The 130,247-nt window shown below is 39.6% G+C and overlaps 4 protein-coding genes and 1 long non-coding RNA gene across 8 annotated transcripts; 2 read left to right on the top strand and 3 right to left on the bottom strand.

The window, feature by feature from the left end:
• Positions 1–10,444: 10,444 nt before the first annotated feature.
• LOC112871767 (homeobox protein NANOG-like) lies at positions 10,445–11,367 on the top strand (the record flags this gene model as incomplete). The annotated part of the gene is given in 2 exon segments (XM_086681954.1): positions 10,445–10,585; positions 10,587–11,367. Coding segments are annotated over 2 exon segments (912 nt in total), but the record flags the coding sequence as incomplete, so codon positions are not given.
• A 17,341-nt stretch (positions 11,368–28,708) lies between these two features.
• CYCS (cytochrome c, somatic) lies at positions 28,709–31,231 on the bottom strand. Of its 2 annotated transcripts, none has more exons than XM_025929433.2 (3): positions 31,114–31,231; positions 29,852–30,028; positions 28,709–29,740 (listed from the first exon to the last, which is right to left on the bottom strand). In XM_025929433.2, the coding sequence occupies exons 2-3, from the start codon at positions 30,018–30,020 to the stop codon at positions 29,592–29,594; spliced, it is 318 nt and encodes a 105-aa protein (XP_025785218.1). In that variant the 5' UTR covers positions 30,021–30,028; positions 31,114–31,231; the 3' UTR covers positions 28,709–29,591. The 2 variants fall into 2 exon arrangements, with proteins under 2 accessions (XP_025785218.1, XP_025785219.1); XM_025929434.2 differs by having other exon boundaries at positions 31,048–31,178.
• Positions 31,232–31,361: 130 nt separating this feature from the next.
• LOC147583201 (uncharacterized) lies at positions 31,362–87,275 on the top strand. 3 transcript variants are annotated; one of them, XR_015246198.1, is made up of 4 exons: positions 31,362–31,544; positions 63,279–63,429; positions 85,556–85,666; positions 87,126–87,275. It is a non-coding gene; the product is annotated as an uncharacterized LOC147583201 (long non-coding RNA). The 3 variants fall into 3 exon arrangements; XR_015246194.1 differs by lacking the exons at positions 31,362–31,544; positions 63,279–63,429 and adding an exon at positions 80,734–82,092 and having other exon boundaries at positions 85,360–85,666; XR_015246193.1 differs by lacking the exons at positions 31,362–31,544; positions 63,279–63,429 and adding an exon at positions 80,734–82,483 and having other exon boundaries at positions 85,360–85,666.
• SPMIP4 (sperm microtubule inner protein 4) lies at positions 38,749–81,541 on the bottom strand. Its single transcript, XM_025929962.2, has 10 exons — positions 81,400–81,541; positions 80,583–80,735; positions 70,185–70,361; positions 59,333–59,404; positions 57,256–57,285; positions 54,031–54,212; positions 50,712–50,800; positions 43,654–43,828; positions 43,269–43,360; positions 38,749–39,630 (listed from the first exon to the last, which is right to left on the bottom strand). Exons 2-10 carry the CDS (start codon positions 80,714–80,716, stop codon positions 38,809–38,811), a joined length of 1,773 nt encoding a protein of 590 aa, XP_025785747.2. The 5' UTR covers positions 80,717–80,735; positions 81,400–81,541; the 3' UTR covers positions 38,749–38,808.
• A 23,979-nt stretch (positions 87,276–111,254) lies between the features above and the next one.
• Positions 111,255–113,713, bottom strand: NPVF (neuropeptide VF precursor). The gene is made up of 2 exons (XM_025929970.2): positions 113,569–113,713; positions 111,255–111,662 (listed from the first exon to the last, which is right to left on the bottom strand). The coding sequence occupies exons 1-2, from the start codon at positions 113,704–113,706 to the stop codon at positions 111,255–111,257; spliced, it is 546 nt and encodes a 181-aa protein (XP_025785755.2). The 5' UTR covers positions 113,707–113,713.
• Between the last annotated feature and the right edge of the window lie 16,534 nt (positions 113,714–130,247).

Genomic DNA, 130,247 nt, shown 5'->3' with positions numbered 1-130,247 from the left:
CTCCTCATCAGGGAAATCAAAACCACAATGAGATACCACCTGACACCTGTCAGAATCGCTAACATTAAGAACTCAGGCAACAAGAGATGTTGGCGAGGATATGAAGAAAGAGGATCTCTTTGGCATTGTTGGTGGGAATGCAAACTGGTGTAGCCACTCTGGAAAACAATATGGAGGTTCCTCAAAAAACTAAAAATACAACTACCCTATGACCCAGCAATTGCACTACTAGGTATTTATCCAAGGGATACAGTGTGCTGTTTTGAAGGCATACATGCACCCCCATGTTTGTAGCAGCATTATCAACAATAGCCAAAGTATGGAAAGAGCCCAAATGTCCATCGATGGATGAATGGATAAAGAAGAGGTGGTATATATATATATATATATATATATATATATATATATATATAATGGAGTATTACTTGGCAATCAAAAAGAATGAAATCTTGCCATTTGCAACTACGTGGATGGAACTGGAGGGTATTATGCTAAGTGAAATGAGTCAGTCAGAGAAAGACAAAAATCATATGACTTCAACTCATATGAGGAATTTAAGAGACAAAACAGGGGCGCCTGGGTGGCTCAGTCGGTTAAGCGGCCGACTTCGGCTCAGGTCACGATCTCGCGGTCCGTGAGTTCGAGCCCCGCGTCGGGCTCTGTGCTGACCGCTCAGAGCCTGGAGCCTGTTTCAGATTCTGTGTCTCCCTCTCTCTCTGACCCTCCCCCGTTCATGCTCTGTCTCTCTCTGTCTCAAAAATAAATAAACGTTAAAAAAAAAATTAAAAAAAAAAAAAAAAGAGACAAAACAGATGAACATAAGGGAAGGGAAACAAAAATAATATAAAAACAGGGAGGGGGACAAAACAGAAGAGACTCATAAATATGGAGAACAAACTGAGGGTTACAGGAGGCCTTGTGGGAAGGGGGGATGGGCTAAATGGGTAAGGGGCACTAAGGAATCTACTGAAATCATTGTTGCACTATATGCTAACTAATTTGGATGTAAATTAAAACAAATTAAATTAAAAAATTTTTTAAAATAAAATTTAAAAAATAGCTTTAAAAAAAAGTGCACAAGCCAAATGTATAAAAACACATATAAATCCTCTCCAACTTTTCTCCATTCTTCATATCTGAGGTAACTGAAGTTAATAGCTTATGAATAGCCTTATAAATACCCACAAACAAGTATAGGTGACTTCATGGTTTGATATTTACAAATATTGGATTATAGTGTACATGTTGTTCAGCAATTTGTTTTTTTACTTAATAATAATATTTCATATAGATTTCTTCAGGTCAATGGATATATTTGCATATAAGTTAACTTATTATATCAAACGAATTACAAAGTACAGAAACTTAAATGAGACAAAGGTTTATATATCTGTGATGGTTAATTTTATGTATCAATCTGACTGGGCTAACACAGCTATTATAACTATGCTCCATAAGCATAAACATGAGGTAAAGGTAAACACATTTGAAATGAATGGAATGGTAAAAGTCCTCAGCAAAGATATATAAGCTATATAAACTTTAGAACTAAAAAAATATAGTATCTGAAATGAAAAATTTACTGGATATGTTTAATGTCAGGATGGAGAAAAGAACCAGTGAACTTGAAAGTACATCAATAGAAATTATCTACTCTACAGAGCAAAGAAAAAAAAGATGGGGAAAAAAAAAAAACAGGTTCAGAAACCTGTCAAAAGGTTGAACAATATATTTCATTGAAGTCCCAGAAGAAGAGGTAAAAAATTGGGATTAGACAAAAATTTTAAGTAAAAACATGGCTGAAAACTTCTCAGAATTGGTGAAAGACATAAATTTAGAAGTTCAACAAGTTCAGCCATCCCCAAACAGGACCATTCCTGGACACTTCATAGTCAAATTGCCACAAAAAAAGAAAAAAAAAATCTTAAGAGCAGCTAGAGAAAAAGTATACATTATTTACGGGGATGGGGGGGCAGTGTGGTTTGGGGATCACTATGGAATTCTCATCAGAAACCACAAAGTTTTTCTCATCAGAAACCACAGACAATAATAGGGGAACATATTTAAAGTGATAACAGAAAAGAATTGTCAACCTAGAATTGCATAGCCTGACAAAATTACCTTCCAGAATGAAGATGAAATAAAAGACATTCTTGAAAGAGGAGAATGAATGGAATTTGTCTCTAGCAGCCCTACTCTGAAAAAACTGTGGGGGCACCTGGGTGGCTCAGTAGGTTAAGCTTCCAACTCTTGATTTCAGCTCAGGTCGTGATCTCACGGTTTGTGAGATCAAGCCCAGTGTTGGCGTCTGCACTGATGTGTGGAGCCTACTTGGGATTCTCTCTTTCCCTCTCTCTGTCCCTCCCTGCCCTCTCAAAATAAATAAATAAATAAATAAACTTTTAAAACAGTTGAAATCATACAAAGTGTGGTCTCTGAGCAACATGGAATTAAACTAGAAATCAATAACAGAAAGATGTCTGGGAGTCCAAATATCTGTAAATTAAAATTTAATAAATATCGGCTGAATGTTTTCCCAAAGTTTTAGCAAAGCAAATCCCCATGTATGAGAGTGTTTGTTCCCTGGAGAGAACTTCTTTCTTCAAAGGTGGTTTAGAGGACAAATAAGATTCAGGACTAATCTCTGGTACAAACATGTTAGAAGAGGGAGTATATTAATAGAAATAGCATGGCGTCTGGGGCTAATTGTGTGACATCAGGAAAAACACTCTACCTCTGTCTCGCTTCCCTATAGCAGAGTCACTATGGAACTCGAGTGTGAGTATTGGGCTTCCAGTCCTGATGCCATCACTTACTCATGTGTGATCTTGGGCAAATTAATTAATTTCCCCGTGCTTCAGTTTCACCACCTGTGTAATAATAATAACAATAATAATAATAATAATAATTCAGGTCAGTGCATGTCCTGGTTTGTCTGGGACAGTTCCCTTATGTTTGTTATTTGGCTATAATTAGTAACAATGTCCTGGTGTTGGGAGTAAATTATATGCTCACTATAATAATAGTACCTATATATCACTGAGTTGTTGTGAGGATTGAGTTTGTAATGATGCATAGCGTTTTAGAATGGTGCAGGCAATCAGGCTCATATCCATCCATCCTTTTGGTATATCTGAGTGCCTGCTGTGGTCCAGGCACTTTCCTAGATGCTAGGCTATGGTGCAGATGCCACACTCAGGGTCTGGGGCCTGGCATAGGGATTAAGCGCACAGACTGTGATGCCAGTCTACCTGACTATGAATCCTTGCTCTACTCTTTATTAGCTGCATGACTTTGAGCGAGTAATTTTAGTGTATGCCTGTCCTGAGTAGTTACAGTTTGAAATGGGTTAATATTTGCAAAGCATGTAGATCGATACCTGGTACATAGTAAGTGCCATATAAATATTTGTTGAATAGAACTTACATTCCAAATGTTAGGAAGATTAAATGCATTGGTATATGTAATGTTTATATGCATTTATACTGGATACTTACCTTTTATTACTCAAGTTGTCCATTCTGGTGTTTTTCTCCAAACAAAAGGAATCTCCTCCAAAGGTGAATTGATGGCTCTTCTCCTTCTAGACAGTAGACTTCCAGGAACTTTTAGAAGACATTTTTTTTCTAGCTCAAAAAAATGCAGTCGTGTTGTATTCTCACAATAATCACAGTATTATGAATATGGTTCTTATACAGGCCGGAAGACTTGCCAAGTTCACAGAGCATTGCGTCTTTTTGATCAAGTCTTTGGCAAAGCTATTAAGTTGAATGTTGCATTTCAGTGTGCTTCTAGAGGACAGCAAGCAAGCTTCTGAATGAGTCCAGAACAAGTTCAAGCAGCACACTATCAAAACCAACACGAAGAAGCGAGATTGTTCCATTATCAGAGATAGAAAAGCTGTCATAATGAAATCTCCGTTCAAACACAGGCAGTCTAGCTCCAGACACCATGTACAGAAAATTGCAGCAATAGGAATGGAAGAGATCCTAGAGTTGATTATAAATACAATAGTCAGCCCTTACCTTTCACGGGGTGAGATAACACAACCTCCCAAGTGGGCCCTGTAGCCTAACTGTACCTGCCACAGTGTTCAAGGACCCTCTGCACCCACCAACTCCCTAGCTTTGATGGATTTCACCCATCACCATTTCCAACATCCATATGCACAGGCAGCACTTCATCTTCTGTGAAGAGACTCCAGACATTTCCAATGGCTGATGCTTGTGGGTCTAATTCAGGTTTTGCTGGCTGAAACCCGACTACAATGACATTTATATGCTATAATATACGCAACCGATGCACTCAGCAATGCTCCCTCCTCACCCCCAGCCTCTTGGAATGTGCAAAATGTGCCTGTTAAGTATCATAATCCTTTTTACTTGGAGTGCCTTTTCCCCTGGAGCCTTGCAAGTGCTCTCCGCTAATGGCCTATTTTTAAGGATCTCCTGGAGACCAGAGATGGCACCCGGGCCTTAAATCTAATAAAATCAGAGCCTGTCCCCATTTTCAACATTTCTAATGTGCTCAGAAAGAAGCCCTGAGACATGGACTATCTTTACCCTTGGTTTCTTATGGGCCCTAGGGAAGTCCTGATTTGGAAGATGCGCCTCTCACTTAAGCTTAAGCTGCTCCTGCTGATGACATATCTGACTGTGAGCTGCTATTTTGTATCCCCAAAGTGGGCCATCAGCCTTTGACCCGTGTCCCAGGCTTCTCTGGATAAATGTGTGGTTTTTCGTGGATCTAAATGGAAAAGAATAAAAAGCGTAGACTAAAAATTTCAGAATTGTAAAGAAGGGGAAGAATCAGACATTTTTCTCTTCCAATATGAATCATTTTAAACGTGTAATTTTAAGGATGCATTTAACCTGCTTGACAGTTCTTGCAAGGAAGACTTCCTTTCCTTTCTTCATTCTGTTCCTGGACTCCCTTCCAGCTATTAGCTAAAGCCAGAGGTGAGACCCTATTGAGCAAAACTGCTAGGAATCCTATGATTCACTCAGTGGGTGGTTCTGAATCGTTAGTCTGGTGGTGGGTGTTACTTTTACTACTGGTTATCAGTCTCCAACTCTTGAGATGTCAGGCAAAAACATTTGAGAGAGAAGACAAAGGATAAAAGGATGAAGAATCTGAGAAGATGTGCTTTCTCCCTGGAAGCCCTTTCTGTCTTCACTCCATGGGGAAGAGCAGAATCATCAAAAGCCTATTTATAATTAGTGGTAGTGAAAACAGGGGCTTTGGGGAATATCAGTCCTGAACAAAGGCAAGAGTGGCAAATCTTTTTTTCTTTTTTTTTTTAAATAGGCTTCACACCCAGCGTGGAGCCCAATGCGGGGCTTCAACTCACGACCATGAGATCAAGACCTGAGCTGAGATCAAGAGTCAACCTGAGCTGAGATTGAGTTGGATGCTTGACCAACTGAGCCATGTAGGCGCCGTAACTGTGGCAAATCTTGATAAATTTTGCAAAAGACACAGGAATTTAGAGAGTTGAAATACAGAATGTCATACATTAGTTGCTAAACTCATAGGGTTCTACATAAGGTAATTTTTAAATTTTTTTTTTCAACGTTTATTTATTTTTGGGACAGAGAGAGACAGAGCATGAATGGGGGAGGGGCATAGAGAGAGGGAGACACAGAATCGGAAACAGGCTCCAGGCTCTGAGCCATCAGCCCAGAGCCTGACGCGGGGCTCGAACTCACGGACCGCGAGACCGTGACCTGGCTGAAGTCGGACGCTGAACCAACTGCGCCACCCAGGCGCCCCAAGGTAATTTTTAAAAATAAATGTTATAATGTAAGAGAAAATTCCCCTTAAAATACATATATATATATTGGTAGGCATGAACTTTTATTCTGGAAATTGCCAGAGCCACATGTCACTGGTCCACATCATGCTGATTAATGCCTGATCAATGAGAAAAATTAAAGGGTGAGGTATTCAGTGTTGTCAGTGAACTGGCCACATTGGGCTCCAGGATTTTCCCCAGGGGATTAAATGCTTACTATCACCAAGTGTAGCCACCAGAGAAACTTGTACTACCTCTGTGCTTCACCAGGGGCAGAGAAGACCCAATAAGAGTAGTTTTCCCCAGTTATCTGAAATTGGAGTGGTTTTCCCCAGTTATCTGAAATTGGAGTGTTCTTACGAAAACTTCCGAAAGCGGGAATGGCATAAATTGAAGCAATTACCATTAATCTATATGGAAACTTTATTGAGCATCCCCAGACCAAAACCAGAACCTCTCTTAGGTTTCTCTAATACCTTAGGACGCATCTTGCTAACAGATGCACAGCATAAATCAAGATAAAGCACAGATACTCACTGGACACAGTTCAAAGCCAGGCGGCTTGCTGCTGAAATGTAGCTCCCAGAGAAGGAGTTTGGTGGGGTCACTCTCACTGCCTCTACAATCCTCACTGCAAAACCAATGCCAAATACTATTTTCACTTTCACCCTTTTTTCCTAAAAGCAAAAATCCTCTTGAGATTACTTTCGGTTAGCGAAAACCCGTACTTCTGTAGCTCTTTCGTAAAAGTGGTGTCGCGTGCAATTCCAACAGCGGGAGATACCCGTGTTAGGGCCGTGGCAGGAGCTATGCGTGAAAGGGCTTGTCTGCATGGAGCCAGCATGTGAACTCACACAGAAGCCTCCTCTGAGTTACTTATTAGGCTTGTCTTCCTCCTCAGCTCCAGGACATCCAGGGATGCATCTTGGTTTTCTCCCTTTTTCCAGTGAGAGCCATCCAACTGGCCACGGGGTAGCTATTCATTCTGCATTTACTGCTCAAATGCAGGCAAATCAGCCCATTTACCTGCTCCAAAAATACTGTGATGTCAGGTTATGCTAATAGAACATGTGAGTCTCTAGGACTTCCTGGCATTCAGAAGCAGAGGAGCAAGTCATACCGTACTTCATCATCAGGTTGTTATTATGTAGCTCTGCACTATTTACAACGTTGTTGTTCTTTGTGTGTGTGCTTGCTTTGGCCGTACATATGTTAAATAATTTTTACCAGCATCCTATTAATTTGCAGGCAGCTTGGTGGGGAACACATGTTTTCGAGTAAAGCACAGCTGTATTTTAACTCTGGGGCTCCTACTCAGCAACTCTGGGACCTCCAGAGGGGAACACTTTACCCCTCTAACCTCTGTTCCTCATTAGAAAATATGGGAGATGCTACCCAGCTACGGAGGAGTGAAAGTGATACCATATTCAAGTTCTTGGTGGAGTGGCTGGTCCGAGGAACACACTTTGAGAACCAGAGCCTAGCGCGTACTATCATCTTACTATATTGTGCTTCCTTAAACAGGACATAAACTTACTCACAATGATGGCTCTTGCTTTTATTTTTCTATCACTACCAAAATTTTAAAAGTACTTCCTTGACAAAATCTCCTGTCTTCAGTTATTAAGGTTTTTTCCCTTCTGTTATGAGTGGAATTTTTATAAATTTTATAATTTGCATTTCTTTGTGTAGCAATGCAATTGACTTGCGTGGTTTTCTCTTATATTCTGCAACTCTCACTAATTTTCATTTCCTTCATTTTGTCATTGTGTTTGTTGACTTGCTTAAGTATACAAATAGTTGTGTAACAGGTACATTAGCTGAAAACAAGCACAATCAGAAAACGACTTTATTCTTTCTCCCACTACCTGTTAAATCACTCTTTCTTTCTGCCTCTGGACAAAATCTGTGGTAGGTCTCATGATTTCTCAGCTCAGTCTTCAGTTTTTAAAAACCCTTCAATAGTAAAAGTCCTTAACAGTTGTTTGGGTTTGGCTCCAAATCTATCAAAACTCAGGCTGGCCCAAGTGCAGGAGCAGGCTTCTGGAAGCCCCTCTGTTGGGCCAGGTGAGACTTCTTTAATTTCTGCATCTTGCAGCTGATGGAAGGTCCCAGAAGAAGGGTCATGTTTTCTGTGTGTGTGTGTGTGTTTGTGTGTGTGTGCACGCGCACACACACCTCAGGGAGAATAGGCTGGAACATTTACCTTCTGGTATAGGACTACTTACGTATTTTGATGATTGGTTCAGCCCTACTGGTGTAGATTGGCTTGGATTCAGCCTTATTCTTAAGTAATAAAAAAATCAACTAGTCATGTCCAATGCCAAGTCCTTGATTAAAATTTTATCTCATATAGGGGTGCCTGGCTGGCTCAGTTGGTAGAGCATGTGACTCTTGATCTACGGGTCATAAGCCCAAGCCCCACGTTGGGCATGGGGCCTACTTAATTAAAACAAAAACCAAACAAACAACCAAAAATTTTATCTCATATATTAGCCATAATGCTAAATTTAATTTTAATATTAAAGACTTTCCTCTACCCTAGGTGAAGAAAGAAAGGAAAAATCAGCTTCTCTCTTTCCTTGCCCATACTTTCTGCTTCCCTCTTTTCCAGGCACCAGGATGACTCTGGCAACTCCATGGGTGACAGGGCTGGGAGGCCGGGGAGACAACTGAGGAGAGAGCCAGGAAAGGTGCAAATTCACAGGCACAGATGTAATCTGGCGCTGGAGTCTTTGATGTTGGCAGTATAGAATACTGTCTGTAAAAAGTAGATAACTACAGCCTACATTTCTAAGATTGTAACAAATCGGAGCGTATGTTAATCCGGGCTGTGGTTATGAGGATATAGGTGGCAGGAAGGATCAAGTGTTGATACTGCCACCAGCTGGGCAAAGAATGTAATGCAGCACTTTCTCAGACCAAACTGAACAATAGTCTATGCTTTTAAGAAAGACCATTAAAGAAAGAGGTTGAGGCAACATGTATACACCTTTTAAAAATAGTTTAGTAAAAAGATGGAGAGAGAATAAAAAGTAGCTAAAATGTACATATGTATATTTACCACAATCTTCAATGATCAAACCACATTACCAAGAAATGCAAAATATGTAGAAAAAAGAGAAGAAAACAGAATCCCTCCACGCTAAAACAAATATGGTTAAAATGTTGGTGTATTTTCTTTTAATATTTTTCCTGTAACAATAATTACTAGGTAGGGGCGCCTGGCTGGCTCAGTCTGTAGAACATATGATTCTTGATCTCGGGGTTTGAGAGTTCAAGCCCCACATTGAGTGTGGAGGTTACTTAAAAATAAAATCTTAAAAACAATTACTAGAGAGCCTGGGTGGCTCAGTCGGTTAAGTGTCTGACTCTTGATTTTGGCTCAGGCAGGTCATGATCTCACGGTTCACTGGTTCAAGCCATGGGGTTGTGTGGACCGTACCTGAAATTCTCTCTCTCTGCCCCTCCCTGCTCATGTGCTTGCTCTCTCTCTCAAAATAAATAAGCAAACTTAAAAAATTACTAGGTGACATTTAGCAAGCTCATATTGTATGCCAAATACATTTTAAAATACTTTAAAAATATTCTCTCAACAGATGAACGAATAATAAACTGTGGCGTATACAGACAATGGAATATTACTCAGCCTTAAAAAGGAAAGAAATTCCGACACATGCTATAACATATATGGACCCTGAAAACACTATGCTAAGTGACATAAGCGGACACAAAAGGATAAATGATCGAATGATTCCATTTATGTGAGTTTCCTGGAACAGGCAAATTCACAGAGACAGGAAGTAGAATAGAGGTTGCCAGGGGCTGGGGGAGAGGTTTCTGTTTGGAACAATAAAATAGTTTTGGAAACAGGTAATGGTGATGACCACACAATACTGTGAATGTGCTTAGTGTCACTCAATCATTTAAAAATAATTAAAGGGTGGGGCGCCTGGGTGGCGCAGTCGGTTAAGCGTCCGACTTCAGCCAGGTCACGATCTCGCGGTCCGTGAGTTCGAGCCCCGCGTCGGGCTCTGGGCTGATGGCTCAGAGCCTGGAGCCTGTTTCCGATTCTGTGTCTCCCTCTCTCTCTGCCCCTCCCCCGTTCATGCTCTGTCTCTCTCTGTCCCAAAAATAAATAAACGTTGAAAAAAAAATTTAAAAATAATTAAAGGGTAAATTTTATGTTGTGTGTATTTAACCACAAAAATAAGTTCTCATTCAAATCTCCTAATAATCCTATAAGTTATACAATAGATGGATTTGACCCAAGCAATCTGACTATAGATCCCAGGTTATTTTCCCATATTTTTAAAAAGAGAGAGAGAGGGAGAGGCAGAGAGGGAGGCACAGAATCTGAAGTAGGCTCCAGGCTCTGAGACATCAGCACAGAGCCCGAAGAGAAACATGAACCCACGAACCGTGAGATCATGACCTGAGCTGACGTCGGACCTTAACCGACTTCACCCAGGTGCCCAACAGTATTTTCATCTTTAATGCACTTTTCAGTGAGTACACCATCCCGTGAATCTGAGTTCTTAACTTTCATCACGAAGAAGTTCTCCTGCAAACAGTTCCTGTGGCCCCGGTTTTCCCGTTCCCCACCCATTCTGGACTACCCAGCAGCTACCTTTTGCATGACAATGGCCTTGCATCGTGAATACGGATCCAGCTCAGCTCCACTGCCTGCCTTGCCCCGAAGCGCCCGATTCTAGGGACTCTTCTCCAGTGCCTGAGATTGATGGGCCTGAAGAAAATTATGCATCCTTGCAAATGTCATCTGCTGAGACCCCCCCACACGGAGACCATCTCTCCTCTTCCTTCCTCCATGGATCTACTTGTTCAGGACAGCCCCGATTCTTCCACCAGTCCCAGAGTAAAAGTGCTACCCACTTCTGCAGAGGAGATCACCGCGAAGAAGGACGATCCAGCTCAGGGCAAGAAACAGAAGATCAGAACCGTCTTCTCTCAGACCCAGCTATATGTACTCAATGATAGATTTCAGAGACAGAAATACCTCGGTCTCCAGCAGATGCAAGAACTTTCCAACATTCTGAACCTTAGCTATAAGCAGGTTAAGACCTGGTTCCAGAACCAGAGAATGAAATGTAAGAGGTGGCAAAAAAACAACTGGCCAAAGAATAACAACACTGTGACTCAGAACAGCTCTGCAAATCCAGAATACCCAGGCTTCTATTCCTATCACCAGGGATACCTGATGAACACTTCCGGAAACCTTCCAATATGGGGCAACCAGACCTGGAACAGCCAGTCGTGTAGCAACCAGACCTGGAACAGTCAGTCGTGGAGCAACCAGACCTGGAACAGTCAGACCTGGTGCCCCCAAGTCTGGAATGGCCAGGCCTGGAACAGTCAGCTGCACGACTGTGGAGAGGAATCCCCGCAGCCCCAGATACAGTTACAGCAAAATTCTGTCAGCGATTTGCAGTCCATCTTAGAAACGACTGGGGAAAGCCACAGTGTAATACAGCAAACGGCTAAGTATTTTAGTGCCCAGCAAATAATGGATTTATTCCCAAACTACTCTGAACATACAGCCTGAAGTCATGTGACCATCAGTGTATTAATCCGTCTCCATTTGGGCGATGGCTGTATTACTTCTAGGATTTGTTTGTTAGGGTCCTGTATCTCTGCCTTGATATTCTGTTTTTCATTATGTTTATTCTGTCCATCAAGGGGGAACGGCAGGAGTCTCATCAAAGAGGATTCCGTAGCTTTGGCTGCTTTGAACAACATGCGGAAATACGTTTCTGGCTCTAGATAACTAGATATAATACTAATTTGTATATCTTTAGGCTCCAGAATTTAACCACAAGAATAGGAAGTAAAAATACAAAGATGTGATGAGGGATTATTTGTATTTTCTGAGATAGTGAGGCTTAACAACCTCAGTTGTTAACGGTGGAGGGTTAAGTTGTAATGTGCGTCGTTGATTTCCTCTGCCCCCTGTGCTGGTTTAACTACAACTCCTGATGTGTTCGTTATTCCAGGATTTGTAGAAAGCTGTTTTTATATTTTAATGTGTTGTGATGATAGGACCAGTTTGGCTGGTGGTTTATTATAGATTTAAGTACAAATAAATACCCACTTTATCTTTAAAAAAAAAATAAAAAGAGAACAGTATAAAGAAACCTCTGTATATACCTCATCTTGCTTCAACAGTTTCCTGCTTATGGCCAATCTTGTTTGCTCTGTTCCCCCTCCCACTCCCAGTCCTACCCCTAGGCTGTGTTGATGCACATCCAGACATCATATCATTTAATCTGCAAATACTTCAGTGTATACCTCTAAAAGAATAATTTTATTTGATGTTATTTATTTTTTAATTTCAAATTTTATTTAATTTGAATTCTTTTTTTAAATGTTTATTTATTTTTGAGAGAGAGCAGGGGAGGGGCAGAGAGAGAAGGGGACACAGAATCTGAAGCTGGCTCCAGGCTCCGAGCTGTCAGCACAGAGCCCTATGTGGGGCTCGAATTCATGAACAGCAAGATCATGACCTGAGCGGAAGTCAGATGCTTAACCAACTGAGCCACCCAGGCACTCCTAAATGACTAATTTTTAAAAACAGTGCTGTATAATCTAAAGCCCCCCAACAATTGTTTCATATTGGGTATGCTATTATTGTTCACATTTCCCCAATTGCCTTATATTTTATTATTTTTTTTAATGTTTATTTTCGAGAGAGAAAGAGAGAGAGAGAAAGAGAGAGAGAATCTGGGTGGGGTAAAGAGAGAGGGAGACACAGAATCCAAAGCAGGCTCCAGGCTCTGAGCTGTCAGCACAGAACCCGACGTAGGGCTTGAACTCACGAACTGTGACATCATGATCTGAGTTGAAGTCAGATGCTTAACCAACCCAGGTGCCCCTCCAATTGCCTTATAAATTAGGACCCAAATAAGACCCACACATCGTAATTGGTTGACGTTTCTAAGTTTTCTAATGGTAACAGTGAGTTCCCCTCCTTCTTTTGTCGTTGTTCTTACAGGATTTTGTTGTTGGTTGGTTGGTTGTTGTTTTGTCTATGAGGTGTGTCATTTGTTCTGTGGAATATCCCACGGTTTGGATTTTGCTCACGACATCTTTTGGAGTCACCGAATGTGTTCCTTTGTCCCCTGTACTTCCCATAAACTGCTGGTTGGATCTGGAGGCTTCATCAGTTTTAGGACCTGCTGTTTTGGCAAGAAGTCACAGGTGGTGCTCTGCACTCTCACCAGGAGGCACAGAATATCCAGATATCTGTTGCACTTTTGTGATGTTAGCTGTCACTAATAATTATTGTTCAGACCATTAATTCACTGAATATTGGGAAATGATGGTGTTCTCTCTTAACGTATTAGCTGGAATACTTTTATAAAGAAAAATTTTCCGGGGCACCTGGGTGGCTCAGTCGGTTTAGTGTCCGGCTCTTGGTTTTGGCTCAGGTCATGATCTCATGGTTTCTGAGTTCAAGCCCCACATTGCGCTCTGTGCTGGCAAGTGCGGAGCCTGCTTGGAGTTCTCTCTCTTTCTGCCCCTCCCCACTCATTCTCTCTCTCTCTCAAAATAAATAATTAAAAAAATTTAAAAAAATAAAGAAAAATTTTCCTTTATCAACTTTTTGGTTGCCAAGGTACAGTTTGTATGGGAACAGCAGGGTGAATACTTGATCATTTCCCTTTATACCAGTCTTTCAAATACTGTGTCAGTGGGAATGCAGCCACTCTGGAAAACAGTACAGAGGTTCCTCAAAAAACTAAAAATAGAACTACCCTACGACCCAGCAATTGCACTACTAGGCATTTATCCCCGGGATACAGGTGTGCTGTTTTGAAGGGACACATGCACCCCCATGTTTATAGCAGCACTATTGACAATAACCAAAGTATGGAAAGAGCCCAAATGTCCATCGATGGATGAATGGATAAAGAAAATGTGGTATATATATATATATATATATATATATATATATATATGAAATGGAGTATTACTCGGCAATCAAAAAGAATGAAATCTTGCCATTTGCTACTACGTGGATGGAACTGGAGGATATTATGCTAAGTGAAAAGAGTCAGTCAGAGAAAGACAAATATCAAATGACTTCACTCATATGAGGACTTTAAGAAACTAAACAGATGAACATAAGGGAAGGGAAACAAAAATAATATAAAAACAGGGAGGGGGACAAACCATAAAGACTCATAAATAGGGAGAACAAACTGAGGGTTACTGGAGGGGGTGTGGGAGGGGGGATGGGCTAAATGGGTAAGGGGCACTAAGGAATCTACTCCTGAAATCATTGCTGTACTATATGCTAATTTGGATGTAAATTTTAAAAAATTAAAAATAAAAACACACACACAAAAAAAACTGTGTCAGTTTCCTGACAGTGAGCTTTGTCTGAACATTATTTTGAGCTTATGTACTTAAACATATTTGATGTGTTTCAATCTGTTGTAGTTACCGTGGTAGGCCATTGTCCCCTGTCCACGTCCCTATCCCAGGAACCTGTGAACATGTTCCATTACATGGCAAAGATAACTTAAAGTAGCAAATAGAATCAAGGATGCTAACCAGTTGACCTTAAAATAGGGAGATATCCTGGATGACTTGGGTGGGCCCAATGTACTCACAAGGGTACTTAAAAGCAGAAGAGGGAGGCAGAAAGACGAGGTTAAGGGCCATGGGATGTTTGGACTGTTGCTAGTTTTGCAGATGGAGGAATGTGGTCATGAGTCAAGGACTGCCCGCAGTCAGTCCCCTTGCATTCCTTGGGAAGTCATGCTGGAAAAGGCAAGAAATAGATTTTCCCCCAAAGCTTCCAGAAAGGAGTGCAGACCTGCTGACACCTTGATTTTAGCTCAGTGAGACCATGTTGGCCTTCTAACCTACAGAACTGCAACTTTATGTTGTTTTAAGCCACTAAGTTGTGGTAACTTGTTATAGGGACAATAGAGAACTAGTACAGTTACCATCCTTACTGATGTTCATATGGATTCATCTTTGGCCAGTGTGATCCTTTTCAAACTGGCTTCTAAATCCTTGAGTTTTCTTGCTTTCTGGTATGACAAGATGTTCCTGGCCCACCTACTGGTAAGCTCTTGGAATTTGACTTCTATTTAAATTTATCGTATTCCCTTGACTGTAATCAGGGATTTTCAATAGGAAAATCCAGTCCTTACCATTTGTGTCTTCTCTGCAGAACTTGACACTATTCATTTCTTTCCAAAAGACATCTATCCTCCCCTATATTACCACCACAGAATCTCGTTCCATGCTCTTTTTGGGTCTTACTTCCTAACTCCCGAAGGCTGTCCTCAGGCCTCATTTCTTCTTTCTCCACACTGGTGCTTAGTAATCTCATCCATACAGTAATCTCTGCCTACACCCTGCCCCCCCCCCCCATGCCAGTGGGTCCTAAAACTGTATTTCTCTACCTCATCTCTCCTGGTACCAATACAGGACCTCATTTCCAACTGCTTGTTGTTGATAGCAGTCACCTATACAAACAGCTGGCACCTCAAATTCACGGCAAAACCTTTACTATCATTGCCTGCCATCTCTTTTCTAGTTCTGCTAATGGTTCTCTCTGGCACTCAGATTCAAACTCAGGGTGCTATTTTAAAATCTTCCTTGTCCTACGACCCTCCTAAAATTAGAAATATAACTACCGCCAACTAATTATAATATTTTCACTTTTGTTATGCCATAAGAAATAAGAATTTTTAAAGTTTATTTTGTCCTTGAGTGTCTGTTTATGGACAAAGACCCTCCTCCCTCCCCCCATGAGAATCCAAATAACCATCAGAGATTGCTTTGTGAGCAGGGAACTAGAGCACAGGGATTGGATGGTTTGAAGAGTTAATGGTGTCCAGCTACAATGGTGTGAGTAATGTGGGTCTTCTCACGGAATTACAACATTTGAAGTCTTTGCTAAGCATCCCTCTTCACTGAAAAAGCTTAGGGGATCTCTGCCAATGCTTCTGCATCCTTTCTATACCCCATGCCTGACCAACCTTCTTTTGATTTCCTTAGAAATACTGGTGTCTTCAATTTGGTGGCAGACAAATCTTTCAGGCATATAAAAATCACCAAATTAACTGAGATGGGTATCTACTAAACTAGAAGTCGACATAGCTGTAAGTCTCTGTTTGACATTTGGTATAACCTCTAAGAAATATCACTTGAAAATTACTAGTTGTATGTATGCCATTGATATGGACCTTAGTGGCCTGTGCATCATTGTGGAGTTCAGCGCCCTCTTGTGTTCACTACGAAGCCAAGCACAGCGGCTCTCTAGGATTTGCCAATCATACTTTGAACCGCATCTCTTAAGTTCATGGGGAATGTGTGAATTTGGCTATCAGTTTTTTTGTTTGTTGGTTTAAAAAAAATTTTTTTTGGGGGGGAGGGCGCCTGGGTGGCTCAGTTGGTTGAGTGGCCGACTTTGGCTCAGGTCATGATCTTGCGGTCCGTGAGTTCGAGCCCCGCATCGGGCTCTGTGCTGATAGCTGGGAGCCTGGAGCCTGCTTCTGTTTCTGTGTCTCCCTCTCTCTTTGCCCCTCCCCCATTCGTGCTCTGTCTCTCTCTGCCTTTCAAAAATGAATAGATGTCAAACAAAAAAAAATTTTTTTTTAATTTTTTTTTTTTTTTTTTTTTTTAATGCGGGGCTTGAACTCACAACCCTGAGATCACTACTTGACTGAGATCAAGAGTCAGACGCTGAAGGGACGCTTGATAGTCACCCAGACATCCCTATCGGTTGTGAAAAGGATCTGTCGCCCTGAGAAGCATGTGTGCACAGAGCCAGCTGTAGGAAAAACTGAGGACGTAAAATTCTTTAGCTCCTTTATTTTCTCGTTCATCCTATTCTCTCTCCAACACTTTCCTTTCCCCCATTTTATAGCCTCCAGAGCTCCCAGATCATATCTGATCCTGTAACTTATTAAGTCATCTAAATTTATATATTTTTTCATGCTTCCAATAAATATTTTCATATATTGGGCATCAAACTATGTTGTATAGATGGAACCAAAGAGATAAGTGATTATTTAAAAATTAAGTGCCATAGCTCTAGGCTCCAATGGGAAAAGCATTTAACCTCAGAAATGAGCTGGCTTTTTAGTCAAAGGCTTGGAACTAACTGTGAAGAATGGGAAAGATTCACAACTCTTCCAGAATCTCAAAATGGCAATGACAGCTACAAATCAATGGACATTCATACTGTAGCTCAATGTTAAGGCCCCCCAAAATATCCAGGATACACTAAACAGGATTAAATTATACACAATCATGGAATTCTTCTGGTTCTCCCTTCAGATAACTTAAAAAAGCATTTATTTTGAACCCTGTGTAAGGCCCTTAACGGACAAGCCAGTCACAGGGCCTGACAGGCCCATTAGCCCCGTCCACCTCGAGAATCTCAAGCTAACTAAAGGGGGTCCTTGCTAGGCTGTTTTTGGATTAAGAAAAGACCACCAATTAGGATAGAAGTGGGCACCTGGAAACCTATTAAGTGGCTTGGTTTAAAAAGCTCTTCTTATCAGGGATAATTAATAAAGTAATTGGATTTTCTCCCTCAGGTAGTTGAATGGGAAAGAGTCAGCTGGTTGATAACAGGTGTAGACAAGACATAAAAGAGAAGCAGTCGAAAACAGGAGTCATATTAATGGCAGCATGCTGGGTTAAAAATACAACAACTCCTGCTGGAGGAGCAAACATGTTAATCTGGCCTCTAAGCTGCCTTAGACTGTGAACGGTGCTGTTCTTAGAAGCCTGTATGATCGCGGCCTCCCTTGTCACAGTGAGTTTGTTTCCAATAAACCCCCATTACCTGAAATAGCGTGAGACCTCTGGTTCATGCAATCAAATAAGAGTAATTAACAGCAGCATGGGGATGAAAATTAGAGGAGACGGTTTCTGCCGTCATAGAACTTAAATTGTAGTTGGGAAGATCATGCATATTAATTCATGGAACATTCGTTTCCTACTGTCAAGTAGTGTGTATATATATATATATTTTTTGTTGTTGTTTATTCAATGTGAGAGAGAGAGAGTGAGGGAGTGAGGGAGGGGCAGAGGAGAGGGAGACACAGAATACGAAGTGGGGTCTGGGCTCTGAACTGTCAGCACAGAGCCAGATAGAGCCGGACCCGGGGCACCAACCCACAAACAGTGAGATCATGACCTGAGCCAAAGTCAGACGCTTAACTGACTGAGCCACCAAGGTGCCCCTGTCGAGTAGTATATTAAGTGCTAGGGAAAAAAAGGTAAGTAGAACAGAGACCCTCTGCTCCAGAGGCTGAGACTCTGGCAGGAAAGGGACGGTGTGCAGGGGATACCCAGCACACAAACGGCATGGGGAGGGGCAAGTCACCAATGGTTGTGCCAAGAATCTGGATTTTTTTTTTTTTTCAGATATAACAAGGTATTTAAAAGCTTTCTATCTTCTTTGTGTGTTCTCAGCCACTGACTAGTACTTAGACGTAATATTCTTCAATTTTGTTATCAGTATCTAAAAGTGTTCTGTGTGTCATTGCATTTTAACTGTTCAGTCAAAGTGATGGACTGTTCTGAGTCACCCACAGTCTCACTGGGGGGGTGATCATGATTACGGACTGGGTTGAGGTTACAAATTGCATGTGGCATCAGACAGTGAGAATTAGGGGGCAGGAGCAGAATGTATTGGAAAGAGTAAGGGCTTTGGACTCAGAGAGACTTGACTTTGAATCTTAGTTCTACCATTTACTGATGAGCAATGTAACATCTCTCAGCTTCATTTCCTGATAAAGAGTACTCACTAATCCCCCACCCTGCATAGGATTGTTGTGCTAAATGAGACCAGGCATAGAAAACACCCACACCCATGCAACCTGAGAACAAAATATCAGAACTATAAAATAGCTAGTTATTATTTTTAATAAATATCTCTGACCCTGCTTACCAAAATAGTCACATATTGACTCATTTATAACTTAATAGAAGAGAATACAACCTACAAGAGGGCTATTATTAAAGTTTTTATTTCAGGAATAATTTGAAGAACAGAAGGCAACATATCTATGAATGTCAAAGTGAGCCTTCTTTCATGCCTGATTTGGAGCTGGCAATGCACTTACTCCAGAATTATCAACAAGGAGAGAGGAGGATTTAGAAAGCAGGCAATCCTGCTTTTCAGAAAAAAACAACGAAAGCCCTAGTGTTATTCACTCTGGCCTGGGATGCAGCTTGAAGCACCTGGGGCTTGGGGTAGGGAACTAAACCAGGGAGAAATACTGTTAGATTGTTGGGAAAGAAAAAGAATGTCAGCCTGTCATTAAAGCAGGGCTTGGATGCCAGGCAAGTTCTTTACAGAGGCAGGTCACAGAATAGAGCCTGAGGAAGCAGCTGAAGAAGCCTGGGAGTCACCTCTCTCTCACAGGTAGAGCTGCAATTAAGTAGATTGCAGTTACTGTTTAAAGATAATGCAGAAGCAATCAGGTCTTGGAAAGATAAAATCTGGGAGAAAGGAAAATTTGAGACAGAGGTAAAACCACAGGGTGTAGCTGTATTTTCCTTCTGGGCACTTACTCATTTTGGGTCAAAAGCCAAAGAATCCAGGGGAAGGGCTTGGGCAGAGGGTCTCTACTAAAAGGTAAAGAAACTCTGCAGAGATGAAGAAACAAAAAGTAGAGAACAGAAGGGTGAATATCTCAGCAAGAAGGGGCAAAATGTGTACCCAACATCCTGCCCTTAAGACATCTTCCAAGTTTTCAAGCTGACCAAAGCTAAGAAGCCAAGCAGACAACAAAGAGCATGATGGAGTTTGTGTCAGTTCAAGACTCACCTTGGGATGAGCCCAGTCAACTCCCCAGGCTCTGCTGGAACCAACTCTACTCTCAATCTCAGCCAAAAGGCTGAGATGTGATCTCCTGGAACCCTAAAAGGCTACACTTTAACAGCAGGGTTGAACCAGATGTAGATAAAGCCTTTCCAGAGTTTCAACCTAGCCTCGAATCAGCTCAGTTTCTAAATGGCTTGAGATAATCAGCCTCCTTGCACAGAAAAGGTGAACTTCTTCTGGAGGAAGATATTATCCAGAGCCACTATAATTTTTAATACTCCATGTTAGTATTCAATTAAAAATTACTTGGCATGCCAAGAGAAAGGTCAAAAGGATTGAAAACTGAGAGGAGAAAAAAAACAATAGATCTATAAGTGACCCAGATATTGACACTATTGGTCAAGGACTCTGTAAGTCTCACAATTAACAACAACAACAAAAAGGCATAACTTGAAAATATAAAGTGAACATCCCAATAAAGTGCAATTTACAATAAAGCAAGTCAAATGAGTGTTTTGGTTTCCCAGTACATATAAAGTTATGTTTACATTATACTGTAGTCTATCAAGTGTGAAATAGCAGTAGGTCTAAAAAATATGTGCACTCTTTAATTAAAAATACTTTATTGCTGGGGTGCCTGGCTGGCTCAGTTGGTTAAGTGTCTGACTTCAGCTCAGGTCATGATCTTGCAGTCCGTGTGTTTGAGCCCTGCATTGTGCACTGTGCTGACAGCTCAGAGCCTGGAGCCTGCTTTGGATTCTGTCTCCCTTTCTCTATGCCCCTTCCCTGCTTGCACTGTCTCTCTCTCTCAAAAATAAACATTACAAAATTTAAAAAAATCTTAAAAAATACTCTATTGCTAAAAAACACTTAACCATCATCTGAGCTCTCAGTGAGTCATAATCCTTTTGCTGCTGATGGCTGCTGTCTGATGGGGTAGTGGTTACTGAAGGTCAGATGGCTGTGGCAATTTCTTTTTCTTTTTTAAAAAAAAGTTATTTGAGAGAGAGAGAGAGAGAGAGAGAGAGAGAGAGAGAGAATGAGCAGGGGAGGGGCAGAGAGAGGGGGAGAGAATCCCAAGCAGGTGCTGGGCTGTCAGCACGGGGCCTGACGTGGGGCTTGAATCTAGGAACAGTGAGACCATGACCTGAGCCAAAATCAAAAGTCGGATGCTTAACCAACTGAGCGACCCAGGTGCCCCACTATGTCAATTTCTTAAAATAAGACAACAGTGAGGTTTGCTGCACAGACTCTTCCTTTCAGGAATGATTTCTCTGTAGCATTCGATGCTGCTTGATGGCATTTTACCCACTGTAAAATTGTAGAACTTTCAAAATTGGAGTCAATCCTCTCAAACCTCCCACTGCTTATCAACTTAAGTTCATGTAACATTCTAAACCCTTTGTTGTCATTTCAACAATCTTCACAGCATCTTCACCAGGAGTAGATTCCATCTCAAGTAACTACTTTCTTTGTTAATCCTTAAGGAGCAACTCCTTGTCTTTTCCTTTGCATTCACAACTTGGCTATTTGCTGTAAGAGACCTAGCTTAGTTCTTGAGACTCGCGTTCCTCACTAAGCTCAGTCATTTCTAGCTTTTGATTTAAAGTGAGAGACATGAGCTGCTTCCTTTCACTTGAAAACTTAAGGGGCGCCTGGGTGGCGCAGTCGGTTAAGCGTCCGACTTCAGCCAGGTCACGATCTCGCGGTCCGTGAGTTCGAGCCCCGCGTCGGGCTCTGGGCTGATGGCTCAGAGCCTGGAGCCTGTTTCCGATTCTGTGTCTCCCTCTCTCTCTGCCCCTCCCCCGTTCATGCTCTGTCTCTCTCTGTCCCAAAAATGAATAAACGTTGGAAAAAAAAATTAAAAAAAAAACTTAAGAGTCCATTGTAGGGTTATTAATTGGCCTAATTTCAATACTGTTGTATCAAGGAATAAGGGGCCAAAGAGGGAGAGAGGCAGGGGAACAACGGATGGAGCAGTCAGAATACACATGGATCAGTTAAGTTCTCTCTTATATGGGTGTGGTTTCTGGGACCCCAAAACAATTACACATCAAAGATCACTGATCACAGATCACTGTAACAAATGTAATAATATAGTAAGAGTTTGCAATATTGCATGATATACCAAAATGTGATACAGAGACACAAAGTGAGCAAATGCTGTTGCAAAGATTGTGCCAATAGGCTCGCTTGATGCAGGGTTGCCACAAACCTTCAATTCTTTTTTTTAATGTTTATTATTTTTGAGAGAGAGAGAGGGAGGGAGAGAGAGAGAGCACAAGTGGGGGAGGAGCAGAGAGAGAGAGAGATACAGAATCCCAAGCAGGCTCCAGGCTCCGAGCTGTCAGCACAGAGCTGGACATGGGGCTCAAGCTCATGGACCCTGAGATGATGACCTGAGCTGAAGTCTATGGCTCAACTGACTGAGCCACCCAGGCGCCCCACAAACCTTCAATTTGTAAAAAAAAAAAAAAATGTAGTATTTCTAAAGTGCAATAAGATACACCTGTACATTTCTCTAGGGGATTGGAAATTATAATGACCATGACTGGAGTGGTTTAATATGTGAAGCAGGGAGACTAGTTTTAAGACTACAGCAGGCTTTTTCAATCTTGGCTTTACGTTTTAGACCAGGAAATTTTGTTGTGGGGCTGTTCTGTGTATTGTAGGTGTTCAGTAGCATCGTTGGCCTGTACCCACTAGATGCCAGCCAACAACACCCCTACACAGCGGTAACAACCAAAGATGTCTCCATTTTTGGAGACAAAAATGTCTTCCTCCCCTGCCCAAGGTGGCAAATTCACCCCCAGTCGAGAACCATTGTACTACTCTAACAGTACAGATGGAAGATAATGCAGACAAATTAGGTTTTGATTTGAGTGACAATTAATGTATAGAAATGAAAATACAAAGTGATAAGTGAAGGATGGTAGAGTGTGACAAATCGAGAATATATGACTGATTTCATATATTTCATATTTTGGATTGTATAATAATCATGATAGGAAATAGAAAAGGACCAGGTTTGGGGGGAAAGTTAATGAATTTATTTTGAGATATGTCAGGTTTGAGGTGCCTGTATCAGTTTCCTATTGCTATTGTAATAAATTATCTCAAACTTTATTATCTTACAGTCCTGGAGGTCAAAATTCCAAAATGAGTCTCAGCAGGCTAAAATCAAAGTGCTGAAAGGGCTGTTTCCTTCTAGAGATTCCAAAAGGGAATCCATTCTGTTTCTTCCAGCTTCTAGAGGCTGCCAGCATTCCCTGGTTTGTGGCCACATCACTCCAATCTGTGTTTCCATTGTCATATTGCCTTCTTCTCTAACTCATCAAGCCTACCCAAATAATTCAGGATAAATTCTTCATCTCAAGATTCTTAACTTGATTACATTTGCAAAGTCCCCTTTGCCATATAAGGTAGCATTCATAGGTTCCACGGATTAGGGCATGGACATATTTAGGTGGCCTTTATTCATACTACCACTGTGCCTAGGGGGTAACACAAATGAAGATGTCTTAAAGGCAGTTGAGTATATGGCTTTTGAGCTCGAGGGATTTGGACTGTAGATAAAGATAAGAAGTCACTGGGATATGTGTGGATATGCGGGGGGTGGGGTGGGGGGGGAGGGGAACGTGAAGAAAGATATTATGAAAGGAATAACTGTGGGAGCACCAATATCACATAAGGGGTGGGCATCACTTAGGATGAGAATCAGCTGCATATAACAGAAACTGAAAATAACAATGGCTTAAATAAGAAGGAAGTTTATCAAACTATTAAAGAAGTCTGGGCTGGTATGGCAGCTTGACCACATCATCACTGTGCTAGTTCCTTCTATCTTTCCGCTCCACCATCCTAAGGTGTATGGCTTCCATCTTCAATGATGCAATGTAGTCCAAAATGGCTGCCGGGGTTTTACCATCCCATCTAGTTTCTACGCAGGAAGAGAAGGGGTAAAAGGGCAGTCCTCCTAGCTGAGTCAGATCTTTCTAAAAAAAGATTTCCTGTAAGACCCACCCAACTGACTTCCATTTGACCCACTGACCGCACCTAGGGAAGTTGGAGTGTAATCTTTTATAAGTATATTACCACCCTAAAAACAAAACAAAACAAAAAATCAAGGTTCTGGTCTTAAAAATGTAGGAGAGAATGGGTATCAAATACATAAAGAGTAGTCTCTTTGAGAATGAACAAAAACAAAAACCAAAAAACCCAAAAGACTCTATAAATGCAACTGAGAAGGAATGATCAGTAGAAGAGCAAAGGAACCAAGGGTGGGGAGTTTGGAGCTGTGTCTTGAAGGACAGTTCCCATGGGGCGCCTGGGTGGCGCAGTCGGTTAAGCGTCCGACTTCAGCCAGGTCACGATCTCGCGGTCCGTGAGTTCGAGCCCCGCGTCGGGCTCTGGGCTGATGGCTCAGAGCCTGGAGCCTGTTTCGGATTCTGTGTCTCCCTCTCTCTCTGCCCCTCCCCCGTTCATGCTCTGTCTCTCTCTGTCCCAAAAATAAATAAAAGTTGAAAAAAAAAAATTAAAAAAAAAAAAAAGGACAGTTCCCTGTCAAAAAATTGTTGGATTCAGAAATTGTACCTGCATGAAGGCCAAGGGTATAGGTTGGCTGTCCACTTTCAAAATAGATTCTGCTGGAAAACCAGCATGGGTAAAGGGGACTTCTCCAGCTGAGGTCTATTAGAAAATCTTACACCTTGTCTGAATTCTCTCGGATCTTCTAACAGAGGCCTTGGTTGTGAACAGCTTGATCAACTTCAGGGTGGAATAGAAAGAGAGCTACCAGAATTTTCAGACAGGTTATCTACATATCTGGCATATGCAAGCTTCATTTTGTTTTATTATGCTATAAAACAGTACTGGAGTCTTTACCTGACCTTGATTTACAATAAAAAAGGCCCTCCTTCCTCCTTCCTTACTTTATCTTGAGAGATACCTGCGTTGGGAAGGGGCAAACCAGGCAAGCCCTTCCTGTTTTTTCCACCAAGCATTCATTCTTTAAAATCCCTTTCCCCCTTATGTACATACCAAGAAACTAAATATCTTAACCTACTCTGATTCAGGAGACTCACAAATTAGAAACTGTCCCCACAGATCTCTTCCCATACTATCTCTAGGCACATAAGTGTTTGTTAGAATAGTGTTGTTACATCACACATGCCCCATCCAAGAATTATACAAGGCGCTGGTTTCCATTATCAACATTCTTTAAAAATACAACTATGGAATATCGCTCAAGACAAGTTAGCAACCACTGTGCCAAGACAGGAAACAGAAGCACTAGTTCTTTAGACAGGGGCCTTGCAGGTGGTACCCTACTACGACCTGGATTAGGCCTCCAGATAAATCCTGGGAGGTGCAACCATGGAGGGCTGGAGTCAGTCTACTAAACATTACCCTCTAAACTGCCTTTAATGCACATGGTCCCATCTTAATGTCTCCTTCCTTGTTGAGATTACTTTTAAAGCTTCGGAAGTTGACTAGAGCCAGCATAATCCCAGGAAATAGAGTATTAACAACTATGTCTTTGTTAGGTTACTAGAAAAACTAGACACACAAGATGAGTGTATGAAAATTAGGTGCCCATTTAACCTTTTGACCACATGTCTCTGACCTCTCTGGAAAAGCTAAATGGAGTTGGATATTGCACTTCATGCATTCTTGGTCCTGGTCACTAAAAGGGAATGAGGTATCACCTGGTCAGTTATTAGAATTATGGGCCAGAGTCAAGGATACAAATCTCTAATTCCAGGCACTTCTCTTCCATTATATCACTTCTTTAGAAGCCTCATCTTGGCCTCCCTTCCATGCAATCTGCCCAACTGTTAATTTGACAAACTATACTGCCCACCCAGTTCAAAATTAGCTAACATTTGAGTGTTTGAGTGCTAGGCAATATGCCAAGCACATTCTCTTGTTTAATCCTTACAACCCTCAGGGCTAATGTAATTAATGACAGTTTACAGATGAGTTAACTTAAGGCACAAATGTTACTGTACAGAATTCCATCAAGCAGGGTCCACAGAGGGCTCAGATCCCTGGGCTGTCTTCTTCCAACTCTCACCAGTAAAAAGTATAAAAAATTTAATCTGATAATATGATATGCCCTAACTCGGGCTGGTGACTTAGAAAACCTGCATATTTCCAAATTGTAAAGATTTTTTTTTTTAATTTCTCGGTCCAGATGTATTGCCCATGCCCAGTTACACTTTCATTAAACTGAGTAAGGAAAGCTGTAATTTCCAGAACTTAGTGATATTTGTTATGTTGAATTGTGGCTCGCTGTACTGTGAAGTTCCTGCACTGAACAGAAAGCAAGCAGTTAGCTCTTCAAACTTCTATGGGAGAGAGAAGCAGAAGACAAGAGGGTTGGGAATGGGTGTTACACGGACCATGCTGGAGTAAGTGTAACATCTGGAGCTCCTCTTGATGTAACTGAACATTCTGAAACATATCTGAATTAAGAACATGGCTGAAGGTGAGGGGTGGGGAACAAAACCCTTCCTTGTAGCCAGGGGTAAAGAATTCATATCTGAAATGGGAGGCAAGGCCATCTACTGTGAGAACAGGAGAAGAGAGGTGAGAGAAGCTTGAGGAGCATGATTTTGTAAATTAACCATGAGGAAGACTGGGAAAGAATGGTTACATAAAAAAACAGTTGCACAGAGTTTCTGCTAGTTCCGTTGAATCAGAGGTATGTTACAGTGGTGCCAATTGGCAGATGTCTGTGATTTTCTTCAATAATGCTCTGATCAGATGTGGAAGTGGAGAAAGCAGATGGCTGGGCTGCTTCCAGGCTGGGTGTGTGCAGAGATGCTACAGAAAGCAACCGGTGACAATGGTATTGGATGTAGGCTGAAAAGATATGCTGAAAAGTTGGCTATGGAAGGAAACCACAAGGGAATGAGTAGGGACTGGGATTTTGATGAGTAAAAGGAAACAATAGAGACACGAAGAAGAGAGACATGTAGTATGAGGTTGTATAATGGGATTTCAAAATTCAGAAGTGGAGAAGTTCTGGAGCAACGACAAGTCTAAGTTGCAGCTATGGGAGAGCAGCAGAGAAGAGTTAAAATCAAGTAAAAAAGTTTTGAGGTTATAGTGGCATTAAAGACAGATCATTCATTCACTTTTTTTTTCATTCATTCACTTTTATGTAGCTCTTACCAGTATAATTTTATTTCTTCAAAAGAGTGAGAATGGAGCATGTAAATTCTTAGCAAATGTAGTGAAGGTCCTGAAGTACAGAAAACAGGAAAGGGTCCACAAAGATGTCCTCAATCTCACACAGGTAGTTCTGTGAGAGTAAGAAGAGTCTGGAAGTTGCCAAGACCACAATGATCTCTGCTGTGGACAGTGTGAAAGAACAAGCAGGCTCCACCTGTGAGGGCTGCAGAGGTTTGGAGGCCTGGAGAATGTGGTCTTTAGTAAGAAAAGGAAGTGTGAGTGCTGTAAAGAGGCTACTAGATGATACACCTTACGAGGTACTGAAGCTAAACTGAAAAGTGAATGGACTTTATAAAGCAATCTGAATCATAGGGCTAGAATTTGGGTAAAATGTCATGCAAAACAATGTATATGAGTTACCAACATATTAAAGCTACATGTGCATAAAGATTCTATGATGCCTGTATTTTATTCCATGTTGAGTGTGAAACCTAAACCAAGGGAGAGTAAAAGAGAAGTCAAGTGTGTCTAAAGTCCTAGAGATCATCATAACTATTGAGAACGGAAAAGAACTAGACATGACAATTAGGTCACTGCTAACCTTGGAAGAGGTTAACTTTTCACTGTGACTTTCAAGGAATTTGACATGAATGTAAAGTATTCTGGTGCTCACCAGTCCAGAGCTTTCACAGATGTCAATGCTCAACAACAGTCATATAAGGTAGCCATTTATAGCTATATAAATCTAGCCATTTTTCAAGGGCTTATTACTGGCACTATATTGGATAGCACAAGTACAATCCATCATCACAGAAAATTCTATAGGACAGTGCTGTTCTAGACGAAATCCATGGTGTAGATGGAACTTGGAAGAAAAACTTAAAACCATCTGGCTCTCAGGGTACCTGGTGGCTCAGTTGGTTGAGCATGACTTGATACTGGCTTTATCATGATTTCATGGTTCCTGGGATGCAGCCTTGTGTTGGGTTCTGTGCTGATAGCATGGAGCCTATTTGAGATTCTCTCTCCCTCTGTCTCTCAAAATAAAGTGTTTTTATCCTATTGATTTCTAAAAGAGCATGTATACCTCATAACTGGGAATTTCTTTTGAATTAGTTTTAGGATCATTTACATTATGTATGAATCACCAGATGCACTTACTGAGTATAACTGTCCTAGAAGACAGCAGGTACTCAAGTATCTCTGTCAACATAGGCTTCTGTTGATGTAGGAGGCACAGAAGTAAATCAGCCCCCTGGACTCCATGTCTTCCCATATTGATCTAGAATTCTTATAAGCTAAATGGCTAGACTGTTTCTGAATACCACTAACTTCTGCAGTTATCAAGGTGTTACAAAGGTGTTACCTCTGATTACAGTAGGCCTTCTTTTGCTTTCCCAAATTGTTTCCTGACTTCTTTGCTTACTTACATTTCTCCAATGATTGAAAGTAAGATTAAATGACAAATTGCTTTGCCAGGCCTTAACAAGCTATCTAATCATCCCCATCATCTTTGAAACCATTGACAGACAAGGCCTCTTCCCAGTTTCCTTACTGTCTCAGATAGCTTGTCAGTTTCTTTCACTGAGAATTTCACCACCTCCATAAAATGGCCAGGGTCTCTCTAATTGTTAGGGCATGGACCATGTATGAAATAACTTGTACAAAAATTATAGTCACACACCACAAAACTGTGACCAGAAGCATGTTGTTTTATCCACGTATGAAAGTCTGAGGGTTCATTCTGGCCAAAGAAACTCTAAGGATGAATCACTGAAGTGTTGTTCCAGTTCAGACTGTCCTAGAGGAATAAGTACACAATCTAATACTATCAGTAACACTGCTCCATCAGCACTTAGGGCTGTTGTACTTAAATTCTGGCATCAGTCATTAAATCAAGCACATTAGAAAAATCATGATCTGTGATTTTGTTTTTAATTATCTTAAGCCTTATCACACAATTTACAAATTTGTGCTGATGATATATCTCCTCTACTTTAACCCTTCTAACGAGTTAGCAAAAGCACCATTACCAATCATACATATATGGTAATTCCACAGTTGTATTTTTGAATAGCCATTTAGAAGACAATCCTGAATTATAACTTAGTAAAGAATTCACGGGCCAAATCTGCTGCTATAACTTATCACACTGAATTTTAAAAGCATCTGACCTTACAGATCATCTATAAAACGTGAGAAGTGTTACTATTGTTTATTTAATATTATACATAAACCACACTAAAATGCCTTTCATTAAGCAAAAGGCAACATTTTAAATGCAGGGAATTTTAATTAAATTGGCATAGTTAAGACTAAAAAGATAAAGTGGACATTGCCAGCTTATCTTCAGCCCTTGCCTTTAACAGGCTAACACAACTTTTGAAACACAGCTGAGTCTTGCTGTTCTGATACAGTGAAGGGATTTCCTCAGTATTTAAATATATTAATATAACCAGTTATATAAATCTAAATATAAAACCAATCTCCTGTAAGTTTAGAGATGGCATTTACCATCTCTGTGAAAAGCTCAACAATCTAATCAATTCCAATCATATTCAAAGGGGAAAAGAGTGACAGCACTTGCTGAACCAGAATTACTATCAAAGGTCAAAAAGTGAATCATATTCATTTAACCACAAGCCAATCTTATTTAAATCAGGACTGTCCAAAAGAAATATTCTATCAGCCATTCATGATCTGAATTCTGGTGTATGTGATCAATTTAAATATGGTAGACATAAAAAAAGTCATGAGACATTTTTGTTTTGTAATAAATAAGGCAACAGCCAACTATTACTCCTTAGTAGCTTTTTTGAGATAAGCTATCAAGTCTGCTCTTTCCCCTGCCTTCTTAATGCCAGCGAAGATCATTTTTGTTCCAGGGATGTACTTCTTGGGATTCTCCAAATACTCCATCAGTGTCTCCTCTCCCCAGGTGATGCCTAAACAAGGAGGAATGTATGTTAAGTATTTTACACTCCTGATGAAGGTCTTACCGTTGGTTATATTCATGCAATTTGTGCTTCTGTAATTTTACAACTGTCCCGCCTTACCTTTGTTCTTGTTGGCATCCGTGTAAGAAAACCCAGGGGCTTGGCCTGTCTTTCGCCCAAATAAACCGTGGAGATTTGGCCCAGTCTTGTGCTTGCCTCCCTTTTCCACAGTATGGCACTGGGCACACTTCTGAACAAAAATCTTCTTGCCCTTCTCAACATCACCCATTTTTAAATCTAAAAACGAGAGACTCAATTACTTATTTCCTTCAAGTAAAAGTCCCATGGAAATCAGTGATCACTCTGGACACTTACTCATCCAGTGCGAATCTGAATCTATGATATGATATTGAGCACCAGGGTAAATCCCATTTTACTTATTGGTACACTTGCAACAGACTCTTTAGTACCAAAAACACTAGGTGGAAGAACTTCCTTAAAAACACATCTATGTGTGTCTAAGTGACAGAATTAAAACCCAAGTAAGCAAAGAGGGAACCTAGTTCAAAACCATTTCAAAAGTTGAGGTCAAGGTCACAAAAAGTCACAAATCTGAATACGTTGAAAACCATGATTACATTAAACCCAAACTACCGAAATTTCAACTTTTAAGAAAGCCTATTTATTCATACTACAGTTTGAAGCCACGTCTCAGGAGAGATCAAAATATATTAAAAAAAATAGAAATCATGGTTGATTCGGCCTGCTCAGGTCACTATAAACTGCCTTGCTGTTTTGAGTGGGAGGGCAGCAGGGGGCTGAGGTCTCGCAAGGAACCCCGCTCTGGGATCTCTGGAAGCGACCACGAGGTCACCCAATCAGGCAGGTTTCAAGGAGACTGATGAAACTTAACTTCCCGAGATGCTTAGGCAGGTTAAGAGGAGAAGCGACAGGTAACCAAGAAGAAAAATGACTCCTTTTTGGAGGAGCAGTTTTTTCCTCTCCATGAAGAACGTGAGGCGCTGCGCACCTTCCCGCCCTCATCCCGGGAAGTCCCGTCAGTCGCGTCTACAACCCTCAGCCCCGACTACGAGAGCTGGGGTCTCCGTCGGATCCGCAACCAAGTCGCCTTGGGCTTTCAGAGTCCTGACTGAGCCCATTCCCTCACTTAGCTGGGATTCCATCCTATTTCAAGCCGTAGCCCACCGGGGTCTGGCTGGCCAAAGTCCGGGGTCTTCACTTCTGGGCCTACTGACCCCGCGTGGGCCCCACTCGCAGAACCCGGGCACTGACCTCGGCCCCGCCCGCATACCTACCAACGCAACTGCGTGCTCCTACGGCTGCGCTTCCCGCCCGCTTCGGCCTCCCCGCTTTGCGCTCACCGTTCTTTGGTTGCGCGCGAAAAGAAGGTGCCCGCTCTCCAGCCGGACGTCCAGCTCTCTCAGTCCAAGGACACGCCGGTCCGCGCCTAAGTACCGGTGTTGGTGCAACCGAACTCGCTCTGCCCCCTCGCGGCCCGAGTGCGGCTGCGCCGCCTGATACGCAGTGATGTCTCCGCGCCTCATTGGCTTCGGTCTCCGGGGCCTGCGCCAACGACCTGCGCGTATGCCGGCTAGCAGGGTAAGGTGTACCGCGAGCGTGCCCTTCTGCTCGAGGCCTTTCTTGCCGGCAATTACGACAGGCCACTGGAAGTACGACATCGAGGCGGTGCCAGGAAGGGCTGACGTCACCGTTCGGCCTGTGTGTGCCTGCGGGTGCCCCGGGGAGGGTGGAGCGGAGTCGCGTGGTGGACTGAGGGCGTTATCCTGCTAAGGTAACTGCTCTTGTGCTCGTTGACGTAATGCGCCTTGAGGGGGGCGTTTTGCCTGCCCAGAGGGGAACGCCCCAAATCTGTTGTACGTAGAGGTCTCCTGGCTACCATCTTTTCAGCTGGCGACCTTTACCCAGCGTCTGTCGTGGTTCCACGGCTGGCGCCAGCCGCACCCACAAAGAATACCCTGGAACCGGAGTTAATGAGAGTTGGACCCGAGCTCCTGACGTGTTCTTGTTTCGCCTCCATTCTGATACTTTGAGTCATCTTTCAGATACCCCCTTGATGGATGCCCCAAGACTGAGGAATGGGGCAGGTGCAGCAGCTGCGGCAAAAACTAGATTGTAGCTCTGGCCCCTCACCTGCCTGTTTGCTCTCTGTCAACACCCGTCTCTCCCTCGTGTCCGTGTGCAGAACAAGGAGGATGTTCAGACAACATTAGGAAGTAACAATTTTTACATGGTTAGAGAATTCTTGGAAATGTACGGCGGATTTGCATCTCATTTAACCTAGGGTTGAATGTCATGTTCAAATAAGATATGGGGCTGGAGTCACATTAGAAATGCAGGTTTGATAACCCAGTTTCCAGTTATACTTTTCCTTTCGAACTAGCTCCCCTTCCTGTCATGCTCAATTATATCAATGGGAAATTTCTTCTGGACTCCCGTGGCCCTCTAATTCAGCCCCCGAGTTCTGAATGATTTTTTCCAACTTTCTCATATTCTAGCACTGCCATATTCATTCAGTCCTGTGTTTGTTGAGTGCATATTATGTACCTGGTGTAAATCATTGAGGACTCTCTGGTGGAGCTTACATTCTAGCAATCTTCTTCCTGCTCCCAATTTAAGCAATAGGTGCTAGATTACCTTACACTCCTTCCAAACCACTGATACTGTGATTTCTGCTCCAGAGCACGCATCTCCCTGTAGAACTGGATTTTTTTTTTTTGTTTTCTGTGTCCTTACTTCCAGTTCCCCCTCTCTCTAATTGCACACACTACTGCTCCAGAAGTGTGCTGTGAAACAGCAGAAATCACACTTTCTCAAGATCATTTGTGGCTTTTGGAAGGGACCAAGATAGTGATCATTTAGGTTTACTCCTGAAGTAGGGTCATTTGGCTAACCAAGTATTTATTTACTTATTTTAAATAATCTTTTTTTTTTTTTTAAGATTTTATTATTAAGTAATGTCTACACCCAACACGGGGCTTGAACTCACAACCTTGAGATCAAGAGCTGCATGCTCTACCAGTTGAGCCAGCCAGGCACCCCATGGCTAATCAAGTTTTTAAAAGACCAAACTTAACAACACCTTGCAAATTTAGAACTCCTGTTCTTTTGAAGCCAAGTACTGATAGCGTCACCCATATTCCTCCAAGGAATGTGTGGTCCTTAAATAGGTATAGTCCTATCAAAATCTGTTTTGTTCATGGCATCAGAAGTTATTAGTCTTTGTTTGTAGAAGAGTTGACTCATGGAGCATATTGTGCTGCTACCACAGATCATATAGATGTAGCATTAAATCAGTTGGCTAAATGAATTGATGTCATTTAAAATTAATTCCTATGAAGGGGAGAATGGAAAGCAAAGTTCTTAGTACTTTTAATTAAGAACATTGTAGATAAAGAGCCTTGTTTTTGAATGTAATGGGAAGATGAGGAAAAAGAAAGAACAAAAGTAAACACTTGGCACATTGCTGTAGTAAAGCAGATACCGTAAATTATGCGTTACAATATTTATGTATTTAGGTTTGGAAGAGACTCATAGTATTTACAGTTTACTCAGGACACCTGAGAGAATTAGTTGGGAACGACAATATTTTGCACTTGTTCTCTGTTATATTCATATGTTATATCTGTTCAGTCTATCTCCCTCTTATCCCGTAGGATAGTGGCTGGTAAGGAGTATAACTATTACAAAGCAAATGCTGTAGCTTTCTCCTTCCAGCAATAGAATGGATGGCATACTTTTAAAATCCCTCCTCATGAAAAAGAAATAATAAGATACCACCCTCCCCCAAATCGAAACATATACGAGGTCGCAAGAAAGAAAGGGAAATCTCCTGGTTGGAGGCAGGGCTGAGGTGGGGAACAAGCACTGAAAAGGAATGTGATAAGCTTAAGCTCACTTTAAGACCACCTTAGGGACTTTTGCTGAAGTAAAAGAGCTTTAGGCTTTAGGAGCAGCTCAGCAGAATGAGAGTAAAGCTCATAAAATGTGACAGTAGGGGGGATGGAGAGGTAAGGTTGGCTGAGACCCCTGCATAATGCTGAAACACTTGAACCTAAAGGATAAAATACAATCTCCCTGGAAAAGGGAAGAACCAGGTTAGTCTTGTCCGGCTTGGCCTTAAGTACTGAGTGAGAAGAAGAAGTATCCTCTGTGCATTCATAACCACGGGTCAGCCCTCATGCAGGTTTGATTTTACTCTGCCTGCATGGTCTGAGAAACTCTCGCTGAAAAATTAATACAGTAGTCGTGGATGAGCAGTATGTTCTGGTGTCTCACAGAAGAAAACATAAATATGCAGAGGAATATTCTAACCCAGGCCCTCAGGATTCCGTACTCTTAAGAAGTGCCAAGCATGAGATCATTATGAAAAAACAACAAAGAGCAAAGTTACACCACAGATGACCATTGGTGTTGGAACTATTAGATGTCACTGGGGAAGTAAAAATCTTACTGAGAAAGATATCTCCTCACATCACCGTATGAGGAAAGAAAACTCGTTCACTGTTGAGTAAGCACAATAAAGTGGTTGTACGTATGTAGTCCACAAGAAACTACCAAATCAGAATAAAATGTCATACAATTAAGCTAAATTAATTATAATCCTTTTATACCATGCTGTTTTTAGCTAGCATAGAACATGAGGCTTTAGGATCAATAGTAGCCTATTTCCCTTTGGGCAGCACAATTATTGTTTATTATTTGTATTAATGGTGACCCTTTTTCCATAGGAGAACTTATCACAGTTTGTGATCAGATCCTTCTTGGTTGAGGGTTTTTTTTCACATTCTTTTACCTTAAGTTCACTCAGGAATTGGGGTAGCCATTTATTTAATTAGTTGTCCTCATCCAAAAGAATAATAAAACTTATTTTCCTGAGAATCAAATAGTTACACTTACATTAAGCTTCAAGGTGATGCTCTACCTTCCTTCATGTTTACCTACCAAAAAGCATAAAACCCAGACCTCTGAGAGACTCTTTTATGCTCTTAAAGGCTAGAATGAGGACTCTGGCCCTTTAGATTTTCATAGGAAACACTCCTAGAAGGGGAAAAGAAGAGAAATGGTCTTATTTTCTTTTAAAAACAGAAAATAATTTTTATTTACCTTTACAATGTGTAATATGAAATGACATTTAAAATATTTAGACAAAAGCAGGGAACAAAAGCATTTGCAATGAATAAGAGACTATCCAAAACAACCAGGCCGATTTTAAAAAGAGCCAAAGCTGATTTGTAGAAATAAAAATAATAGTCATTGAAATAAACTACATACAATATGATAAGCAAAACATTTATTATCTTACAGCTTCTCTGGAAGCAGCTTATTTGGGTTTTGGCTATGGCTCAGAGTTTGAATTTGTAGTCACACTGTTGAACAGAGATACAGTTATCTGAGGGCTCAAATAGGGCTGGAGAATTCAATTCCAATTCATTTCATATGGTTGTCAGACCTCAGTTCCTTGTTGGCTCTTGGGTAGAGGCCTATGGATGGGACCGCTTACCCCATGGAAGCTTGCTTCCCAGAAACTGAGATAGAGAAGCTAAGATAGATGCCAGTCCTTTATAACCTTTTGTAAATCTTAGAAGTGACATACTTGTTTTATTGGTCATTGATTGTGGTACAATGTAAAAGGAGCCTTCAAAAGGGTGTAAATACTAGGCTGCAGGGATCATTGGACACACTATTGTTAGATATATCGCTATCTGTATCTGTATATAGAAAATGTATGTGTCTTGGGGCATCTGGGTGGCTCCGTTGGTTAAGTGTCCAACTCTTGGTTTTGGCTTAGGTCATGATCTCACAGTTGTGAGATGGAGCCCTGTGTAGGGCTATGTACTGGGCATGGAGCCTGCTTAAGGTTCTCTATTTCCCTTTCCCTCTGCCCCTTCCCTGCTCCTGCATGCACTCTCTCTCTCTCTCTCTCTCAAAAAAAAAAAAAAAAAAATTGATATCTACAGTATCAATTCAGGGCTTGCAGAGGTTGTCGAACCTGGTACCTGGTAAACAACCCTAGCTGTAGGTCAGCATTTCAAAGGCCTGCAGCCTGGAAATGAAGGTGAACTGGAAGAAACACTGATCCTACAAGGTCTGCAGCCCGACTTTAGTGGTTGGCCAAGGATACCTCAAATTCTGAAGTTGGAATAAGGAATTCTGTTGCCTTCAGGCACCTGGCAGAACCAAATGAAAATTCAGGAAGATTATAATGTCACCCTAAATCTCAAATTATTTATTTTTAATGTATGTTTATTTTTGAGAGAGAGGGAGGGGAGGGAGAGAGAGAGGAGAGGGCAGAGAGAGAATCCCAAGCAGGCTCTCCAGAGGCTGATGTGGGGCTTGAATGTACGAACTGTGAGATCATGACCTGAGCTGAAACCAAGAGTCAGAAGCTTAACTGGCTGAGCCACCTAGGCACCCTTACAAATAAAGTTTTTAAAGTGTTCAGCAAAGAAAGAAAGATAATTTTTAACTCCATGATATGAGTGAGAACTAGCAGAAGCAAGAACAAGGTCATAGGGATTCCAGATTTTAAAATTATCAGACTGTAAAATATTTGTGTTCTAAACATAAAAGCCAGGCTTGAATATTTTAGAAGGGAACTGGAAAGTATATATATAAAATAAAATGGCAGATTTGAACAACCTGTCAAATAGAAACTTTAGAACTGAAAAATAATCAAAATGAAGAAGATACCAAGATAACGTATAATGTACTGTTTAAAAAGAATTTTAATATTTATTTATTTTGAGAGTGAGATAGAACAGGAGCAGGGAAGTGGCAGACAGAGAGGGAGACACAGAATCTGAAGCAGGCTCCAGGCTTTGAGCTGTCAGCACAGAGCCAAACACAGGCTCTGTGAACCCATGAACCATGACCTGAGGTGAAGTCAGACACTTAACTGACTGAGCCACCCAGGTGCCCCTGTATAATGTACTTTTAAGTGGAGTCCCAGAAGGAGAGAAGAGAAAATGGGGTAGAAACTATATTTGAGTGAAAGATATCAATCCATAGTTCAAGAATTCCAGGGATTACTAATACAGTAAAAAGAAAAGAAATACAATAACAGTGTAAAAGCAAAATGAGAAAAACACTGACATTCTAAGAACTCTTAGACTGACCACTGAGTTCTCTACAGCTACAGTGGAAGTCAGGGAACTGTATACGGATATCTTCAATATACTGGAAGAAAGTAGCTGTCAAATTAAATTCTTCATCTGGCAAAATATCTCTTAGGAAAGAAAGACATTTCAAACAAAAACTGAGTTTGTCACCAGCATATCCACAATGAAGGAAATTCTAAAGGGTGTTCTTTATACAAAAGGAGAATGATTACAGATAAAGAGATCAAAGATGAAGAGAAAAAATAAAGAACAACAAAATAGATAAATATGTGGTTGAATATAAAGGAACATTGTTCAGGGGTACCTGGGTGGCTCAGTCAGTTGGGCATCTGACTCTTGATTTCAGCTCAGGTCATGATCTCACAGTCATGGGATTGAGCCTAGAGTTGGGCTCCATGCTCAGTGCTGAGTGTGGAGCCTGCTTGGGATTCTTTCTCTCCCTCTCCCTCTTCCCCTCCCCTGTTTGTGCACACTTGCATGCATGCGCGCTCTCTCTTTCTCTCAAACAGTAAAAAAAAAGAAAAAAAAAAAAGAGTCAGACATTTAATCAAATGACCCACCCAGGCACCCCTAGTCCAGAATAGTTTGAAAGGAGGTGTAATTAAATGACATGATCATGAAATATAAAAATTAAGACATCTGAACGAAACACTCATAGAAATTCCTTATGAACTTTCATGATAAACAATGTCTAAAATGTGCCTGTTGGCACATTAAATGAATTGGCTTGCATTTGACAGTTAGCTAGCCTCTTGGTAGACACCTTCCAAAAATGATATTTGGCTTTAGAATAATTGATATCAAGCCATTTGCTATGGTGTCCATGTTTATGTCCCCCCAAATTTCATGTGTTGAAAGCCTAAGGTTTATTAGAAGATGGGACCTTTAGGAGGTGATTAGTTCATGAAGACAGCCCTCATGAATGGGATTAGTGCCCTCATAAAGGAGGCCCCGGAGAGATCCCCTGCCCCTTACACCATGTGAGGTTATAGTGAGAAGATGGCTGCAGGGAAGAAACAGACCCTTCCCATTCACCAAATCTACCAGTGCTATATAACCTCAGACTTCTAGCCTCTAGCACTGTAATAAGTGTTGTTTATAAGCCACCTAGTTTATGGTGTTTTGTTTTAGCAGCCCAAGTAGACTAAGATGCCTTCCTTTCTTGCCACAATTAACTCACCAGTTACTAATTAAAGCCACTGCTAGACCTTCACAATAAAATTTTTTTCCTGCACAAAAAAATTGGTTATGTTTCTCTATCAGAAGGCTAATGGAAAAGAAACATCCAACTTTGAATGTGTGCATGCAAGGCATTTTGGGTTTCGTTTTTTCTACTGACTTAATTTGTCCACGTTTACGTAAAAAAAAGGGCCCATATATTTAATTTATTAAGGTAATGTAGTTTATAGAGCTGCCCATCTCTCATTTCACTGGGCATTTGAATTTTGTCTTTTGTATTTGATGTTAGTTTGTACAAACATTTACAAAAGGGGACAATGTTCACATATTTATTTTATTAAGGTACTATATTTTGTATAGACATCTGTCAATTACTGGGCATATGAATTTGAAATACTCATTTCTGGAAAACAATGATGTAAACTTTGTCATACACATTGTTTTTCATGATTTTGGAAAATTACCTTGGAGTATAATTTGAAAATGAGATTAAAGACTATAAAATTTTCTGGTTCTAATATTTTATTGCCGAATTGTTAAACTTTTCAGGAAGTAAGAACATCCCCTTTTTATGGGTTCCTCTGACTAGATCCTAACTTAAAATTCCTGAAAACATAAACTTCATAACAAGGTCATTATGGCTTTTCTAGAAAACAGAATCCAACAACATGGAAGAAATTCTGTTAAATTTTTACTTTTCTTGCAAGAGGCTGGGTTTTGAAGGAAAGGATGAAAATCTCAATTATAGAAATAATAGGAATTATAGCCATAGAATTGGTGTTTCATCCCTGAATGCTCCTTATCCCTGAGGTCTTTATGGTCTTCTAGAATTGATTTATGGAAACGTTTTTGTGCACCAGTTTTTGAAAAAGAGTTCTTAAGCCCTAGCAGGTCAGTCTGAGGCTTGGCCACTCCAGCTCTAGGAATCCAACCCAGAATGGGTCTTGTCTCCTCATTGTTTTCTGTGTTCAAGGTCAGCCTTTCTTCTGGCTTACTTAAAAAATGTTCAAAATCAAAAGCTTCCAAGTCTGGTTTACTTTCTAAAATAGTAGGCTTACTAAAGCTAACAGAGTTTTGACACATAGTACACGGGTCACGTATGGCAGGTTTTAGATGCTCATACTGAATGTAATGGTTTGGGCTATAGCAAGGTATAGGTTGGGGTTTTAATGCCAGCTGTCTCCAGTACAAATCTTTTATCTTCTTAGTATCTGTGATTTTTGGAGATATTTTTATGTTGCAAACGTTAGTCAGATCTCTTGTTGGGTAACAAGGTGGGGATGCATAGGTAGATAGCAAACTTTGTTCTTCCTTAATCTTGTCTTCAATTTCCTGTTTTTTATGGGTGACACCTGCCAGTGTGTTATCACTAAGTGCCATCATTTCTGTAGAACTGGGTACAAAGGTATGAAAATTACACAAAACTCTAGGGGTACAATCTGGACAGGAATGTGGTCTCTGCTGGACAACAGCCTCCAGAGGCCGTCGGTTCTGCATCAGTCGAGCAATTCGTCCTGCTAGGGGTCTTGGAGGTTTTAAGACAGGATGGAATTTTTCTTGCTGTAGTGGTGGGATAAAAAGGAGAAAATCAGTTAATAAATCTGGCATTGTAAGGGTATCACCACAAACGGCAGGTCAAATTTGTACCTGTTTTCACTGAGTAAATGTAGAATGGGTGTAGGAGTGCACATTGCAATGTTTGCTTGCTTATTTATTTATTTATTTACAGACATTGACATTTGGGTCCTAATAAACACATGTTTTTCTCTTCTGGTTTTTGCTGATAGGGAAAGGGGATGTTTTCACTTGGATATGGAAAAATTCCTCTGTGTAGGAACTCTTTGCTTTCAAATGTTCAAAGATATAAAAGAATCACTTGAGCAGAATTTCTGCCATCCCCAACAGATGATGTTGAAGGTTATGTGTGGTTATTTAAATCTCAGTGAAAGCTTTCCAATGCAAGGGTTCTTAAACCTCGGTTGAATCAGAATCAGCTTTGGAGCTGGAGAAAATGAGATTCCTAAGCTTGATCCACTTGAGACTGTGATTCAGAGACTGTGATTCTGCAGTGGAGCTCAGGAATCTGCTTTTTTTTTTTTTTTTTTTAAGTTTATTTATTTATTGAGAGAGAGAGAACAAGAGAGCACAAGCAGGGTGAGGGGCAGAGAGAAAAGGAGAGAGAGAGTATCCTAAGCAGGCTTCACACTGCAGGATGTGGGGCTTGAACTCATGAACTGTGAGATCATGACCTGAGCGGAGACCAAGAGTCGGACGCTTCACTGACTGAGCCACCCAGGTGCTCCAGGAATCTGCTTTTGTAACAAACATCTTGAGTGATGCTGAGACCAGTGATGTGCTGTGCTTAAACAGCAGTCTGCAGGGGGCTTGTTCTATCTGTGCGTTTTGAGATATTGTACAGATACTATGAATCATGTCTGGTAACTGCAAAAGTAGTGTATTTACAAGTTTACTAATAGATATATGTCGATGGGGGTATAGGAATAAGAGGGAGGAGTTGATTAGAAAGGGGCATGAGGAAACTTTCTGGAATGATGGTAATATTTAATGTATTGATAGGTGTTTGGGTTACAAAGGTGTACGCGTTTGTCAGAACTCAGTGAACATGCACTTTAAAATATGTGCAATTTCATTGAATGTGTATTTTGCCTTAAAAGAAAAGCTGCAACAGATTGAACTCTGTTTAATGATATGCATGCTGATTGTTTAAGGATGAAGTATCCTAGTGTCTGCAATTTCTCTCAAATGCATAAAACATAATAAAGTGTATTGATGGGTGGCTGAAGAGATGGAAAGATGGATAGATTATGTGATAAAGTAAGTATAGCAAAATGCCGATGGTAGAATCTCGGTGGCGGGTGCATGGATGTTAGTTGTAAAATTATTTCAACGTTCCATAACTGTCAAGATTTTTAAGATAGTATGTTGAAGAAAAACTAACAGAATCGATGGATGGTGATAATGGAATTGATAGCAGAGGCAATAAAAATGAGAATGGTGAGAAAACAGTAACTCGAGTTTGGATATAGAAAACAAAACGGAGTTAGGAGTGTCTTCTTGGATCCTAATTTTCTCAGAGTTGGGGGAATTTCCATCTACTATTAACAAATCTGTTATAACCTTTAGCTAGTTAGGTTTCAGTAGATACTAGAAGAAACCCCAGCTCTTTAAAATACTTTGTTAAATTTGTCATGAACAAAAAAGTGTGGGGTATATCATATCCTCCTTGGACAGGACCCCTTTATGCAAGAAGCAGTTTTTAGTATCTTTATTTCATTCTACTGTAACAAAATACTTCATACACTTATTACCACTAAAACATGCCTTCCCAGAGTCTGTTATTCATGTCTTAGTCAGAAACCAGAAAGAGGCACTAAAACTTACTTTCATTTATTTTTTTAAAGTTATTTTGAGAGAGAGAGAACATGCATGCATGCACAAGTGGGGGAGGGGCAGAGAGTGGATGGGGGAGAGAGAGACAGAGAGTGAGACAGGGAGAGGGAATCTCAAACAGGCTCTGTGCTGTTAGTTTGGAACCTGATGCGAAGATCGAACCCATGAACTGTGAGATCGTGACCCGAGCTGAAACCAAGCTGGAAACAACCGACTAAGTGAGCCACCCAGGCACCCCTAAAACTTTTAAACTTTATTTTAGGCATATTTTATCTTATTATTAATAAAAATTTAGTTGATGGTTTACTTGCACAATAATTTTGCATATAATATACTTGGCAAACATTCTTTATATAACTGTACATGTATTTCTTTGTAAAAATGATAAAGCTGCTTCCTGAAGGGCTGGACTCTACAGGGTCAAATCTGTGGAAATCTGGATAGCTGATGAACACACTTGACAATGTTGGAATACATGTATAGTGCTTTCTAGCCTTAGAGAATATTTGTTGCAAGTGAAAAGTAAAAAAAACCCTTCAGTGAATGATAAAGCACGGTCTGTATAACTATTTCAGGTGTTATGATTTTTTTATCACCTTGGGAAATACCAAAGCTAATGTAAAATAAATGTGTTCAGCTCAGTCTAAATTCTACGGTTTATATCTTTGGAAATACTAATTTTGTTTTAAAAACCGTGTAGCTTTAGAGGATAAAATCTAGGCCCCAAATAAAATAGCATATATGTGTATTGTTAAATTATTTTATTTCATGTATATATAAGTAATCCAACAGACTATAATTTCTGTCACTAACGGGCTTGATCATTTCTTTCAGGCCATTTCACATAATCAATTAAGAAATTTGTGGGGCGCCTGGGTGGCGCAGTCGGTTGAGCGGCCGACTTCAGCCAGGTCACGATCTCGGTCCGTGAGTTCGAGCCCCGCGTCGGGCTCTGGGCTGATGGCTCAGAGCCTGGAGCCTGTTTCCGATTCTGTGTCTCCCTCTCTCTCTGCCCCTCCCCCGTTCATGCTCTGTCTCTCTCTGTCCCAAAAATAAATAAATAAAAAAAAAAGTTGAAAAAAAAAATTTTTTAAAAAAGAAATTTGTATTGATATTTGCAGAGAATTTACTGGCTTTCGATTGCAATTTAGCCAACTCTCAATTGTAAATATCAATGAATCCATGTGAATATATAAACATTCATAGAATTATTAAGAATCTCATTAGAGGGTAAGCATTTGTAAACCTATTCCTTTGTAAATTTTAGCAACAGTAGCATAATAGAAAATCTGTTTTTTAAACAATTTCAGTGGGCGCCTGGATGGCTCAGTTGGTTAAGCCTCTCAACTCTTGATTTCGGCTCAGGTTATGATCTAACAGTTCATGAGTTTGAGGCCTGCATTGGTTGCACTGACACTGCAGGCCTGCTTGGGATTCTCTCTCTCTCCTTCTCTCTCTCTGTCCCTCCCCTGTTCATTCGCTCTCATGCTCTTTCTCTCTCTCAAAATAAATAAACTTAAAAAAAAAAAAAACAAAAAACCAAACCCTCAAAACACCAGCACTGGGAATAGGAAAAGAAACCTCGCTTGTTCTTTGAAATAGTGGGCAAAGGTATTTAAAGCAGTTCAGATCAATTCAAAACTAACTTCTATAATGAGTTAAATTTTCCTTTTGTTAGCTTGGTCACCAGTACTCATGAAGCAAATAAAAAGTGGGTGAAGCAAGAAGGGCCCTAACACTCGGATTCTTTCCCCCTAAGTAACTGCGAGTTGACTGCAATTACTTACAGGCTCTGGGTCAAATCCTATCTGTCCAGTTAACTCTGCTCTCTCCTTTTCATGGTAATCATCCAGTTCAAGGGGGTTCATGGGCCCCAGACCTTAATGGAAACATCACATCTTACTACTTTGTTAGAGTAAATGAAGGATGGCTCTTAAATGACATTTTATAGAAAAACTTACCCATTTCCCTTTGTAATATAATTAGAATGAATAAATTGAAAACAGTTGTACCTCCCAGTTTCCCGCTAAGAGAAGCTTACTACCCACCCTAATTTCTATTAGTATTCAGGTTAAGAAACAGGGGAAAATATTAGAAGATGCAAGCTGGGAACAGCATTTGTCAAATATTCTAATTTTCTTCTTTTTTACTTGTATTAAAGTAAACCCATACCTGTAAAATCATGAGCATATGAAGTGATCCAGTGGGACCTCTCAAGATTTCTTTGTATATTGGCTTCTTTTAGAGAGTTAATCGGGTCCCACGAATTTAAAGAAGTGTTAGGAGCGAAGGTTTTAGGAGGTTTTGGGTAGAACACTGGCTTGTTGTTTCCAACACATTTAGGAAACTAGAATATGAACATCAAAGTTTATTGTTATTAGTGCCATCTAGTAGAATAGGGCTGATTCACTATTTTAGCAAGAAGGAGCATAAAGGAAATTCTAGGCTGAAGTCAGATATGATTTTTTTCTTCATTAATCACTAATATTCTGCAACTTAACCATATTTAGAGTTAAACACAGTATTTTATCACATGAATGATGAGTTTTTTGCTTTAGCAGGGACTCTATCTGATAACATACCTTGGAGAAATGTCCCTGAGAATACTCTACCTCCAGTAAAATTTTATTAGAGATAAGTGTTCTGAGGTACTCCTTTGGCTAAATTCAGCCAAAATTGTGTGTCTCCCACTTCTCTTTCCTTGTCAGAAATGGCACCATTTGATATATTTTATGGATTTCTGATGAAGTTTAAGTCATTTAAATTCAAATAAAATTTTTCCTTCTATCAATATAACTTTACAATGGAGTTTATTTTGTATTTTCAAAAGGAGGTGTACGTAAAAGTGAATGAATGAATGAGGTTCATTGAAGTCTCTTTGGGTATTTAGAAATTCACCTTTTTCTCAGATTGAGCGTACTCAGTAAATATTTACTGAGCACCTATATATGCAAGGTAGTGGCAGGGAACAAGGATGGAACAGAAACAAATCATCCAGGGATGTATTGGCTAGAAGAGGAGAGAAGGAATGAACATAAATGACTCTAAGATGAAAAGTAACTTATAAAAGAGGTCAAGAAAGAAGTATTGGTAAGTTCTGAGGAGGGAGAGATTGATTCTAACTGAACAGGAAAGTAAGGTGGGGAGCAGAGAAGAATGGAGGAGACAAGAGGCCATGTTATGTCATACCACAGAAAATAGGCCTTGAAGGACATGCAGAGATAGGGAGGCCAAAGGAACAGCAAGAGCAGAGGTATGGATGGTGGTGGAAAGTATGGAATTAACTTTCATGAACACTATGCACTTGTCCTGAACAAAGCCTGTCCTTAACGTTTGCAGGTCCTGGGGCTATATTGAGACCCTGCATTCCATTGGTCTAAATTATTTTATTTTATTTTATTTTATTTTATTTTATTTTATTTTACTTTATTTCATTTTACTTTATTTCATTTTACTTTATTTTTTTATTTTATTTTATTTTATTTTATTTTTAAGTTTATTTATTTTGAGAGAGAGAGAGAGTGAGCATGTACATGTGTGCATGTAGGAGGGAGGGTAGAGAGAGATGGAGAGAGAGAATCCCAAGCAGGCTCCATGCTGCCAGCATGGAGCCCAATGCAAGGCTCAGTCCCATGAACCTCAAGATCATAACCTGAGCAAAGATCAAGGGTTGGCCACTTAACTGACTGAGCCACCCAGGTGCTCCTAAATAGTTTAATTTATAAATCAAGCAAATAAGCTGTTAAATAAATATGTTCCATTTTCCTACCTTGACAAAATACCTTCATGACAACTTGGAAGACCAAGTTCAAATTTAGACTTATTAGACTGCAGTGGGGACACTGGTTCAAAAAGAGCTAGCTGCTGGCCCCTGGCCTCAACATCACTTGCTGCTTTCTTCCTACCCCCAATTCCATCCCAAATGGTGAAGTGCCTTATATATAAGGGTACCCTGGCCCTCAAGTTCAAGCTCCCTTATACCTATTACCTCTACTTCCAGCAAACAGCCATCACTTGGCAACTGCTTTGGCCCTGTGGTAGATACTGGCTTGGAGCACTGTCAACCCCTGGGAGGATGGACCTGGGGAAGAGACCTCATGAAGGCCCTAGTACTGCATTCAAAGCCATTTTTTTAGGGAATTCTGCAGTGTAACATCAGTCTGGGGTGGGAGCCTGAGGAGCATGGGCTCTAGATGGACAGATTGTCTTGTTCCCATAAACATCCTGTCCCATAGGGAGGGGTATAGCCAGAGGAAGGCCAGAGCTGGGCCCTAAAGGCATGGGGCCTTCTAAAATTCCTGGACCTAAGGGTGATGCTGATTATAGCAACTCTGTGAGGTTGGAGTGCTCCCCATTTTCCACATATAGAATAGTCATGGTAAAAGGCACTTGTTAGAAAACTGTCTCAAGTATTCAATAACCACCTCTATAAACCTTTAACTAATACGTGGTTTGCTTATTCAGGGCTAAAGAAAACCCTTTCTGTTCTCTTTATCTTTACAATGATTTGCAAAGCGAGCTTAGAAATAAGGACTTTTTTCAAATATTGTTCTGAGGGGCTGGATTAATCTTGTGTCTTAATCTAGTTTAAGTAACAGCAGTGATCTACTAAAATGCAGGCAAGGGCACAGAGGAAGAAAATAGGGAATGGGAAATTGTATTGTAACCTGTGGTGTTTTGGAAGAGTGTAAAGAGTCAGGGATATTTGAAGTGAAGAGTTGGCCAGTTTTCAATATAGAGATGGAACTGTCCTAGGAATGAGAAATATATCTCTAGGAGGGGGATGGGCACTTTAGATTAGAAAGAGGGCTGGTGGTTCAAGAAGGAAACCACATTCCTCTGTAAGGATGATATAAGTGGATCCTCTTTGCAAGAGAAGCCAAAGGTCTTTCCAAATATTTACAGATAAGGAATAATGGATAGTAGGCTCGGTTAGGCTTTTAAAATTGTTCGTTAAAATATTTCAGATAGTCCAAAGTTAGGGAAGTTTATGTCACTTGACCTCTGTGGTTATTATATTTTATCTTACTCAAAAGATGATTACAAGGTAGATATTATCCCAAAGAATATTTTCATATTACAAAAGCTAAGACCAGATGCTTTGGCTCTTGAGAAATAGAACAAAAAGTCTTTGGCCATTTGAGGAAGAGACAAAATCAGTCCAGAAGAGTCAAATATTTGAACCTATCTGTTGGCCATTTATGAAAAGAAAATGAACGTTCTGATTGGCATAATGTCTAGAAATGGCCATTGAGAAGAGGTTACCGAGGAAAGAGAATGGTAGGAGGAGAGACCATGGCTAGAGTAAGGACAGTGCAATGATTAGTGACTCTGGTGGGGAAAACTGGGTCAGGCCAAAGAGATAAAAAGGTAGGGTGGCTCTGGGGAGTGGGTGGGAAAGAGGTACCTAGATTTCTGTGACTCTTGAGGGCACAGGCTTCATATATATGGAATGTAAAAGGATGAAAGCAAAATGACATTTAAAATAGTGTTAAAATTGGGGCGCCTGGGTGGCTCAGTCGGTTGGGTGTCCGACTGTGGCTCGGGTCATGATTTTGCAGTCCGTGAGTTCGAGCCCTGCGTCAGGCTCTGTGCTGACAACTCAGAGCCTGGAGCCTGTTTCAGATTCTGTGTCTCCCTCTCTCTCTGACCCTCCCCCATTCATGCTCTGTCTCTCTCTGTCTCAAAAATAAATGAACGTTAAAAAAATAAAAAAATAAAAAAATAAATAAAATAGTGTTAAAATTAAGGCCCAGAACTTTAGTTTTAAAAGGTTAAACTCTTATTTAGAATATTCCCCTTTCCAAGACCACCTATTTCTTAATGTTCTAGGTCAACAAAGTTTTGTAATCATTGGAATAATAACATTGACAGAAGGTTACACTTATTATAAGCTTACTCTCTGCTAATATGGTGCTGAGTGTTTTTACATGCATTTCATTCTCAAGACAACCCTATGAGGTAGAGTTTATGATTATTCCTGTTCTATCTATGAGGTGACTGGGGTATTGAAGAATTAAATATATTATCAAGGGTTATACAATTGATAAATTATTTCATTTTTTCTTTTTCTTTTTTAAAAATTTTATTTTATTTTTAAATGTTTATTATTTATTTATTTATTTATTTATTTTTGAGAGGGAAAGAGAGACAGAACGTGAACAGGGGAGGGGCAGAGAGAGAGGGAGACACAGGATCTGAAGTAGGCACCAGGCTCTGAGCTGTCAGCACAGAGCCGGAAGCAAGGCTCGAGCTCAGAAACTGTGAGATCATGATCTGAGCCAAAGTCGGGTGCTTAACTGACTGAGCCACCCAGGCACCCCTACAGTTGACACATTTTTAGAACCAGGAGCTGAGCCACTTTAAAATTTATACTTTTAAAAAAATTTTTTGTTTTAAGTTTATTTATTTTTGAGAGAGAGACAGAGCAGAGGAGGGGCAGAGAGAGAAAGGGAAAGAGAGAATCCCAAGCAGGCTCCATGCTGTTAGCATGGAGCCTGAATTGGGGCTTGAACTTACAAACCATGAGATCATGGCCTGAGCTGAAACCAAGAGTTGGACACCCAACCAGTTGAGCCAGCCAGACACCCCAAAATTTGTACTCTTTACGAAATGTTATACATGTTGTCTTATCAGCTTAGATAGAAAGTACTAAAATATGGTTTCTGGAAGTTTTCTTTTTTATAACCAGGAGATATATTTCTGGAATTAGTTAAGTTATTTTTTGTAAGTTTATTTATTTATTTTGAGAGAGACAGAGACAACCCAAGTGAGGAAGGGGTAGAGAGAGGGAGACAGAATCCTAAGCAGGCTCTGTGCTGGCGGCACAGAGCCCGATGCGGGACTCGAACCCACAAAGCCGGGAGATCATGACCTGAGCTGAAACCAAGAGTCAGATGCTTAACCGACAGAGCCACCGAGGCACCCCTGGAATTACTTAAGTTCTTAGTGTCCCTCTGCCTCCTCCCACCCTCAGAGAATGCTGATTATAATTATGTAATCAATTATAATGTGGGTGGGGTACAGCCTGGGAACTGGGATTTCTGAAAACACCCCAGGTGATTCTAATGTGCAGCCAAGGTTGAGAACCACTGCTCTAGCAACAGGAAAGGTAAATACTATACAAAATATTCTCCTTTAACAGAGATAGAACATTGCAGATAAAGTTGAAGACCCCTTGGCCACTCTCCCCAGTGAAGTGGTGAAACACAAGGAGGACAAGAATAGGTATTATCCTAAAGGGGGAAAAATGGATGAGTCATGAGATAACTGCCTTCAAGCCCAGTATCAAATTTATTTTTATTTTATTTTTCTGTCCAGCGAAGTACAAAACTTGATTAGGATTAGGGATAAACCAGAAGAATAACTGAAAGATTGAAAATTAAGATTGGAAGAGATTAAGAAAGTTGGATTAATTAATCATTGGATGAAGAGTCAGATAAATCAGTCAAAAATATTTACGTACAAAGTGCTGTGGGGACTATAGATATTATAAAAGATTCCACTTTCAGAGAGCTTGTAATTGAGTTGATAAGATATAAAATACATGTAAAAAGTTATTGGTTATAATAATTGTAGAAACTCGGAAGAGGGGAAATCACTTCTGTTGGAGTAATAATGCTTATAAATTATAGCACTTTCCATTTTTCAAAGTGCTTTTATAGCCTTCATATAATCCTCATATCCTGTGAAGTCTGTTGGACAGATTTTAGTGAAATTATAGAGGTATATTTTATTAATGTAAACTCAAAGAACAGAAATGATATTGCTAATATTACCAAGAGAACAAATGGCAGGTATAAGAATAACTAGAATGCGGGTCTCCTTATTTGGTTCACTTTCTGCTCTGCAGCAGAAACAACCAGAGTTGAGCTGAGCCTTGAAGAATGAACAAGTCTTGCATAGGCAGAGAGGCCGTGAAACGAGAGCATTCCAAGAGTGGGAGATGGCCATCCACCTGTTCGAGGACCAGCGAGCTGAGCCGGGCTGCAGGAAGGAAGGAAGGCCAGACTCCGAAGGGTCTTCGGAGCTCAGTTAACCCTTGGAATTTACATTTAGGTAAAGGAGAGCTAGTCAAGATTGTTGCAGAGGGCTGAGATATGAGGACAGTGGCATTTTCATGAGCTGGAGGAAGTGAGGGAGGTTAAAAGAAGAAACTAAACCACTGAACTGGAGACTTTGGCCATAAGAACGTGTATTGACGGAATGGTCTCTCGAATGACTTCTCATATTTCTTCATATACTCTGATATAGATTTTGCTTGAAAGAATTAAAGAGGTCCAGTATGATGGATGGTTCTGTAAGGATCTTTCCCGATGTATAACTTTACAAAAAACAAATAGGAAATTGTGTATTTTGTAGATGACTGTGTGACACCGCAGTGGCCACTCTCTGGCCTGCCACAATGGTTATCCCAACTAAAATTCAAATGTTTCTAGCCTTGCATAGTTATTTCTTGCCTACCTCATAGATTGTTAAATGCAAGAAGGTAATATATGGAAAACACTTGGTACTGCCTCTCACAAACTAATTGGTCAATGAATGTTGGCTATTATAGTTTTCAAATGTCCGGATCTTTTCCTTCATGATTAAAAATTTTCTCTCCCTGCCCGCGTGGAGTCGTGGTACCGAGCTTAAGAGCAGAGAGTGGAGTCCGACAAGCTTGAGTTCAATGATTATGAGATAGCCACAAACTCTCTGAGACCCAGTTTCCTCATCTATAAAATGGGGATGATGATACTAACCATTTTAAGTTATTATAAAGGCTAAGTGATATACTGTATCCAGAATGGTCATTGTGTAGCAGTTTCTCAGTACACAGTGGCCGCTGTTTTTATCTTTGATTCTACACAAATATAATGGTTGGGATAATAATTGTAAACCTTTCTGAAAATTTTTCATTTATCCTATGTATATTTGGAGTTACTTAATACGCTGTGAATTATAAGAATAGGGTTGGGGGATACACAGTGAGTGAAATGCAGCCTTCCACCTTCTTTCAGTGGGGAGCATTTTTTTCTTTTTTTTAGTAATTGTGGAAATGTTACTTTACTGCCCAAAGTATGTGAAATCAGCTAAGGAAACGCACACAAAAAAATGTGAATCATGGTCAAAATCTCAACTTTTTTAAGCAGATAGAAAATAAAACAGTCCATCTTTTGGGTTTTCATAAATGTATAGAGTAAAAACATTTTTACTTTGTTTTAAACACATATTTAAAAGATACTTACATCATAATATACACCCTGACCTGGCCAATTCAAGGCTTTCTTCTTTGTATCCATTGGAAAATCAAGCAGTTCATATCTGTAAGGGTTACCTGAAATTTTCAGGAAGAGTGCTGTTATTCTGAATAAGCAATAACAGTTTTCTATGAATGGGATTTTGGGGTGCAATAAACAGAAACAAGATGATAGGAGATAGAGAGGAATGAGGGTGCATATTTTAGCTAGTGTATTAGAGCATTGCTTGAATTCTTGCTCCCCTTAATGAGCAGCATGTGGGCCACACAGAGCAAGAATGAGTCTCTAACCCGAGTGTTGCCAGCAATATGAGGGGGCAATGGAAATGTACTTTTCTTGTTAACGAAAGGGATTCTTAGGTAAGTTATAACTTTTTTTTAAAAATTTTTTTTTTCTTCAACGTTTTTATTTTATTTTTTTGGGGACAGAGAGAGACAGAGCATGAACGGGGGAGGGGCAGAGAGAGAGGGAGACACAGAATCGGAAACAGGCCCCAGGCTCCGAGCGATCAGCCCAGAGCCTGACGCGGGGCTCGAACTCACGGACCGCGAGATCGTGACCTGGCTGAAGTCGGACGCTTAACCGACTGCGCCACCCGGGCGCCCCAAGTTATAACTTTTAAGTTTAAGTTTTCCTACGTCCTCTTTTGGTCTCTGAAGGCTTAGTAAATACATTTCTGTACTACTTGTTTTGGGCTTTCCCTGCCTAAATATCAAGAAATAGAATTAGTATTTGCTTATCAAAAAGGTACTGAAAGAGAACATTTTAAAGAATGTGGCTTCTTAGGTATTAGTGGTGGTTTGATAAGCTTTATCAGATATAGCATGGTCTCCTCTGGTCCTGTAAGAAGTTCCACATTAAAGAATGCTCTGGGGCGCCTGGGTGGCTCAGTCGGTTAAGTGTCTGACTATAGATTGTGGGTCAGGTTTGTGAGTTCCACGCTGGCAGTGTGGAGGTTGCTTGGGATTCTGTCTCTCTTGCTGTGCCCCTCCCCAGCTCACTCTCTGTCTCTGTCTCTCTTTCTCTCTCTGTCTCTTTCTTTCTCTCTCTGTCTCAAAGTAAATAAACTTAAAAAAAAAAAAAAGAATGTTCTGAACATCCATCCTCATATGTAATAAGAACAAAGGCTGGCATATATTGAACATTTACTGTGTGCTAGTACTGTACTAAGTGTTTTATATATACACTCACATTGCTATGAATAAGGTACAATTACTTCCACTTTAACAGATGAGGAAACTGAGGCACAACAAAAATAAGCAATTTGCCTAAGATCACACAGCTAGTAAGCGGAATAATTCAAACTCAGGCAATCTGGTACTAAGGCACTCTTCTATGTCTTTCTATTAAAGAAAAGTTCAAATAAGTGTAGAAAACCTAATGTGGTGGTATAGTAGTTTTTGGAAAGTTCTTTTAAAAAAATTTTTTTAATGTTTATTTATTTTTGAGAGAGAGAACAAGAGAGAAAGAGCATGGGGGGGGGGGTGCGCAGAGAGAGAAGGAGATACAGAATAAGAAGCAGGCTCCAGGCCCTGAGCTGTCAGCATAGAGTCCGATGTGGGACTTGAACCCACAAGCCGTGAGATTATGACCTGAGCTGACGTCAGATGCTTAACCAACTGAGCCACCCAGGCGCCCCTAGAAAGGTCTTTTACCAGGCGCCCCTAGAAAGGTCTTTTAGAAGGGTTATTACAATATACTCATCTTAAAAAAAAAAAAAAATTTAATGTTTAGTTTTGGGAGAGAGGGAGAGACGGTGCGAGTGGGAGAAGGGCAGAGAGAGAGGGAGACACAGAATCTTGAAACAGGCTCCAGGCTCTGAGCTGTCAGCACAGAGCCCGACACGGGGTTCAAAGTCACAAACTGTGAGGTCATGACCTGAACTGAAGTCGTACGCTTAACCGACTGAGCCACCCAGGCACCCCTGAACTTGCTTCTTTTTTAAAAACATTTCTTTCGGTCTTTTGTAATTAAATTGTCATCCCTTGTCTTTTGCTTATTGTTTGATAAACATGTTAGTGTTTTCTTGCGGATTTCTATAAAATATTTACATATCAGAACAAATTTTGCATTTTTGGTCCTACATATTTTTCACAACTTGCTAGCCTGCCTTGTAATTATTATTTAAAAAAAATTTTTTTTAACGTTTATTCATTTTTGAGAGAGAGAGAGAGAGAGAGAGAGAGAGACAGAGCATGAGCGGGGGAGGGGCAGAGAGAGAGGGAGACACAGAATCTGAAACAGGCTTCCAGGCTCTGAGCTGTCAGCACAGAGCCCAACACAGGACTTGAACTCACCAACTGCAAGATCATAACCTAAGTTGATGTTGGAGGCTTAACTGACTGAGCCACCCAGGCGCCCCAATATACTCATCTTTTTAAGGTCCTCTAAGAGTGACTAACTGGTCAGAACAGGTGGGATGCTTGGAAGAGTGGGTAATGGTGGTGGTAACTTGCTTTAGTCTGTGACCTACAACTGCGCTGAAAAGTGTTTTTATAAATTCTGCACACATTTCTCTGATTTCTTGTTAACTCTATGCCCTTCATGTAATTTTAGAAATTATCTAATTCAGGGATTGAAAAAAATAAATTAACTTTAACACTTTGCCTAATAAGATCATACAAATTTCAGTTGCTTGGCATCCTATCTTGTAGTTCTTTTGCACAGCTCTTCCCACCCCAACCTCCCATGTATTTACATGTATATATGTATGTATGTGTATCATTTAGAGTTGATGTGTATCATTTAGAGTTTCCACATCTGGAAAGACCCCAGGGTTTGCTTCTGCAAGAAGATACCCCAAGGTGTTAAGAGGACCTAAACAAATTGTTCCTATTACTTTCTGAGTCTTGTTTCAATGACATTCTCTCAGTTTCATCACAACTGCTATACCTATGTCTAGACCCTGATGCTCTGAACCAAATATTGTCCCTTGTGCTAATTACCTGAGCTAGGATAAAATTTTTAAAAGCTAAGCCATAAGAGAAAGCAGGAAGGAAATAAAAATAGAAAAAAACAGGTAGAATAAAAACAACTAATTCTACAATGTTTGGTTTCTGCTTCTAGCATGGAAGGCTGTATAAAGAAGAAAAGTTAAGAGCACTTGTGGAAAATCTGATTTACTTGGTTTGTGGTAGGGTTCCCGGTGATTCTAAAGCACAGCCACAGTTAGGAACAACTTTCCTAATCTGATGGGTTACACTTTTGTGTCTTGAGTCCTTTGCCCTCCTTTCTTTGATTTTATTAATTGAATAAAATTCAAATATGAGAAGAATTAATACTGTTCTGATACCAAATCACATTTTACCTCTTGTTTTCAAAATCGTCGTATCGTAAGCCTTCGTTGGCACAGTGGGAGGAAACGGCCGTTGGCTTCGGGCTTTAATGCCAGTGTAAGGATCCTTAGGTGATGTAAATGTCGGGAACATGGCACCACGTGAGATGTGTGTGTGGTAGGGGTGTTCAATCGGATATGGGAAGCAGGTTTCTCTGAGATTTAGTTGAGCAAACAAAACAGAATAGAAAGAAATGCAATTGAAAAAAATTAATCATCAAATATTTATTGGGATCCTTCTTTGTGACTGGTACTGTTCTATTTCTGAGGATACGACAGTGAGCCAAGGCCCCTGTACTCCTGGAGTTAGCTTTCTGGTGGAATATGTGCCACGAAACATATTTTCCTAATTTTGCTAGACAAATAAAAGTTACTTTTTAAAATAAATCATAACTGAATTCTTTATCTGTGAATAATTTTCACAACTAATGCAGAAGATACATGAAATCTGTAGTTTTTCTAGTTGCTTTCAATTTCTGCCTCTTGTTTTAACAGGATCCCAGTGCTTTATTTTATGGAATCATTTCTGGGCATTCAGCTTCAGTATGCAAAGTCATATCCAACCATCTTGCCTTGAACTTTCAACCTAGGCCATCTGTTTCTTTTAAGCAGTCAATCAACAAAATATACTGCCTGTTTATGTACACAGTACTGTTGAGAAATCAAAAAGCCAAAAATAGCTGATAAACTGATGGGAAAAATAAAAACCAACAAGTTAAAAAGACCACAGGGATACAATTTTACTATGATTTGAAAAACTAGCAGAGTTCTTAAAAGAACTAGCAGAGATTTGTGAGAGCTGATAGCTGGCAATCAGCGGTGGCCCAGGCCCAGATCCCGGCCCCTTACTGCTTACTCGGCCCGCTAATGCAAATCTGTACTGAATTCAGCAGCCTTGTCATCATGACGGGCTCTCTGAAATACCTAGCAGTCCAAGATTCTTAACAAGTTCCTGATCTCTCATAGATACCGCAAGAAGTTAAGGCTGATTTGTAAGAGAAAGTGTCTAGACTTCAAGCAAAAGTCATTTATGAAGGCCAGCTCGTTCTGTTTTTGTGGAAAGATTTGGTTTTCTTGCCCTTGTCACAAACTCCGTCAGTTGAACACATTTTTGCATTGGGTATGGCATCATTTTATTGTGAATCACTAAACTTTTCTGATGTATTTATTTTGCTTAAAAAGCACCACATCAATGGCTACATGGCTTGGTACAAGGCACGAGGTCATCAACTCCGTGATGATATTAGAACACAGAATCAAGACATTCATTCCTGAATTCCAACTCACTGATGTACCTCAGAGTCATAAAAACACTAGCCTAGTAACTGCTTTCATTGAAGCAATATTGGGTATACTTCCTTTTATATACAACACAGTGATTTCCACTTATTCTAAATAAACATTTCCATTGTCCGATTCAGTGGATATTATAGTTAACCATCTCCCTCAAATTAACTTCCCCTTATAAATTTGCTTGAAAATAAACGATCATTTATAGTTTGAGCAAACTGTGAATAAAATAGGAATGAACACATTTTTCCTCATGGGGAGAATGTCCAGTCTACTTAAGTTAGGAAAGGACGGAGTTTACTGAGGTCTAGTAAAAAGCCCATGTTATAAGAGAAGTTCTTGTACATTCAGAGTCTTGAGTGTTTGCTTCATTCACTTTCAGGTGTAGTAGTCAGAAAGCAGGGGACCTAGGTAAGAAAGATAGAGACCCTGGGGACAGTAAAGAATGAAATGAGAAAGTCCAGGGTTCAAATATTGTCCAACAGAGACATTTAGTCACAAATCATACTAGAAAGAATGGCTGAGTAAATACAGTATAATGATTGTCTCAGTCTATGCTAATTAACTTACCTGGGAATAAGATTAATTTTGATTTTCTTGGATTTTTCCCAGTATGTGTCAAATTGAGATAAGATGTAAGAATTGGTGGGAATGGCGAATCAGTGGGATTAATTTTTGAACTTTCAATGCCATTTCCCCTAGACTTGATGATGTAGTTTAAGGAAATGTGGTATGAATATTTCATAAAATGGTCATGTCTGTCCACTGTCCCTAGAAAATATCTCAGTGGTTAATGTGGGAGGTCCTGAGACATTGTAACTACTACAGGAGCAGGAATTATACTCAGGGGACATTGCCTTGAGATGTTGTTAACCACAACAATAACTACAACAATAAAGCATTTATGTTCCTGGCTTTATGCTAACTGCTTTATCTCTCCTCTTTATCAGAGAATCATTCAACAGGCTAAATGCTAGCATGCACCCAGAGGCCAGGGCAGGGTGGCCCCATTTGGTACTAATCTGATGTTGGCTAGGACTGCCCAACAAAGGCATTTGGTTTTCATTGTATCTTGTATCTTGTTCATCACAAAGACATGACCAGAAAGTAGAGATTGACTTCTTAATTTAGAATACAAATTCCAAAGGCCAAGATCACGTTAAATTACAAAAACAGAACCAAAAGAATTTTGTAAGACATTTTTTTCCCTGGGGATTGGTCCCCCTAATAGGAAGTAAATTTGCAAAACGTGTATACATAGTTATTGGGTCTTTCTGGTTTTGTCTGTGGCCAGGGTTTTGCTTTGAGAAGAAGGGGTAAAAGGTGGAAGTTACAAAGGCAGGGAGAGGCCCACTTAATTCTGATCATTTGGGATTGAGGCAGAATTTTCTTCCCCCTCAGATTCTAGAAACGATTTCCTAGTTAATAATATTAAGTTATATCTGGTAATGATTTAGCAAAACATATTTTACTCTAAAACTCAAAAGCTATGGACTCTGTCTTGAATCTATGTATGAGATTTCGTTCAATATTTTATATATATAGTACAAAGGCTATTTTTGTTAAAAATCTGAATAAAGTATGGATTTTCGTTAATAACAATACATCAAATTTGGCTCATGAATTTGTAACAAATACACCCTACATGTAAGATATTGCTAATAAGGGAGACTGGGTATGAGGTATATAGGAACTCTGTACTGTTTTTCAAATAATTCTGCAAATTTAAACTGTACTAAATTAAAAAGTTTATTAAGAAAGGATTAGCAGAGTATATAATACCATCCTCTTCTCCCAGTTGTTAAAGTCTTTCATGAAAAGTCACATTTGTACTCACACTGAGACATGGATTGCCAATATTTTTTACTTGACTATAACATGGAAGGAAAATGTTAAGTATATACTTACTGTACTGTTGCATTAGGTGGTTTGGGCATCCTAGAGTAAAAACAGGAAACAAATCCTAATTTATATTAAGGACTTTTCAAAGCTTACATTCCTATTAGAAATTTGCTTAAAAATAAAGATGTATCCCATTTTCAAACTACAGTGTCTTTAAGATAACATTCTCGATTGACTTTCTGGAACACTGAATACCAGTCAGAGGGATGATATCCTCATATCTCAGTTCTGTTGATCAATCTAACTTCAGTCCCACTCACCACCCATTTTGCATTTCCTATTTGCAGTGCAGGTGCAGGACTGACTGCTTCCAATGATAATGCGGCTCTGATTTTGACATTCACCCTCATAATCAGGCAGTAGCCAAAGTGCTGCAGGCAGCCTGCCACCATGCATATGGTGCAATTACATGACCTCAAGTGACCTCAGTGTGGCCTGGTGGGACAAGATATAGAAGTACTGTGTGTGCTTTGTCCCTTTGCCCAGGATTGCTGATCTATCACGATCATAAATGTTGCCCCGTTGACAGAAAGGCTGGAACAAACCTGAACACGTTTCTGGAGGCATGTCTTTTCTGAATCAGTTCATTTGAAAGTTACGTCTTTACTATTTACCCTGAGCCCTGCCTGCCAAGAAATAATACTGAAGCCCAGGAACAAAGTCCACACTACAGGCCTGTCACCTACTTCTATTGGATTCAACAGTTAATTTCAGCCTATGCAGATATTTCTGAAATATTTCAGGCATAAAAAAGTGAATAGAATGTTATCTGTTGATAGCAGAGGTCAACAAAATGAAGTGTGCTGGTTAAGTTTTGTATGTTTCTTTAGAAAGTGGTACGTAAGCTATATTATGTTTTGATTCCACAGTGTATTATCAACACGTAATTCAGATGAATCTTAACAGGTTTATGTCTTTCTTTATTTGGACTCCAAGTTTGCAGGCTTGGGACTAAAAAACAAAACCAAAAAACATGTCTTCCAGTTATATTTATGGTTGATTTGGGGAAGGCGGGGGCAATGAATATTAACAATCCAAGGAATTCCGAGTTACTAGATTGACTACAATATATGAAATGTTAAATCAGCATCTAAAATTTTTCTCATGTGACAAATTTAGCTATGATATTGACAAGTGTATATCTAAAATCAGTTGGATTCAAAATTGAAAACATTTTTAAAAAGGAAAACTTTTTAAAAAGTTCAAGTTTGAAAGGATAAAATGAAAATTAAAAATGCTCAGAGACCCAGGCCCTTGACCTAAACCAGTCCATTATTTTACTGCTGCACTCTACATTTACTTTTCAAAGTGTACTGATCTCAAAGGGATAAATGAATAGGACCTAGTAGCCACCACAGATTTCACGTCTTTTTGGCTCCCTCTTGTGGCTGAACTCTATATTAACTTCTTATCTACACAAATTCCTCACAATTCTAATAAAGGTAAAGAAGTGATATTTTCCTTGTTGCTTCAGTGTTGTCAGTATTTTATTTTTATCTGAAAATTAAGAAGTATGCTCTTTAAATATATATAACGGACTATTGCAGAGAGGAAAGATAATTTAATATGCTGGAAAGTAATTCCTGTAAGCAAAGGATAAATTAAAAAATATTCCTTATCCAAAAAGGAGATTTAGGGAGTAACTTTATTACAAATTATTTGTAAATTGTCATGATAATCCTCTCCTCTCATAATATCCTGATGAAAAATTTTGCTGAGGGTGCTGGGCCATTTCCTATGAAACTTTTAAGAAATTTAACAGATTCTTATTAGATTAACTAGGTCAAAGGCAGAGAAATGGACCCAGATGACTTGTTTGAATTCTTTTGAAAATTACTATTCCATATTTCATATTTTTTCTTTGTTTAATTGCTACAAACTATAAGTGGGTTTTGGTTTATTTTTTAAATTTTTATTTCTTTGGTCTTTGTTTCTATTATTAATGATCTCTGTTGGAAAAATAAAAGAACACTTTTGTTTTTCTAAAAGTTCCCATTTGGGAGCTTTTTTATTTCTCATATAACATATTTTCACTTAAAAAAGCTATTTGGTCCATTATGAGGAAAAGAAACCCCAAACTTACAAAGAATCATTTCCATAGATGTCACTTTTTTTGTTCTGTGTCAAATAATAGAATTGTTCAATAGGAAGTTTTCTGAAAAGAAAGATTAAATAGAACATCTTTTTAAATTAATACAGTGATTATCAGATAGTAAAAAGATGAATAGACTAACAACCATGTATTTATGGAAATTCAGTATATGAAAAGGTGACATTGTAAGTCAGTGGCAAAGGATTTACTTTTCAGTAAACAATGCAGGAAAAATCACTAGCCATTTGGAAAAAAGTAAATTTTCATTTCATATGATGCATAAAGATAATTTCAGATGGATTAAAAATCTAAATATTTGGGGGAAAACATACAAATATTAAAATAAAATATGTAAGAATGTATTTTTTTCTTTGTGGTGGGGAAAACATTTTAAATGAGATTTTTCTTTTAAATTCAAAATCCAAAAGGAAATTTTATGACATCAGAAGAAAACCTTTGAATACGGGATGGAATAAAACTGAAATAGGGGTGCCTGGGTGGCTCAGTTGGTTAAGGGTCTGACTCTTGATTTCAGCTCAGGTCTTGCTCTCAGGGTTGTGAGTTCAAGCCCGACATTGGGCTCTATACTGGGCATGAAGCTTACTTTAAAAAAAAAAACCACAAAAACTCAAATAAAACAAAGGTTGGAAGAAATTTTTGCAATAAAGATATATAAAGGATTACTATCTAGAATATAATTAGTAAGAACCTATAGCTAAAAGACAGTACAAATGGGCAAAGAGTAAGAACAGAAAAGGGAATGTAAATGACCATACATAAGAAAACATGAACATAAGTACTCAACCAGAGATGAATTTTGATAACCAGATAATCTTTATACTTACTAGATGGGCAAAAATTATGTAGTTTGATAATATAACACAGTTGGCCAGGAGTGTGGGTAAATAGATACTTTTACACACTACCATGAAAATATAAAGCATTTGGGCCGTATCTCTAAAATTAAAAATATTCAGGGCGCCTGGATGGCTCAGTCGGTTAAGCGTCTGACTTCAGCCAGGTCAGGATCTCGCGGTCCGTGAGTTCGAGCCCCGTGTCGGGCTCTGGGCTGATGGCTCAGAGCCTGGAGCCTGCTTCCGATTCTGTGTCTCCCTCTCTCTCTGCCCCTCCCCCGTTCATGCTCTGTCTCTCTCTGTCTCAAAAATAAAAAAATAAATAAAAAAAGTTAAAAAAATAAAAATAAAAATACTCATATATTGTGACTCATAACTTTCACTTAGGATTTTCCCTAGAGAAACATTTGTGCATGAGCTCAAGGAGGCCTGTACAACTGTACAAGAAGGATATTTGTTACATATAGTTAATGTCAAAAAAAGGGAAACAATATGAAAATGGCTAAATAATCTCTGATGCATCTGTATTGTAGACACAATGAGAAATTAAAATGAATTAGATCGGGGGGCCCCTGGGTGGCGCAGTCGGTTAAGCGTCCGACTTCAGCCAGGTCACGATCTCGCGTGTCCGTGAGTTCGAGCCCCGCGTCAGGCTCTGGGCTGATGGCTCGGAGCCTGGAGCCTGTTTCCGATTCTGTGTCTCCCTCTCTCTCTGCCCCTCCCCCGTTCATGCTCTGTCTCTCTCTGTCCCAAAAATAAAATAAAAAAACGTTGAAAAAAAATTAAAAAAAAAAAAAAGAATTAGATCGATCTGTGTTTACAGTCTTTAGATTGCAGAGAGCGAAAAAAGAACCGAGTTGCCTAATACTATACATCCAGCGATTCCACACTTAAACTGTATAATACATATATTTTCAAGGGGTACATGTGTAATTATATAAATGTGCAGAAGGTGTGAAAGAATGTACACCAAAGTGACAGCAATGGTTCCTTCTAGGGAGGAAACTGGAATTGGTGGGACAGTGGTCAAAGGAGACTGGACCTTGTCTTTGACTTTTTTTTTTAATTTTTTTTTTTTTGAGAAAGACTTGTATTTTTAGAGCAGTTTTAGGTTCACAGCAAGGTTGAGAGAAGGTAGAGAGATTTCCCACATACCCTTTATCCCCACACATGGCTTAGCCTCCCCATTTTACTATTTCTCACCAGAGTGGTACATTTGTTACTATTGATAACCTGCATCAACACATCATTATCACCTAAAATTCATGGTTTACATTAGCTTTTGCTCTTGGTGCTTATAGTGTTTTAATATACATTGTAGTGCTCAACTGTCACTTGTGGCTCCAGGTATCTTTTAAACACCCGTCTTTTATCTCATCTACCCAAAGTTCTAAAAAGCTTGCTTTCTCAGTCTTTGAGAATGGCCCTAGAGTAGTGAGGGTTATTTGTACCCCATGAGAGTCCTAACCAAGAGAGTCCTACAGTTGAGGATGTGCTTCGTAATTAGGCAAACAAAGTGACCAACTCTGTGAGTGTCAGGCTTTCTCCAGTCATCACAGTGCTTGCTCGGTGGCTTCATAAATTAAATTACCATGGAGGCAGGACAGAAGTTATAGGTAGATTCAACAACGTGAACTTCTCATCAAACTGACCTGGCAACATTTGAGTTTGCCAGTGGAGGTTACTAATCCCAAGTATTTCAAATGTTTATTTATTTGTTTTGAGAGAGAGCAAGTGAGAGAGTACAAGCAGGGGTGGGGCAGAGAGAAAGGGAGAGAGAAAATCCCAAGCAGGCTCTGTGCTACCAGCACAGAGCCCAGTGCAGGGCTTGAACTCATGAACGGTGAGGTCATGATCTGAGCCAAAATCAAGAGTCAGACACTTAATTGACTGATCTACCCAGGTGTCCCTAACCCTAAGTATTTCATAGAGAAAACTCTCCCTGGGTGTACTAGTCAGCCACCTGATGGGAGGTTGATTACATCGTGAAAGAGATGATTTATCCCCACAGGAGTAGACACTTCTAAAGACAGATTTCCCTTTCTTTCTCTATATACTTCTGCCAGTTACATCACCAGTGGACTTCCTGAATGCCTTATTCACTGCATGCTATCTTAAAAAATACTACTTTCGATTAAGGAATTCAATTTACCACAAAAGAAATAAGGCAATGATTACATTTAAAGGATTTACTGGTCTCCTATTTACAGAATGTAGAATAGCTTATTGAAGATTCATTTGTGGCTGCAGCTTGTCCTAAAGAGTGTGGCACATGCTCTGAACCAGTGGCCAAGAAGTGGTGTCTCTCATAGCCAGAACGGATGGTCTAAAAAGCAAAGGATCGGAGTGGAACCTCTCACTATTATACTTACTGTTACACTTGAGAAAAATGTTGCTTCCTTCCCAACCCCCTTGAGTTTTGCTGGGTTTGAGGTCAAGGGAGAAATGCTACCATGAGAAGACACAATGGTCCTACTGAATTGGAAGCTGAATTGATGATGTGGTAATTGGAGGCTCCTTATGATTGGAGAAAACAGGCAAGAAGTAGATTGGGATAATTGATTCTGAATGTCAAGGGCAAGAGGGCTATTGCTGTGCAGTCATGGGGAAAAATATTTTTAGAACCTAAAGAATCTTTTGGACACCTCTTAGTATTGCCTCTAGTGGCATAAATTTAATGGAATACTGGAGCAGCCTCACACAGGTAAAACCACTAATTGCTTAGATCTCTCAGGAACAACATTGGGGGGTACCCCACTTGTAATGAACTTGTACCAGCCCAGGTGCTGGCTGAGGGCAAGTGAACTTGGCTGTGTATATAATTATGTTATTATCTCTATATGTATTCTATATATTCTATATATATTCTATAGAATATATTCTATATTCTATATATATTCTATATATATATTCTATATATATACACACACACACACTTAATATATTTTTCTATATGTTTTTATATACCATAACATATAATTACTACAAAGTTTATAATATATTTATATATAATATATTTATATATTAACTGATTTTATTTTTTCATACACCCTTCTCCCTTATTTCCTTATTATTCTATATAGGGTGTTGGTGACGGTTTACTTCATTAAGTGTGTAGCTGTGAACTGTCAGGGCAAGATTATGACTGAACTAGAGGAGAACATCACCCAGAGATCTTGGACTTGGAGCTGGATGCAGGCACTGATGAGACTCTGGGTTTCCCCGTTGGGGGAGGTGAGTGCATTTTCATGAAAACGTCTTACATTTTCTTACACTGGCAGCCGTTCTCAAACTTCACTGCATGTTAGAATTACCTGAGGGATTTTATTAAAATGCAGATTCTGTCTCAGTCAATCTGGGGTGGGGTCCAAGATTTTGCATTTATCATTTTCTAGGTGGTACTCAATGCTGCTGGTGCATGGACCACATGTTGAATAGGAAAGCATGATACTGTTTTTGCTGCTGTTATTTAGTGTGACAGTCAACTGGGACAGGTGGCTAACATCTTTACAGTACCCTCTCGGTATTCTGTTAGTTTTTCACATTTTGGATATCCCACTTGCCCAGGAAGAATCAACTTTCCAGCCCCTTGAGCAACCAGCGAGCCAGTCATCCATATCTGCAACCAGACTTTGATTTGAATGTGAGTAGCCTAAAAACACAGGCTTCAAGAGGGGCATCCATATTGCTAATAAGGTAGCAGCAGAGCCGCCCAGTTTTAGCAGAAGCTCTTCCCTGATGAGGCGAGTCTCGAGAATGAGTCTGGATATTATTCCCGGAAGCTTAGCAATTAGCCTGTTTCTCTAGCCCTCCCACAGTTTTGTGAGTTAACCTAATATCCTCTGGTAGATTCTCTTCTTAAACTAGTCAGAACCGATTCTGTTTTTGCAACTAAAACTCCTGACACATACAAATGGATACCTTGTGAAATTAACATTTAATTTAAAAAAGAACAAAAGTGGTTTTACTGTGAAAAAGTCAAATATAATTTAATTTAAATGAGATAATCTCTATAAAGCAGTTAGCACAATGTGTGGCTAATCAAGTACAAGTACTTGATTAATGCTGTTGTTTAAAAAAGAGATTGTTTTCTGTTTTTATGGAAATGGCATCATTCTCATTTTAAAGGTTTAAGTAATTACAAAAAAGTACATATAAATACTACCATGTAAAACATGATTCTAGATATCTGTCTCTCTTTAAAAAGTAGATGTAAGGAAATAAGAATGGGGGAATGGACAGCTGTAGTCAGAATCAAAGTTTCAAGAATAGGATGAATGTTCATTCAATTTCTAAAAGAAAATTAAAATTAAAAAAATTAATTAGCACTTAACAGATGGCAGTGTAAAACTGTAGGAATTCCTGAACCATAAGTATATCTCTTCACTACATAGACATAAATTTCTAAAAGATTCATGTAAAAGTAAGAAAACGTTTTTGAAACATTTAGGATGTTGGGAGTCATTATTATTTCTTAGGTAATTTTGACTCTCAGGCGTGAGACCATTTCACTCGCTTCTGCTTTCTCTCTCTGATCTCTCCATTTTGGTTGTTTAGTTAATCTGTAGTTTGCCAAGGTTTATAACATTTACCTAATTGTATGATGATAATTTTCCCAACCATGTGAATGGATTCAGGGCTCACCATTTAGTGTCCAGACATCTCATGCTTGAATGGATTCAATGTTCATCATCAACCCTTTTATCACAGTATCTCTGTTCTTGAGTTCTTTATTTTGACTTATTTTTTGGTTTGTTAAATTTCATTTTCAGATTTTTTTTTGTTTTTTAAGAAGGGCTCATTGGGTGCTATTACTCTAAATTCTGCCTGTATGTAGTCTTTATGCTTGATTGACAATTGTTATGCAATATCTTTGGGTTATGTTTACTTTTACTCAAACCTTTGAAGATAGGTCTTCTGGAGTTGAATGCTGCTGTAGATGCTTGAGGCCAGCCTCCTTTCCTTCTTGTAGGTGCCTTGCTTTTCCTGCTTGAATGTTGAGAGAACTCTTTCTTTATGAATAAAATAATATTGGGGTGCCTGGTGACTCAGGTGGTTGAGTGTCCGACTCTTGATTTTGGCCCAACTCATGATCCCAGGGTTGTGGATAGAGCTCCACATTGGGCTCCATGCTGAGCGTGGAGCCTGCTTAGGATTCTCCCTCTCTCTCTCTCTCTCTCTTTCTCTCTCTGTGCTCTTTTCCCCCACTCACATTTTCTCTCTCTCCCTTTCTTTCTCCCTCTCTCTCTCTCTCTCTCTCGTTAAAATAACCAGGTTGTATCTCAATTGTCAGTACTTCCACTCTATTTTTGCCATTATATGGTATATGCTTTTGATTTTCAGAATTTAGTTCTTAATTCTGTTCTTAATTTCAAGGGAATTTTCTTGTGTATCTCTGAGTACCTTTTTCTGTTAGATTTACTTATTATTTGTTTTACTTGTTACATCCTCTGCATTTGGGACATCAGTTTTTCTTACGATAATTATGCTTGTTCTTAATAGCCATAACTTTTTCCTTTATTGCTTTAATATCCTTATCTTTTCTCTCTGCTTTCTTTGTGATTTATTGTCTTTATGCCATTATATCAGTTTTCAGTCACATCCATTCTGTTTCTTGCTGCTTTTTTTTTTACTAGATTTGTGAGTGCTTTTGTGTGTTTTTCTTATTTTTTCCCTAAGCTTTGTGGTCTTCCCTTTTATAATATTCTATTTTCTAATCATCCTGTCTTTTATGAGATTCACATACTTATTTAGTCCCTTTATAAAGAATGTAGTTTAAAAAAAAAGAGAGAAACTACTTTTGTTTCCTGGGCTATGTTTTTTCTCAGACTAGTTTCTTAATGTGCTATATAGATATAGATATAGATATAGATATAGATATAGATATAATTTTATATTCCTGATGCCTCATCATTTCTTCTCATATTACATGTATTTAATTGAACAGCTCTGTTTAAATGCAGCTATTTGCTCTGATCTAGTGTGGGTGAATTCTTGATCCTGTCATCTGAAATAAGTTTGCCTTTCTGTCTGTGCTACAAGCTTGATGACTGAATATTATTCTCTCCATATTTCTTTAGCCTGATGGGATGGAAGGGACAGAGAGTTAAGTGCTGAGATTGTGTCAGATGGAATCCGAGTCTGTTGGTACTGCTGTCTAAGGTCCTATTAAATGTCCTCTGTAAGGCTCATTCCTTTCATTTAGGGAAGGAGCCATACCCATGGCTTCTACTCATTCCCTTAGGTCAACACAGTGTTCTGGAAGAGCACACATTCTGCACAGCTTCATCTCTCTTGAGATCTTGGTGTTTTTATTTAAAAAAAAATTTTTTTTAACGTTTATTTATTTTTGAGAGACAGAGACAGAGTATGAGCAGGGAAGGGGCAGAGAGAGAGGGAGACACAGAATCTGAAGCAGGCTCCAGGCTCTGAGCTGTCAGCCCAGAGCCCATCACAGGGCTCAAACTCATGAACTGTGAGATCATGATCTCCCGAGCATCTGAAGTTGGATGCTCAACCAACTGAGCCACCCAGGCGCCCTGAGATCTTGTTGTTTTTAAAATAGAGGCTTCTACTCTTGAGGCTTTTCTTCGGTTCTAATAGGATTACCTGTTAGGATTGCTCAGTCTTAATCTTCTCTTCAAATTGGAGAATTATCAGGATTTTGTTGACTCGTCTCAGTATGCATTTGGAATATAGGGATGGGGTTAGGTATAATGCCTCTCAACCAATAGTGTGTCTTCTCTCTGGACCTGCAGCACTTCCAGGGGTCTGGAAATATGTGTGGCTGGTTTTATTTTGGTTGTCACAATGAATGAGACTGGTATTTACAGGTTGAGGGCCAGAGATGATATATATCTTGCAGTGTACGGGACAAAGAACTGTCCTGCTCCAGATGCCCTCTTGAGAAACATTTAGTTACAAACTGTAATAAATGACATGGAATTTTCTTTTCTTGACATAACATTAAAATTAATGGCATAAAGTTGTTCTTCTTTTCTTATTTGGGGGCTGCTGGTGAATTTCCTGTTTATTTCTCTGTTAGGTAACAGGAGAGGGATATTCCGTGATTTTGTTTCATAAGCATTAACCTGCAGGCATTATCACCACCACTACTACTTGTGTCATCATTAAAGGGTGCTGGTTAGCAAGAGTTTCAAAGTATTCGTTAGTTCACAGAGCACTGTATATCTGTTGAACAGCTTTTTAACATTTGCCAGTTTGTTAGAGGAAGATTCATTTCCTTTTTCTTAAACAAAGTAAAAACTTTGCTACTTTATCAAACTTATAAGAAGAAGTGTTTATGGAAGTGAAAACAAAGCTATAAATTGTTATTACTTTGTAACTTCATTCTTCTAAGCGAATGGATGCTGAGTTAGGTGATGACACCTTCACTTTGAATTTCCAAAGCTTGGTTAAGTAGATATTGTTTAAGTTCCTTTAAAAGTGTTTTAATTAGATATAGGTTATGTCATGAAATGCCGCAAGGAATACTGATGTTGACAGGGACATTACATTGGAACATGCATATATAAATGCATATGATTATATTTCCATTAGTAAGCCATGTTCTTTTAACTTCTTAACCTCACACGACATACCATAGGACCTCTCACTGGACATTTTCCTAAGCAGTATGTACTTGGCGCCTGGGTGGCTCAGTGGGTTGTGTGTCCAACTCTGGATTTCAGTTCAGGTCATGATTTCACAAAGTGAGATTGAGCCCCATGTCAGACTCTGTGCTGACAGTGCAGAGCCTGCTTGGGGTCTGTCTCCCTCTTTGTCTGCCCCTTCCCTTTCCCTCCCTTTCTCTTTTTCTCTCTCAAAATAAATAAATAAACTTAAAAAAAAAAGAAGCAGGTACTTTCAATTTATAAAGTCATATGAGTGGAGGGTTGGTGAGGCAAAGGGGTGATCCTGTTCCCCATGAGGATGGGGTGAATGTGTGGCACCACAGCACCCCACTGAAAATCCCCATTAGGGAACGTGGTAGGGTGTGATTGTTAGAGCAAGATTTTATATGGACCGGGATGAGGCTTGACCCCTCAGAGAGCTGGAAAATACTCTGTTATTAAACAAAAAGGCCCTTTTTGGGGAGAAAGGAAAATATTGTGACAGAAGTTATTCCCTATTAGGAGACAAGTAAAACCTATTCTGTAGTTGTTTGCCAAGTAATGTGATTGTATCAGAAAATAGGACTTTGTCCTAAATATATTTTTAAGAGATAAATATGCCAAAGTGATAACGTTTAACATAGTTGTGAAGAGAATAGAGTACAGCAACCTGCATTTCTGAGCCAGGGATGATGGGCATTCTAATTGGAACAAGTACTTTATCTCCCAGTGGCCTAGGGCTGCATTCAGTGAGGCACCAGACACAAACCTCTCATTTCAAACTGGATGTCCCTTAAGAAACCTGTCTTTGGCTCTTCTTTTACATTCTTGAATTCTGTGAGTACAGTTCTGATCCTTTTAGAATGTTGTGTGTTTTTTTAATATGTAACTTTTGAGGACAATAGATGCAGAGTCCGTAAAGAGATACATACAACCCTAGTCTAGAACAATGCTCAAAACTGCTGAATAAATGAATAGCTGGAGTGAATGATGAACAGAATGGACAGATGAAAAGAACTTGGTCTTTGGGGTCAAATAAATCTGGACTCTGCTCCCTGTTCCACAACTTCACAGTTGTGTGATCCAGGGAAAGGTACTGAATCTTCTGGGTCTCCATGTATTGTAAAACCAGGATAACAATGTGGCTACTGTACAACAATATTATAAATCTCTCTATATTATATTAGAACGTAAGTTCCATGAGAGTGGGGACTTGAAGAAATCTGTTGGATGAATTCATGATCTTGAGGTCCTTGCTATCTGTAATATGTCAGTATTTGCAGCTTTCCCATTGGACTGACAGGCCTTCTCATTTGTCTGCTTTTTATTCAGTAAGGTCGTTAGCTGCCACGTGTCATTATTGTTTCTCTTTCTACCTGCAGCTTGTCTTTCCTAATGTATTTTTTGAAACTGCTTTAGAACAAAAAACTAGTCAGCTAGATTGTTAGTAAGCCAGGTAAGCAGGATTGTTGGATAAAGCAGGAGTAGGTAGGCTCTGTGGGAAGGTTTTTTTTTTTTTTAATTTTTTTTTTTTTCAACGTTTATTTATTTTTGGGACAGAGAGAGACAGAGCATGAACGGGGGAGGGGCGGAGAGAGAGGGAGACACAGAATCGGAAGCAGGCTCCAGGCTCTGAGCCGTCAGCCCAGAGCCCGACGCGGGGCTCGAACTCGCGGACCGCGAGATCGTGACCTGGCTGAAGTCGGACGCTTAACCGACTGCGCCGCCCAGGCGCCCCTGGGAAGGTTTGATAGATTGTGCTTTGAGTAAATTTCATAGTTTTTTAAAATTTCATATTTTTACTAAATAGTTAATGTGACATTTAATTTGCTGCTCAGATTTTTTTTTTTGCTTTCTCTTCAGTTTTAATATGTTTTGAAGAAAGTCGCTGAGTGACTTTAAGAGTTACAAGTGATTATTGAAATATTTTATTACTTGAAAACAATGCCCAGTAGATTCTAATGACTACAGATTGATGAACAAATTAGAAATCAAAAGTTCCAAAAATCAACAACATCTATACAAATGAGGCCAGCTATTTGCTCAAGCAAAAAGATTTTAAATTTAATATCTCTTGGAATATTCTCATATAGTTTTAGATAAAATGTGATTAGCAAGGGAATTAATCAAAATTTCTGATCACAATAATTGAACATCTCTCAGGATAGCAAAGACATCCATAAACAGATTTCTTTTTTACAGATTTCACAATTAGAAATTATATAATTAGTTTTTCCATCTGTGTCTTTTCATAAATAGTAAAAGAAATAAATTTGGAGGTAGATTTAAGTTAACAACAAGACTCACAATGGAAACAAAGAGCAAAGAAAAATGCAAAATAAAGATCTCTATATAAAGAGCAGGAAGTTTATTTACCTTGGCCAGGTTTCTCCACCAAATCCATAATGCTGATGTCCTTTGCCCATGACATGAGGAGGTTCACATTTTGGCCTGTGCTCCTCAGGGAGTGAAATGGGTATTACCCCACCATATTCTCTGTCAGCACCCCATGGAAGTCTACATTGTTGGAATGACTCCCTTAATTCCTGATATCTGTGAAAAAAGAGATACTTTTGAAATCACTTCAGCATGGAATACTATGGAATGCTATGGTCAGAATGTTTGTGTCCCCCAAATTCATGTGTTGAAATCCCAATGCCCAGTGTGACGGTATAAGGTGGGCCCTTTACTCAGTGACTAGGTCAAGAGCGGAGCCCTCATGAATGGGACTCATGCTCTTGAGAGACCTCAGAGAGCTTGCCAGCCCCTTCCTCCATGTGAAGACACAGCAAAAAGGTGCCAGCTACAAACCAGGAAGAAGGCTTTTACCAGAATGCAACCATGCTGGCACAGTGATCCTGGACTTCAAGCCACCAGAACTGTGAGAAATCAATGTTGCTTCTAAGAAGCCGCCCAGTCAGGAGGACTTTGTTATAGCAGCCCGAACACACTAAGACAAACAACTAAAATTCCTACAGCTTTAAAATTATTTTTAGATTACATTTTTAAAACACAGAATTCTCAGTGTTGGGTACATTATGATAGATACTGGTTACTTGGGCATCCTCGAATTGCTGAAGGAATGAGGTTAAATTTTTGAGGGCCTACAGATGATGATGATGATGATGATGGTGATTTGTAGTTGTACTCCATGTACTTCTTTCTTTTAAATATCTTTATTGAGATATAATATACATACCATACAATTCATCCATTTAAAGTATACAATTAAATGGTTTTTAGTATATTCACAAATATGTACAACCATCATACGATAATTTTAGAGCGTTTTCATCACCTCAAAAAGAAACCTTGTGCCCTTTAGCCATTGTTTATTTCCACACTTGCCCATTCCCACCCTAGCCCCAAGCAACTACTAATCTACTTTCTGTCCATCTCTAGGTTCTTGTATAGCCCTCCTAGGGCATGTGAAGTAGTATCTCTTTATGGTTTGGATTTGCGTTTTCCTAATGACTAATGATGTTGAGCATCGTTTCATGTGCTTATTGGCCATTTCATGTATGTTCCTTGGAGAAATGTGTATTATTCAGGTCCTTTGCCATTTTCAAATTGGGCTTTCTTTTTCTTTTTTTTAATTTTTTTTAACGTTTATTTATTTTTGAGAGAGACACACACAGAACACAAGCAGGGGAGGGGCAGAGAGAGAGGGGGACACAGAATCTGAAGCAGCTCCAGGCTCCGAGCGGTCAGCACAGAGCCCAATGGGGGCTCGAACTCACAAACCTCAAGATCATGACCTGAGCCGAAGTCGGATGCTTAACCGACTGAGCCACCCAGGGGCCCTGAGCTTTCTTTTTATTACTGAGGTATAAAACTTGTAGATAAAGTCCCTTCTCAGATATATGACTTACAAGTATTTTCTACTATTCTATATGTTGTCTTTTTATTTTCTTGATAGTGTTCTTTGGGGCACGAAAGTTTTTAATATTCATAAAGTCCAGCTTATCAATTTTTCTTTTATTTCTTGTGCTTTTGTGTCATATCTAAGAATATGCTGCCAAATCCAAGATCGTGAAGATTTACCCCTGTTTTCTTTTAATAGTTTTTATGTTTTAACTCTTATCTTTAGGTCTTTGATCCATGTTGATTTGTTGTTAATTTTTATACATGGTGTGAGATAAGGATACAGCTTCATTTTTTTTTTTTTTTTTTGCATGTGGCTATCCAGTTGTCCCAGCACCATTTGTTGAAAAGAATATTGTTTCCCCATTGAATGGTTTTGGCTATGGATTATCTTTTGATTTTTAAAAATGGAGAGTCCTGCAAAGGAGCAGAAGCATTTGCTCCTAAGCTTTATCTAGAGCTCCTTTCATAGTGGTTCTCAAAGTGTGGACCATGGACCAAACATCAGCATCTCTCTAAAAGCTTGCTAGAAATACAAATTCTTAGGCTCTGCTTCAGACCTAGGAATCACAATTTCTGGAGGTGGGCCCCTGTAATCTGTTTTAATAAGCCCTCTAGATGATTGTTATGCATGCTAAAGTTTTCTCATCCCTTATAACTGTGCCATTCAGTGGGCTGGAGATGTGGAAATTTCATAAGTTGGCTGGTAGGGTTTTCTGATCTTAAAAAGTGGTAATTCATATGGCTCTTCCTGCTCATTCTTAACAAGGAAGTGGAGGGCAAGGACTCTAACCAGTTCACTCTTGTAACCATGCTTTATAGAACATATCCAGTGGATGTCTTTTGAATGAGTGCATGCATGAGTGAAGCCAGAGAGATGGATTTGTTTCCTGGACTGTAGCCATTGACACAAGAATGGAAGCTTCTACCTAGAAGAAGGCCTCACAAAACACTTAAGAATACGTGACAAAAAATCTGCTTCCTAATTAGTAAGGATTTAATGACTTAAGTCTCCAGTTATGGCTGTCTAGATTATTTGGAATATCTTTCCCACTGAAAACAACCAAAAGTACTGAGAAGGGAGCTTCTGGGTTGATGAATGCATGGCAATGTGGGGAGAGTAGTGCACTCAGAGAGCGTGGAAGTTCGGGGTACCTTTCCACATAGCTTGTCCTATGCATGTATTTCACCTAGCTGTTTCAAAGCTTTATCCTTTTATAATAAGCTGGTAATCTGTTGCCAAGAGATGAACAGTATAATGTTGTAGAGAACAAAGAACACTGATTCATCACAGTTTCCATAGCACAGCAAAAAGGACAAGTCACTGTAGACAAGGACTCTGCCATACTCACCACAAAATCCCCAAGATAAAGCATAGTGTCTTGCAAATATATGATGCAAATATATGATGGGCTACAGATATTTATTGTCTAGGTGGTTTTCCTGGAGAGCAGACAATGACATGAAGATCTTAAAAAGGGAATCAATTACACTTTTGGGTTAAATTTTCTTAGAGAAGTTAAAATCTATTTCTGTCTGACCTTATTGATTTACCTGGAGGAGACAGACTAAAACAAAACAAAATGCTGAAAAGAAAAGAAGAAAAATACTTTTTTGAAAGTGACTAGTTGTTAACAAGATAGGAAATACCAGAGATCCATAAGAGGGAAAATAGGAAATCAACAAAACTAAAAGGCAGCCTGCAGAGCGAGAGAAGATATTTGCAAATGACATAGCTAATAAAGGGTTAGTCTACAAAATCTATAAAGAATTTATGAAATGCAACACCAAAAACATATAATTCAGTTAAGAAATGGGCAGAAGACATGGTTTTCCAAAGAAGACATCCAGATGGCTAACAGACACATGAAAAGATGCTCAACATTACTCATCATCAAGGAAATACAAATCAAAACCACAGTGAGATACCACCTCACACCTGTCAGAATAGCTAAAATTAACAACTCAGGAAACAACAAATGTTGGCGAGGATGTGGAAAAAGGGGAACCCTTTTGCACTGTTGGTGGGAATACAAACTGGTGCAGCCATTCTGGAGAACATATGGAGGCCCCTGCCCCTCAAAAATAGAACTACCCTATGATCCAGCAATTGTACTACTATGTATTTACCCAGAGGATACAAAAATACAGATTTGAAGGGGTACATGTACCCTGATGTTTATAGTGGCACTATCAACAATAGCTAAACTATGGAGAGAGCCCAAATGTCCATTGACTGATGAATGGATAAAGAACATATGGTGTGTATGTGTGTGTGTGTGTGTGTGTGTGTATACACACACATATATAGACACACATATATATACATCTATAAATATACATACATATATACATATACATACATAATACACACATGATGGAATATTACCCAGCCATCAAAAAGAATGAAATCTTACCATTTGCAATGATATGGATGGAGCTAGAGTATATTATGCTAAGTGAAATAAGTCAGTCAGAGACAAATACTATATGATTTCACTCATGTAGAATTTAAGAAACATGAACATATGGGAGGGGGGGAAAGAGAGAGGGAAACAAACCATGAGAGACTCTTAAAGATAGCGAACAAACTGAGGGTTGATGGCGGGAGGTGGGTGAGGGATGGGCTAGACAGGTGAGGTGATGGGTACTAAGGAGGGCACTTGTGATGAGCACTGGATGTTGTGTGTAAGTGGTGAATCACTGAATTCTACTCCTGAAACCAATACTCACTATATGTTAACTATCTGGAATTTAAATAAAAAATTAAAAAGAAAAAAAAGGGAAAATAGGGCTACAGAGAGGTAAAAAAGCACAGGAGCCACTTTTGCCCTTAAGGCAGTGCCAATTGTTTCCAATTTCATTTTTGTTTTAAGGATGCTGTGGGGTGAGCAGTACAGAAATCAGTCAGGGGAGAAATCTAAAGGAGAGAATCTCTACAATAAGCTCCAAAAGATTACTATCTCATATTAGAGCTAAATTAGAAGTAAACCACCCCTCTTATTATCTTCTGTCCAAATTTTCATCTGCCCACCACCTGACCTTGGATTTCAGTGGTCCAGGATAGGTAGCATACCCCCAGGTACCTTGCAGGACCAACAAGATTCCTTTTTGGAGGAAAGACTGTTGGGGGAATGAGTTCTAAAGAACGAGTCAGACATTTAGGTGGGGAAATAACATGTCAAAAGGCTAAGAGGTTAAAAAGGTTATGGAATTGAAAATTTCTGACAGCCTTGGCTCTAGAACCCTTCTTAGGAAAGGATATGTTTTGTTTGATAAAATATTTTGTTAGGCCACTTGATATAGAGGTAGAGACTCTATGAGTATGGGTGTCAGTATGATACCAAGCCACCTAAGACTGACTAAGCTGCTCTGCCGTGGGAGGGATTTGGTGTTTTGCTCTTGTGAGAGGAAGATGAGAGGTAAGTGGAGTACAGGGAGATGAAGGGAGAAGCCATCAAGATATTAGGAGACTGGACACTGCACTTGGGTGAAAAGTCAGTGAGGAACCCTAGTGACAACTGAGTTCAGGGACTTTTAAGAATACAGAGGTTACAGCTAATAAGGGACTTTAAGTTATGTGTTGTATGGTGTGATGTGATTCTTCCTCTTGACCTATAACTGATCAGGGAAGTTTACCAGGCTCACAAATGCTCTGTGTGGATGAGGTCTTTGGAGGAAACTGAAGAATGTGTTTCACGTCTGGGTCAAAGTGTTGTTGAACAGAAGCAGTATTAAGTGGAACCAAAGGAAAAACCAAAGTCAGAAAGTCAGTAATGATCACCTCCACCCCACCCTGGGAATTTGTAAAGTTTTAAGGAAGGCTTTGGACTTTCAGAAGGTATAAAGATTTGAGTGGAACTTATCCAGATCTTAAGGGCTGAGCAAATGGGAGTGGAATTTTGGGCCAAATCAGTAGAGATAATACAGAATTCAGGAATTTGAAGCACAGTAGAGAAGAGCTATGGTAAGAGATAAAGCAAGAGAGGAAAACAAGAACCAGAGCCTCTGGGCCTTGTAAGCCCTTTGGACTGTATTGTCTGAGTGGCAGGATCCAATTAGAAACATGGGAGAGGAGCTCAGAGAGAGGGGTATGGACTGTGGAACTTCTTTGTACCTGTATAGCACTTGGCTTAGTGTAATCCCCTGTAAATATCTGCTGAATGGGATGAAGAACTAACACTGTCTTTTATAAATGGAATGCTTTATCTCATAAAGTCACTAGATAGGTGTTGGCAAACCATGGCTTATAGGCCAAATCCAACCTGCTGCCTGTTTTTGTCAGTAGAATTCTGTTGGAATGCAGCCACAACCATTCATTATATATTGTCTATTGTCTATGGCTGGTTTTTTGGCCATAGCAGAGTTGAGTAGTTCGACAGAGACTTTAAAGCCTAAAGTACAGTTGACCTTTGGATAACATGGGAATTAGGGGTGCTGACCCCTCATGCAGTTGAAAATCAGCGTATGACTTTTGACTCCCCCCAAACCTAACTATTAAGTCTACTGTTGACCAAAAAACCTTACAGATAACATAAACAGTTGATTACACTATTTTGTAATAGTGTACACACATGTGGACACATATATTTTGTATGTTATATGTATTATGTATTGTATTCTTACAATAAAGTGAACTAGAGAAAGTGTTAAGAAAATCATAAGGAAAAGAAAATACATTTATATTACCATACTGTATTTGTTGGAAAAAAATCAGCATGTAAGTGAATCCATGCAGTTCAAATCTGTGCTGTTCAAAGGCCACCTGTATTTCCTGTCTGGCCCTTTACAGAATACGTTTGCCTATCTCTGCGCTTGCTAGTCAAGGAGAATCTAGGTGACCATTGATTTAGGGTGCTGTCGAAGGGATGGCGGTATTCAGCTCTCAGACCTCTGAGGCTTTCACCAGCTTTATGGCTATGATCAGTAGACATGGTTTGGAGGACATGACAAGTGAAAAATATTTAAATACATTTGATTAATGACAACCTAAGCTTTAATATCTAAGTTTTAAAAGTTATATTTAAATTAGATGAGTCAATTTCTCAATATCTGACCTCCATATATTACATTGTCCTAGGAAGATGAGCCAGTAGAAAATGTTAATCAATCATTTGGGTTGGTATCCATCTAAAGCCAGTAAGTTGTAGGAATCCATTTAAAATAGAAGGCAAATGCAAAAATAAGTCCGTTTCTCCTTTATTTTGGGGTCTCACATTTCCCCCCTTAGCTTTAATATTGACAGCATTGTATAGAAGGAACTAGGAACATAAATATTGAAGTTTTAGGATTAAGTAATGTGAAAGCTTAAATAATACATGTCTCCATAACAAAGAAAATAATAATAAATGATTAGTACTGCAATCTGTGACCACATAAAATTAAATGTTTACTTGTTTTTGAGAAAGATGTGTTTCCTAAGGATGAACCAGCATCTTGCTTTGGAGTCACTGTGGAGTTTTGAGTATTACATTCTACTTGGGGGAGCTGAATTTAGCCAGTAATTATTGGAAGGAATGATTAAAGGAAGCTCAGAACAAACATTTTCTCATTTTTAGTTGGCAGAGAACTAGTAGTAACAATAACAAAAAAGTTAAAGAATCTAAAAGCAGTGGAATGAATTCAGAAACAAAATGAGAACCAATGATGAAATCTTAAGCAATTCTCAAGGCACTTCTCTAATTGATGTTTGTTTGCTTAATGAGCTAGAGAACTTGCTAGAGATAAGGAGATGCCAACTGAATGGAAAAAGGAGATAGACCTCTGTCATGATTCTAAATAGCAGTATCAGCCATTCTTAAATTTTCAGTGGAAGAAATACAGAAGAATACCATGTTTATTAATATTTTTAAAAGAGATCAAGTCAGAGTATATATAATAGTGACTACTATGCTTGTTCTAAAATACACCAGTGAAGAAAGTAACCAAAGTATGAAGAGTAACTCGCTTTTGGTCAGTGGGGAAGTTACAACCATAGTCCTGGTTTTCTTACTGTTTTCAGTGCTTTCTGCTAGCCCAGTGGTTCTCCAAGTAAGCTGAAAAACTTCTAAAAATGCAGATTTCCTAGACTCACATCAGAGCCCAGGACTCTCTATTTTTACAAAGCTGCTCAGGTAGTTCTGATGTGTTCTGTCTGCATACCAGTGCTGGATAACACTGGAGCTAGGCTGCCTATTCTGAAAAGAAAAAGTACACTGACGTGAGGAAGTCATTTTGTGTTGCTGTTAAAATTGCGGAGTTCAGAATACACTATGATATTTTAAAAAGGCATCCCTTTAAGTACATCCAAGTTTAGAAAACTAAACTGCTGAGAGCTAACATATGCTAGGACTCATGTTCATCCTTATCATTATGAAGGGTAAACCCTAAAGGCCAGGAACTTTTGTTGTGTTTTGCTTTGAGATACCTTGAGGTTTGAGTTGGGAGCCATAGACCCTGAACTTCCTCTGAAGAAGTAAGCCTCAGCATTGACAGAGTAGAGGTTCCAATGTTACCATGATGACACTTTCCAGAGCAGTTCAGAAGAAAAAGGGAACTTCTGTATGCTGCCCAGCTGCTTTTTAAGAGGGGGTTAAAAAAGGGGGTTCTGAGAATGCATGATCATCCTGGCTTTCCCATTTGGGGACTATGATAGGAAAGAATTCATATGGAATAAAAGGGAAAGCAAATTTTAGTTATTAGGAGTCAGGAACATGGTTGTACCTACCTACTGCTTCAAGGAGTACCTTATTGTAGTTTGCAGGTAACTGAACATATATTGTATTTAATTTTATAGGCAGTTAATAAAAAGCAATATTTTCTCAGAGATGCTTCTCTCCTTTTTTTTTTTTTTTTAAGTTTATTTATTTTGAGAGAGAGAGAAAGAGAGAGAGAGCAGGGGAGGGGCAGAGAAAGAGAGAAAGAGAATCCCAAGCAGACTCTTCACTGTCATCGCAATTCAGAACTCAGACTCACTGACATTAGGACCTGAGCAAAAACTAAGAGTCGGATGCTTAACTAGCTGAGCCATCCAGGCACCCCTCAAAGATGCTTTTCTTAAATTTCATGCTACTGAAAAGGTTTTGGGGCCAATTACTAACCAACCATAGGACCATTTAGGTAGAAGAGATAAAAATTTCAGTGAAAAGCCTTATATACATGCTGTTAGTGAATTCAGTCAGATAGGACAGCCTTAAATTCCTACTCAGATTCCTTTTGACCAAATATAAAATTTTATGTTGCTGTTTTTGAGCCAGGGACAGTTGTCTATCCCCAGATCATGAACAATCTGCTAAGAGTTTCCTCTGACTCAAGGGAAGCCCGTCCGATTCTGATGACTCTTGGAGCTAAGTAGGAATTTAGGACTGACAGCCATTTTGGGGAATCAGGGAACAGAAGAACATGTGTAGCAAGGACTGACTTAGTAGAAGTGAGCTGAGTCCTCTTTCCCACAAATACGAAAATATTCCTTTTCATTTAATGAAAATGTCAGTTTACAAAATATGTTAAATATGATCTTTAAGTTAAAAAAATGGAGAAGACACATATCATGGTGTTAACGGTGGTTATTCTGGATAAAGGAAGTACAGAGGTTTTCTTCCTTTTGTTTTAATTTCACAGCTTTTCCTGTTGTTAGAAAAATGGAAAACTTGTTTTCTTTGTGGATTTCCAGGATTTCTAAATTATTTATGAGGAATGTGTTAGTTTTATAATTAGGAAAAGAAAAGCTTCTTTTTTCATATAAAGAGCATGTTTACAAACTGGATTAGATCCATGGAAGTCTGATCAAGATGGTGAAAGCCCAGATTCAAGAAGGAAGAGTTAAGTTTGCAGAGCAGCAGTATTTAGCCTGGCAAAGAGAACTCTTACAGAGCCAAAAAGATCTTCGAACTCTTGAAGGGCTGCTGTCATGGAGATGATAGGTAGATTATTCTTATTTTGCATGGAGAGAAGAACCAGGGTCAGCAGGTAGAAATTATGAGGAGGAAAAATGTCCTCAGTAGAAATAAATTATCTGATAACCAATAGCATTCAAAATTGGGATGGACTGCCTGTGTGGTAGTGATGTCCCATTTTGGAAGTGTAAAATGAGGCTGGGTGGCTTTCTGAATGATTTCTTAAAGAAGGAATTCTTAAACGAGAGATTTGATCAAGTGAAATTATAAATAAAACCAAACCAAACTGAACAAAAATAACCATACAGGCGTTTTTTTTTTTTTGTTTTTTTGTTTTTTTTAAACCATCGAAGTGTTTTGAGATTTTTTCTTTTTCCTCAAAATGATTCAAATAAATACAATACAGAGAGCTGGCACTGAAATCTTAGAAAATTACTTGTTTGCACCTGTTGCTTCATATGTAAAATGGTGAAAATAATAGTACTTATCTCATAGGGTTGTTGTGAGGATTAAAAGAATCGCTATATACAAAGCATTTGGTACAGTGTCCATAAACAGCAATCAATCAACATACGTTAGATGCAATTTAAATAATAATTTGTAATTAGTGTGTTACAGGAAATTTGGTGAAGCAAAGATTTAAATGGCAACCTTGAACAACGGATTCTGGGAGTGTTTTTGAACAGATGGTGTCAGGGGATGATAGGGAACCACTTATACTACTCCTGATAAAATAAAAATTTTGATCAAAACAGATTAATTTTCAAATGAAGGAAGTGATCATTCTGGAATTTTAGAATGTTGTGAATGAAATTGATGTCTGCCTTGTAAAGATACACACCAACTTACTTTTGATCAAGTTTCTAACAGATGTGGACACTACAGTTTAGTTAATTGTCATGTTATGCCATCCCTAAGTTGTGATAAACAGAAGAGCCCTCTGAGTGTTTTTTTTTCTCACATATAAAAATAAACTAATATATTAAAGCCCTTTGTAATTATTTACGTTTTGTAACGTTTTGTAATTACGTTTTACCTGTCCTCGGAGGCAGTTGGGCGAGTAGCTGTTTGTAATGGAGTGTGCAATTCATTAGAGTAAAAGGTGTTTGACAATAGGTCAGCTCCTTCAAGCTCTCTGCAACAGTAGGGCCTGCCATGAATTACCTCCATGTTTCTTGAAAGGCACAGACTGGAAAGAAAAGAAGGGCACAGTTGGTTCCAATAGTCAACTGACTTGGTCACTATCACACTGACCCTCCCTCAGGGCAGGCAGGAAACATACTTTATACTGCTAAATTGTTCAACTCAACATTGCATAGAAATCAGGGGTTTCCTTTCTCACCAAGAAACCATCTGTGGACCTTCATATATCACATCAGTAATAAATAGTAACTTAAATTCTATGGAAGTGAATTTCAAGGGAAATTGAAAGTGGAAGTGGAAGACGTTCTTAAGGACAATCTAAACACTACTGAACGACAGGTCCATATCCATACAAGGCCACTCCTCCATGGACATCGACTGAGATTAAATTTTTGCCTCAAAGTTTACCATAACTATTCAAGAAAACTCAGCTGACCCCCCACCCCATCCCCATAATATTTCTTAAAAGCAGGCAGAATCACACAGCAGAATCAGCAGCTGTGCTTCTAAGGGTTTCAGGGATCCGGAATGAGAGAAGAGCTTTGCAGAGAGGTGCAGAAGCAGTGGTGCAGCAGGACCCCAAAGGGTTAGAATCCCGCTCCCTCCCTCGGACTTGGACGGGGAAGCCAAGGAGGCACCCCGGCTTGGCACCGCGGGCCTCCCAGGCCATTAGCGTCCTGCCTAGCGGTGACTCAGGGGTTCGGACGCACCTGGGACATCAGCCTGGGGGCGGCCCTGGATCACGTCTCCCCTTGCCCTCCCCAGAGCTGGTGGGCCTCTGCGGGGCGTGGAATCCCGCCGTTGTCCACACCTGCGGGCCCAGGGAGCTTGCTGGTTACGGGCAGGTGCGGGTGGGGAGAGAGAGGGACCGCGGGCAGGCCAGGGGTGGGGTTGAGGGTGCCTATGACGGCAACCGTGACCGTGGCACTAGGTAATGCATTCTTGCGAAGGGGCAGGAGGCTATTAGAGTTTTCTCAGGAAGCCAGCCTAGGAGCCTTGCGACTGGTAGTAATCCGAAACGGGACTGGAAGTGTAGAGAGAGGACAAGACGCCCAGTCTAGAGGTGAAAGGGGCTCTTCCGTGGCTCCAGGCCCTCGGCCCCGCCCCCACATCTCGCCCCGCCCCCAGGCGTCCTCTGGTGGAAGATCGAGTTCTACTTGGTCTGCTTGTTCTAGGGTTTTTCTCCGGCCCTAGCATTCCCAGTGTGGACTGGGCGGAGGACGGGCTCAGCGCCAGGATGGAGGGCAGGACACCCTGGTGAGGCGAGAGCATCCTGCCCATCTTCCCCTCCGCCTCCTATTGCTGGAATGGGGGGGCTGTGGCCGCTTTGAAGGTGGCTTCGCTGGACTCCACGCGTGCTCCGGAGTTGTGCCCTGTGGGACACTTGGCTCTTCTTTCCTCGGGTGGGTGCGGACATGGCAAACGGGCAGGTCTGGCTGCGGCTTACTACCCAGTTCCCAAGGACCTAGCCCCACCTTGATGACCTCAGTTACGCGCAACCCCTGCCCTCCCACCTCCATCCCCTTTCCCCCAGAAGCTAAGGTGAACACGGTTCCGCACCTACAGAGCCCTGAGTTTCTGTGATGACTGAGACACTTCCCCCCACCCCCCACCCCCGAAGGACCGGGATGTGGGAAGCTTACATTTTGAGAGAGGCTAGAACTGAGCCTGTAGGAACACAGAAGGATGCGGAGGTAGAGAGATCACCTCTGAGAAGGGAGTTGTTCTCTGACTCTTAAAACAGCTTTTTAATCAGCTGACCAGTGGATATTCATTTTGTGCTGTGCTTTCTAGGTGAGTGTTAGGTGACATGCGAGAAAGAAAGGTGCATTGGAGTCGGCAAGGTCGGGATTTTATATTCTTGGTCAACTTCATAGTCTCTGCACCTCTCCCCCAATTCCACTAAGCTTGCAAGAGTAAATACTGCTGGAGACAGAATTGTGAATTAGGTGAAGTTTGCCCTCATCTTTCCCCTTTATACATTTTATCCCCCCCCCCCCCCAAATAACTTCTCATGGAAGTCCATCCTAATCTTTTTTTGCCTTTTTGCTGCTCTAGGGTTTTCAGGATTTCCTTTTAAATTCCTTCCCATTGAATTCCCTGTCAACTTAGCCTATTTCATGTGCCCAGCCTTCCAGTAATTTCTGTATCCCACCTTTCTCTTGTGCTTGACCTTTGTTCCATTTCCTCATGGCTTGATTCTTCCTGGGTGGTAATAATTGAACACAATAGATTTAATCAGGGATATCTGCTGAAGCTGCATCATAAGCCATGGGCTCGTATGTATGCGGATGGTTGTGAGACCAGGGAAGTTAGGGCCACAATGGGACCCAGGATATGTGGTGAGAGTCTCCAGGTTCTAGTGGGTTTGAAATTTTATTTTCTGTCAAACGGGTGTAAAGAGTAGGAAAATAGCATTACTTATTTTTAACTTTGTTATCTCCAAATAAAATTTATAGGCAAGAAAAAAAATTCATTGTCAGATCTTTGTAAAACAAGTGTTCTCTTTGGAAATGCTTCCCCATCTGAAAGGTTCTTGAGGATGTCAGAACTGGGTCTACTTGACCGCGCTCCTCAGCCATCAGATCATGTATATGTGACCCCAACCAAAAGTAAGCACCTGCCTTGGGATGCTCAAAATAACTGATTTCTTAGGTGTGTCACCACTTCCTGTGGAGTCAGATCACCTTTCTATCTCTCCTGACATACTGTTCTCTCCGTCACGACTTCATTTACCTTAATGTATTCTTTGAGTCACTAGTAATCCCGCCAGCAGAGAAGATGAAATTTGGGAATGAAAAAAATGTATGCATAGAATACTGTGTCTGGGTTGACAAAAATTCCAAACCGCTAAAGTTAGACCTTTCGCCTTCAAGGAGATAATATACAGGAAGTATATAATAATGTAAGCTATACTCTATAACCTTTATTTTAAATCTGTTATAAAGACTTTTAATTAAAGTGGTATTTGATAATGAACCAAATAAAGTTTTGAGGGATCTCGTACTTCTTGGCAGATATGGGTATTTAATCCACCCCTCGCAGTTTCACTGATATAATTGACGTATAAAATTGTATAAGTTTAAGGGGTACAACACAATGACTTCATATGTGTATATATTATGAAATGGCTGTCACAGTAATTTTATTTATTAGCATCTATCACCTCATATTGTTTCAAAAAAGAATTTTTCCCCTTGTAATGAAATCTTTTAGGATTTGTTCTCTTAGCAACTTCAAATATACCAAACAGCATTGTTCACTATAGTCATCCTGTTGTGCATTATATCCCAGTACTTACTTATCTCATAAACTGGAAGTTTGTACTTTTTGACCACCTTCGCTTGATTCCCTTACCTCTCACCCCCTGCCTCTGGCAACCACAAATCTGATCTCTTTTTCTATGAGTTTGTTTTTTTAGATTCCACGTATAAGTGAGATCATACTGTATTTATCTTTCTCTGTCTTACTTAGCATAATGCCCTCAAGATCCATACATGTCAGGAATGCAAGATTTCTTTCTTTTTTATGGCTGAATAGTTTTTCCGTGAGCACACGTGTACCACATTTTCTTTATCTACTCATCTGTAGATGGACACTTAGGTTGTTTCCATGTCTGGCTATTATAAATAATGCTGCAGTGAACATGGGGTGTAGATCTCTCTTTGACATAGTGATTTTATGAATATTTAAGTTTTTTTTAATATATTTTTTAAAAGTTTATTTATTTTGGAAGAGACAGCGACAGCACGAGTAGGGGAGGGGCAGAGAGAGAGGGAGAGAGAGAGAGAGAGAGAATCACAAGCTGTTGCCACGCTGTCAGCACAGAGCCCTAGGTGGGGCTCAAACCCATGAAGCCACAAGATCATGACCTGAGCTGAAACTAAGAGTCAGGCGCTTAACTGACCCAGCCACCCAGGCATACTTCATGAGTATTTTTTAAATGGAAAAAGTTTGAGTGTTATTCCTTGCCTAGAAGATGGGTTGGGAAGTCTTTTTCAGTGACTTTAAAACATACATTAAAAAACAGCTGTAAAACTTAAAACCTCGTTGATTCCAATGTATGTATCCTACTTACTAGGATGATAATTAAAACTACATATTCTTCTGGCTTTAAAATTAAACTGATTACAAATGAGTTTAATGACACTTTAATATTAAATTGAGGTTTTTTTTTTTTTTTTTTGCCTTGAGTAGCTAAGGAACTGTGTACTCATTGCAATGACATAGGTGCAGATATTTATAAAATGTCCTTATTTGGTAATAATTCCCAATTGCCCAGAGTGTGTCAGGGATTGCCCCAGTGCCTGCAATCTCTGGGGATATGGAACAGGAAACAGTTACGATCCAATGAGGTAGGTGCTACCTTGGGAAGCAAATACCCTTGTACTTCTAGCCTCAAGAATTATGGAAATCAGTAATACTGGATATTTTATTCCTGGCCTCTGGTAGACTAGCCTCTAAAGATGGCACCCATTGCACTTCTAGCCTCAAGAATTATGGAAATAAGGACTATAGTAATATTGGATATTTTCTTCCTGGCCTCTGGTTGACTAGGCTCTAAAGATGGCCCTTAATGAACCACAGCTCCTGCTATTAATGCTTATGTGTAGTTCCCACCTACATCTGTATGAGCTGCTCTGTGACTCGTGTTAACCACTTGAATGCAGAAGTATGCTCTGCCAATGCTAGACCTAGTCTTTAAGAGGACTGGTCGCTTCCACTTTCTCGCTCTTCGGACACTTACTTTTGAGAGACCTGAACCACCATGAAATAAGTCTAACTACCTTACCAGAGGGACCCTGTGGGAAGATTATATGAAGAGGGAGAGGGACCCTGTTGTCATAATGTCCCCATTATCTGAAGAGATGACTCCAGTCTCACGTGTCACCCGACTGCAACCAGATGAGAAGCCCCAGGTGAGACCAGTGGAAGAACTGCCTACATGATCTCAGACAACCTACAGAATCACAAGAGGTAATAAAATAGTTGTTCTTTAAAACCACCAAGTCCTGGTATGGTTTCCTGTGCAGTGTTAGATAACCACTTATTGTATAATGTTTGTACCATACTACATAATATGTTTTCTTTCTTACCTTTCTAAATATTAGAATGTTTTAATATTTTAATGTTAGCTAGAATGTTGGTGGTTGACTTTACAATGTAGTATTTAGGATGCAGAATATTTTGATGGCATTGTAACTAAACTAGGAGACGAAATAACATCATCCAAAAATAGAAATAGTGACTGTTAGGGTCATCTGGGGAGTGGGGGAGTGAGTGATGGGATATTCATTTGTATGAAGAATAATTTCATCATCTAGGTGGAAGCATGCCATATAATTGTTGCATCGACATTTAAATATGGGTAGAAATGTGTCTGTGGATACCTTAGGGTCAAAGGAGTAGAGCGTAGGCTAGTTGATGCCACAGTAACACATAACCACCAAATCTAAGTGGCCTAAAATCTCAGTGGCTTGTTTCTCCTTGTGTTCCATAAACCATTACTGCAGGGGACCCTGCACCTTGTCATTCAAGGGCTGCTGTCTCCTAACTCTGCCATTTCAATGTGGGGCCTCAGGGTTTGCAGCAGCAGAAGGCAGTGTAGGTAATTAAGCACCAGCTCTTAGCTGTTTCTACTCACAAGTGATTCACAGCAGTTTATAAACATTCCTATGGCCAAGGAAATTGCAGGGCATGGCCTGCGATATGTCATGTTCCTGTGTGTCTAGGGAATGGGAAATGTTAATGAATTCTAGTAACGTCAGTCACAGTGTTCTTCTAGTACTTTGCCTCCCTCCAGTTTTACCTTCACCCTATCATTCTCTATACTACCACCTGGGAGATTTTTGTAAAATGCAAATCTGACATGTGTCTTGCTTGAAATCCACCATGGACCCCTGTTATTCACAGCATGAAGGCTGACTTCTGGTTTTGAAAAAAATTTTCCTAATCTAATCTTTCTCAATCCTGTCCCACAGCAGCCCATCCTTCAATTATATTGACCTTACTTGCAGTAAGGAGCAGAAACCATGCTTATTATTTGAGCAGGGTAAACTTAATATAAAGGATTATTAGCTAGTAGAGGCTAGTTAACTACGAAAAGAGGGAGATTTAAACTTCTTAGAAGACAGAGTGTCTGTCATAGGTACACACAGCCTTCGGATGGAGAAGAAACCTGTTAGAGGTGTAGGTTAGCACTGTTCTCTAGAAGTGGTCTCATCTTAGAGGATGTGAGTTGGCCAGGACTGGCCTCTGGAAGTGGCCTGCCATTGCTGGAGGGTATGTGCTGGATATGGCTGCTGGTAGAGAGAGAGAGTGGTCTAATGGCCAGTTGGAACGCTTCTAGGTGGATGCCAGGCTCTAGTGATGAATAGTAATAATAAGGGATCAGTAACTGAAACAGAAGTGTCTTACTGTTATCATTGCCTTGCAGGGGGTCATTCCAGTGCTTTCTATTGATGAAACTTAAAATTCTGCCACCTGATGACGGAGAACTTTTTGCAGGATCCAAGTCCAGTATCACAAAGTGCAGGGCAAAGAAGAGTGGATTTGGAATGGAGAGCCAATAAATTGATAACTTGCACACCCTAGTAATGGTAATTTATTTAACATACACTGTGTACCAGATGCTGTGATAGAAGAGTGTGTGTGTGTGTGTGTGTGTGTGTGTGTGTGTGTGTGTGTGTGTATTTGTAGGTGTACATAATTTTAAAACCCACAGCAGCCCTGTGAAGTAGATATCCTCATTTGACATATACAAAAAATGATCCACTTTTGTCTGGACATTAAAGCTATGCTCTTCTCTGCCATCCTGATACTCTTTTCTTCTCTGAGGAAAGTTAAATGTGCCCTCTTATCTTCCCCCTTACTACTTGCCTCTGTATTACAGCACTTATGTCGCAGTACCTTTTGGTTTGTGTGTCTACCTCTCTCGGTAATGTAGGAGACCTTGAAAAGCAGGAATCGTATTTTTTGTTTCATTTTGGGTTCCCAGTGCCTACCTTTAGTACTTAGTACTTAAATACTCATGAAAAGAATAATTATTTGGATGTCCCCTCCTTGAAACCAATGTCAGTGAGCTAGATAACTCTGGAAACATATAGGTAGGTGCTAAGTAAATCTCTTGAGTTGGGTTGAGTATTTACTATTAGATAAGCTAGTAAGGTCTTGTTGAATATTGGGAATAGGGAAAGCCTTTTTTGTTTTTATTTTATTTTATAATTTGGTTTATTTATTAACACCATAATGTGATAGGAAACTGTCAATTTAAAATCTCTTTTATATGTTTGTGCATAGGAAAGGTTTGATTCCTAAAAAACATTTAGCCCATCATAAAATGGTACAATTTTAGTTCACAGTCATGGATAGGTTCTGCTGTTGGCCATTCCGTTAAATCTCCTTTAGGTTCAAATTCTACCTCTGTCAGTTTTTCTTTCTTTTTTTTAAGTTTACTTATTTATTTTGAGAGAAACAGAGACAATGTTGAGTGGGGGAGGAGCAGAGAGAGAGGGTGAGAGAGAATCTCAAGCACGCTCTGTGCTGCCAGTGCAGAACCTGATGCAAGGCTTGAACCCACAAAACTGTGAGATCGTGACCTGAGCTGGAACCAAGAGTTGGATGCTTAACCGATTCAGCCACTTAGGTGCTCCTACTTATGTTAGTCTTTCAAGTAAGAAACTTTGGAATCATCCTGTGGATTATGTTATTGGTATTTAAAGAGTTTTGAGTTTTGTTCTAGCAGGAGTTAAATTACCAGCACATATGAGGCTTGGTTTTATGCTTTTGTAGAGTGCTTTTTTAGTGTGGGTCTATTTCAATCCCCCCCCCCCCACCCTTTATGAAATGGCCTTAGCTGAATGGCCAGAGTGTTCACCAAAGTCTCCACTCTTGCTTAGCCTGAATTCCGGTGTGTTCCTGGCACTGTTCAGTGTCCAGAATCCTTGTTCAGTTCTTGTGTCCTCAGCAGCTGTTCTCTGCTAGTGCTCCTGGAGTTTTGCTGTGTGTTTGAGATCCCTCATAGATCTGAGTCTAAGATTCATGAGCTTCCAGGATTTGATAACCCTTGATTTTTCCTCTGCTTCCCTAGCTTATTGTCATTATTATTTCTTTTTATTTTTCTATTCTTTTTTGCTCCTTCAGGCCTCTAACATCTGTGTAATCACTTTTCTATATTAAATTCCCTCTGCTGAAATGCCTAGTTTGGTTTCTGTTTTCCTAACTATTCATATTGTGTCACACATAGAAAAGAAAAAACTGTTGAATAAAAAAGTAAGAAACACAGTGAGATCTAAAGCACCATACCATTTATTTAAATACAGACAGAGTGACATAATCAATAGGCCATTTTAAACCTCAGTCCCCATATAAGAAGACCAACTAGCAACTATCCATAGACAAGACACCATTGTAAAAATTGCAGAACCCAGGGGTAAGGCTGAAGCACCTCCCATGTCCATAAAGATTGAGAAAAACCACATTAGGAGAGTAGGAGTGACTGCACTTTGATTGTATTGTCTTTCTCTCACTGGCATAGTGCTGCACTGATGTCCCCCCAGGGCCTATAGTTTCTCCAGTGGGGAAAAATATAGAACCCAAGGTGGACATCCAGCTTCTGAGCATTGTGGGATGCTTCCCAGAAAGCCCACTTGGGTCTTACCTCACAGAGATCACTGGGGGAATCTGTGCGGCTTAACCACTGAGGATAAGATAGAGATGGAGAAGATGGTGGGGCTTACAGCAGCCAAAGCTCAGAACTTGGCAAACCCTATTCCTGCTTGCAAAGATCCCAGTCAGTGGCTCTGTCCATCTGCAGAGCCAAACCAGTCTAGACAGGGAACTTTGTTGGCAGTTCTACTTGATTTGGGTCCTGAGCTAACGGGCTTTACTGGCTGTTGAGCCTGTTCTATGCCCCTTAATCCCCAGGCAGGGAAGCAACATTGCAGTCCCAATTGCTGAGTATAGCCTCCTGCCTGATCAGGAAATCCAGGCAGCCACAGAGTCTATCCTACAGCCATGCAGAGATGGAGGCTCCCAGGCAGGGAGTAAGTAAGTATAGATCTGCTCCCATAACCAGGGAGCATGAACAGTGACCCTGGCAAGGCTTGGAGCCAACCCTACATTACTATCCAGCTGCAGAGCCCAGCCTACAGCCCAACCCAATTGCTGAACCAAGTCCATGGCCTTGCCCAGCAGGGAACTGAGCCAGTGAACCTGCCAGACATCAGAGTTCACTATCTGGACCCACCCTACTGCAGGATACAGCCAAGGCCTCTCCTGATCAGAGAGCATAGCCAGCAGTCTACCTAATCATGAAGCATAACCTGTTGTCCTGCCCAACTTCAGGGCACAGCCTATGGCCTTGCCTGATCACAGGAACCAGCCTGAAACCTGACCAACTATTTAGCTCTGCCTGCATTCCCACCTGAGCACAGAGTCTAGTCAGTAGCATCATCCAGTTGGAGAGAACAGTCTGAGATCTAATCTACAATCTACAAGCAATTGTAGAGCTCAGCCCATAGCCCTGCCTGACTGTGGAGTTCAACCAGTGGCATCACCCTGCCATGGAACATAACCTGTGACCTCACCTTACCAGAGATGATTGTAGAGCCCAGCTAGTGACCACATCTGACTGAAGCACAGCCAACAGCCCCACCCAATAAGAGAGCCCACCCAACTACCTTGCTTAATATGTAGCCCAGCAAGGAAGCCTACCCAAGCCTAGAACTCAACCAGTGGCACCCTCCTGCCAGCCAACCTCAGAGCATGAGAAGTGGCCTCGCTTAACTAGAGACCCTGATAGCAAGCCCATCTGCTCACAGTCTGTACCAGCTGACCCATTCAGTCCAAGCTGAGCTGACTGTTGAAGGTCTTTCTCTGCTGAATTGAACCTGTAAAGTATAGAGAAGAGGCTACTTATTCAAATGTATAGATACTAATGCAAGAAATCAAGGATCACAAAGAATCAGGGAAACATAACTAAAGGAAACAATAACTGACCCTAAAGGAATGGGTATCAATGAACTATCTGACAAGGAATTCAGAATAACCCTCTAAAGAAATTCAGTGAAATATAAGAACAAACAGTTAAACAAAATTAGGAAAACAATGCATGAACAAAATGAAAAGTTTAACAAAGAAATAGAAACCATAAAAAATCCAAACAGAAATCCTAGAACCAGAATATAATGACTGCACTGAAGAATTCAATAGAGAGCTTCAATGCAGAATTGACTAAGCAGAAGAAAGAGTTGGTGAACTAAAGGTAGGGCATTTGAAATTATCCAGTCAGAGGAGAAAAAAAAAAAATGAAAAAAAGTGAAGAAAGCCTATGTGACTTACAGGATGACATCAAAACAAACAGTAAAATGGAAATCTCAGAAGGAGAAAGGAAAGCGATAGGGACAGAAAGTCTCTCTAAAGCAATAATGGCTGAAAACTTACCAAACTTGAGGAGAGAAATGGACATCCAGATTCGTGAGGTCCAAACAACCCCAAATAGGTTGAACCCAAAAAGGGCTACACTAAGACCTTATAATTAAATTGTCAAAATTTAAGATGGAGTATGTTGACAGCAACAAGAGAAAAATGACTTGTCATGTACCTGGGAGGCCCCATACAACTATAAGCAGATTTCTGAACAGAAACTTTGCAGTCTAGGAGAGAGTGGTATGATATATTTAAAATATTCAAAGAAAAAACTGCCAGCCAGGAATACGATACCTGGCAAAGCTATACTTTATAAAGGGAAGAGAAAGAAAGACTTCCCCTAAGAAATGAAAGCTGAGGGAGTTCATCACATTAGACTGACTTACAAGAAATGCCAAAGGGTGTTCTTCAAGCTGAACTAAAAGGTTGCTAATGACATCATAAAAACAAGTGAATGTGTAAAAGTCACTGGTAATGGTAAATACATAGTCAAAGTCAGATTTTCTAATATTGTAATGGTGGTGCATAATTTACTTATAAGTCTACTTTAAAAGTTAAAAAAAAATATATTAAAAATAACCATAACTACAATAATATATTACTGGGTACACAACATAAAAAGATGTACATTATAACATCAGTAACCTAAAATGTGAGGCTGGTGGGGGAAGTAAAAGTATAGTTTCTGTATGCTATCAAAGTTATGTTGTTATTAGCTTAAAATAGGATGCTTTAAAGATATTTTGTGCAAGCATTATGGTAACCACAAAGAGAAACCTATAATAGATACATAAAAGATTATGGTAAAAGAGTCAAAGCATACTACCACAAAAAAATCATCAAGTCACAAAGGAAGACAGTAAGAGGGGAAGCAGGAACAAAGAATCTACAAAGCAGTCAGAGAAAAAAATTAACAAAATTTCAATAGTAAGTCCTTACCTACCAATAATTACTTTTAAGATAAATGGATTAGGGGCACCTACGTGGCTTAGTGGGTTAAGCATGTGACTTCGGCTCAGGTCATGTTCTCGTGGTTCCATGGGTTTGAGCCCCACGTCAAGCTCTGTGCTGACAGCTCAGAGCCTGCCTGGAGGCTTTGGATTCTGTGTCTCCCTCTCTGTCTGTGCCCCCTCCTCAAAAATAAACATTAAAAAAATTTTTTTTAAATAAATGGGTTAAATTCTTCAATCTAAATATATAGAATGACTGAAAGGATAAAAAAAAAAGATACAGTGATATGCTGCTCACAAGAGACTCACTTCGCTTTAAGGACACACATAGACTGAGAGGGAAGGGCTAGAAGGAGATATTTTAACCAAGTGATAATCAAAAGACAGTAGGCATAGCTTTACTTAGACAAAATGGACTTTAAGCCAAAAATGGTCAAAAGAAACAAGGTCATTATAAAAATGAGAAAGGTGTCAATTCATCAAGAAGATATAACAAGTATATGCATATTGGGATCATCTGAGAAGTTTTAAAGAATCCCAGAGTCCCAGTTTCACTTCCAGAGTCTTTGATATAGTTGGTCTGGAACTTGCTTGGGCTTCAGGATTTTTAAGATCTCCTCCAGATGATTCCCATGGGCTACTTTTGAGAATGACTGCTCTAGATCCAACTTCCAATTTACAGAAAATGCATGACACAGAAGAAAATGTTACATAACACCATGGGGATACAATCAGCAATAACCAGGCCTTAGGAAATGCTGTAGGGCAAAGACCCACTTTCTTTACAGAAAATTATAAGGAAAAAAATTTAAAAAAGAAGGCACAGAGGGGAGAGAAACATACATTAAAAGTGACTTAGAAGAAATAGCAACTCATTGCAATATATAGCTCCTTTTGGATGCTCAGGTGAATAAAGAAAGTATATAAAAAATTTTATATAACATGGAGAATGTTGAACATTTAGTAAATAGTTGATATTAAGGGATTATTTCTAAATTTTGAATATGATGATATGGTGGTTATGTTTAATTTTTAAAAAGAGTTTTTATTTTTCAGAGAAAAGATGTTAAAAGATCTCTGGATGAAATATATAACATCTGGGATTTGCTTCAAAATAATCTGGGAAGAGGGAGCTTTGGTAGATTGGTATAGATTTAAAAAAAAAGACTGGAAAAAAAAGAAGATAAGACAAGTGTAAATATTTTTGCAACTAACATCAGAGCCCCTAAATACATATAGCAAATACAAACAGAACTAAAAGGAGAAATGAACAACAATGCAATAATAGCTGGGAATTTTAATATCCCTCTCTCAACAATGGATAGAGAATCAATAAGGAAATAGCAATTTGAACAATACTGTAGATCAAATGGATCTAACAGACATATAAAGAACATTGCATCCAAGTGCACATGGAATATTCTCTAGAATGGATCATATGTTAGGCCACAAAAGAAGTCTTTAAGAAGAGTTGAATCATATTGAGTATCTTTTCTGATGACAATAGTATGAAATTAGAAATCAATAGTAGAAGGAAAATTTGAAAATTCCTAAGTGTGGAAATTAAAAGTACACTTCTGAGCAATGAATGGGTCAAAGAAGAAATAAAAAAGAAATAAAAAATATCTTGAGACAAATGAAAATGTAAACACAACATTAGCAAAATGTATGATATGCAGCAAAAACAGTTCTAAGAGTTTATGGCAATAAATGACTACATCAAGAAAAAAGAAACACCTCAATAAACAACCTAACTAGTTCCTCAAGGAACTATTAATAGAAGAACAAACTAAGCCCAAAGTAATCAGAAGAATGGAAATAATAAACATTAGAGCAGAAATGGGCTAAATTGAGAATAGAAAAACAATAGAAAACATGAACAAAACTAAGAGTTGGTTCATTGAAAATATAAACCAAATTGACAAACCTTCAGCTAGACTAACCAGGAAAAAAGAACACCCAAGTTAATAAAATTATAAATGAAAAAGGAGGTATTATAACTGATGCAACGGAAATACAAAGGGTCATAAGAAACTACAATGAAGAATGAATAATTGTACAACCACAAATTGGAAAACCTAGAAGAAATGGATAAACTCCTAGAAACATGCAAACTACCAAGACTGAATCAGAAATAAGTAAAATATCTGAAAAGATCAATAATAAGTAAGAAGATTGAATCAGTAATCAAAAACCTTGTAACACAGAAAAACCCAGGACCAGATGGTTTCACTGGTGAATTCTACCAAACATTTACATAAGAACTAACACGAATCCTTTTTGAACTTCCAAAAAATAGAAGAGAGGTAACACTCTCAAACTTATTTTACCAGGCCAGCATTACCTCAGTACCAAATCTTGATAAGGACACGACAAGAAAACTATAGGCCAATATCCCTCATAGATATAATTGCAAAAATTCTCAACAAAATACTACAAAGCTAAGCTGTGGAACTTAGTAAAATATCATATACCATGATCAAGTGAGATTCATCTTTGGGATGCAAGAATGGTTCAACAGATACCAATCAATAAATGTGGTATATTGCATTAATAGAATAAAAGATTAAAATCATATCATAATTTTAGTACATGCAGAAAAAGCATTTGATAAAATTCAACTTTTATCCGTGATTAAAAATGCAACAAATTAGATATAGAAGAAATTTACCTCAACATAATAAAGGCCATAGAAGACAAGCCCAACGCTAACATTACAGTCAATGGTGGAAGACTGAAAACTTTTCCTCTGAAATCTGGAAAAAGACAAGATTCCCACTCTCACCACTTCCATTTAATGTAGTAATGGAAGTCGTAGCCAGAGCAATTAGGCACAGAAAAGAAGTAAAAGGAATCCAGATCAGAAAGGAAGAAATAAAAGTGTCTGTTTGTAGATGACATGATGTTATGTGTGGAAAATGTTAAAGACTCCACTAAAGAATTGTTAGAACTAATAAATGACTTCTGTAAAATTATAGGAAGCAAAATCAACATACCCAATTGTTTGTATTTCTATGCATTAGAAATAAATTATCTAAAAAGAAATAAAGAAAGCAATCCAATTTACAATAGCATCAGAAATAAAATACATAGGAACAAATTTAACCAAGCAGGTGGAAAGATCTGTATACTGAAAACTATTAGACAATGATGAAAAATTGAAGAAGACACAAGTAAATGGAAAGATATCCTATATTTATGGATTGGAAGAACTAATATTGTTAAAATATTCATACTACCCAAAGTAGATCTAGATTCTCTAGATTCAATGCAATCTCTATCAATATTCCAATGGCATTTTTTACAAAAATAGCAAAAACAATGCTAAAATTTGTATGGAAGGACCAAAGAACCTGAGTAGCCATAGCAAGTCTGAGAAGAAGAAAGCCAGAGGCATCACAAGTCTTGATTTCTAACTATATTATAAAGCTATATAATCAAAACAGTGTGGTATAGGCCTAAAAACAGACACATTGACCAACAGAACCGAATTGAAAGCTCAGAATTAAACCCATGCATATACATCAGTTACTGTTTGACAAAGGAGCCAAGAATAATCAATTGGGAAAAGATAGTCTCTTCAATAAAAGGTGCTGGGAAAACTGGATATTCACAAAGAATGAAACTGGACCCTTATATACTATTCACAAAAATTAACTTGAAATGGATTAATGACTTAAGACCTGAAACCATAAAACTCCTAAAAGAAAACCTGGAAAGTGCTCCCTGACATTGGTCTTGGCAACAATTTTGTGGATATGACACAAAAGCACAAGCAACAAAAGTAAAAATAAATAAGGGCACTACATTAAACTAAAAAGCTCTGCACAGCAAAAGGAATGATAAAGAAAACAAAATGGCAGCCTACGTAATGGTAGAGAATATTTGCAAACCTCATATCTGATAAGGGGTTAATATTCCTATATATAAGGCACTCATAAAACTCAATAGCAAAAACAAAAACCAACAACAATAAAGCAAACCCCCTAAATAATCTTATTAAATGGGCAAGGAGCCTGAATAGACTTTATGTCCAAGGGAGACCTTCCAATGGACAACAGGTACATGAAAAAATGGTTAAAATCACTAATCATCAGAGAAATGCAAATCAAAGCCACAGTGAGAAATGGCCTCACACCTGTTAGAATGGCTATTTTCAAAGAGATGAGATATAACACATGCTGGTGAGAATGTAGAGAAAAGGGAAAACTTCTGCACTTTGGTGGGAATGCAAACTGGTGCAGCCACTAAAAAATGGTATGGAGGTTCCTCAAAAAATTACAAATAGAACCACCATATGACTCAGCATTTCCACTTTTGATTATATATACAAAGGAAATAAAATGATGATTTCAAAAAGATACTAGACCCCCATGTTCATGCAGTAGTATTTACAATAGCCAAGACATGAAAACAATGTAAGTGCTCATTGACTAATGGATAAAGAAAATGTGGTGTGTGTAAAATGGAATTAGTAAAAAGAATTTGAGAATTAACTCGTGTGTTTTAGTCATACACATATGTCACACACATACACATACACTTTCCCAATATCTACTACATCTACCAATATCAATCTACTATCTGTTGACCCTTGAACAACACAGATTTGAACTGTTGGTTCACTTATGTGAGAATGTTTCACAGCACAGTACTTTCTTACAATTTTCTTAATAACATTCTTTCTAGCTTACTTTATTTAAGAATACAGTATATAACACATATGACAAACAAAGTACCTGTTAATTGATTATATTACTTGTAAGGCTCTGGTCAACAGTAGGCTAATAGTAGTTAAGTTTTGGGGGGGTCAAAAGTTATACTTGGATTTTTAACCACGCGGGGGTTGGTACCCCAACCCCTGTGTTGTTCAAGAATGAACTGTATATGTATGTACACAACTCTTAACACATATTGGTGGTAAAATATACACATTAAAATGAGAGGTTTTATATGATTATTGCTTACCAGACTCCACTTTTTTCCATTATTTCTGTTATTCTGTAAATGTCAATTGAACAACTACTGTGTTTTTACCGTAGGGGATGCAAAGCTGAAAATGTCTGATCCTTGATCTCGGAAAATCTGCAGTTTAGTAACTTAGATTCCAAAGAAGGGTGAAGCATCTTCAAGATGGAACCAGATGATCCAATAGGGCATGGAAAAAATATTAGAACCTCTATATTTTTTATCCCAACATTTAAAATTTCTACTTTTGCTTATATTTTATACAGGACTTTATTAATTCATTGGTGTGCATAAAGGAAGTGTATGGGGGAAATAGCCTCTCATTTATTTTAGCAGGATGTTAAATTGGTACAACATAAATGGAAAGCAGTTTACCAACATCTATCAAAATTGTGATTTGATAGCATTTTGACTAGGAATTCCTCTTCTAGGAATTTTTCCTGCATACATGCACACACACACACAGGGCTCAAGCACACACACAGAGCATTCCATGCAGCCTTGTATGTAACAGGAAAAGATTTGCTATGACCTAAATGTCCATCAACCAAGTTATATTACATTCATACAATGTAATACCATGCAGCCATTAAAAACAGTGATGATACTTTTTAAAAAATGTTTTTACATTTATTTATTTTTGAGAGAGAGAGACAGAGCACAAGTGGGGGAAGGGCAGAGATAGAAGGAGACACAGAATCCAAAACAGGCTCCAGGTTCTGAGCTGTCAGCACAGAGCCCAACACGGGGCTCAAACTCACAAACTGTGAGATCATGACCTGAGCTGAAGTCAGACACTTAACTGACTAAGCCACCCAGGCGCCCTTAGAGTGATGATACTTTTTATTTATTGTCTTGAAGCAATCTCTGAGATCTATCTGAAGGGAGGAAAAATCTAAGTGTAGAACAGTTGCAGGGTATGCTATTTGTTAGTCAATGAAAGAAAATTATGTATTTTCTTATAAATCATGTATATATACATATATGTATACACATAACATTTCTTTTTTTAATGTTTATTTTTTAATTTTATTTTTTATTTTTTATAATTTACATCTAAATTAGCATATAGTGAAACAATGATTTCAGGAGTATATTCCTTAATGCCCCTTACCCATTTAGCCCATCCCCCCTCCCACAACCCCTCCAGCAACCCTCAGTTTGTTCTCCATATTTATGAGTCTCTTCTGTTTTGTTCCCCTCCCTGTTTTTATATTATTTTTGTTTTCCTTCCCTTATGTTCATCTGTTTTGTCTCTTAAAGTCCTCATATGAGTGAAGTCGTAGGATTTTTGTCTCTCTCTGACTAATTTCACTTAGCATAATACCCTCCAGTTCCATCCACGTAGTTGCAAATACACATAACATTTCTTACATATGCAAAGTATTTCTAGAAATATGCACAAGAACCTGGGCAACATTACATTGGTTGACTTTGGGAAGGAGAACTAGTAACTGAAACTCAGTGGAGGGAGGGAGGTATTTTACCATATTCCTTTTTTGTACCCTTTGAATTTTGAACATATTACCTATTTGCTGTAGGTTAGGTTTTCTGGAAGCAGATGCTGAGAGGGAGTTTGGGGTACAAGGTTTCTGTTAAAAATCAACACCTGTGGAAGGGAGGAAAGGAAGCAGGACTGGGCAGAGGGAGAAGTCTGCCTATGTCTCAAGCCTGACAAAACCTTGGCTAACCCTCTGGGGAGCTATGGAGCACATGGCCTGTCATTACTTTTCTTATCCCTGCACTTTGTTGAGGGTTTGGATGGATATAAAATCCCAATGGTGTGAAGGAAGAGAAGTTATTCTTTGATTAATAAGTCTTCAAACCTCCCCAGAATCTCTTTCAATTTGTTTAAGTCAGTGATACCACCCACCTCACCCATCTTTGAATTCAAAGGCACTTTTAAAAAAATGATTCATTCATTCATTCATTCATTCTTATTCATTTTTAGGAGACAGAAAGAGACAGAGCATGAGCAGGCGAGGGGCGGAGAGAGGGAGACACAGGATCCGAAGCAGGCTTCAGGCTCTGAGCTATCAGCACAGAGCCCAATGTGGGGCTCGAACCCATGAACCAGGAGATCATGACCTGAGTTGAAGTCAGATGCTTAACTGACTGGGCCACCCAGGTGCCCCCACAGGTACTTCTTAATTGATGCAAATACTATAATCATGCTTGTTTGTTTGGAAATTTGACAACATATAGAAAAAGTCCTAAAGAAATTGAAAGTAGTTGCTTTTGAGGAATAGAAATTGGAAGTGGATGAGGTTGGGCTTGGGACAGTTATTCTTCATCCAGGTGGAGCCCTTTTATGAGTGAAAGGGGGGGCACTATTAAAATTACACAAGGATAATAAACCTAAATTAGAATTATCCCTGGAAAACGGGGATGCAGTCACCCTAATTACAAATCCTGTAGAATTCTTTTGACTTCTTAAACTTCGTACACCTATTTCTTTCTAAACATATAATTAATCTTAAAAGAAGACTCATCAAATTTAGAAGCCAATTAGTATAACTTGACAGTCCATGCAGAAATGATGCCTGTGATATTCCTGGTGTTTAATCATCCAGTCTTTGCTTACACACTTTTCCATGGCCCATATCAGTCAGATCAATTACTGGCAGCTATACTTGTTAGAAGCTTCTTTCATACTTACCAGTTTGTAACTTCCACTAATAGGCAATAATACAGAAGCCTTTCTCTTCTCTGACTAGCCTCGATTTTAGAAGTGTGTTGCTTTCATTAGTTTAAAAGAAGTAACACCTATACCCTGACTTACCCCTCAGCTTTTCTGTACCACTGTGCTCTGCTTATTAGTGTTAGAGTGATCAGTGCCCATAGACCCGAAAGGTGGGGAGAGCAGGTTTGCTTAGGGTAAGAAACAAGACTTGAGAAATGATTTAGTGTCTTGAGTAAGGTCATGCATAATCGTACAAGGTAAAAGCCTTATCCGGTTTGATTGGCAAGTGAAAGGCTCATGCATCAGAGAAATCACTGACTTGAGTGATGTATAATCCCTGGCTCCGTGCCTGCCCCAATCCTCTATCAGGCTGCCACCATTGCCCTCCCGCTGTCCTACGATGTAGGACATGGCCAAGATTGACAGACAGAGAAGGTTGAAGGGGCAGTTGTTAAAATGTCACCCACTCAGACTGAAATCCAAATGACTTAATTCAGCATGATGCATTTTAATTAATGAGAGTGAAAAAGTGAAGAGGTTATGGTTTCTAATCAAACAAAGTAACACTTTAGTTACTGAAATGCAAATGGCTTAATTGGGAGGGAAGCAAAAGTTAATTAGATCCAAAAGATATATTAAGAAGAGACTAAAAACATTTTTGCCTCAAGTAGATCTACAGTCGGTTTGTGGTTTAAGAAAGTACATATAGATATTAAATGGCCTAATGTAAATATTTTAATATTTGATCACTTTGGGACTTCAGTGACTATTTCAATTTTATAATGAATACAACCTTTGCATTTCATTGCAGGTATTTTAACATAGAATCTTGCTGATTCTTGGCTCTGTTTGTTGTTATTTTAGGACTTTCCTTTTCCTTAAGGATGTATGGATTCTCTGTTACTAATAATCCTTAACTCATAGCTAGACTGAGGCTGGAAATCTGTTTACTTTGGCTTCCTAAAAACTGTTGAATTGAGGTGGTCTTACATTAGGTTAAAGTTGTATGTTAGGTTTAAGTTGACTGAGCCTTAAGTTACAGAATACTGTACAGTATAAAACAAGAGGCTCTTAAGGACTTTTTGTGGTGGTGGTGGTGGTGGTTATTGTTTTGGTGTAAGAATTTAAAATTAGTTAAGGGGCACCTGGGTAGCTCAGTTGGTTAAGCGTCTTGACTCTTGATTTTGGCTCAGGACATGATCTCATGGTTCCTGAGATCGAGCCCTGTGTCGGTCTCTGTGCTGACAGCATGGAGCCTGATTGGGATTCTCTGTCTCTGTCTCTTTCCTGCTCTTCCTCCTTCTGCCCCTCTCCCTCACTCTCTCTCTCTCTCAAAAATAAATAAACTTTATAAAATAAAATGAGACGAAAATAGTAATGTACAATGTGGAGCATTTTCTGCCCTCTAGTGGTTAAAAGTAATTTTGCAATATCAGTTATATTTCAGTGCTTTAAATTACATGAGAAAAGCTACATGATATTTCATGGTACTTTAAAAGCAGTTTGAGGGGTTCCTGGGTGGCTCAGTCAGTTAAGCGTCCGACTTCAGCTCAGGTCATGATCTCACAGTCTGTGAGTTGGAGCCCCGCGTCGGGCTCTGTGCTGACAGCCCAGAGCCTGGGGCCTGCTTCAGATTCTGTGTCTCCCTCTCTCTCTGCCCCTCCCCTGCTCATGCTCTGTCTCTCTCTGTCTCAAAAATAAATAAAAACATTAAAAAAAATTTTTTTAAAAAGCGGTTTGAAAATTATGTGGGTGTATTTCTGTAGGCAGTTACTATAGTTGCATATTTTAAAAAGGAGAAATAATAATTTTATGTTTTATTGACCACAATATACCAATTCCTGGAAATCTGGTGAGAAATAAATTTTGAGATAATTTTTTTCTGGATTAAAGTAATATTTCTCTACCTCTATGAAGAGAGTATTAATTTCTCATTGATCCCATTATAATTTAATTCCACTCCTGATTCTAACAGCTATTTTCCTGTTTTACTTCTTTCATAGTTCCTATATTAAGGAAGAAAATAATGGGTGATAATACTTCCCACTTCCTAAGCATAGAATTATACATATTATCTTAGTGTTATATTATCAGAGGAAAACTTCATGATATATGAAAGAGAAAAATAGACTATTAGGAAGAATGTGCTAGAGCCCTGAGGTTCAAAGAAAAAGGCTATAAAATAGCAAGCATATGAATGATTGTTGACCATTCTTTATTTCTTAAGATAATTAAACTAACCAAACTCTTCATTTTCATTATTGTTCTGAAATAAATGTTTCCTCATACCTGACTGCTAAAAGAGACCTTTACTGTTTCAGGTATTTGCAGAGAAGCATTAGCTCTGGCCCCAGACGGGACACATATATGTTATGAGTTGGTGAGATGATAAAGTAGATCAGGAGGAAAAAAAAGATTAGCAAAATTGCCTCCTTTCAAGACAAGCATAATGGGAATGTAGAAAAAACTCAATGTTCTGGTGAAAAATGCGACATTACTAAATTATATAAGGGTTTGTCAGAGTCAACATCTCTAAAAACATCAACCTTATTGTTGATGGGAGTTTTTTTGGGTAGGCAAAGCCATGCTAAAGCTTTGGATGTGGTTATTTAGGTATTAATAGTGTGAGTATAATTAGAGAATAGTGCTAGACTATTTAAAAAGACACCTTTGAGATGTACTTAATGTCACTGAATTGTACACTTAAAGATGCTTAAAGTAGTAAATTTTATGTTGTGTACATTTTACCACAATAAAAAGAAAATCTCCCTGATTTTTTTTTTTAATTTTTTTTTTCAACGTTTATTTATTTTTGGGACAGAGAGAGACAGAGCATGAACGGGGGAGGGGCAGAGAGAGAGGGAGACACAGAATCGGAAACAGGCTCCAGGCTCTGAGCCATCAGCCCAGAGCCCGACGCGGGGCTGGAACTCACGGACCGCGAGATCGTGACCTGGCTGAAGTCGGACGCTTAACCGACTGCGCCACCCAGGCGCCCCCTCCCTGATTTTTTTAATACTTCTCACAACAGTGAATAAAATGTGTAATATCTAATAAGCATTTTAGGAACTCAGGGCCAGATTAATACATAGTAAGTTCAAATAAACATTGGATATAATAAAGAGGGACAGACATTCACTACATAATATTTTCCTAGTTGCAGCTGAACTCCAAAAAGCAAAGTGATTAGTGACAAACATCAGTCTAGGTGAGAGGAAGGGGAAGGCTTGTAACACCCGGATATACCTATGATTCATGTTGGTAGGGTAGGGCACACTTCCTTCTGATTAATTTTAATGCCTTTACTGCTTTGTCCCAGTTCATGAATGAGATCTGTAAGAGGCTGCAAATAGCCTAGGGAGTGAAAGATCTATCAGGATGAGTTTACCTACCAATACTTTTCTCCCCCAGTCCACTTGCCAATGAGTACATATTTTAGCAGCTCTCTTGACCAGTTCGGTTCTCCCACTGAAGCAGAAACTGGTAGTTGAGTTTTGTCATCAACAATAGCACTTGGTCTGCTATGGGGAAAAAAAATAATAATTAATGTTTCTTTAGAACTTATTCTGTGATCTTTTTACCCTTTATAGTCATTTATTAGTGATGAGGTAGGCACCTCCTTACCTATTCTTTTTTTTTTTTTACGTTTATTTATTTTTGGGACAGAGAGAGACAGAGCATGAACGGGCGAGGGGCAGAGAGAGAGGGAGACACAGAATCGGAAACAGGCTCCAGGCTCCGAGCCATCAGCCCAGAGCCCGACGCGGGGCCCGAACTCACGGACCGCGAGATCGTGACCTGGCTGAAGTCGGACGCTTAACCGACTGCGCCACCCAGGCGCCCCTCCTTACCTATTCTTAAGGTAGATACTTTAAGGAACAAGTAAGTGAAAGCTGTCCCGGAATCTCTGGTCTTTTTTCCTTCCTTCTTTCCCTTCCTACCTCCCTCCCTCTTTATAAAATCTGTACATAAAACACTCTGGATTTATTCCTGGGATCCAGTGCACTCATGTTTTCTTTTTTAAAGCTTAATTCTACAAATGTTTCCTGAATGCTTACAATGTTTGGGGTCCGGATTGAAGGTGATTGTGGTGGTGGACAGGATGGTGGATAGAGAAGGAAGAGCACAAACTTTGAAGTCAGACAGATCTCTGTTTGGCCACTTGTTAGCTCACATTTCTTCAGAAAGTTCTCTCTAAGCTTACTTCTCATGTATAAAAATGAGCATCAGGGCGTCTGGGTGGCTCAGTCTGTTAAGCATCCGACTTTGACTCAGGTCATGATGTCGTGGTTCGTGGGTTTGAGCTCTGCGTTGGGCTCTGTGCTGACCTCTTGGAGCCTGGAGCCTGCTTTGGATCCTGTGTCTCCGTCTCTCTCTGCCCCTCTCCTACTCATGCTCTGTCTCTCTGTCTCTCTCTCTTAAAAATAAACATTAAAAAAATTTTTTTAAATGAGCATCACAGAAATAGTTAAAACAGCATTAAATGTTAAAACAGACATAGTTACCGTAACAATACATTGTCATTATTATTATGCTGGGGAGAGGTACAGAAAAGGTGAAAGTGTTTCTAGGAATAACATGTAGTTTGGTATGTTCATTAAATAATAGGGTAAGTTTCAAAGGAAGAGTGTCACATAATGTCTGCAGGAGGAGCTTTAGGATAAAAAAAGAAAAAAACACACATGAAGTAAGTGGAGGCCAGTGCTCTCACCTTTCTTGCCTATTTCATTTTGTCGGTCACACTTAGGTGAACACTGACCTTTCATTTTTCTCCCTGAGAAATTGGTCCCAGAGTCAGTACTTTTTTTTTTCCTTTTTGTATTTCTCAAGGTCATTGTCATAGTATGATGTATGAAATGTGGACCTCAGATCGCATGGAAGTTGCCTTCCATGAAAATCGTTGACTTTGTCAACCCCAACTTTCCTCTGAAGCTCTTATACTTTACTTTCTGTTACAGGCTGGCTGAGGTTTAGGTTAGGACCAATCCAAATAGTATATCCTTGGGAAAGAAGGGAAGTGTTGGAAGAGAGGAGGAGGGGTATAGAACGGGGGATGTTTTGGGGTTGTGCCTAGGAAAACACATTGAGGAGGAGAGCATAATTACCATGTCACTTCCAGTTTATGCTACTGTAAAAAGTCAGAATTTGGAGAAAGATCAGGTTAAACCACTTGGGTGATTCTGATTGGTTTGGCATTATGTTCTTGGCACTTAAATGACCAGATAACAACATTCACTTATAAACCGAATTAGATATTAATTTCAAGTAATTCTAGAAATAAGAATCTTCCATTGAAGTGATTCTTAAACTTTATGGGGAATCACAAAAACCACTGAGAGTTTATCCAAGAGCTCTGAACTCTTCTTCAGAAAAATGTACATATATGTGTAATGATTCAGAGAAAGTATCATTTTTAGGACCTGTAAGCATTCTTCATAAGGAGAGATTGATTCATCATTTTTGCAAAGGGTGTCAAAAATGAAGTTTTAACCAAACACCAAAATCTAGCAGACATAAAATTCCAAAGCAAGAGCACCATTTGCAGACTCTGAAGGAAGTGGCTGGAAAGAGGTTCTACTAGTTTTCAATTCCCTTACCTACTTAGAGACTATAAAGGGATAGGATTTGGGTTTATGAAGAGATTTCTTTAGAGAGCTTTGTTACCTCATTGTTAATGCCCCCTACCCATGCCCGGGTGTCAGAGATTACTGTTTCTTACTCTTCAATGGTGGGGGTGAGGGGTGGCTTCCATATGATGGAGAAATGTGTTCCATGTAGTTGAGAGAAACAAAGGACTGGTCCTCAACTCTAGGCCAAAAAGCTAAAGCTTCTGGGGAGAGGCATGTTGGAGGGCTTCCAGCATGGAGGGTGAGCTGTGTGTGACCAGACTTTGGTAAAGAGAGTTTGAGAGAGCCATTTTGAGCTCTACTGAGGAGGATCCTCAGAGGAGAAATGGGCGTGTGTTAGAGTGGGTGCCTGTGTCCTAGGACAAGAGCTGAGGCCAGCTTGGGGATTGAAATACATCACGGGAACAGAAGTTGGAGGAAGAGGGCCAGCAATGGGTCACAGACGTGAATCCATCCATCCCAGTAAGAACTGTCTCATCCTTTTGCTTCTCATCTGGTCTTCCACCTCAGTCCAATCCAACAAAGCAGCCAGGGAGTAAGGAAGCAGGTGAGGCTGGAAGAAAAGCAGAAGTTGAGTATAATTCTGACCTCGGGCCTCACACGGGAACAGTGGAGAATGAATGGATGGATGGCCAAACACAGACTGAAATGCTGATTACAATGGAATTGATTGCCTTTTTGACTTAGAGAGGCCAGGGGTCTGACATCACTCAAGAGCTGTGAAGTTCATGGCATCTGTCTAAGTTCCCTCCAGGGCCAGGGAGAAATTGCTGTATGTCCTCTTCCCTGTCCCTTACATTTTTAGCACAGGTATGGGATGCAAAAATAAATTTGCATTTTGACCACATCTCACAAGTTGTGCCATTATATTGATACCCACCGTAGGACATAAGCAGACCCTACTCCCCGCCCCCCCCCCCCCCCCAGCCCATGTGGCAGACTGGCCCTTGGGTCTTAAGGGGGAAGTGGGAACTCCTCTGATTTATAACATGGGGAGGGATTGAATACTTGGAGTGTGGGAAGAAGAGACAGAAGGGCCAAGTCTGGGGGAGCAGGGCATGATACATAATTTGAGGGGCCCAGTGCAAAATAAAAATATAGGCTCCTTGTTGAAAATTATTATGAATTTCAAATAGGCACCAACAGAGCATTTAACCAAGTGAGGGCCCTGTGTGTCTGTGTGTTACCCACCCATGAGGCTACCCTGGGGTGAGGAAAAGAGATCAGAAGAGGAAAGGAACTTACTAGTGGTCCCGTTAAAGAGACACTTGGGAGAAGAGACTTGTCTAATTGAGACTGTTTTAGTGAAATGCTCTGCAATGTGATCCCGACCTCAAGACCCCACAAATCCTTAGCAAAATGACACAGTCCCTTACATGAATGGTTTCTTGTGGAAGCTGGCAAAGGGGCTGGTGAGTGGTGAGGGGCTAAGACAGAGTAAGCCAAGTAGGTAAGGGGACAGCTGATGGCTGATTATTTACCTAACACTTTCCATATATGTCAAGGGTTTAGGTAAAGAACCCATGTTATACAATAAGAAATTTCCCTATGTCATATAGTATCAAGGATAAAATGGCCTTTTGTTATTTCCTTAGTAGTGTATCAGGATGTTGCATGATATTTTCTCTGTTGCTCAGAATTGGTAACTAGGGGCCAAACTTGGATGTACAAAGGTGTGCCAAAATACCTAACATTATAATGAAAAATGTGGATGGGGGGGCAGACACCCCTCAAGGGCTTGCAAAGAGGTGGTGGAGCCATATCAGCCCCTGCGTTGGCCCCTGTGTTGGCCCCTGCCCCACCCAGCTGTGTATGAGAGGCTGGCCTGAAGGAGGCCTGCTGTAGCTGCTTCTCACCCTGAAGCCAAGCAAGAGAGGCTCCTGGAAAATCCCTCATAGAGAGCAAGGTCATGAAGCGGACACTAGCGGTTTGCTTCTGACTGGCTGTTTGCCTAGGCAGTAGACTTACTGATCGGCCCCTGCCCCTCCTAAGCAGGGCAGAGAGGGTTGGAGACAAACAGGGACAGCAGTGGAGCAGTCGAGGGCTAGCATGCAGCCTTGCCCTTGGCATACGAGGATGGCTGCGTTTTCTGTGGATCAAGTGGACACTGAGAAGGTAGCTGGCTCTAGCCTTTCTTTCTGGCAATCAGAAGCTGTGGGGAGTACAGGTGAGATAACAGTAGTTGGAGGAGATCAAGTAGCATCCAGGACTCTAAAGTCAGTGACCTGGGCAAGTGAAGGTCCCTATAGGGTTTCCTGAAGAACTCACTTATGGAAGCAGTAACATATAGAGAGGACAAAATGGCTACCCTTGATGCCCTGCCCCCATCCCTCCTTTGCCCATTCAGACACCCTAGACAGAAGATGGGAGGGGAGATTGTTTTCCAGAGGGCTATCATTTTGCCTCTTACCACCTTACCTCTGAGATGAGTAAGGGGAGGAAGAGAGGAAGAGCAGAAAGATGCCCATTTCCCATTTCAGGTCCTTCCAGCCACCAGCCCAGCCAGCAGTGGGGGAGGGGGATCTTTGCTTTGGGTATGAGGTTGGCATCTTCCACTGGACTTGACTGAGGTTCTTTTTTTTTTATTCCAGTTACTTAACATACAGTATAATATTCGTTTCAGGTATACAGTTAAGTGATTCAGCACTTCCGTGCAATTCTCGGTGCTCATCACAAGTGCCGTCTTTAATCCCGGTCACCTATTTCACTCATCCTCTCATCCACCTCCCTTCTTGTAACTATCGGTTTGTTCTCTATTGTTAAGAGTCTGTTTCTTGTGGAGTTGACTGAGTTTTTTAATCTCAGGAAGTGACCAAGGAAGTTACAGAATCTGTCCAGGGTATCATTAAAGGATCACTACCCAGCAGGGAAAGGAGATTCAAAACAGCCCAGCTGGGGGCAGCATAGGAGAAAAATAACACTATTTCTTATTTGCACCCTATGGATTTGAGACTGTTCAATAAACTAGCTATATCTGATTAAGGACTTCCTGTTATTATGACTAAAGTCGAGTAACTATGCATTTATATTGTGGTGTACTGTGTTTATAAACTGTTAGTTTAGGAGTGACCAGATTTTTTCTGCAAATAAATAAACTTGAAATATTAAATGAGAAAAGAGACATACCAGAAGGCAAATTTCCAGATACAGATAGAGAGGCACTTAAAGAGGTATTTAATAATTGCCTTTTTCTCTCTCTTTTTTGAAAAATTTTAACCTAGCATAGAGTCACTAACAATTGATGCAATGGAAAAAAAATGGGTGTATAAAACCATAATTTGTAAGTGATTTGTTATTCTGGTTCATATGTCAACCATATTACTCTCTTAAATTATTTAAATTTCATAATAATATTTGTCAGGTTACTCTTCTATTTAATTTTTTACTTCATTGTGGCTGTGTCCATGATATTTACATAAGATAGTGGTATAGCTTCAGCCTCCCCCTGCCCACCCTCCCCCTTTCTCCCCATTACCAGAGGCTTCTTAAGTATTTGCAATGTTCTTTTTATTTAGACAAAAATTATTTCATTTTTACATTACAATATTCTTTAAATTTTTTAAAATAACTTTTAAGATACCAGCTCTAGTGACAAGGAAAAATTGTTGTCAGTGATAACCCATCAAAAGAGTACCGTGACTCTTCCTTCATTGTTGTCTTCACTGTAGAGTTGTTTACAGATTACAGGCCACAGCTTTATATCATCTTTAGGGACAAGCTCCGAATCTCTTATTTTTCTTGTTTCAGTTCTGTATCGTCTATTTTCTTGAATCCTAGTCTCCTAAAATGTAAGCAGTACAACATGTTCTCATCCATCATAGCAATAGCATAAGTGCATTTAAAAATACAAGCCATGGTCCTAACTGCTTAATTATACTTGAGTTGAATTGTGTTGCACTTCAAATGAGTGACATGTTGATGAGATCCTGAATTTGTAATGGGTACTCAGACTTACCAGCTTACCCTGGACTCACTTCTCTCCCTCCACACTGCCCCACTTGCAACATCTGGTTAGTTGCCAAATTCTACCCCTGTATACCTCAGCAGAAATGTCAGTAGTTCTCCTTTTCTTTCTTTTTTTTTTTTTTTTAAATTTTTTTTTTCAACGTTTATTTTTTTTTGGGACAGAGAGAGACAGAGCATGAACGGGGGAGGGGCAGAGAGAGAGGGAGACACAGAATCGGAAACAGGCTCCAGGCTCTGAGCCATCAGCCCAGAGCCCGACGCGGGGCTCGAACTCACGGACTGCGAGATCGTGACCTGGCTGAAGTCGGACGCTTAACCGACTGCGCCACCCAGGCGCCCCATCTCCTTTTCTTTTTTAATGTTTACTTATTTTTGAAAGAGAGAGAGAGAGAGCATAAACAGGAGAGGGACAGAGAGAGAGGGAGACACAGAATCCAAAGCAGACTCCAGGCTCCGAGCTGTCAACAGAGAGCCCGACAAGGGGCTGGAACTCAGGAACAGTGAGATCATGACCTGAGCCAAAGTTGGACACTTAACCCACTGAGCCACCCAGGTGCCCCATCCCTTTCTTAATGAATAACATCCAAAGTCCTTTACTTGGCCCTGAGTTTGCACTGTCAGCTCTTAGCCCAACCTTGTCTCCTTCCTTCCTCTTTTCTTTGCACCCTTGCTTCTCTCACCAAACTGAACCTTAGCTGTGCGGGGCTCACCCTTGCTTTAGTACCATTGTTCACACTTCTCTTTTTGCCTGAAAGTATCTTCTCTTTTCCCACCTGTCTCTGAATGTTCAAAACAGAGCCACCTTTCAAAGTCTAACTGATGAAACTTTCCCAGAGTGCTCTGTGTAGAAATACTCCCAGCACCGCACCCACTCCCACCCCCACCCCCACCCCCACCCCCGCCAGGCACAGTCTGTTGTGCCATGCTGTGGACAAAAAGCATGGAATTTATGGACCCCAAATTCTAGTAAAGGAGAAAATATGTCAGATGGCAATAAGAGCCACGTAAAAAATAAACTAGGAATGTTCTGAAAAGGTCTCACTTATAAGGTGTCAGAGCTTGCTACCTGACTTTCTACAGGCCTTAAAGTTTCATGTTCTACTCTATATAAAATTTTTTTTTGTTTTTATATATACTCTCTACTAGAAAATAAGAGGGACGCCCGGGTAGCTCAGTTGTTTAAGTGCCTGACGTCAGCTCAGGTCACAATCTCCCGGTTTGTGGGTTCAAGCAGGGCTCTGTGCTGACAGCTCAGAGCCTGGAGCCTGCTTCAGATTCTGCGTCTCCCTCTCTCTCTGCCCCTCCCCAACTCCTGCTCTGTCTCTCTCAAAAATAAATAAACACTAAAAAATAAAAAATAAAAAAGGAATAAGAGGTAGCTTGCCTATTAATTTTATGAAACTCTTGCTTTTTGATTTGTGCATAGTAGATACTTCATAAATACTTATTAATACAATGATAGTAATAGCACTCATTTATAAAATGAGATCCAGAAAAAGAAAAAAATTTGATTTAAAGTTGATGAAGAAAACCTGCTGAATTTGAGACCTGGTGTATTGAAATGGCATCCTTTGTACTTGCAGACAGTTCCCTCATATGGGATCTTTTACATTAAAGAGATTAAATGTTGGACAGTATGTCATAGGCTTAAATTCCCAATCCCGTAATCAGGATTTTCCTACTCAGTATGTGGCTATAGAATGATGAGACTGATGCCCACGTGTGGCTTAGGGGAAACCACCTCATTACTTTATACCTGTGGTCGTGTTTATATCTGGCACTTCTATAGTTCTCAGTTCAGGTATTCATTTCCCTGTCTCTTTACCCTTTCCCTTCTAAGAAACTTAACCTTCTTAGAAACTTTTGAAAAGAGGTAGTCCTTTTTAATGTTTCCGGACGAGCTATACATAACTGCCCATTCATTTTAACTGGTTTTCAGGTATTTACCATGGGTGTTTTTGATCAGGATTCTGGATTTCTCGGGGCTGGCAGTTCATGGAGTAGAGTAACTCACTGGCAGATGGTGAAAGCATGGATTGTTGGAGCAAATCACTCCGTGTCTTGGCGACGCTTTTGGCTGTTGTTCTCCCAAACCTTTGGGGCAGATTAGGAACATGTCTTGAGATACTTTCCTTTATATTTCTTCCAAATCTCAGGGGCAGGTTGGCCATTGCCCCAGTGCTTCTTTCTTCTTCCATGGTCCTCCCAAATCTCAATGGCAAATTGGCAGCTGAGTGTGGCATTTTGTTGACTGTGGGTGCACTCATCTTAATGACAGTTTTTGGACCCCAGTCTTGGAGCTCTTCAAAACTGAGACTTCTTTCCTTTTCTCCCTCAGGGTCTCCTTTAGGCTATGATTAGAAAAGAATATTAAAATAAGTTATTGTTTTAGGTAGTTGGTATAAACCCCAAATTAACTTAAGTCCAGACTTTGGTTTGCAGCATTGTTAAAGCTATAAACAAAGTTTGTGTTAATGTGCAGAATTTTTAAATAAAGCGTTCGCATTAGGCTTCTTAAAGCAATCTAGTTTCTCTGTCCCTGGACTATTGTAAGACAACCATAAAATATTAATAAAAAACATATAGTGAATACAGCAATGTGTTTGAGCAGCAGGAACATAATAAAGTATTGAAATGAGGCAAAAGTTTATTTTGCTGAAGTTATTCTCTTTCAGCTTTTGATTCATGCTGTTTATGAAATAGTTCATATATTTTTATATTTTGATTTTAGAGAAACCTTACACGGCCTCTTCATGTCTCTTGCTTCTCCTCTTTTTAAATGCCAAAGTGGTGGATAAATGCAATGAGAGATGCTAGCTAGGTTTTGGGGTACAGCTAGAGGAGGCTCCACTGAATTTCTTTCTTACCTGCTCACATTCAGAGCTCCATTCTAAAAGCATTGCTTAAGAAACCGATTGCATTTGTATTAGTATATAAGTTACATTTTTTTTTTTAATTTTTTTTTTCAAAGTTTATTTATTTTTGGGACAGAGAGAGACAGAGCATGAACGGGGGAGGGGCAGAGAGAGAGGGAGACACAGAATCGGAAACAGGCTCCAGGCTCTGAGCCATCAGCCCAGAGCCCGACGCGGGGCTCAAACTCACAGACCGTGAGATCGTGACCTGGTTGAAGTCGGACGCTTAACCGACTGCGCCACCCAGGCGCCCCTATAAGTTACATTTTTTATTAAAGCAGTGATTGGTTTGTGGGTTACTGCACCACTACTCTACCAACTTTAAAGGAACCACTTAAGGGGTGCCTGGGTGGCACAGTCACAGTCTCACCATTTGTGAGTTCAAGCCCTGTGGCAGGCTCTGGGCTGAAGCTCAGAGCTTGGAGCCTGCTTCAGATTCTGTGTCTCCTTCTCTCTCTGCTCGTCCCCCACTTGCACCCTGTCTCTCTCTGTCTCTCTCAAAACCAAATAAACATTAAAAAAAATTAAAAGAACTACTTAAAATACAACAAATATTTAATTAAATTTAGCTTTCCCATGAAAATCTGTCCCTAAGAAGATTAAAAATTGCTTTTTAATGTTTATTTAGTTCAGAAAGGGTGGGAGAGAGGCAGAGAGGGAGGGAGACAGAATCTGAAGCAGGCTCCAGGCACTGGCTGTCAGCACAGAGGCTAACAAGGGGCTCATGACCTGAGCTGAAGTCAGACACTTGACCGACTGAGCCACCCACGTGCCCCCTTAAGATTTTTAAATGATTGTTTTTCTGATTGTAAAAAGTAATATGTACTCATTTCAGCAAGTTTGGAAAATGTATAAAAGCATAAAGAAGAAAATAAAAATAACTTGCAATTCCACCATCTAGGGATAAATATTTTACTTAGATGTAGATTTACCATAAACTTATCAGCTCATAATTGCTAGGTAGAAAATACAACCCTTGTATTTTTTTAGTTTGTAGTTGAAGACCATTCAAATGTTCAGCTGAAGTATATCCAGATCTTATATCAGCAATTATTTATTACAACTGTGTACTTCTGAGTCCGTTGAAAATTCCTAATGCACCTTTATACTTGTTACATATCATACCCTGTACATAAATTGTCATTAGAGAGGCCAGGCTGTTTGCTGTCGTGTTAAAAAATACAAACTATATCAGTGCACTGTCATGGGAAGCCTGCAGTTTGACAAACAACAAAGCACAAACTAACTTATTCCTTACGCTTTACAAAATACAAAAAAGCATCAGATTTAGGACATATATATAGTTAATGCTAGTCATGTTAGATGGAGTTAAAAAACTTACCTCAGAATATTTGTCATAATTTTCTTTGCTGTGAAAATTGGACATCATTAATTCATCTGTACAAAAGATGCTTGATGTTAACAAGCTTGAAGTGGCTAAAGTCAATAAAATAAAGCATTTTGATGAAATAACTTTCATTTTGTTGAGAATCTAGAATTAAGTTTCTATGTGCAGCCTGATGTCTGCAAGATGGGGAATCGTGGTCTTTTTATACTGTCTAAAAACAAAGGAAAGATTGATTTAACAGTGAAACCAATCCCACATGTTTTAAGTACTAATATTAATTAGAGTGTTTAACTAAACTATGTATTTAAGGAATGTGGGTAATTCATTCTGGAAAGACAGCTATGTTCCTGTTTGCAAATTCATTAACTTTGAAAATAATTTTCCTCATTATGAAGGAGTTTCTAATTAGATAAGTTTGGGGCCATGGTAATTAAGAGTCCGAACAAACAGAATGCTTCATTTCTCTGAGCTCAAATAAAAAATATTTTGGTGTTTGCGTCAATTCTTCAGAAGGAAAAAAAAATAGTATTCAATACATGCGAGCTATGTTAAACAAACAAAAAAAAAACATTTTTTTTTTTTTACTCACACAAAAGAGTTTGGCATAGTAATTTCAAAATGTCAAAGAAAATTAAGAATGTAAAAAGAATTCTAAGTCACATAATACCCAAATAAATGCCATTAATTAACTTTTTGTAAAATGCTGTTTGGTTATGAAAAAGCTTCAGGAGTAAATGTCAGCTGCGACGTGAAAGGTGGGCATCAGACCATGTGCTAGGCGTTTTGACAAACTGGCTGTCTCAGGAGAAGCTGGAGGCAGTTCCAGGCCTTTTGTATTTGCCCTGTGGGCCTTATTTGGCAAAACTGTATAAATCACTGGGATTTTATTTCTGTGGTGCTGCTGCACCCTACCTTTCTCCTCAGAGCCCTTAAGAACCCTAGCAGAGGTTTGGTAAGTCACACACATGCTAATTTTGTTGGTCCCCTGGCCCATATTATTTAGGTAATCTCACATTGCCACAGGCATACTGACATCATGGCATAAGAAAAGAATTTATAGAAATAAATGGCTATTTACTGAAATGCCAAAGCGAGTCTCTTTTGGAGCAGATGACTGGTATTCTTAAACAGCTGTCTTATCATGAGACTACCTAGGTTCTAGAGAAATCATTATTTATTCCCATCTGCCCATTCAGCCCTCTCAGGGAAAAAAGACCTTATAGTGATTGATTTTTAGCTACTTCTAGATACAGACACTTAGAGGTGAATTCACAAAAGAGCAAATTATAAAATCACATCTTTTTGTGTCATGGATTGTGCCATCTTGAGCCTCTTCCACAACCTACCATGATTTGAGGTTTGCGATGGGCAGAAGTGAAGACCTTTCTCTATATTATAGATCTCCAGAATAAATTAGGAAAACAACAACGGTTAAACTCTTGAGTACCCCAAGGTCACACTTGCCTGCAGCCTCTCTTAAAGGCAGTTGACATCATTGGCCTCATTTGTTTTAGTCTGTGCTAGCCAAGAAGCCCCACAGTAGGAGGCAATTAATTCAATTCATAGTCTAGGGTTAATTTTGTAACACTGTTATTGGATTATTTGGGTTTAATTTCCCTGAGGATTTAATGCATTTCTCTTTCAAATTGTTCCTTTGCAAACTGCTGATGGAACTTCCTTTTTTTGTGGTCAGTAGATCCAAACTTTTGAGAAATGGGTGACGCAAGGAGCAAGTTATGTTGGCCGAGTTCACACCCTGGAAAAAGTGGAAACGATCCACCTGGGTCTCTTTCAAAGTACGTTCTGTTATCTGGTTGTTTGAAATGTTAGCAGTGCATCCATTTTCAGTACTGCTACTTGAGGTTTTGACACATCTATTAGAGTTTTTCTGATTGCAGTCAGCATCTAGAGTAGCCGATATGACTAATTACTCCCCTGTCTCCACCAGGTTCAAACTTCCAAGTTTGGAGTATAATTAGAATTATCTTATTAATATAGGGCTTGGCACTTTTTCAGCCGTATTTTCAGTTAGCTTCGAAAATGTTGCTATAAAACAACATGACCTAACATACACAGTATGAAATCATCATAAATCTTTTGATGAAATGTGCTGCCACATACATAGCATATTTAGGGATTCTTGCTGAGACATGAGCATAAAAAAATGAAAAAAATCTATCTCCCGGACACGTGGCATTTACATACATGCTTCACTAAGATTTTAGGAACCTGAAATCAACTCACTTCTAAGCCTCTCTCTCCAGCTTGAACACTTCTGAGCTTTAGACCCCCCACATCCTTGGCTTCCGACCACACAGTGCTGTTGGGATGCCCCACAGGCATCTTAAATGCTGTATGTCCAAATTGGAATTTATCTTTTCACACCGGTCTCTCATCCTATGTTTCCCATTTCAATGAACAGTATTCTTTCTGTCAGGGTCCAATCAGGAGATAGAAAATACATAGTAATTTGAACAGTAGTTTGATTAATATAAAGCATTATTAATTATAAAGGGGATTAACTATAAAGGGGTAAAGAATACACTAGAATCAAGGGAGAGTATCCAAGGAAAGGGCAAGCTGATTGGGATTCAGACCATATTGGAGAAAGTAAGGATGGCAGAGAAGTTTGCTGGGTCACCCCAGGCCAGAGCCTGTCTACACTCACAAGTGGGAGATACTCTTCCAGGGTGCAGATGGGCCAAGGCTGGGAAGGCAACTTCTGGGATATCTCTGAGACTCGCTGGGAATCAACTCCACGGGGATGAGTGCTACCAGATGTCCCGAACATGCACCACGGGCAGCCATGTGTAGGAACAAAAAGAAGCAAATGGAAACCCATTTGAGCCAGAAAGAGAAATCCCTTCCTCCCATAGTACCCTTCTAATGCCTTTTACTAACAAAGCCTAAAATTATTGTAGCCCCAAAAGGTAAATGCTTACTGGGTCCATCTCTGTTATCTCAGAGCATGAAATGAGGAGTGGATTTGGAGCTGAAAGGCAATAGATAGATAACTGGCTCAGTCATCCACCCATAGGACCACTCCTAAATCCTTTGTGAGAACCATGACTATTTCCTCCCCATTCCTCCCTCATCCCATTCTGTAGTTAATGAACAACTGTTTCTAGTTTTGAGCTTTATACTCAGTAATAATAGATAGTATTTTCTTGAGCACTTACCACATGCCAAGAACCGTCCTAAGTACTTTGTGAATTAACTTGTTTATCTTCCACAATAATCTCATAAGTATTTACTATTATTATTCGTACTTTTCAGAAAGGAGGACTAAGGTGCAGAAGGGTGAAACAATTTTCTCTGTACATGGCAGGGCTGGGATTTGAACCCAAGCATTCCGAACACGTTCTCACTCTGCCACTCCACCCAGTCAAGCCTGGTCTTTTCTAGCTTCTAATTAATCTGTTCACCTCTCTCCATCCCCATTGCCATTACCCAGTTCACCATTTTCTCTTATCTAGACCTTTTTCTCGGTCCTGTCCAATTCTTCCTCCACAGAGTAATCAGAAACATTTTTACAAAATAGAACATATTTATGAGTTCTTTTTTAAAACCTTTCAGTGGTTTGCCATTTTTCTTGGAATCACTTAGCCCACTTTTCATTGCTAGTAGTCCTCTTACCTCTCCTACATCATCTCTCTCACCACCTCTGTGCTTTATGATAAACTTCTTTCCTTTTTTTTTAAGTTTATTCTTTTTTTTTTTTTTTTTTGAGAGAGAGAAAGCACAAGTGGGATAGGGGCAAAGAGAGAGAGATGGAGAGAGAATTCCAAGCAGGCTCCATGCTGTCAGTGCAGAGCCCAATGTGGGGCTTGAACTCACAAACTGTGAGATCATGACTTGAGCCCAGATCAAGAGTCGGATGCTTAACCTACTCAGCCACCCAGGAGCCTCTATGATAAACTTCTTTCTGTTTTCCAAATGGATGCGATTTCTCTTGCCTCCAGGCCTCTTGCTTATGATTTTCCTGTGCATGAAATATTCGTCTATTCCCCTGTCTCCTTCTTACACCTCCTCATTGTTTGGGTCTCAGCTGAGACATTACATGTTGTGAGAAGCCTCTCCTGACTTCCAGCTCCAGTAAATGGCTCTTTGTTCTTTGCCAATTGTGGCCTTTTCATTCTGACTTGTCCTATACTGTACCTTGGCCTCCCTCCTCCTATATTGTTCTGGAAACGTACATGAGGGCAGAGCCTTGTTTTTGCACATCACGGTGCTATTTCCATTGTCTATATCACAGATGCTCAGAACATTTTATTTCTAAATGAATGAATATATTTTTCATTGGTGTTAGGAATAGGAGTTAAAACTGAAGGTGCTTGTTAATTGTTTTTCCCAGTTTTGGCTGTTGACCAGAGTTTCCTCTTTAGTGTGACTTATACATTTTTAGAGCTTAAGTTTGTTGGCTTATACTGAAATCTTACCATCTTAACATTCTCCCGGTGAGGGTTCACATCTAAAGCTTTCCCCGACTGAGAACCATACATGGACAGTCAAGTATAGGTAGGTTGAATGCAAGTATGTTTTATCCTGTTACAGTGCAATATGCAGTTTGATAAGTTCAATCTATTCTGATGGGTCTTGCTGTGTTACTGTGTCCAAACAGCAGGAAGGGTGTGAAAAGGGACTACTCAGCCCTAAGAGGGGCTTCCTGACCATGCTTCAGGGTCTTCCATTAGGTGGACTTCATAGGCTCCACTGACTGAGGGCAGAAAAGGGCTCTCTGATTACTTGTTACTTTTCCATGCCCAAGAGATGTCCCTGACCTTTGCCAGGCAGTTAGAGTAGGGGACAAATCATTTCTGCCAGTCAGGAACTGAGGTGATGTGAGTTGGGTTTAGGACTTTGTAATGTCCCGGTTTATCTGCCCCTCTAGGAAAATATTTAAAATACGTGGTTGTTTTTGTGCCATGGGCTGCAAGTTTTTATTGCAATTTTTATACAGAAGAGCTACCTTCCTCCACACATTGATCCATGCCCCCTAAGGCCATGGTGACATCTGCCAAAGAGGTATTGAATATTAATATACGGAAGAATTTTCTTATACAACCCTGTTCCTCATCCTCACCCAAGCAGTTTATTTTCAGGGCATTTATTTACCTTCTTACAGTTTCTTTCTTTCTTTCCATATAAGCAGAGTCCAATTGTTGTGCTATGCACAAGAATTTATGGCATTATCGTATTATTTTCATTGCATGTTTGCAAAGTATTTTGTAGCCATTTGTTAACGAATTTCAGGCCCCCTTTAGAGGTGGGTGATGGTATTACTGTATAATACATCTCAGTCTATTGTGTACAAAGAGAAAGAAATGTCTGCCTTGGTTCCAAATAAAATTGTCCTATGCAAATTGTATAAAATTACTGTTTTAAAAATGTGTGGTGGTGCCTTTGTTTCAAAATTTATGAGTGGCTTGTTATAATGAGCATGTCATATTTTGATGGCAGGATTGTATTTACTTCTATGCTTTTTATTATGACAGATTACAATGCCAGGGCCTTGCAAGGTGCTGATGTGAACATGAGACAAAGATTATCCCTCCATGTAGTAAAAGCAGTTGAAATTCAATTCTAGTTGGAGTAACTTAAAGAATCAGTTTGTACAATACAAGAATACACATTAAGTAATTATAAAAATTAATTCAAATGATTTATTCTAGAAGGTTGATTAAATGGCAAGTTCCCTATGTCTAAAGGATATATTTTAGAACAATGTACTGAACAAACTTTTCAGTATTAAATCTTTCAAGTGATATGGAGTGGTAATGTTTTAAAGAATTTTTAAAGCAGTTGTGCAAGGCTGATTAGGAAGCGGCCTGTCTACAGCACAGCTTTCCAATTCAAGCTTTTACGCTTTTTAATGTTTCATTTTTATTGACATTTTTTTCCTTGCAGGAAAAATGTGTGATTTTTACTGGCCTGGCAGGGGGTTATGGTACCTCTTGCCAAAGTGTCAAGAAAACTCAGAATTCTCTACATGAGGGACAAAGACCAGATGTTTAGTTAAAACAACACATAGCTTTTATACAAATATAGGTAATGGAAACCAAGACCTTTCCTGGGATTTTTTTTTTTTTTCTCTTTTTTGGGCCAGTTTTGCCTTTGATATTTTTAAAATAAGCAAGCAGCCATCTTGTTATTCCAAACTGAGCAAAATAATTTAGTTTTTCACAAAGTGTGTGCCTTTTCAGTATCTTGTTTTTGTTTTATCTATGAAGGATTCTGCTCTAAAATGTGGAATGTGTTCTTCTAATAATAATTTGCTTTAATGAAGAGAAAAGTCACAACTTTTAATAGTTTCGGAAGGACCTAGCCTAATCCACCAGCCTGATTTTTCCATTAGCCTGAACACACCTTCACTGGGGAGGAAATTTTGTTACTTAAACCTGCATTAATAGGAGTTTTGGAGGATGTTTATAAGCACAACTGTTTTCTCATCTCAAAACAGGAATAAGGACAGATGAGTAACTAATAAAAAATGAGTGTCATCGCTAAATGTGGGCCTTTCTAGATGCTCTTTCATCTCTGATTAAAAGAGATGATAAGGGGGCTACTTGAAATGTACATGTGAATGGGTTGTTGCCTGTTTCTCTTTGATTAGGGATCATGTGTTTTCTGTGCTCCTGAGTACTATTGGTAGGAGTTTCTCAAAGGCCCACAGAAGCTGTGTAGGTGCCATTGTGAGCAGAAGCTGGCCTGGCTCTGACCGCCCTTGCATTAACACACTGGCACTTTGACTTTATTCTTTTCTGTTACCAGTTGTTTGGCTTTGGCCATTCTGCCTGCCTTTCTGTTCTAGATCTGAGCTCATGTGGGTACCTCACACTAATGGGCACCTGTATCCCTTAGATCACAGGGGCTGGATTTCATTACTGAGGAGTGGTTTGCACTTTCCTTCGACACTGGTTTTATTGGACCCTCAAAAGGATGTGTCCACAACATAGCCAGGAATTACAGGGTGGCGTTCTGCTGGTTAAACTCAGCTGATTCCATGATAAATAAAACTCAACCAATTCCAAGCAAGCAAACAGAAAAAACCCTCAGTCAAATAGTTGTCTTTGGGGGAAGCACTTAAAAGCATACTTTTATAAACCTGTAGTGACTCGGGGTATCAATTTAATTAAGAGAAGATTTTTCTGGCAACCTCCTGATTCTAAAAGGTGAGATCTAGACAGAAAATTCTGTACTTACTGAGATTCAATGAGCTAAATAAATGTTAATGTAATCCTATTAAATACCTAATGGATTTAATTTTATACTGGGTTTTATACCAGATGAGTTGAAGAAATCAGGTATTTCCCCCTTGAGAAACAATAATAAAGAAAATAGACAAAGCTGGTAAAGGTTTTAGAACATATTTAGATGTGCAAGCAGGCATATCATATCTAGGGACAATGGTTTATCATAGACACAGGCTTGAATGACCAGAGCAGTTTTATGATGGTGGGATTTGGCTGATGGGCCCTGTTGGAGCCCTGTCTGATTCATTGATAAGGGGTAATCGATGATCCATACTCTAGAAGCATCCAGCCAGGAGACTGATGTGGATCTTTCAGTGAATACCATCTCTGTCCTTACCCCATTCCCTAATCTCTAGATCTGTCCTTCCTATGCTTCTATATTCTTTGGGTTGATTTGTTACTTTAAATTTACCACTTCAAAACTTCCCTTAATGAATATCTTAACCTGATCTAACTTGGATAAAAATAACTAGGAGGAAGGAATCCTTGAATCCTGGGCATGGTGAGGGATGAAAACGGAGAGAAATCACTATTGACTTGCTTTGGATTTCCCTGCCTATTGAGCAGTTTCCTATTCTTGTAAATGTTTTGTAGTTGAAGCTTTTCATATAGGTACAGCTGCAAAACTAGGCTCTCCTTTACCTGATATATTACTCATAGCTCCTTGGTTGCACATAACTGAAATTTCTAATGTGTTTAAGCAAAGTGGAGAATTTATTATGAGGACATGGGGATGTCTTATGAATGGAATTGGGGCCTATAGAACATCTGGAGCCTAGGACTCAAATCACCTTTGGGGCTTCCTCCTGGATTTTCATTTCTTCTCTCAGTGCATCAGTTTCATTATTCCCTCCTACTGCTGTCTTGATTTTTCCACCTCTCCGCCCATTTGTTAATGCCTTCTGAGTTTACACATCCTCAATTTCAGCCACCTCATGAGAAGCTGCTTTATCTCAGTTCCAGATTCAAAATTACCAGGGAAGGATCCTGATTGGCCCAGTCTAGGTAAGGTGCCCCATCCCGAACCAATCATTTATGGCCAGGGATGGGTCACATTGCACCAGCATTGAAGATCCTATTGCACACCTGTGTAAGAGTTGGGGGTGGGTGTTGCTACTGGGAAGGCAATACAAAAGTGTCTAATGTGGCTGGGTAGATACAGTGTGAGGGGGAATTTGGACTCTTCTCTTCCTGAAACCAGTTCCCCATGCAGAGGAAAACTGCTTCCCAAGCTGGTGAAAAACTTAGGTGCTGAGTTACAGTCAGAGGACAACTTGACCATTCTATTGGTGGGCATTTCTCCGTTTTACTTTAAAGATGTTGACGAGGTCTCTATGCTGGCTCAGTGATACCAGTAGACAGTGCCTTCATCTGTGCCATCTGGGCCTTTGTTTTTGCCAGCAGGTGTTCTTGTGAGATATTTTTGTGGCTCATGTGGGGCTTTGATGGTAAAAACAAAACAAAACAAAACAAATTCTAGATCTTCTTCCCCAGGGGCAGCTGAGGGCACAATTCCCAGCTATTTCTCCATATATCCATCAAAAGCAGTGCCAACTTTGAGAGCCTGTAAGACTCCCTTTCTCCCCTGGCAGGTGAGAGCCCTGGCTCAGGTGTTTCTCTTTGGCATTTGGAGGTGCTCCTGTTTCCACCATTATGCTCAGCACAAGATATGAAGCACTGTCCTGAGAATTTCAAGACCAGGTGGTTTGGTCCCTAAATGGTCCTAAACTCTTTTTAACTTGGGCCTCTTTGCTAAATGTTTCACACCCTTTATTTTTCTGTGGTGATACTGGCTTGCTTCATTTCTTCCCACTGAGTTTACTAAGGTTGAGTGAATTCTATGACCCAGAGTAGAGTGGTTCATTGCTTTTTGAGCAAAGAAGTTTATTTTTCTATTAGGTTGGCAGAATTGCCATTCTGTGTCTGACACTTGGGTAATCTTTGGAAACCCTCCAAAATTCCCTTTCCTTAAATAATGAACTTTCCTTAAATAATAGATTGGTAAGGGTTATTTTGGAGATAGTAAAAATAAGACTCTTATTCCAACTAGAAGCATACATTCTTTTGATAATTAGCTTCATTGTTCTATGTCAATGTTTTGACAATATTTACATTAAATTGGAAGTAGTAATAATGGGACATCCTAGTTCAGTCCTCCAAGTATATCTGTCTACAATAAAATATTTTCTTTCAGTGGCAGAAAGTATTTTAGAAGTGTTCATTAGAACAATTTGATAACCGTGTATCCATTATTAATAACTCAAGACAGGGAATTACATGTTACGTGACTCATGTAACCAATAAGGAAGCTGCCATTTCCATAATTATAAAGAATTCATACCACATCCATTTCACTATTCTGTATCATTTGACCCATTTATGGCTCATTTTGAAAGAGGAAGATTAAAAAATTTATAAAGTTTTTCGAATGAAAAATCTGCCAGGTAATTTCTCCTTTCTACTGCTTGCAGTAGGTGCTCTCCTTCGCAGAGGCTGGACCATTTGGTTCTACACCCCTCTCTAACTACACACTAGTAAAGGAAGTTCAGGATCCTCCTCTGTCACCCCCCCTCCTGGAAGCCTTTTGAGGGGTGGATTCTGAAAAAAGTTGGAGCCAGGGAGGATGGTCTGGGTTGGCCACATTCTGGAACAAATGAAAGGTGTGGGGTGAAGGGCAGCTAGTCAGTGTCCATGTGCTCTCTGTTCAGTTGCCCGAAGTTTCTGAATGACTCATTTGGGAAAAAAGTTGAGCAAATGCTCAGCAGGGCTGGCTGAGTCATCAGCTCCAAAAATTCCTCCAAAATATTGGTTACTGATCACAGCTACTGCTCTGCTTTTATTCTCCCTATCCTCTAGAGTTAATTGTGGGGTAGAAGAAAGAGGAAGAGGGAGGTGGTCTGGGAGAGAGGAGAGCATAACTGGAAGGCTGGTAGAAGATGAACGTCTATATTCAAGGTTTTTTCTGGCACGGAAGAGAGAATCGGGGCAAGTGAATAATTCTGGGTCTTTTTTTTTCCCCCTCACTCCCCATCCCAAATCTCAAAAGTAGTTGAATTTGGAACTTATTGTAATTAGGGTCAAGGAGACCCCCAGATTTTTGTCACACCTGAGAACCTGTGGCAGCAGTGTTCTTAACACAGGGCAAATTAGTACCACGAGACTCTAACTCCTCTCCCACGTGATCTGATTGCATCACCCTCTCTCCCTTTGGTCAGGCCTGTGAACAACAGTTGCTGAAGTGATTTTGATGCAAAGTGACACTTGCAGACTGTGGCCACCGACCAAAGAATCCGAGCTAGAGTATCCAACATTTTACAGGCTACAAAATCTAAGCTGGCCAACATTTATTGCTTGTGCTAGCAAATCGAGCCAAGTTTCCTAAGCCTATAGAGCAGACGCCTTGCTGCTGCTGATTTTACTATCAGCAAACAAAAGGGAAATAGGAAATAATACAGAACAGTTGAATGAGAGCACTTGCAAGAGTGATACAGATTCAGGTAATCTGAAGAGAGAGGGACTTTCTTTTTAATAAAACCCAAAAGGACGCAGTTTGCACAGAAATAAAATAAAATAAAAAAGTAATGTAGAAGAAGTTTTAGTAGAGTTTCTGCACTGGTCTCCCAGGATGGCAGTGATTTACATATTAAAGCAGCCACCAGGGAACTGTTAAAAACTCTCTAGGGAAATTTCCAGTGTGATGGATAGAACTTTAATATTAATATAGGATTCATCATGATAATGTAAGTCATAGATCTAAAGCTCCCTTCATCAATTGGATCAGCCCTTTCCCAGCCTATTATACAGGTGGTACATGCTTTAACTAGTGTCATATAACAGGCCTGGAGTCTTTCTTTATCTGTAGTGTCTGAAGTTCTGTTCACAGAAACAGTGACCCAGTGAGTCCATTCATCTTTTACTATGTTGTCTAGACTATCTGCATTTCTCCCCCCTTGTATTAATATTTACTACTTCTTAAAATATACATAGTTATACTTCTTTTTTCACAAATAGAAAAAGCATAATTCAACACATACCAGCAGTGAGTATAAAGGGAAGATCTGATTATTAATCTATTTGTTGATCATTATACAAAGAAGAAAAGTGATTTCCGGGTTGCTATTTGGTCTAGTTATTCAGACATAATTACCAATCATATGCATATGTATTATTCAGTCATTTTCCTCTGGGTTTTCGGGTCTTCTGACACTGACACCAAACAAAATGGTGGCATAGCCTCTCTAGAATTCTATAAGACAATGGCAGCCTTCAGCAATGAGAATGATTGTAGTGTTGATAACAGTCATAATAAATGTTAAGATTTGTCTGCTGCTTTACCCAATAGGGATTTGAACATTCACTTGTGCAGCATACAATCACTTTTTCTTATCTTAGTCTAAAACACACATGAAAATAAATCCATTAGTACAGATTGTGAATATAAAGTGTCTACACAGACAAGTAGACCCTCAAATTCTATCAAGAAAAGGGGGCTTTCCTGGGTGCCTGAGTGGCTCAGTCAGGTAAGCATCCGACTATGGCCCGATTATGTCCCTCCTTTCTCGATTACTGTAATACTCACTGACTCCACTACACCCCAGTTCCATACCCATAGAGTAACCAGTGTTCACACTTGGGTGTATCATTTCATGTATTTTGTTGGCATAAAATTTGAGGTAAATGTTCTGAGAAGTCCTGCTGTAAAGAAAACTTACATGTTGTAGAATCCACAATTTCTTAAACTTTCTTTTGACCAGGAATCCTTTTTTTTTTTTTTTTCCCTCTCAAATAAGGTCTATAAATACATTGAGAAATGCTGGCCTAATGGAGGTATTCATAAACTTGGCCTCTTCTAGTTTCAGGCTTTGATTTTCATTGGAAAATTTGCAATGAACTCCAACTTCTCCCTAAGTCCTGGCTCAGGTATCTCTTCCTCTGTGAAGGTTTTTCCACTTGCCCTAGAATAGGTATATAATTGTTCATTCCCTTTTGCCCCCTAACCCCACAGGATTTTTTTTGAGGGGGGGGCAGTGTGGAAAATCTATGTTAATGTTTATAGATCATGAGCTAATCTATTTATTTTTTATTTTCTCCCTTCCAGTCTACAATATCCTTTATTTTAAGGAGTATGTTTTTATTCTCAGTGCCCTATAGAGTACCTGGCTCACTGTATGAATTCAACAAATATCTGCTGAAGGAATGAATGAACAAGTAGAGTCTGGGAACTTAGGCAGAAAAATTATCTTTCTGGTGTGTTGGTATGTGATTAATGAATGAACCCTTTTGAGTTAAGTACTTTTCCCATTATAGTGACTAATTTCCATACAGTTGATTGGATTGAGACTGACTCAGATGTGAAATGGTTAATCATTTAGTCTGACAAAAATACAAGATTGACTGTTATTCCATCTGTTTTCCCCCTTATATAGACATGGGCGGTATATGTATAAAATTCTAGCACCCAGCCATAACAGAGACCTTTTTCTTCTCTACCCACAATCAGTCCATAACTCAGAATTTCCCTATTTTTAACTGCTAAAAAAAAAAAAAAATGGAATTTGTAGACCTTTTCACCTTTCATTAAAAACCTAGCCTTACAGATTTAAAGAATTATAGATTTGACTATATTATGCCTATAAACTTTTTATTTGTAATATATATTTAAAAAATGTTTTTCCTGAGTTACTCTAGGTTTCAGGCTTACAAATGTTACTGTGGCTTAGGCATGTTTTCCTCCCGTTTTCCTTCCTTCATTTTTTTTTCTCATTTTTTAAAAGATGTTACTAGAAGGAAGATAATAACCTCTCTCTCTGGTTCTACCCCACTCCAGGTCTACACCTGTGGAGTGACGAATGTTAATACTTTAGTGTATGTATCACTTCATGTATTTGGTTGGCATAAATTTGGGGGGGAGGTGAGGACCCAGGCAGGATAGAGGTTAAAAGGCTACATTTATAACATTCTTTTCTACATTTCCTAGATCTCTTAAAAAAAATTTTTTTTTTTAATGTTTATTCAGTTTCCAGAGACAGAAAGAGATAGGGTGCCAGAGGGGAAGGTGCAGAGAGAGGGAGACACAGAATCTGAAGGAGGCCTCAGGCTCTGAGCTGTCAGCACAGAGCCCAACATGGAGCTTGAACTCATGAACTGTGAGATCATGACCTGAGCTGAAGTCAGACACTTAACTTACTGAACTACCCAGGCGCCCCTCCTTAATCTCTTTTGAAGATGGTTCACATAGCCTCAGCCTGGTAAGGACATTAAGAAGAATTAATACGCCCAAGAAACTTAATTATGTTTCCGTCATGGAGAATAGCCTGGAAAATTAGCTAAGGTTAAGTCGGCTCATTCTACGATGTTGTCAGAATGTAAAAAAGAGGCAGAACACTTGATTGGAAGAGGAGGAAAACAGGTTGTTAGACTGGGATCAGGAGCACCCACTATCGGTCTCCCCTCCCCTTCCCTTAATTTTTTTTTTTTTTTTTTTGGAATAAAGCCTATCGCAGCAGATAAGTGACACTCATGGGTACCCCTGGCACCCTGGAAAGACCTAAAACAAAATCAAAAGTGATGACAGTAGTTAGGGGATAGGGGATGGGAGGGAGGAGAGGAAGGGGAGAGTGAGACTATGATGTAATGGGAAAAGCACTTAATTTAGAAAGCAGATTTCAAAAAGCAAAAAGCACTCAATTTAGAAAATTCTAGTTTCTGGCTTCTGTGTAACCTTGGGCAAATACCTAAGTTAGTTCTTGGGCAAATACCTAAGTTAGTTTCTTCACAGAAAAGTTCGTGGATTGCCGGATGATCACTAGGGACTCTTTACCTCTAAAAGTCAACGTTGAGGGGTGCCTGGGTGGCTCAGTAGGTTAAGCGTCTGAGTTCAGCTCAGGTCATGATCTGGTTCTTGAGTTTGAGACCCGCATCAGGCTCTGTGCTGACAGTGAGGAGCTTGGAGCCTGCTTCAGATTCTGTGTCTTCCTTGCCCTCTGCCCCTCCCCCACTTATGCTCTGTCTCTCTCTCAAAAATAAATATTTAAAAGAAACAAATAAAAGTCAATGTTGATGATATGAGCTAAACAGAGAGAGCTGGAGAGAAGAAAAAGATATACATGTATGTGATTAATAAGGTCACCCAAGTCAGATGCCCCAGAACTTGTCTGCTCAGGAGTAATTCCTGCTTCCTCAAATAAGGGGGACAATTGATTAAATCTAGAAGTTTCTGTTCATTAGCTGGGGTCAAGATGAGAATCTGGCTAATATTAGAAACATGTTGTACAAGCTGTTTTATATATAACCCCTGCTAGGAAGCCAAAAGATGGTGGGCAGTAGATAGAGTCCTTGTTAACCAGGTAAGTCTTGCACCTGCAGGTTTACCCCAGGAAACCAAGCATGGAAATGGTGGCTGGATCCTCAAACTTTCATCATTAGATCGGGCAATTTTTGACAGAGCACAAACTTCTTGGCTAAGAACCAAAGGTTCTTGGGAACCAATCTCTGTAGCAGGTGTTAATCTCAAGATTGTTTGAAGGCCAAAGCAAAGAGAATGGTTTCCCATTTTCATAACTGCTCTGATGTTTGAGTTCCAAAGGTGCTTTAGAAACAGAGCTCAGACTTGGACCCTTGACCATCAGAGTTCTCCCGGTAGGCCATTTCAGGGTAAGCTTGGGGACAGTCAACTGTGGAATGTTAGGAGAAGAGAGAATAAGTTTCCAGGGCTGTGTGCTGTTAGTTGATTCCCCAGAAAGTAGTTCTGTGAAGGCATTCTTATTTTTACATATGGCAGAGCTGAAAAAGGGGTTATTCAGCAATTGCAACATTTTTTGTTTTATGTGCCTCTGAAGGCAAGATATGTTTTGTCCTCCATCAAGTCTTAAAAAATATTTATCCTGGCATCTTCCCATTTTTCTTTCCACATGGAAACTCTGATATTTTTAAGACTAGATGTGAAATCATTCCTAGGTATGCACATTATATGGAGATCTTAGAAAAACTTTTAAGGAAAATGAATATAAGACGGTATTTCTTTTTATGTACCAGACATTACAAACCGTTCTTTTGTTAGGCTTTTCTTGATGAGCAAGATGTAATAAAATGATGTATATTCTCACCCTGTAGCAGATACACTTTATCTAGTGGGACAAAATATTAAGAGCAGCAAGGAAGGTTAAAAAAAAGTGGGGGCCATTTGAAAAAATGTCCTCATGATAGCATCGTGAAAGCAATGCTATCTTCTGGTTAAATAAAGCATGAACAATAATTTTGGGTTTGGTATGTTCTTCAATTATGCATTTGATTTTGGTAATAAAAGACGCGTGTTTTTCAATAACGTTTGGAATTTAAATACACTGTTCCTTTTTTCCAGTCTTCAGGAGAGCACTTACCAATGCAAAAGCTACCTCTAACCCATTCTTGTCCATTAAAAATTAAATGCTTCTACAGTAAATTATTAAAAGAGCTAGGTTGGCTGCAAATCATCAAAGGTACCATAAACCATTATGCAAGCAAGCGAGAAGTCTGATTAAATCTAAGGGATCAGAAGGCATATACATCCCTCGATATCCATCGCAAATTCTAAACTACAAAAGCAACCATAAAATGCTACATTAAATTACTTTTAAAAACTCTTTCAGGATTTTCAAAATTCAACTGTAACTTGCCTTTTCAATTAAGTATGAACTAAGAACCTTTACTGCAAAGCACAGATAAACTACCATTTAGAGGTTATTTCCACTTTCTTTAAACCTGCAGCAAAATTAGCCTCATTTTTCAACTGATATCACTCACTTAATGGAATCGAGGAATTCTAACAGTTTGCCCAAAAACTAGTTATTAATTAAGTCCTGTTTCCCCAAAGTGTCTTTATTATCTTTTGATTATATTGGAAAAGAAATTGATGGGCCCTGAATGTTGCAAAATCATGTTGAAAATGTTGGAAGTATTTAAACAAGATACATTTAAAGAGAGAAAAAAAAGATAACTCATAGTTTTGGTTTAAATGAGATAATATATAACAAATGTAAGATGCCTAGCTTAGTGCCTGGCATATAGGAGACCCTCAATAAATAGAGGTTTTTCTTGTTGTTAAGCCCATTTTTCATTTGAGTAACTCAGGCTCCACCATGGCTAACTTGTCCAGTGCTCCCTGGATGGTGTGAGCCCAGCACTGATTGATTCTGAAGCACATGCTCTTCTCTCTTTCACCCCAGTGTTATGGCCTTCTTAGCACCTGCCTGTGCAGGCAACCATTGGGCCACTCATGTATGCATAAAATGGTCTACTGAAACAACTCCTCAACAAATATAAAAGATCCAGGAGAGACAAAAATATAAACACCTAGGTAACATTGGGCCAAATTATGATAACTGGGGAGAAGAGGAACAACAGCCAGAATAAGCATTTACATTTGGGTTTAGAGCAGGATTT

Source organism: Puma concolor, chromosome A2 (genome assembly GCF_028749965.1).
Source record: "Puma concolor isolate L17-30 chromosome A2, mPumCon1.1.hap2, whole genome shotgun sequence".
In the NCBI taxonomy this organism is placed as follows: domain Eukaryota; kingdom Metazoa; phylum Chordata; class Mammalia; order Carnivora; family Felidae; genus Puma; species Puma concolor.
This window is presented reverse-complemented; position numbering and strand designations above follow the sequence as displayed.

Coding starts and splice junctions, on each gene's coding strand:
- CYCS (XM_025929433.2), bottom strand. CDS start 30,020: ATGGGTGATGTTGAGAAGGGCAAGAAGATTTTTGTTCAGAAGTGTGCC. Junction 29,741..29,851: donor GGATGCCAACAAGAACAAAG/GTAAGGCGGGAC, acceptor CTCCTTGTTTAG/GCATCACCTGGGGAGAGGAG.
- SPMIP4 (XM_025929962.2), bottom strand. CDS start 80,716: ATGGAGGTAATTCATGGCAGGCCCTACTGTTGCAGAGAGCTTGAAGGA. Junction 70,362..80,582: donor CCAACTGCCTCCGAGGACAG/GTAAAACGTAAT, acceptor CTTTTTTCACAG/ATATCAGGAATTAAGGGAGT. Junction 43,829..50,711: donor GTCAGGGTGTATATTATGAT/GTAAGTATCTTT, acceptor TTCATATTCTAG/TTTCCTAAATGTGTTGGAAA.
- NPVF (XM_025929970.2), bottom strand. CDS start 113,706: ATGAAAGTTATTTCATCAAAATGCTTTATTTTATTGACTTTAGCCACT. Junction 111,663..113,568: donor ATTATGACAAATATTCTGAG/GTAAGTTTTTTA, acceptor TTCTAATCATAG/CCTAAAGGAGACCCTGAGGG.